Consider the following 144,179-nt stretch of genomic DNA (forward strand, 5'->3'; position numbering starts at 1 on the left):
GATGCAATTAATAGCAGTGACTAGTCCCTAAGTAAAATTGACAACACATACTCACCAGGAGCTGGACCTGTTGCCGAGGCAAGGAGGAAGTGGCAAGCAGGGTATTTATACCTGCCTTGCCTGACATCATCATTCCAAGCTGCAGGGGATTTTCCCGCCGTTGGCCCTTTAAATCTAGCCCTAGGGGGCCCAGGGATCACTGCGGAGTCGGCAGCGTCAGGTGCCGCAAGCAGGCCGCAACAGTGGAGAACCACGCTGGGACACTGCAGTGGTGGAGGACACTGGAACGGGCTTCCTGCCAGAAGAGGTGTGGGGACCCAGCCCGACACCCCAAGAGCCGAGGCGCCTAACAAGTCGGTGACAGAGCAGGGATTAAACTTCTCATGAGACACAAATCTGTGCTCTCATCAAGTTGTCATACCTCAGACAAAAAGGGGAGAAAGCTTAGAAAGTGATCATAACAATCAAGATGCAGGAATATATATCTAAAATAAAATCAATCATAAAGTACAGTTCTGAAAGCTATAGGTGGAGAAAGGTTGTCACGCAGCAGCACTGGGATGAAAAGATAGTGGTTATATATAACATGCACCCGCTCCTGGTTGCCACAGTTGCCAGGGGATGAGCTAGTTCTCAAGGGATGAAAGGCACTGATCTTGCAAAATAAATACTAGATTAATTATAGGCAACTACACATTACCAATAAAAGCATAGCAGATGCTTTTATTATTATCATTGATAGGACTGCCTGAACAGCTCAGATTATTATTCTGTAAATGGATGAATGTGTATACTAGTGATACTTGCTCCAAGGCTTATATATGTCCCAGAGGAAGTCACCCTCTTTTTTGAGAGCCAAACAAAGTTCATCATTTAAAAATAAACTTGAAATGGCCTAACATACCAAAATAAAGGCTTTCCGAGGGTTATTTCTTTGAAATGTTATTATTCAGTATCACTGTTCTCCTACAATAAAGATCTTCATGCCTTTTTTGGGGCAAAGCAAATCTTTACTCAGGTTTAGAATAGAGGTTTCAGTCATTTTTCTTTCTTGAATATATAGTCTGCTAGGGCAGGGGTGGCTAACCAGCATCTCGGCTCCTTGGTGCACAAACCACGGCTCGTGAGAGAAATCCGGCCTGTAGTGCTGACCATCTCCTCTGCCTGTTGCACGCTGCGGTCCTCCCCATTCTTAGCAGCCAGCTTGTGGGTGTAAGTTGTAGTTTACAATTCTAACCCAGAAGCTGCTTCTGAGAAGGGGGAGGATCACAGTGTGCAGAAGCTGCCTGCCAAGTCCACATGCTCCCCCCATCTCCCCAAAATGATGGCAAAAATGAAAGTCTGACTGGGCCACCGTGGAACCAATCCCATGACGGCCTATGATGAGGTCCTGACAGGCCGCTGTAGAAGAGGAAGGGTAGGCTGCTGCAGAGCCCATCCCACAGTCACCGAAGATGAGGCTCTGAGTAGGGCCGGTGCTAGTTTTTATGCTGTTCTGTGTGAACAATTATTGTGCTGCCCCCCCCCCCCCCCCGCCACACACACACACACACACACACACACACTTTCATTCAGTCTCTATCTCGGGCCGCTAGAAAAAACCCAGCTCCTTCCAGCGACCTAAACTTTAAAAACTGTCACCCACCACCCTTCATGTCTTTACCCCCTCCCCTGGAACCCATGGCCAGTGCAAGAGTATTATGAACTCTAGGCAAGCACCCCCCCCCCCCTTTCATGCACACAGTTAAGAATTATGCATTTATAATAACAGATTTTACATCAAAGAATATTCAAAGTTCAGTCCTCTGAGATGAAAATAGATGGGCAGGTAGGTCTTGTACCTGCTTAGCCATAGTATGGGGTCAGGCTCACTTCGTGAGCAGGCCGAGAGGGGGGGGGGGGGAGCAGGGCGGGGAACGGTTGACTAGATCTTCCGGTCTATTAGGACAGTGAACCTTGTGGTTTTTATTCAAACCACACAAGGGTGGAAGCTGATTGGCTCCTGGGGCGCAGAGCTCATAAGGAAGGGGAGGAGTCGTGACCTTTTCCTGTCAGTTGCGGCAGTCAAGCGCTTTTGCCTGCCATTGCTGTTCTGCCGCTGCATCGGCCCTTTCTTGCCCTCACTGAGGTTTGTTTTTTTTTTTTTTGCAGATTCAAGATTCTTTCCTTGTCGGGGTGAGTTATGGAGGCTGCGTCGGCAGAGCCAGAGGGCAGTGTGAGTCTGAAGGCGGAGGCGGCTGCTGTAGGAAAGAGCAGTTTGACAGCTGCTGGTACGAGCGGCCCATCTGGGCCTACTGATGAGTCTGTGCTTCTTTCGGTGAGTGCGCTGAGTGGCACACAACCGACGGGGGAAGTAAATTTGTGACAGCGAGCCTGAGTGCGGAGGCTGTGAGTTCCTGTGGCACATTGGCGCTCGTAGCCGCGGTCCTGGTTTGTCTTCTTCGGAGGTGAAGGCTGCAGCTGTTGAAGCGACATGGGCTTTATCCAGGTCCGCTCTTTTTCCACCTCATGGAGGGGGCGGGGGGAGCTGATGAGGTGGGGGTTGGTGGTGTGGCTGTGGAGTCGTAGTGACCTGGGGCTGCTGCCTCTGCTGCAGGTCAGACAGGATTGCCTTTTCTTGGGCAACCTGGTGTCTCTTTACCTACCCCTGTGGTGGGATGGGCCCCAGGGGTTTGTGTGGGTGGTGCTGCTGATGTGGAGCAAGGGGAGCTGGGCAGTGTGTGGCCTGATTGGATGACTTCGTGCTCCAATATTCAGGCTGTGATGGGAGATGGGCAGGTTGTCTTTCCCGGTGCTGGTTCTGCTGTTGATTGGGGTATGGGGGCTGTGGGTCAGAGCTCAAACAGAAGGGGTTTTTGGGATAGTCTGGGCCATTATCCTCCTGAGGAGGGTCCCGTGGTGCCTTTGTCAGGGGCCTGTTTCCAAGGGAGGTTGCCTTCTTCAGTCAGGGGTAGTTGGGGCAGCCCAAATGGTTATTGGCCGTCTGATTTTGATACAGGAGTCCTGTTTGGCCCCTCCGGCCAGGGTGTTTGGCAGCCGATGCTTTGAGGGCGGCTTGTGGGGGTTTTGGGTCGCAGGGGTTGTTTGGTTTGGCTGCTTCCTTTTCTTCACAGGCTCAGACTGTGCGAGAACCTGCTGATGGTCCAGGTCCCTCCCGTGAAGAAGGATTGCCAAATGATCCTGTGTCAGCGGCGGCCAATGTTACCTGTCCTTCGATGCAGACTATGAGGGAGGCTGACCCGAGTGCAGCGTGACAGGGTGAGGTGACTGATATCTCAAGTAGGGTGAATGAGGGTTTGACTTAGTCTGTCTCAGCTCCTATTGCTGTGGGTTCATCAGGGGGTGTGACAGACTCGGGAGAGTCTCCTTTTGTTGTTGTTAAGTCTGGTGATTCTACTGGGAGTAAGAAGAGTGATAAGTCTAAGCTTAGGAAGAAACATGCTAGGTTGAGTTCTTCTGATTCCTCTTTGTCTTCCTCTTCCTCCTCCTCAAGTTCTTCGTATGATTCGGCAGCTGGCAGTGAAGGGCCCGGAGAGAAAGGGGTTGATAGGAGGGTTCTGGCTTTGGTAACTTTCTTGGAATTAAGGGAGGCAGTACCTAGGTCCCTCAGGAAGAAAATAAGGCAGAGGAAGTATATCGATATTTTTCAATTGTTGGAAGGTCAGAGAAAAAGGTGAAAAGAGAAGAAGAAGAGGGGGGGGGGGGGGGGGGTACCGTGTTCCTGGGACCCAGAAAAAGGTGACACATAACATCCTTAATTGGATTCAGTCTTTTCTGCAGCTAGCTAGCGTAGTGAGTCATCATAATAGTTCTCAGTACGGGCCTTTGTTGGCTTATGCTGATGTTATTTTGGCTGCTAGTAAGGAATATGAGGGTTGGTCTTGGCTCAATTATGATGAACAATTTCATGACCGTATGGAAGAGAACAAGTTCATGTCTTAGGGTACACGTGATGTCGGCTTATGGCTGACACAGATGAATAGTAAGGTCCCTGTCACTTCGACAGGTAGCATAGGTGGGGTAGCTGTTGGCCCCGTGGGCATCCCTTTCAAGGGGGTCCCACTTTGAATGGTGCGGGTCGAACTGGAACCGGTCCACTTGACATTTGCTGGCACTTCAATCGATCCACTTGTAACTTCCCAGATTGTAAATTCTGGCATGCGTGCTCTAGTTGTGGGGCCAGTCACCCAGGCTCTAAATGTGTCAAGCGATCAGGTGATGGAGTTGTTGGGGGAGCCGCAGCGAAGGGTGGTCCCAAGTGAGGCTTTTGAGCGGGCTCCTACTCTGGTGCGGGTGGCTGCACTGTTGCTTTGGTTAGAAGTTTATCCGAAGGTGGATGTTGTGCTTCTTTTGCTCCGTGGGTTTGTTTGGTTTTCAGATTCCTTTTATGGGACCGGTTGGAGTGGGAGGGGGAAAGAATTGTCCTTCTGTACGGAAAATGGCATATGTGATTTTGGATAAGTTGCAGTGTGAAATTGGGTTGGGACATATTGCGGGCCCTTTTGTGGAGCCACCTTTTCAAGATATGGTTTTGTCACCTCTGTCGGTGGTCCCACAAAATGAGCCTGGAAAATTTAATTGATACATAATTTGTCATTTGCCAAAGGTAGTTCCGTGAATGATTTTATCCCTGGGGAGCTTTGTGCAGTGCGATATGCTTCTTTTGGTTTGGTGGTGCGGTTGGTTCAGCGCAATGGCCCGGGTGCTTTGATGGCCAAGGTGGATATTGAGTCTGCCTTTCAGCTATTACCCATTCATCCAGAGAGTTTTTCGCTTCTGGGTTTTCTTTTCAATGATTTGTATTACTTTGACAAATGTATGCCTATAGGGTGTTCCATTTCATGTGTATACTTTGAAGCTTTTAGTACTTTTCTTCATTGGGTTCTGGAACAGCAATCTGAGTCGGCAAATATTGTTCATTATTTAGATGATTTCTTTGTCGTGGGCTGGGCTGATTTGACTGATTGTGGTGATGTGCTGTGATGCTTTTTAGAGATTGCTGCCAGTTTTGGTATCCTTATCGCAGGAGTGGGGGGAACAGAGGGGCCTTGCACTCATTTAGTTTTTCTGGATATTGAGCTTGATTTGATTGCTATGATTTTGTGTTTGCCCTTTGAGAAGGTTGAAAGTTTGAGGAGAATGGTTGGAAGAGCCCTATGCTGGTAAAAGTTGACCTTGCAACATGTACAATTCTTAGTGGATAGTTTGAATTTTGCCTATCGGGTTATTCCCATGGGGAGGGATTTTCTGAGAAGATTGTCATTTGCGATGTCTGGTGTAAAGAACAGGAATCATTGCATTCGGGTTACACAAAGGATCCGTGACATTTTGATTATTTGGGATTGGTTCTTTGAAAAATTCAATGGTCTTTTGCTTTGGCAATCTAACGGGGCATCGAATCATGACTTGGAGCTTTATACGGGTGCTGCTGGCTCACTTGGCTTCAGTGCTTATTATCAGGGATCCTGGTACATCGCTTCATGGCCGGAAGAATGGAAGTCAGCTGGTACAACAAAAATATTACCCTTTTAGAGTTGTTCCCAATAGTGGTTGCTGTATTTTTGTGGGGTTCGCGTCTCCGTAACAAAACGGTGGTTTCCTGGCGTGATAACCTAGGTGTGGCTGAGGTTATTAATGAGAGCTGAAAAATGCTTACTGGTCTCTGATTTGTTACGTAAGTTTGTACTCCGTTGCATGAAAATAAATGTGAGTGCTTGGGTGCGTCATATTCCAGGGGTTTCTAATGTTTTGGCCGATTTTCTTTCTCTTTGCAAGTGGGACTTGTTCTAGAAGCTTACCCCAGAGGCAGATCAGTTTGGAGCATCTGTACCTCCTTTCCTATGGAAATTTGGTTCCCGGAGGCATGGAAGCTGCTCCGAGCATCTTTAGCCCCTTCTATGTGGACGGGTTACGTGAAAGGAGCTGACAAGGTGGTGTCTTTTCTTGTAACTTTGGATTGGAGATGGGGTCCGTTTCCTGATATCTTCTTGTTGCAGTTCATTGAGAAAGCAAAGGCTGAGGGAGCTTCAAAGGCTGCGATTTCTAGACAGCTTTTGGGGTTTTCCTTTTTTATGCATGTCCACGGTTGGGGATTCCTCATGGGATGTTTTATAGTATGTCGTTTGTTGCTGGGTTGGTCTATAGGGGTGGCACAGGAGCCTGGCCTATTACTCATGACATTTTGCTACGGTTATGGAACGTGTTGTTGGGTATTTGCATGTCACAGTATGAATGTTGTCTATTCCGGTTAGCTTTTGTGCTTGTGTTTTTTGGAGCTTTTAGGATCAATGAGCTCATGGCTAGGGCCTTCTCAAGAGCTAAAATATGTGCTGATCTCCAACGAAGACCTTCTCCCCAGTTCAAACCCGGGAAGAAGGCATGGCTTAGTTCCTGGTACATACGACTCAGACTTCCTTACATGTGGTTGGCCCCACAGTACATCGGTCCCTTTAAGGTCCTTCATCAACTAGGCCCGGTGACTTATCAGCTCCGCTTGCCCACCTTCCTAAGGATTCACAACTCCTTCATGTGTCCCTCCTGAAACCCCTGGTACTCTCCTGGCCTTTGTGGAAGATGCTGGAATCTCAAGAAGTTGCAGCGGAGAGTGATACGTCGTACCAGGTATGTGACATTTTGGATTTCAGGAGATGAGGCCATAGGTGGGAGTATCTTCTCGCCTGGGAAGGATTTGGCCCATAAGAGAACACATGGGAGCCGGCCTCCAACATATTAGATAAAAACCTGATAAGATAATTCCATGCCTCCCACCCCAAGAAGCCAAAACCCTCAGGATGGGGGCTTAGAGGAGGGGGTACTGTTACTCTTGCCGGCCACGGAGCCCTGCGACCGGCTTCTCTCACTCGTGGTTGCCCCACCATGACTGGAGCAGGCCTGGGCTCCCTGACAGTGGAGCTGCTACTGATGCAAGCCTCTCCATACTTATGCTCCACGCACCTCCCCTGCCTCATCTGCAGCTGGGACGCCGCCAACTTCCTCTCACACAGGACTTCCTGTGGCGGGAAAGTGCTGCCGGCCCTCCTTGATGACATCAGCCCCTCAGCCTTATGTAAGGCTGCACCCTGCTGCTAGCAGACGCCTTGGCAACAGATCTCTTCACTTCTGGTGAGCTGTGGGTTGCTTCCTGAGTTCCTTTTCTCCTTCTTTGCTTCTTGGACCTCCTTGGCTTTGACCCTGGACCAGACACTGACCATGAGATATGTTGCCTGCCTCTGACCCTTGCCTGGAATCCGACCTCGAGAGACACTGCCTGCCTCTGACCCTTGCCTGGAATCTGATCATGAGAGATGCTGCCTACCTCTGACCCCTGCCTGGAATCTGACCACGAGAGATGTTATCTGCCTCCATCAGAGGCCCCATGTAAGTCCAGCTGGCCCTGGTACCCGAGGGCTCATCCTAAGGTGAACGTGGGCTGGTATTTGTGAAGCTCCAGAGGGGTTTCTGCCTGTCTCCAGCTTCACCTACCGATGGTGGGGACCTGTGGGGCTCCTCCCCACAGGTAGTGTCAACTCACCCTCGGTTCAAGGGTCCATTAGCGCAACACGTGATCTACGTCGTGACCATTATTATGTCTTCCATGTGCTCTTAACATGATGCTACATGCTTGGGTTCAGTAGAGGTTGGTTTTTGTTGGCAGGAGATATATAGAAACATAGAAATGACGGCAGAAGAAGAACAAACGGCCCATCCAGTCTGCCCAGCAAGTTTCACACTTTTTTTTTTCATACTTATCTGTTTCTCTTGGCTCTTAGTAACATTTTGGTTCTATTACCCTTCCACCCCCACCATTAATGCAGAGATGTTATTTTAATGCTTCTATCTTTTTCACAATTTTGATTTTGCTGTTAGCATGCAGAATAACACTTTTGTGATCTGGAGCTTATGAGATATTAGATGTCTCACTCATCTTCTCTCCCATGGATTCTTGATGAGTTTTTCTGATTTGCTGACACCTATGATTTATGACCCTCAGATTTTTTGGCCTACGCCCAGGTGCAGCATTTTTTACTCTCCCAGAATATTCTTTCATTTTTGCAACAAGGAAAATCTATGTTTAAGTATTTCTGTGAGGAGGTTGATATGAAATGGGGGCTAGTGTCTAAGATTTATAGTCTCCTAAATGGAGTCATAAAAGAACCTTTTAAACATATTGTGGCATGGGGAAAGGACCTAAGGGTAGCCCTGTCCCAGGAAACTTGGGGCTTAGTATACCTATCTGCCAGTAAATGTTCTATTTCAGCATTGTTGCAAGAGAACTGTTATAAACTTCTTTTTCGCTGGTATTTGACTCCAGAAAGGTTGCATCGTAAGTATCCAAGTGTGTCTGAGCTTTGTTGGAGAGCTTGTGGAAATATTGGCACCCTATGTCATACTTGGTGGGATTTTTTTTTTGATATACAGTAGCTACTGTATTATTTTTTCTTCTGTATAACTCTTCCTGCAGGGCTTTCAGCCAGAACTGGGGGGATTTGTATAAGTAGTAACCATTTCCATTGTGGTATGGAGATACTATGTTATTTTCCTGACACCTAGAGATGGTATTCACTAGTGCCAATGTTAAGCATTAAATCAACTTAAAGGCGCTGCCCCATGAACACAAAGGTATCATACCAAATTTAGTAGAAACAAATGTAAGTTTATTATTGCATATCAAAAAGCAATCCTGGTACCTTTGGGAGATACAGAGTAGTAGTTCCCACTGGACAGAACTACTCTTGTGTGTCTCCCCATACATTCCCTCTTTGGTGCATCCATGTCCATTGCAAATGCAGTGTCTGTAAAAACAATTTGCAGAACACTGTTAAAGAGTTGCAGGATGGTTTGAAAAGTATTTCTAAACAGATATGACACCAACAAGAACAGTTAACTTCTCAAGTAACAGTGAAACCTTGGTTAAGTTACATTCTCAAACAACTGAGCATAACCGAGAGGACAATACCACCATTAAAACCATGCTGAGTGAAGACCGTTCTTTTATCCAGCCCATTCAAGCGCTCACCAATAACTTGTTTAGACAACTGGACAAGAGCATGAGTAACTTAATGAAAGGACATATTCCAATCTATTTAGTCTCTCCAGATGTCATTACAGATGCTTTTGCTAAAATTACCCGAAGTAACATCGAGCCTATCCAGGTCCAGATTGCTTATCATATAGGTAATGCTATACCTCCTTATGTGGACATTGCGAATATGGAGGTTGCGTATGTTTTAAATTTGCCTTTCATTTTACCTGAGAATGTTTACCAATTGAAACAAGTAAATAATGTAGGTACCTGGGCAAAAAATATATACCTGCGTGAAGATACCCCTGCCCTTCTAGCCTATCAGAGCAACAACCCAAAGCAATATATAGTTCCTAATTTAGGCCTATGCCAACAAACAAAGGCCATACATTGGTTATGTCCCGGTAAGCCTTTTCTTAATGATACTACAGAAGCTCTGTGTGGTTTGTCCCCAGAAAACATCCGAGAGAAATGTAAGATTACCATGACAAAATATGATGAATTCTCCAAAACCAAGGTTGCTGTTCTAAATAATGTTTGATTAGTTAGCACCCCTCTGATAGAACTTGCTATTTCTAATAAGCATGATGTTACTAGTAAAGTTTTCTTACCTAGCAATGTTTCTTTAGTCACAGTACCTAAGAACTCAATAGTTACTATAGGGGGAGTGTCCTTATACTACCTAGAGCCAGACCCAATTCCCACAGAGGTAGAAATCCTAAATGTGTTTTGGGGCCATGAAATCAACTTTGATGAAAACCTGGTATATCTTTTAGGCTATAAAGACTCTCACACTGTGGAACTGTCTGTAGACCAAGACACGGCAGAAGTTGCTGACTACAATTATGATTCTAGAGATGAAGAAACATTGCCCAGATGAGAACTTTACACTGAAGGATATGTTATCTAGATCTGCCTGTTTGTAAGTGCCTGTTTAAATAAAAAAGATGACAGAGAGACAAAGCAACAAATTAAGCTCATAAGCAGGAGCCAAGGACTGGCCAAACATTGTAACAATCCTAGAACATTGTAAACAATTGCTCTTTCTGTTAAATTCCTCTCGCCTTTTCTTCTGCTCCCAGTTTTGAACATCCCTGTTTTATTGTAACTTCAGTGTTTTCCGCACCTGTTATAGTTTTATTTTATTATATCTTCATTTTACACCCCATGTTAAATGTAAACCAGCATGATGTGATCCATATCGCGAATGCCGGTATAGAAAAACACTAAATAAATAAATAAAATAAATAAACAAGTCCAGAGTTCAGAAAGAACCCCATCCTTGGAAGGGGGGTGGCAGTCTGAGACAAAGAAAAACACTCTGGCATAACAGCTTGGCACACAGACGTGGCAGTTCTCCCCCTGAAGAAATGGGGAGGGGGAAAAAGATCTACAATGTGGCAAAGACCCTCCACCCACCACATGATTATGAATGAGCTTATGCATATTTATCATCTGGAAAGTATAAGACAGGGGAGAAAATAAGGAACCTGGGACTGAGACCCTGAAAGGGGAGTGAGACCCTGAAGAAGCGAACCCTGAGAGCAACCCTGAAGGTGAAACCAGAAGAGTGACCCAAAAAGAAAGAGCAAACCTGAAGCAGCCCACATCCTCAACTATCAAGGAGGAAGAAGACTAAGTGTGGCCCGGAGCCCAGAGAGAGGAGTTGCCCTGACGAGAGATGGTGGTGAGCAATCCGAGGTGATGGGGAGCCGAGAGCAGCCTGACAGCTCTGTCAGTATGGGAAGAGACCCAGAAGCAAGCTCCTAGACAGCTGGTAGCTCTGCTAGAACCCGTCCCAGAGTCAAGTCTCCTCGCTTGTTCTCATTCTCCAGCTCTCCAGCCAAAGCCTGCTTCAGAGGTAAACAGGGGAGATCACCTGAAGTCAGGACCAGGGGTAAGTTAGCCATAAGTATTAATTTATTAAGCAGGCTAAGGTTTATGGCATGTGTGAACTCACCCATGGTAAGAACTTTCTTTAGGGTAAACTAGTGCTTAGTAGCCAGGATGTAGGAGAAAGTAATGGTTGTTATTTTTTAACTGCTATATCCTGCCAAATCTGATAAATAAAAGCCTGTTTCTGAGGAGAACGAGTTGTCTTTTTCCTGACTTAGGATCGTGAAGTAAGGTGGGAGAGCAACTGAAAGTGTCCTGTAGCAGATAGGACCCTGCACCCCTAAACTTGCTTATAGGAGGGGAGGGGTGAAATATGCTTGCCTGCCTGGGGCTCTAAAATGCCTAGTTATGGTTCTGTAGTTAAAGAAATGAAGGAGAAAGGAAAATGCAATGGAGAGTTAGATGAGTTAGCTGAAAGATGTGAGGAAAGCTAGGGAGGAGGAATGAGAAGAAAAGAGAGCTTTGAAGGGAGAGATGGGAGCAGAGAAGAGAGCTGGAGAGAATGAAGGAGAGAAATGAAGCTCACGTTCCTGGAGGCAGCAGCAGTAAGCAGCAGCCCCAGTGTTCAGAAATAGCTCATGGGTGGGTGTGTGTGTGTGTGTATGTTGGGGAGGAGAGGGGGAAAGGGGGAAGGGGAAGTAATAAACACCAGCCGATGGAACCCCTCTCCCTCATTGCTCACTTGGAAAAGATATGTGCACAACAGTGGTGCTAAGTTGGGCAGAAGATGGCAAAAGCGAGGAAAGGATGCTGCTGGTCAAAGGGGTACAGAGAGAAAGAGGGGAATGCTATTGGGAGAGTGTGTGTGTGTCTATGTGTGTACAGAATAGAAGCCATACTAAAGCCATTGCTACCATAGGGACTGATGTAATAAAGCATGCTGACCTTAGCATGGATTTATAGGTGTAAATGCAAACTGCAGGGTAATGAGCATATTAGCAATGGAGGGATGCATGGTAAACAAAGGACTGCACTGCCTCCATATTTTTACCACAGGAAATTTAGCTCTTGGCTTAGAAGTGAAGTTAAACTTCCCAAATTATTTGTGTCTTAGTTAGTACCAGCCTCTCCAAAATACAAAAAAAAAACAACCTGGGATGGTGGAAGCATGCCAGCATGAGAGCCATGTTTGTTCAGTATGGATTTGCACGTAAATGGCTCGTGAGTAAAAAAAAGTGCAGTTTTTGAGGCCGATGCAATAAAGTGTGCTCAGCCTAGTGCATCTATTTACATGCAGTTGGATGTGCATTTTGGGTGCACTAGACTAGCACCCGATGCAATAAGGAGATTAGCGTGTCCAAAAACTGTGTAGCTGATATCACATGTAAATTCCATATAGATGGGGCTATTAGCTATTAGCCCCCAATGTAGAAAATCACTGGGCACCAAATATACACTTTTCAACGCGACAAATTTAATTCCAACCCTGGAGCTGGCATTAAATCAATCCGCGAGTCGAGGGCTCAGGAGAAATTTAAAAAATAATGTCCTATGTGGTTCCTTCCTCCCTTTATTCTTAAAAACCTACTTCTTGTGGTGTTTAAGAATAAAGTTATAATGTAACAGCTTGATGAAAAAAATTATTCTGGACATATAATATACATGCACAATAGACACACTCCAGGCCAATTTCACCCCTTGCTATTGTGCATGTATATTTGGCATCCAGAAATTGACCTGAATTGGGATAAAACAGACACTTGTATTGAGCTCCTGTTGCAATTATGGGTGCACAGCCATATCCCCTGGCTGCCCAATGCTTTTCAGCACTAGGGTCACATAATTCTTCCCTAGCGTGTCCCTTTTAACGCAGCAGCTCATTAAAATATGGCATTGGGTGCCCAGGAGAGGTGGCTATGGGCATATTAGGAAAAAAGCGCTAAATATGAGCGCTTATTTTAACGCACACCTTATTGCATCAGCCTTTATTACTGCACACCTCATTGCAAGAAAACCTGTGCATTAGGCTGGGCGTGCCTTATTGCATTGGCCTGTCTATGTTTAGCATCCTCTTTTTTACTCATGGGCCATTTGCATGCCTTTAGCTTACTGCTTCCTAGGGATGTTCACAGATTTTTTTTTGTGTCATTTTCATTTCGGGTTGCTATCTGTCAAATTTCATTTTTATAATGGTTCGGGAGGTATTTATTTTGCGTTTCCCTAATTTTGGAGTTAAATTCATGTTAGTGCACACTAAGTCCTGTTAGTGCGCACTAAACAGTTTTCCTAATTTCAGGCTTAGTGCGCACTAACAGGCCTTTGGTGCGCACTAACTAGATGGCAGTGTGCATTAAGTCCTGTTAGTGCGCACTACCTAGTTTTCTAATTTTGGAGTCAGTGTGCCCTAATAGGACTTAGGGGGCACTAACTGGATGTTAGCATGTAATAACTAAAGTTGTTTGGCTCTTAAAATGTTACCAATAAGTTTAAAAGTGTCAATTGGAGAGCAGTTCGTTAGCTAGAGGTATGCTTCTGCATTGCCATTGGCGAACATCCAGTTAATGCGCCCTAACTGGATATTAGCGTGCACTAACAAAAAATGTTACCAATAAATTAAAAAGTGTCAATTGGGGAGCAGTTTGTTAGCTAGAGATATGGTTCTGCATTCCAATTGGCTAACATCCAGTTAGTACTCCCTACGTTTTATTAGGGTGCACTAACTCAAAAATTAGAAAACTAGGTAGTGTATACTAACGGACGTAATGCGCCCTAACATCTAGTTAGTGCTCACCAAAGTCCCATTAGTGCGCATTAAGCCTGTAAATAGGAAAACTATAGTTATTGTACACTAACGAGATGTTAGTGCGCACTAATATGAAATACGAAATTTTGTCAATTTTCTTTTCGTTTCAGGGCGCTCCCAAAAACGACAAAATAGACAATTTCATTGCCATTGTCTATTTTGTTGAAAACGAATGCATATCCCTACAAGTGCTTCCAATAATATTGTGGGTTTATAGCTTGAGTAAACCCTTGCTAAAATTTTTCTCTGATTTTAGCACAGTTTTATTTCATTGACTCCCAAAGAAAGTGCTGTCAGAGGTAGAGTTGCAATACAGAGAAACTGAAAAGTTTTGCAGAACTATTGAGAAGCAAGATCCCCAGTAACAAACTCGACCTGCCTTGTTATATATAATCTGCATGAACTATATGTGCATTTTTCCTGCCTGTATCCTTGCTTGCAGGCCACCACCGAACCCAGGACCTCAGGGGCAGGAAGGAGAGAGGGATTCTTTCCCAGTCCCACTCAGAGGTGTGTGACACTGTAACATGACAGGGCAGGACAGCACCTCTCACCTCCTCACTTCAGCCCAGGATAAAAGAAAATGATAAACAGCCAGGCTGTTTGGCTCTTAAAGGGAATATACTGAGACATATGCTCTCCCCTCCCTCAGGGATGGGAATCGGCCACGGTTGTACGGTACCAGCTGGGACCAGCGAAGGAGGACTCGGGGTAGGGAGAAGGAGAGCAGCAGCGCCTAAGAGGGGAGTAAGAGGCGCCGAATCTCTCAGCTCGAACGGGCCGATACAGAAAAACCCACGGAAGAGCGGGTGAGTGCCCGCTCTCCCGGCGCGCGCCCAGGCCACTCTCCTGAGCACACGATTCAGAAAAACAAAAAATGCAAATGAGGGCCTGCGGTAAAAGGAGGTGCTAGGGACACTAATGCGTCCCTAGCGCCTCCTTTTTGACAGAAGCGGTGGCTGTCAGCGGGTTTGACAGCCGACGCTCAATTTTACCGGCGTTGGTTCTCGAACCCGCTGACAGCCATGGGTTCGGAAAACGGACGCCGACATACTTGAGCGTCCGTCTTCCAACCTACAGGCTGTGGGCAGATTTAAACATTTTATTTTTAATTAAACTTTTTTTTTTTAAATTAATTTTTTTTTTTTTAATTTTTGGGGCCTCCGACTTAATATCGCTATGATATTAAGTCAGAGAGTGTACAGAAAAACAATTTTTTCTGCTTTTCTGTACACTTCGCCAGTGCCTGCTGAAATTAACGCCTGCCTTTGGCGTTAATTTCTGAGAGTAAAATGTGCGGCTTGGCTGCACATTTTACTTTTTGAATCACGCAGGAATAACTAATAGGCCCATCAACATGCATTTGCATGTTGCGGGCGCTATTAGTTTCGGTGGGGTTGGCTGCATTTTCCACGCGCTATTACCCCTTACTGTATAAGGGGTAAAAATAGCGTGGCGAAAATGCACGGCCAAATGAGGGCTAACAGTGCGCTCAGACTGAGCGCACTTTACTGCTTCGGCCCGTAAGAATTATTTAACGAGCGCAGGGCTCGTACAAAAGGGAATGAGGGGAACATGAAAAATGTTGTGCAAACTAAAGGAAGGACAGCAAAAAGCCAGTTTGTTCTAATTATCCTTATTAATGAGACTCCACTTTTTTTTAATTTACAAAACCTTTTGACATTTTCTGTTTACACAAGGTTACTTCACCTTATACAAGAGATTTATTTCTCAGAACAAAATCTCTGTGATGCCTGGAATTTCTATTTTTCTTCAGCTCTCTCAGAGCTACCATTATAGTTTGCATTTAAGTACAATTTGATAATTAAGAGAGCTGTGTATGCCTCGGGACCTGGCCCACCTGACACACACCGCCAGCCTGAGCGCGGCCAACGCTGGGTTTTTTTGTCCTCGAGCCACGCAGCAACCTGCATTTCCTTAGCAACAGCACCCGGGTGCCTCGGGCAAGCAACAGGAGCGGGGGAGGGGACGTGTAAAATTACTGGGGACCGATAGGTAATCCCACCCATCAGTATCCGGAGTTTCTCGCCCCTTACCCCGCTAAGCCAATGAGAGCCTGCGAGGCGAGGCCAGAGGGATAAGGGGGCGGGGAGAGTGTCCGAAACTCAAGGAGGGGAGCGTCCATAGTTTCAGGTAGAAGCTGCGGGTTACGAAAATTTGTCTGAGAGCTGAAGGTGGTAAAGGCTCTTTCGTAACTTGGGCTGAACGCAGCGTTCTGAAAGGGGGATCAACGCGCATCTTATTTTAACAGTGAGAGCGGGGCGCTTTCTGAGGAGACCCGGTGTCCAGGCGGGCAGGGTGAGTTTCTGGCCCATCGAAAGGGCATAAGCGCCAGTTGGCCGCAGCACATCCCTTGCCTTGAGGGAGCCTGCTAAGATAGCTCTCTATTCTCTGGCTTAGGCATCGTCATTGAGTTTCCCCCACTTACCCTTCTCCCTCCCTCCTCCGGTATTGCCGCTGTTCTTTCCCCTCTCCAGATGCCACTAGTGATTTTCTCTCCTTCATCTACTTTCCCCCGACATCCCTGCTTCCTCTTTCTCTCACAACCCCCCCCCCCCCCCCGCCTCAATCGAACCCCATCCCGGATAGCTCCGCTGTTCTCATCCCCCACTGTCCCCTCCCTGAGTGCCACTGCTGCATCCCCTTCTTTTCCCTTTGGTACTTCTAACCTTCTTCCAAGGTTTAATACCCCACCTCTGCCCTTGTGGCTAAAGTGTCAAGTAACCGTGGGCCTGATGTACTAAAGAGTCCCTCCTCCCCCCCCCCCCCCCCATTTGATATCTATATGGGAAAAATGCTTAGTACATCTGATCCATTGTGATTTATACTTACCACCTGTGTCCTGATCCCTATTGGTTTAATCCAGGACCAGCCCTGCACAAGCTGCATGGACCCAGGTTTACATTCCCAATGTCATGCAGTGCTCTGGGCCTCACCCACCTACAGGCCCATACAGTACAGTGCGCTCCGGTGGAGTGCACTGTTAACCCGCGCCTGGACACGCGTTTTCGATTCGCTAGCTTTACCCCTTATTCAGTAAGGGGTAATAGCGCATCGAAAACGCGCGTCCAACCCCCCCCCCCCCCCGAACCTAATAGCGCCCGCAAATGCATGTTGATGGCCCTATTAGGTATTCCCGCATGATACAGTAAGTAAAATGTGCAGCCAAGCCGCACATTTTACTTTAAGAAATTAGCGCCTACCCAAAGGTAGGCGTTAATTTCTGCCTGCGCCGGGGAAGTGCACAGAAAAGCAGTAAAAACTGCTTTTCTGTGCACCCTCCGACTTAATATCATGGTGATATTAAGTCGGAGGCCCCAAAAGTTAAAAAAAAGTTTAAAAAAAAAATGTAAAATGGGCCTGCGGCTCGCGGGTTGAAAGCCGGATGCTCAATTTTACCGGCGTCCAGTTTCCGAACCCATGGCTGTCAGCGGGCTCGAGAACTGATGCCGGCAAAATTGAGCGTCGGCTGTCAAACCTGCTGACAGCCTCCGCTCCTGTCCAAAAAGAGGCGCTAATTTAAATAAATTAATTTACTGTATCACGCGCACAGGAGAGTGTCTTGTGCGCGTGCCGGGAGAGCAGGCGCTTGCCCGCTCTCCCGCGATTTTTACTGTATCGGCCCGATAGGAGGCTAGGGTTGCCAACTGGCTCCATTATTATCTCAGGGCAGGTCGATCCAATGCTGGTTTTACTCCACTTTATGCATGCTCTTGTAGTGGCACTTTTGAGGGAAATTAGAAGTACAAGTCCATTTATGCAGTATTGTAAAACCAGGACAGGCTCAATCTGTCCTGAAAAATGGAGCTAGTTGGCTACATGTAGTCACTAAATGCTCTGGCTTTCACCTTCAGCCCAAAACTTTAGTGTCTCTGCCCACCCCTGTGATAAGCTTCTCTCAGAGATGAGTGCTAGTAAGGCTGAAGAGAGCTCCCTTTAGTGCCCTAGACATAATGCAGGATTAAGAGCTCTCTGTATATTACCTGTTACCGTGAATCCCTTTATTTATGCACAGGTACCTCTATGCCACCCCAATGCTATTGTCCATAGTGCAGATATGAATGCAGATCTGTTGCTTTTGAGCATTGTTGGTTGTTCTGAAAAATTTCCCACAAAGTGGGAGGAAATAAAGGTGAATTTACAAAAATCTATAACTACTATTACTTATCATTTCTATAGCACTACTCAGCATAGGCAGCATTGTAAAACAATAAAACAAAAATCAACAACAACAAAAACTATACAAGACAGTCCCTGGTTCATTAGATCTTACAATCTAAACATACAGGGCAAAACAGACTTTGGAAATTTTCATTTATGAAGAAAATGGTTAAAATCAATTAAGCTGTAAATGGGATAATCAATGATTAGGATTTAAAGCTGCCTCAAAACACTAGCGGGTCGATACAGTAAGGCCGCGTTAGAAAGAGTGCGGCAGTGCCGGGCGCACCCTTGTTTGCCCCACGCACTGTTCTGATCACATATCGCTCGATACTCTAAATTGCTTGCAAATGCAAGCCATGTATGCAAAGCGTTAGGCGAAGCGTTAGGCCCGTGCAACCTATTTTACTGTATAGGCGCTTAATACAGCGCCTATACAGTATCCTGGGTGCGCTGGTACCTGTCATTTCAAATGACATTTGAAATGACAGGCACCAGGAAGTGGATCCCAACTTTAACCCAGGAAAACCTAAAAACCGAAAATCCCCTCCTCCCGAAGTGGCTCGACATGTGCCAACTTACCTTTTGTTGCTTTTCAGCCCCTTCCCTTCTCTGCCGCCCTCCGGAGGGGGCAGCCGGCGGCGAAAGTGGCTCGCAGCGGTCCTCCCCGCGCAGGTCCCGGTTCTCCTGGCTCGGCAACAGCAGTACAACAGCTAGGGCTCCATCCGGCTTGCAGCGTTCCTCCCCCCCGCGCAGGTCCCGGTTCTCCTGGCTCGGCAACAGCAGTACAACAGCTAGGGCTCCATCCGGCTTGCAGCGTTCCTCCCCCCCCCCCCCCCCCCACGCAGGTCCCGGTTCTCCTGGCTCGGCGTGAAGTGAGAGCCCACTGTTCTGTGCCCTCTCCGGCACGAGCGAAGCGAAGGGTTCTTTCGTTGGCCGGAGCGTCCGTCGATTTGGGTGCTCCGGCCAATGAAAGCACATAGACGGGCACTGGTGATGCACGCCGTGACGTCACGCGCGCCCGTCTATGGGCTTTCATTGGCCGGAGCGCCCAAATCGACGGACGCTCCGGCCAACGAAAGAACGCTTCGCTCTGCTCGTGCCGGAGAGGGCACAGAACAGTGGGCTTTCACTTCACGCCGAACCAGGAGAACCGGGACCTGCGTGGGGGGGGGGGGGGAGGAACGCTGCAAGCTGGATGGAGCCCTAGCTGTTGTACTGCTGTTGCCGAGCCAGGAGAACCGGGACCTGCGTGGGGAGGACCGCTGCGAGCCGCTTTCACCGCCGGCTGCCCCCTCCGGAGGGCGGCTGAGAAGGGAAGGGGCTGAAAAGCAACAAAAGGTAAGAAAACAACAGAAAGTAATGTCGAGTCGCTTCGGGAGGAGGGGATTTTAGGTTTTTAGAGGTTTTCTTTTGGGGGAAAGTTTGCCGTCTACCATTACCCCTGCCTCTAACGCAGGGGTAAGGGTAGGCGGTAAGTTAGCAGGTTAAACGCGGGGCAAAATGGCAGGGTGAAATAGCGATAGTCGGGGCGCGCGTTACTGTATGGGAGGGAATAGCTAATTCGATCGTTTACATCTGATATACATGCCGCGGGCGGAAGGGGTTACCCGGGGATTTAAAGAGGCGGTAAGGATGGGTTAAAGGGGATAGTGTATCGCAGGAAGGGCTAACGTGGCCGGAAAGTGAGTAGAAAGCGGGTTAGGAGTGGGGTAACCGCGGCCCCACTTTACTGTATCGAGCTGTAGGTTATTAAGTTAGTCCAATAAAAAAGTATCACTTCATGGATTTTTTTTGTTTAATGGCTGTCATTTTTACTCATCCAAGTGGCCTAACATGGCAATCACACTACTTTACACAAAGTGGGAAGAAATTTGAAGATACTTTCTGGCCCAATACATCCACCTGCTGAAGAGAAAAATTAAGTTTTTGCATTTTCTTTTCTCATCTATATTTGACCCATATTCTGGTGGGTAAGTGTGTGTCTGTAATGTTTTAACTGAGGCCACAACTGTACCATGAGCATTTAAAGATAGTTTAGGAGTGAATCAAGATTTCTAGCTGTCTTCCCTGAGAGAATTTTGTGGAGTCCTGATCCTCTCTGTATGGTTGAAGAATCCTAAGATGCTGCTATAGTAGAAAATGTGATCTTAGAACTAGTGGGAACTGGACACTTTTATGTGTGTCTTCTTCCAAGGGTTGGGCTCAGATGTTAAGAGCAAGGTGGATGCATTTGAGCAATATTTCCTGGGATCAGAGGATGTAAAGTGTAGTGGAAATCGCCATTTTGAATGAATGTTTGTGAGCAGAGGTTTGTCTAAAAAGTAGAAAAAGTTTAATACACTAATGAAGAATATTTCTTTGCCATTTTATATTTTCTATGTTAATCTCAATTCTATAAATTTTGGAGGAGTTATGGAGTATGTAAGACTTCCCCTTTAAAATAGCTGCTGTGTGTCTGTGAGAAGCTGAAGTTTCTTGAATTCAGAAGCTGTTCTCCGATTTACATACCTGAACTTCAGGTAGAAAAAAAAATCTCCCTTTTTTTCCTGAGTCAGCTTCACTTCTCCTTTTCAGAAGTGCATATCCTGGAATTGCATGTACAACAGAAGTGGCCAACCTGTGGCTCAGGGATTGCATGCAGCACATTCATGTGCAAAATATAGCTCTTGACCTCCTTCCCTATGGCAAATGGGCAGCATTGAGGAGTATGGGAGGGCTAGAGCAGGGAGCACAGCACAAAAGAGCAGCAAAGAGCTCTCCCTTCCTGTCCTTGCAGGTCTGCTGGTTGCCTGTAGACAGGAGGGAGGGGATGGAGCAGGGTTGCAGAGGCTTTTCTCTGTTCTTCCCTCCTATCTCAACCAGCAGCAATGGAGGACAGGAGGGAAAGGGATGAGGATGGAGCTGACAGCACAGCAGAGAAGAGCTACTCATCTCCCTGTTCCAGCTCTCCCCATCCTTTCTAAACTCCACCCCACTTGCTGCCTGGAATAGAAGGCTGTCCTCTGTTCTGTTGTGCGGGGTGGACACTGCTCCCAAGACTTAGATTCATCTGACAGGAGAGAGAAGGAAGGAAGCTCCTGCAGCTGAGGCCTGAATAATTTTGGGCAAGGGAAAAGTGAAAGCTGAAAGAGGGAGAATGGGTGACTAAAGGTGGCAAATGCTTGGTAGTGGTGGTGGGGGGAGTTAGTGTGAGAAATGGTGATGATTCTGAGGGAGTGACATGAATTTTGGGAGAGTTGAGGGGGAAGAATGTTGTGAGATGGGTAAGGAGAGGTAAATGTGTCACCTGTCCCATCTCTCTGAAGTCAGTAATGTAACTTGAGCTGTCTGGCACCTTATTCTTCCCCAGGGTCTATGTTGCCAAGCATATGGCAGTTGACATGAAGGGATCAGGACTTTGGTTTGGGGGAGGAAAGGTAACAGAGCCAGAAATAGTGATATTTTTGGAAGGAGGGGGAAGAAAGAGAATGAGAATCAGAGATGTAATGGAGAGGATGGGAGAAATATACACAAAGTGTGGTAGTGGATGGGGGAGGCATGGGTGTGTGAGCATCAGAAGGAGTAATGGCAGAGGGTGTATGAGAGAGAGCCATAGGGCGGGGGAAGAGAAGAAAGAGAGGCGTGGTGGCAGGGAAAAAGAGGAAGGTGGGTGTAGGACATTGGTGCTCAGCAGAAGTTGGAGAGGAGAGAAGGGGTGGGGGATTAGGGCAGATAATGGTGCTGGACAGAAGGTGGGAAGAGGGGGGGGGGGGCAAAGTAGCAGAAGATGTGGAATGGGAGCTGTTATGTTGGGGCTGCCAAGCATTAATTGTCTTTGTGTGGGATGGGGAATGTTATGCTGGTGCTGCTGAGTGACTGATGGAGACATGGTGTGGGGACTGAGGGAAAACAAGGCAGACATTGGACAGAGTGTGGAGGGAGAGGCTGGTGGGGACAGGATGGGAGAACTGAAGGGGATAAATGAGAGAGACTGGATGGAAAAGGGTGGGGGAATTGAGAGAAAGAGGACTGCTGGGAGGATTGTGAGAGTGGTTCAGGACAGGGTGGGGAGATTGAGAGAGAGATAAGTGGGAACAAAATAGGACTGGTGAGGACAGGGTGAGGGGGCTGAGAGAGATACTAGTGGAGATAGAAAGGGTCCCTCTGTGCCCCTCAAAGGTCCCCTCATCTCTTGAAAACATGAGGCTCTTTGATACTGTGCATTCTGGTTTCTTTGGTCTTGTCATGTGAAAGATTGGCCACCACTGATAACACAAGAAAGGTTAGTGCAAGGAGATAGTGACATGAAGGAGGCAGTGTGTTCTGCACCTAAGACCTGTGCTGCATAAACCACAGTTCAATCCTGAATGCAAATGTTTCATTTGCATTGATATATGAGTATAACAGTACAGGAATTAATTCACTTAAGGTGTTTCGCGTTATGAGTCAGAGTTGCAGTGTTTCTAAACTGACACCCATTATCCAGCTTACCACACTTGTTTTGACCTTAAGATGCCTGAGCATCTCCCAGCAGGTACTGATGAGTATGCTGATGGCCATGAGGCCCGGAGAGGCAATGTCAGTAGAAAAGTACCAGAAACTTCCTTTTCTCAAAATAGGAAATAGAGGGGCTGATACAAAAAGGTGCACCCAGCACAGCGCATAGTTTAACTCTCAGTTGTGTGTACATTCTTTATGTGCAAATGCTTCTGCCAATACAGCAAGGAGTTTTGTGTACAAAAAATGTGTGTACAACATTGTGTGTTGTTAGCGCCCTTACATGGAAATTCCAATGCAGAGAGATGTGCTGGCATACCTCTTGTTTTCTTAGAGCTGTAACCTTAACTCCTAGTCTGAGGTGGAGTAAAATTTCCAGGGCTGATGTTAGAGTAGGGTGGAAACTGGAGTTCTGGTGTCAAGACCTCTAGTTTGGGATTTTATATGTAGGAAACATGCCTCGTACACAAAATACCATGTTTTCTGCGTATAAAATATATGATTTATTCGCACAAAAGATTTCAGTGCAGAAAGATTTTTTATTTTCATGTCATATTTTATGCATGGAAAATATGCTTATGCGCACATATCTTTTTCCATGCATACAATTGTAAAAACAATATAAAGCTGTTTTTAAGGTGCAGATGTCTGAAAAATTCAGGTAACTACAAACTGCATGCATATTCTATGGTTCTCTTGGATTACAGTCATTCTCTACAATGCCTCATGGTAACCAAGAAGTCTCTAGTCAATAACCTTATTGGCATGACAATTTTACATGTATTTCCAAAATAATATGTAGAATGATTAAAGTCTGCCATCTTCTGCTGGCAGCTCGGCTAATGGTTACTGCCTGCTGGAAACTTACTGCTCTTCTTATCCATGTCCTTACAATATTATAAGGTCTGAAATGTCTTGTCAATAGAGAAACTGACTCTCCTCAGAAACAATACTTTTCATAACTATTATGTTGTTTGTGATCTGTTTCTAGACTATGGAGAGGTGCTCAACCCTTGGTTTTAGCATTCCTCTCTTAAGTCCTTTCCCCTTTTTCTTCTCTTTTTTTCTATCTTCCTTAGCCTGACAATCTGGAAATATCTTAATGTTTGTTGCTCTACAGAGCATTACGTATGTTGCGCTCTAGGATGGATCCTTGTCCTGAGGGAGTGGAGAACTGCCTCCTGGTTGGGACCAGGAAGCAACTGCCCCCAGGGGGTGGAGCACTGGAGGAGACAGAGGCTAGGAAGAGCTTCACCACTGGAAGCCCGAGGTCCCCCTGGGAGGAGCCCGTAGGGACCCGGGCCACTTGGACTTAGGTGGGCCTCGCAGGGTCTCCTGGGAAGGTGGAAGTCTGGCGTGCCCACGGGCAGAAGGGGAGCGTGGTCAGGTTCGAAGCAGGAGGTCCGATGTAACAAGGAGGACCAGAAGAGCGTGGGTGATGACAAGGTGAGGAACAGAGCCAGAATCTAAGGACGTGGTCAGGCAGGCAGAGGTCAAAGTCCAGGAGTCAGTCCGAGGAGTGGTCAGCGAGCAGAAGTCAAGTACCGGAGGTCAGATAAGGTCACAGGCAGGCTGAAGTCAGAAGGCAGGCAGCAGACAGGCAGGTCGATGAACAGACTGGAGTCAGGAGGCAGGTGAGTCGAGGGACGGACTGGAGTCAGAAGGCAGGCAGCAGACAGGCAAGGAGGTCAAGGAACAAGCCGAGGTCAGTACCAGTAAGACAGTCCGGGGTACCTCCTGGGTAGATGAACAGACGAACTGGAGGACGCTGGAGTACTAGGAAGCAGGAACAAGGCAGGAATAGAACTGGAACAGAAGGATCCTGGAACAAGACTTGGAACAAGACAGGAGCAAGCAACAAACGCAGTGACAATCTAGCACAAACGCCGACCTGATTGCCAAGGCAAGGAAGTTGAAGCAATAACTTCCTTATAACGGGGAATCAATCAGAGCGTGCCACGGAGCTAGGACCCGCCCTTGGCCCTACAGGAGGCCGGGCGGTCCATGCACGCGTAGGGACGTGGCCGACACAGCCGAGGACGCTAAGCTCCGGCGTGAGGCCTGGTACGCAGTGGAAGGCCCGGCGACTATTGCCGTGGGACGCCGAGGCCTGGAAGTACTAGCAGCAGCCGCTAGGGAGGCCGATCCAGGACCTGCCGTGGAACCATGAAGGTGAGCAGGCCTGTGCACGGGCCGGGCACGGACGGGATGCCTAACACATTACTAGGCATTTGTGTGATTATAATAATATGAAGATGCTGTTTCTAGATCTGCATATGAAGGTATCAACCTGCTGGGTTCTTTAAATACCAGATGCCCTTTCAGATTCTTGCCTGATACATTTCATTGCATTTTTGCAGATTTAATTGTGAACGAAATTAGTTGTTTTCAGTGAAAAGAAAGTTCTAAGAAAGCTTTCCATGTTACAATTGCCTGAAAAATCAGGACACACCAAAATCCCATGACTAATGTGACATGAGCAAGAGAAAGCTGTCTAGACTGCCGCACACTCAAACAGCTGTCTCTCTCCTTTAGGGCTGAGCCCACTCCAGCTACTTTTTCATACCAGCATTGTTTCTAATAGTCGAAAGCTGCTGGTGTTTTAATGCTGGGGATGGCCTAGATTTGCCTTTAATTATTTACTTTTCCAAAAGTCAGTCTTAAATTTGTTAGTTGTATTTCAGGTACATTAGATATTTTCCTTTCCCAGAGAGCTTACAATCCAATTTTATAGCTGAGGCAACAGAGGGCGAAGCAACTAGCCTGAATTCACAAGGAGCATCAGTGGCAGAAGCAGGATCTGAACCTTGGCTTCCTTAGGTTTCAGCCGCACTGCTCTAACCACTGGGTTACTTTTTTACTTATGCCAGAGAGCCAGGCAGCAAGCAGTGTGGCAGAAACTGCTGTTGGTGTCTGGATGACACATAACCAGCCTATATGGATAGAAGGAGAGAAAAAAGCAGGTCCAGCTTAATGACATGAATACATTAGTGAGCTAATTAAAATAGTCTAGTCACATAATTGCTGTGTTAATGTAAATCTGTTTTGTTTAGACAGTGGCAGTCATGTAATCCTGGACATCAGAGTACATCTAGTTTGCATATATCCTTCTAGAAATGGGGAAAGAACCTCTCACTTTCTCACTGATGTTTGCACAGCACAGCATGTGATAACTGTTTGCCTCATGAGATGTTTGGCTCAAATTGTGGTTATTATGAGTGCTGCTGCTCTGAGTGTATTTTATGCACACTAGGATATTCCAGTGCTTTTTGTTTAGATAATTTACTTCAGCTTTTTGTGTGGTTAATCTGTTCAGTTTGGTGTGAAATGCAGAGCTCCAAAAGGTAAAAATACACTTCATTTCTTTTTGTATAAATGCATCTGAGTCTCACCAGTTAATACATGTATTGAGTAAGTTGTATCAAGTGCCAGGAATGATGGAGGTTTCACGGCAACTGTCCTCTGTCTATTAGTTAAATAAACTGACGGTGATTAAGCTGGACACCACAGACAAATTCAACAAAATTTGGCACCCCTACGAGGAATGGGTATTGAAAATTGCTGATTGATGCATGGTCCTGTGGGCCGTTGTAGATGACAGGCGTGTCAGTGAACTGTTCTCACTTTCATTATCAATTAGGTCAGCTATTCACTTACATTTTCTCTTAGGTGTTGAATGATCAAAAGTGGGTGGGGAGGGAAAGGGGAATATGGATAAAAGAAAATTGTTTGGACATTATTATGTATGTTGATTCATTTCAAACTTATATGCAGGATTATATATGGTTGTTGATCAAACTTTAATAAACTTTCAATTAAAAAAAAAAGTTGTGTCGTGTGTATAATTGGTCAGTAATTGGTATTGGTGTTTTACTGACCAGACATCTGATGTGTGAATGATTAAAAAGTGTCACAAGAATCTCAGGATAACATTCTTTTTTATGTCCATTTTGGGAAGGCCCCAGTGTGCCGCAAATGGAGTGTGCTCCACTCACGGCGAAGATGGAAGGCCCCTGTGTGCCGCGAACGGCGCACCCGGGCCTTCATCTTCGCCGTGAATGGAGTGCATCCCTTTGCACATGCAGGATGCGCTCTGTTTGCGGCATGAATGTGTGTGTGAGAGAGGGGAGGGGTTGTGGGGGAGGGTGAGAGAGAGCATGGGAGGTAAGAGGGGGGTGGAGGGGATGCCGGTGAGAGAGAATGAGGGAGGAGGAGGTGTGGGGACGGGTGAGAGAGAGCATGGTTGGTAAGGGGGGTGGGGGATGCTTGAGTGTGGGTTTCAGAGAGGGAGCATATATGAGGGGAGGGGTGTGGGGGAGGGGAGGGTGAGAGAGCAGGAGGGTGTAAGAGAGCATGAGAGGTAAGGGGATGGGGGGATGCTTGAGTGTGAGTTTGAGAGAGAGAGCCTATATGAGGAGAGGGGGTGTGGGGGAGGGTGAGAGAGAATGGGAGGTAAGAGAGAACGGGGGATGCTTGAGGGTGGGTTTCAGAGAGAGGGAGCTTATATGAGGGGACGGGGTGTGGGGGAGGGGAGGTTGAGAGAGGTAAGAGAGCGGGGGGGGGGGGGTTGCTTGAGTGTGGGTTTCAGAGAGAGGGAGCCTATATGAGGAGATTGTGAAAGAGTGTGTATGTGTGTGAGAGATTGGGAGCTCGTGTGTATGAAAAAGGGATTATGTGTATGTGAGGGTGCTAGCTTGCGTGGAATTGTGTATGTGTGAGACAGAGCCTGTTTGAAGGGGTGAATGAGAGAGAGACATAGGTAGCCTGTGTGAGGATGTTTGTGTGAGAGAGAAAGGGAGCTTGTGTGGGTGTGCATGCAAGAGAAAAGGCCCTGTATGAGGGGATGTGTTTGTGTGTGAGAGAGTGAGGGAGCCCGTATGAGTGTGTGTATGTGTATTAGAGAGAGGTGAGCATGTGTAAGAGAGGGAGCCTGTGTGAGGGGCAGTACTGAGAATGGGGTCAAACTCTGGGACTGGCAATAGAGTGGAAGGGGTGGAGAGGAGAGATACTGGCAGGTGGAGGAGTTGGGGCCTGAGAGGGCAAAGTGGCCAGGGGAGTAGGGAGAGCGAGTGGAAGGGACACGCTTACAATGAATTTCTAGGGAAATTCTGCTCAAAATATTTACAATTATGCACCTTTAAGTAATAACTTTTTTCTGTTTTAATTTAAAATGTATTTTTTATTTATTTATTATTTTTATGTACCGATGTATCATGAGAACATATCACACTGGTTTACATTAGTTAACAAATATTCATTTAAAAATACTTGCATTTCCAAAATTAAATGAGAAGAAGAAATTACAAAGTTTCATAATAAATTAAAAACAAAATAGTAAAAATAATAAAATCATAAATCATAAAAATTTAAGCAGTAAAGATGTAGGATAATAAGTGCAGAGATAAAACAGATTCTGAATATATTTTTAGGGTATATAATACTTACTTAAAGACTGTCATGTAAATTGTGTTATTTTGACCAACATAAAGTTTGCAGAATTTTAAGTTTTTGTGCGCAGAATTTTAAACATTTTTTTCGCAGAATTCCCCCAGGAGTAGTCAGCAGGTTTCATTCCTGTGTATGCATTCTTCCTCCCCCTCCTCCCTACTCCAAACCACATCACTCATGTGATGTTTGAGTCTGGCTTGCCCTGCCAGACATACATGAACCCAAATTTCCTACTGAGGCCAGAGTAAGTGTATGCTTGGGATGGAACAAAAAATGTTGCTAGGTCCTGTCTAACAGGCCAGTGCAATAAGACGCATGCTCAAAACGGGTGCTTGTAATGAGCACTCATTTTCCTAATGCACGCACATTCATATCTCCTGTGCACCCGATGCAGTATTTAAATGAGTGAAATCAGGGCAGCATAAAAAAGGGCATTCTGAGGGAGAATTGTGTGTTTTCTGGTGCTCAAAGGAGTTTATTGCAATAGGTGCTGGTTGCAATGGGTGCTCAATATGAGCGTCTGTTTTGAGAGTGCTTCTTTTTGGTTATTTTGCCAAGTTTCGTAAACAGTGCTGATGAAGTTTATTAAATCAGGAATCCATTGCTACAGCTTCTAAATTAGGTGTTCATAACAAAAGTGCACTTCTTTTTGATTAAATCACTGTATATATATTTTTTTCTCCATTGGAAGCTGTAAATTGAAGAGTCAGGATGATACTAAGAAGAGGACACATTTATCACAACATGGAGGACTATATTTTTAAATGTTTCTCATGAGCCCTTGAATGCAAGTTAACTTTGCGCCACCTCCAGAGCTGGAGTTAAATTCCCCACATTAAAAAAGTGTGTTGGAAAGCCTTTGGGTGTGCTTTCCTGCATCGGACAGTAATAGCTAATGTCTTCATCTTCATGGAATTTAAACGTGATGGGCGCTATCTGGTATGCTTTTGTTAGGGTGTGTTTTTCAGATGTGCTTAGCTCCTTCCTGCATTGGGCGCTATTATTGTGCACCTGAAACTTACACCCAACTGTGAGTATGCCTGTGCACTAGGCTGGGCGCAATTTATTGCATCGGCCTGTAAATGCTTGAGTTTTACTACTTCCTTGACATGCCACTCCTCTTCTTATCTCACAGCAATGACCCAATGTAACAGAGATAGATGAGAAAGTATTCTAGCTTAATTGTGTGCTGTTTTGGTGTTTATGTTTTGGTGTTTATGTTTTGGTGTTTATGTAACTTTATTTTTTATTTAATTTTATATCATGACAAAGGTAGTAAAAATTACATCTATTGCATAATATCCACCTTAATTGGTGTTAAATAATATAACCACCTTTATTATTTGATATTTACTTTCTTGCAGTATTATGGTACAAGGCCTGAATGCAATCCGCTTTGAAGTGACTGACAAGTCAGGAAAAGTAGAATATAAATAAAAATTAACTGGAGTTTTGTAAGTTTTTGTTGCATGGGCTGGCCATGCGGCCGACCTCGCTTATCGGTGCAGCAGGGTCCTCTGCCAGCTCCCTCATTGCGACAGGGAATCCCCATCACCGTTCTCCGCAGGCCTTCCCTGCTCTGGGCACCAGCATGGACGCTGGTTGACCCACACATCTCGGCAGGCTCCCTAGGTGTGCGCGCGCTCTCTCCTACGTTTTAAAGGGCCAGTGGTGAGGGAGTGTCCGCGGCCCGGGGAGATGACGTCAGGGAAAGGGCTTTACTAAACCCGAGCCCTGGCAGTTTGGGATTGCCTCTGCAACAGGTCCTACTCTTTGTGAGCTGCTGGTTGCTGCATCCTTCCTGAGTTCCTGCCTCCATGCCTCAGTCCCCGCATCCTGATTCCCATCTTGGATTGTCTTCTGGCTCCTGACCTTGGTTTGTCTCCTGGATTTCGCTTGTTTGCCACCTGTCCTGATCGCAGAACGCCTCTTGGCCTTTGCTTGTCTGCCGCCTGCCTGTAATTTGGTAGCTGTTAATTGGGCAGCTGGGGAGGGCACCGTGAGCAGTAATGGAAGAGGGGGAAAGGTTGCCTCCCGTAAATAACCTGGAAGGGAGAGGAGCCTGTGGTGGAGCTGGTGTGGGAACTTTGCAAAACTTCTGTCTTGGCAGGCATTGGCGAATGTCCTTAAGAAGGTCTTGAGGGTGTGATTAAGTCTCTCCACCTGCCCATTGACCTGAGGGTGGTACGTGCTGGTGAATCCCAAGCAGATATTACATTTTTGACAAAGGGATCGCTAGTACCTTGCTGTGAATTGCACATCCCAGTCTGAGACAATGTGGCGAGGGAGACTGTGTAAAACAGAAGACATGTGAAGAGAAGAAGCATGCCAGTTCTGGTGTGGAGGGAAGGCCCAGGAGTGCTACAAAATGGGCCATCTTCGAAAAATGGTCAATGACAACCCAGATGACATTGCAGCCACGAGAGTTTGGGAGATCCACTATAAAAATCGGTCGAAAGATGAGTCCATGGTTGCTTAGGGACAGGCAGAGGTTGCAAATGTCCTCAAGGGCATCCTATGGGCAGCTTGTGTTGGGTGCAGGTAGGGCAGGACTCTATGTAGGCCTTGACATCACGAGCCACAGATGGCCATCAGTAGTAGAGCTTGAGTAGATTCAAGGTAAGGTGCTGATCCGAGTGTCCTGCCACATAGGAGTCATTGGCCCATTCCAGGACCTTCTGTCAGTGTCTTGTGGGAACCACCATCTTCCTGGTGGGCATAGGCAGGGAAGCAGCTAAGAGGATTCTAGCTGGGTCTATGATGTATGCTGTTGGATCCGATGTTTCATCGGCTTCAAAAGAGCGGGAGCCTGACCGAGCATTCTTTTTGGCTGGGCAATAGCGAAGCTCAAAATCAAAGTGGGCGAAAAAGAGTGACCAACGGGCCTAGCAGGGGTTGAGGCATTGTTCCTGGTGGAGGTGCTCCAGGTGATCTGTGAAGATAGTGATCCGATTATGTGCCTTCTCCAACCATTTTTGCCATTCTTCCAAAGCCAATTTAATAGCGAGGAGTTCCTTGTCCCCTATGCCATAGTTGCACTCGGCAGGCATGAATTTGCGTGAGAAAAAGGAACAATACCAGAATCTGCCACTTGGCTCAGAACCGCTCCCACTCCTAGGGAGGAGGCATCCACCTCTAAGTTGAATGGGCATTCTGGGTCATTTTGCCTAAGGCAAGGTTCTTGTTAAAAGACTTGCTTGAACTTTGTGAAGGCCAAGACTGCTTCAGGCAGCCAAGTCCTGGCATCAGACCCCTTCCGGGTGAGCGCAGTCAGCGGGGCTACCAGCTGGGAGAAGTGTGGAATGAAGTGGCGATAAAAATTTCTCTGGAGTCCCTGGAGAGTAGATGGTTGGGCCCATTCCTGAATACAGCATACCTTTACAAGATCCATGCAGAAGCCATGACTAGACTCAATGTAGCCCAGAAAGGATAAGCTTTCGTGCTTGAATGAACATTTTTCAAGCTTAACATAGAGCTGGTGGGCTCGGAGGCGTTGCATCACTGCCCACACATGCTGGCAGTAGCTCTGCATGTCCTGGGAGAATACGAGGATGTCGTCAAGGTAGACGACCACTGAGACATATAGGACGTCTCGGAAGATCTCGTTCATCATGTGCTGGAACACTGCGGGAACACTATACAGGCCGAACGCCATCACAAGGTACTTGTAATGGCCGTTCTGAGTGTTGAAGGCCATCTTCCATTCTTCTCCCAGTCAGATATGGACAAGATTGCATGCTCCACGCAGGTCCAGCTTTGAAAAGATTTTGGCAGCCTTGAGGTGATCTAGAAGTTCCGAGATGAGCAGCAAGGAGTATCTATCTTTCTTTGTGATAGCGTTGAGATGCGGTAGTCAATACAAGGGCACAAGGTGCTTAGTGAAGGCCAAGACTGCTTCAGGCTTGAGAAAAAGGAACAAGGCCAGAATCTTCCACTTGGCTCAAAACCGCTCCCATTCCTAGGGAGGAGGCATCCACCTCTAAGTTGAAGGGGCGTTGAAGAAGAACCCTGCTCCTGCCAGGGATGTGGAAGGTCGATTGAAGCCCTTGTCAAGGTTCTCCTGGATGAATTGGAAAATGGCTGCGGACTCCGAAGGGGAAAGAGGGTACACTCTACCCTGGGGAGGGGAAGGGTGCTGGGCAGCAGGTTGATAGCACATGATGTTCTGGTAAAATCTCTGCTCTGTTTTTCGAGAAGATGTCCATGAAAATCTCGGTACTGTGGAGGAAAGCCCACAGGAGTAGCAGGCAGAGAGATAGCATTCAGAGGCCAAACTTGCTGTAAACAGGTCCCAAAATGGCGAGGACCCAGCTGGCTAGCTGGAGGGTTCCCCAGTCAAACTGGGGAGAATGCTGCTGGAGCCAGGGTAACCCCAAGACTATGGGGTGTACTGCCTTTTTGAGGACATAGAAAGAAATTTGTTCTTCACGCAAGTGCAGGGCATTGGTCGTGAACCTGAGGTGCCCTGGCAGAGGCTCTCCATAGATGGACAAAATGTACAAAGGATGGTCATGGCCGTTAATGGACAACTGTAGTTCCCTTACCAGGGCTTGAGTATCAGAGTTCCCCCTGGTCCCCGAGTCCACCAGGGCAAGTGAGGGGAATTCCTGTCCGTCCTTCTGGATGGTTACTGGAAGTGTCAATTGGGGGGAAGCGTAGGTACAGCCTAGAAGCATGTCCCTCTGACTACTAGGCTGGGTTGTTTCCTCCCGGCTTCTGAGGACAGGCATTCACTAAGTGCCCTCTACGGCCGCAGAAGAAACAAAGACCTAGGCAGCACCAGCGGAGCCTTTTCCTCAGCTGAAATGTGGTTCAGCCCAGCTGCATCGGTTCCTCGGTCCGTCCAGGGAGTAGCAACCTTCAGGGTCACAGGGAGGAGAGGATGGGAAAAGGCAGGCACCAAGGGCATGAGCCTGTGCAGGGACCGCAGTTCCCAGGCACATTGGAGGCATCAGTCAATTCACCCTGCAAGATCAATCAGGGCATCCAAGGACTCCAGTAACTCCCTCGCCACCAGCTCATCTTTGATGCGTGACGACAGGCCCTCGAGGAAGATTGCCCGCAGACTGTCCTCCTGCCAATTCAATTCCAAAGCCAGGGTGTGGAACTGAATGGCGTAGTCAAACAATGGGCCGGGTCACTCTGGTGGAAGTGGAGCAAGTCAGAGCTTAAGGTGGCCAAACACCCAGGATCCTCAATGCCTGCTAAAAGCCTGTAGGAACTGTTAGATATCCTGAAGCATAGAGTCCACTCGTTCCCACAGAGGCGATGCCCAGTCCAGGGCCTTGCCATCCAAAAGAGAAATAATAAATGTTGTCTTGACTGCACCGGTGGGGAACAGAGCCGGCTGCAGAGAGAAGTGCATCAGGCACTGATTTAGGAATCCCAGAAAACGTTTCGGGTCCCTTGCATACCTGGGCAGGACCAGTAATTGCAGAGGAGAGGAAGCTGCCAGCAGAATAAGAACATAAGAACATAAGAAAATGCCATACTGGGTCAGACCAAGGGTCCATCAAGCCCAGCATCCTGTTTCCAACAGTGGCCAATCCAGGCCATAAGAACCTGGCAAGTACCCAAAAAACTAAGTCTATTCCATGTAACCATTGCTAATGGCAGTGGCTATTCTCTAAGTGAACTTAATAGCAGTAATGGACTTCTCCTCCAAGAACTTATCCATCCTTTTTTAAACACAGCTATACTAACTGCACTAACCACATCCTCTGGCAACAAACTCCAGAGTTTAATTGTGCGTTGAGTAAAAAAGAACTTTCTCCGATTAGTTTTAAATGTGCCCCATGCTAACTTCATGGAGTGCCCCCTAGTCTTTCTACTATCCGAAAGAGTAAATAACCGATTCACATCTACCCGTTCTAGACCTCTCATGATTTTAAACACCTCTATCATATCCCCCCTCAGTCGTCCTCTTCTCCAAGCTGAAAAGTCCTAACCTCTTTAGTCTTTCCTCATTGGGGAGTTGTTCCATTCCCCTTATCATTTTGGTAACCCTTCTCTGTACCTTCTCCATCGCATAGGAATAGGTGGTGGCAGGGTCGGGTTGGGGCCGCTGCCGTCATCAGGACATTGAAACTTGCGCTGAGGCAGTCCATGGTGGCTGCTACCATCTCAAGGCACTTCTGTGCCAACTCAAGAAATGGCCTGGAGTCCAGAGAGATCCGCCGGGTCCATGGCCTCTGCAAACTGTTAGCTGAGGGGAGGTCCCAGCAAGTCCCCACTGTCGGCAGGTGGAAACTAGTCATTGCAGGAACACTAACGGGACCTTCACCTATACACAGCCCTCATTATCCGCAGGTTGAGCTCTTGGGTGCCGGGACCAGCAGAACTTAGGTGGAGGTTCCTGGAGAAGAATAATTCCACAGTGCGAGGAGAAGGAATGGTTGAACAAGCCAGAGCCAGGACGGATGGCAGACGAACAGAGTCAAGAGGCGTTCTGCCCAATTAACAGCTACCAAATTACATAACCTTTGGTGGCAGACCGAAGAACTGATCCGAGAAGCCGGCCTATGGGCCAAGAAAATAGCAGACTGTCACAGACGACTGGCCCCTTGATTTAATCCAGGGAAGAGGGTCTGGCTGAGCACGCGCCACATTTGCCTCAGACTCCCCTCCATGAAGTTTGCACCACGCTATATCAACCCCTTCCTTGTTACTTGGCAGGTCGTGGCAGTATCCTACCAACTACGGCTGCCACCCTCTCTCAAGATCCACAACGTCTTTCACGTCTCCCTGCTTAAATCCCTCATATTCTCGTGGCCATCCCACAAGTTGCCTGAGCCCTCCAAGATTTCGGCAGAGGAAGATCAAGTTTTTCAAGTTAGAGAGGTCCTGGATGTCTGTCGCCAACATTGCTGGTAGGAGTATCTCATCTCATGGCAAGGTTTCAGGCCTGAGGAGAACACATGGGAGCCTGCGACCAATATATTGGACAAAGAGCTCCTGTGACAGTTCACTCCACTCATCCCCAGAAGCCCAATCTCGCTTACCAGCACAGCAGGGTCTTTTGCCGGCTCCCTCGTTGCGACAGGGAATCCCGTCACGACTGCTTTGGGCCTTCCCCGCTCTGAGCACCGTCATGGATGCCAGTTGACCAGCACATCTTGGCAGGCTGCCTAGGTGTGCACGCGTGTGCTCCCCCGCCTTTTAAAGGGCCAGCGGCGAGGGAGTGCCTGCGGCCCGGGGAGATGATGTCAGAGCCAGGGCTTTACTTAACCCGAGCCCTGGCAATCTGGGATTGCTACTGCAATGGTCCTACTCCTTGTGAACTGCTGGTTGCTGCATCCTTCCTGAGTTCCCTCTTCCTCCTGAGTCCTGCCCCGGTCCCCGCATCCTGATTCCTGTCTTGAATGTCTTCTGGCTCCCGACCTCTGTTTGTCTCCTGGATTTTGCTTGTTTGCTGGCTGTCCTGACCTCTTGACCTTTGTCTGCTGCCTGCCTCGACCTCAGAACGCCTCTTGATCTTTGCTTGTCAGCCGCGACCTTGGAATGCCGCTTGACTTCTGCTCATCTGCTGCCCGTCTTGACTCTGGCCTGTCTGACCATTTCTTCTCCTCATGCCATGGGATTCTTCTTCTCCAGGAACCTCCACCTAAGTCCTGCTAGCCCTGGCACCCAAGGGCTCAACCTGCGGGGAACGAGGGCTGGTATAGGTGAAGGTCCCGTTAGGGTTCCTGCAATGACTAGTTTCACCTGCCGATGATGGGGACCTGCTGGGGCCTCCCCTCCAGGTAGTGACAACTTTGCCTCGGCTAAGGGTCCACACCCCAGCTGGCAACAGCTAACAGTTTTTATCAAAAAGAACTTTCTCTAGAGCAGTGGTTCCCAACCTTCTTTGTGTTGTGGTATACCTGGCACAGAGTTCACGTCATTGTAGCACACCACCACCTTCATCATCATCACTCTCTCCTGTCTTCTATCTACTTCCACCCCAATAGCATCAATATCAAGTTCCTGCCCTCCCTCCCCCCCCCAGCATTATAATCACCTTCTCTTCCATTTTCCCTGGCATCCTCACCTTATTCCCTTCCCTCTCACTCCACTCCCCCTGGCATCATCATCATCATCCCCTTCCTTCTCCCTTCACCCCTTTTCCTGGCATTATCCTCATCCCTTCTTTCTCCCCCACCCTCTGGCATCACCAACACCTTCCCTTCCCTCTTCTCCACTCCCTGGTATCATCAAGACCTTTTCTTCCCTGTCCCTCACTCCTCTGGCATCATCACCTTTGCTTTCCTTCCCTATCCCCCATCCTTCTGGCATCATCACTTTCTCTTTCCTTCCTTTCCCTTTTCCCCCCCACACCCCATGGCAAATTGAGCTGTTCCTTCTCTCCCCCTGTCCTGGAACTGGCAGAAGTCTAAGCAGGTACTTACCTGGGCTGCTTCTTCCTCCTCTGCTAGCTTCCCTCTGCAAACCGAACTGTACAGGGCCAGCAGATCTGGCAAGAGGGAGAAGCAGGAGAAGCTGCAGATAAGTTCTCTGATCCCCCTACTGGTGGGAGGACATCCTGCAGGCTAGGAAGGAGGAAAATAAATTAAGAAGTTCACTGGTTGGGAAATTGCTCTAGAATATACAGTAGAAGTTTGTATATATCACATCACACTGAAATTAGAAAGCTGTCACACTGTACTATTAATTATGTAATTTGATCTCTAATTCTTAATTCTTTTTTCATTCTTTAACATAGCTCAACTGAAAATTTCTGCTATTTCAGCACAAAGAAATAAATTCTCTCACTATAGGATTATCCCTTGTACTGCAGGACTTCTATTTCATCTTACACACTCTTCAGCCACCTGGCCTCCCTCTTTGCTTTTTCTTGAGACTCATATGACGTGTCCATTCCCCCACCCAGAATATAAAGAAATGAGATGGCCAGAAGAACAGAGGAAACACCAGGTGTTTCTGTGGCATAATTAGAAAATGCTTAGATTCTTATGTGATTGTTTTAATGATTATTTTATTTTTTATACTCTGCTTTTCAGCACTTCAAAGTGTACATTACATTCAGGTACTTCCCTATCCCCACAGGGCTTACACTCTAATTTTATACCTGAGGCAATGGAGGGTAAAGTGACTTGCCCAAGGTCACAAGGAGCCATGGCAGGATTTGAACCTTGGTTTCCCTCAGTCATGGCCTGCTGCTCTAACTACTAGGCTACTCCTTCACTTCCTGAGCATCTCTCTCTTTCCTTGTTAGGAGACAAGAGGCCTCTCTGGGGGATGGAGACTGCATTTACGTGGCTAAATATTTATTGCATACCCCATGAATCTCCAGCATTTTGCTCGGTATCTCACGTATCCTGCTGTGCATTCTGCATTTTGTGCTGGAGATTACTCAGCATTTTCAACACCTTAAAATCCTTATAATTAATCTGGAGTATTATGCAGAATGATCAAAACATTACAGTTTGCTATAAGTCTGAAATCTGGAGCAAGACACCAACTGTGGCAGGTAGTAATGTGTGTCTGCTTTCTGGACATGAACGACTGTGCTGGATGCAAACCAGAAGTGTTTGTGCACCCTGTCTCCATGAGAGTGGGGGCTCAGAGATGCACAGAAGTCTTTCTGTATCTCTATCACCATGAGAGACTCCTGAGAAAAATAAGAAGTCATGGGATAGGAGGAAATGTCTAATGTCCAATACAAAACCCTTCAGAAAGGACGCTCGGAAACTATATAGCAAACCTGCCAAAACAACACTAACTCCCAGAACTCAAAACAGCAACAATCCTCCATATGCAAAGGCAGCACTGCTAATATTATACCAGAACCTAGAACATCGGTACACCACCTATTGAGAAAACAGAACAAGAAGGAGTGCTACATATCCCTCTACAGAAGCTACATGCTAGCAGAGTACTTCACTTTGGTCACATATGCCAACACAAAAAGACCCTTGCGAAAAATCGAACAAATGACCACAAATTTGAAATATACAGACTAAAACTACTGAACTGGAGAAAGAGAAACATAATTGCATTTCATCTTGCCCTGAGCAATATACAAAGATAGAAGTGCACATTTTCAAGCTGACCTATTCCAACATCTGAGGGATTTTGCTACCTTTTTTGTCTGGGTATTTTATTGTTCAAATTGATTTGGTCCCATTCTCTTTTATTCACTTTCTTCTTGTGACTAACAAGAGACCTTTTTATTTTGCTGCCATATCATGGCTGTGAGATTTGTTTTGATTTAATTCATATTGGTTGAGAGGGTGATGCAGAATGAGGGGTAGTGGAGATTTACAGTTCCTTTCTGGCCTGTGACCCAGCATTAGATTGTCTAGGACTGGGTCTGATTTCTCAATCTTTAATTGCAATATCCAATGGGATATCTCGTGTCTGGATTTGCCCTCTGTTCATACTAGCTAACTAAGAAGAAGATATTGTATTTTTATTTTGATATCATAATATAACATTTGTATAGTGTGACTTATAGGGGTTAGATGGAGTGCTTTGGGTTGCTTTTAATTTTGATTGTACTTCACCTGAACAAGGATCTCCTTTGGAAAAAAAGAATATAAATTTCAAATTAAATTATTATCGATGTTCTAACTCTTTTTTTCAGGGTCTCCTTTCTGTTTTTCATTTCTTCTCTCTTCTCCTGTCTTTTCACTTTCTCCTCTATTTCTGTCTCTGACATTGATATTTCCCTTTCATCTCTTTTTCCCTCCATTTCTGTCTTCTCTGCTACTCTGTCTGCTCATAGCTAGAGTTCATTCTGTCTTCTGTCCTTCTAGTTCTCAAAGTCACAATACTTATCTCCCTTCAACTCTCCCCTTCCTTGCTGCTGGCTCAGTCCTCCATTTCTCACTCACAGGTTTTGCTTCCCCCATCAATCACCTGCTTTCTGCTTCCCTTGTCCCACAATGGCCACCTTCTCTGTGGCTGTAAAGAGTGGGCTGAGTGGATATATATTACGTCATAGAACATATTACACACAATCTTGTAAAAGCAAAACTTAGTGTACTAAAGATAGGAGTCAATTTTAAGACCCACGCATGCATGTCCCTGCACACGCACATGGACATATCAATTTTATAACATGCACGCGTCGCTGGGCGCATGTTATAAAATATGATGTGTGTGCATGGAATGGGCAGCCCATTACTCGCGCTTGCGATCAGCCTTTTTTCCAGTTCTCTCCCAACTTAAGGACAGGGAGGGAACTTCCCTACCCTTCCTTCCCTTTCCCCTTTCCACCCCAACCCCTAGCCACCTACGTAGCTATCCCAAATTTTTTTATTTCAATACTTACTGCTCCTCCAGAGCAGAAGTATATTCCACATGCCAGCCGGCTGCTGGCGCACGCTTCCCCAGGACAGCATCTAATGACGCTATCTTGGCTTGCTCCTGCCCAGACCCCGCCATCTGGCCTGCCCCTTTTGAGAGGCCTGCACTTGGCATGTAACGGGGGGATTACGCTTGGTGGCTGGGGCTCTTCCGAAAATGCGCACTGGCCTTGGAAGGCCTAACCACATTCATAACCCTCTGAAATTTACATGCATGGGCCTTTTAATATTTGGATGACAATGAATAATTGGTAGAAAATTGTATAATCAGCAAAGACAATATCAAAAGTAAATATCAGCAATAAGCACACAGCAGCACAGTAAACATTATATAGATTAATCAAGGTGAATATTTAATGCAATAACACAAGATAGGTCCTTACATTATAATTTTCCTGGCTTTATTCCAGGGTCTGCAAATTAGATGTTTCCATTTGCGCCTATAGATCTGACATTAGCCAGGCCATCTGCAGCTTATTAAGCTATGCCAATTAAAGATCCTGGTACTGCCTGTCATAGAATAACAAATGTGTTCCTTGCTCTTATCTCAGTGCCTATTTCTGAGCAAGAAGAGAAGAAGAAAAAAACAAAACAGATGCGGTTTAAAAATGTCTTATGCTAAACTGTGCTGTGCTAATAAACAAAACACGGGCTATATGTATACAATATAAAGTGCTCGTGAAACACAACCAAAAAACCCAGCTCTAATGATGTGGTTGAAAATTATTTAAAAAATTTTTATTCATAAACTTATTGAATTAAAAACAGAAATGTATTATACAGAATATAGCAATTCTGAATATATTATGTATGCTAGACACAACTTAGAAAAAACAAACATAGAGACTACTGTGTAAATGAACATTTGGCCTTCCTAATCACTAATGCACACTTGTATTTGTATCAGCTGTTTGCTCTGTAATGGTTACTAGCTAAAGGATTAACAAAGCAAAGATAACAATGTTACTATGCTAAATAACACAGGTGATTCTAGTTAAAAACAAAGCATCCCTGCCAAAAACAAGTAGACAAGATGTGAGTATACAATGAAGCTATACTTGGACAGACATCAGTGACTTCTAACAAATGAACCACAGCACTTCTTTCACCTCCATCCCAGTGTATTAAACTAATCACTCACTAAAGTGCACATAAACACACGTTACAGCTATAGTACATAAAAATTACAACCGTAAAGTTTTATATTTTTACTTGAAAACAGCATATGCTTCCCAAAGACATAATGCATTGAACATTCCAAATACTGTCAACACAGAGTGGTTCATATAATTAGCAGAACAATCCACATTGTATTGAACCAAACAATGATATATCAAATCCTGGAACAAGTTAGGAAAAAGTACAGTTCTTAAATCTGCCAAAACAATTCACTTAGACAAATCCACCAATTTATGGTATTCCCAATCACGGGTCAGATCGAAAAATCCCAACAAGGGCCTTGTTTTGCCGAAAAGGCTTCCTCAGGGGAAACCCTTGATGAAATAAGTGACGGAATCAAAGTTAAGAAGTGATTGCCAATTCACTGCTGCCTTGTAGAAAGTTTACAAAACACTTTGGGGTTGATTCAATATCATGCTTTGGGGTTGATTCAATTTGGACGCACGATTTTTTGAATGCCCAGGAGAAGTAGCCATGTGCAGGTAAGGAAAATGAACACTCAATTTTCTGAGCGCCCATTTTCTTAACCGATGCACAGTCACAGGTTACGAAAATGGATGCTTTGTAAATTGAACGTCCCTTTTCCTAATCTGACCATTATCAAGTTTTTTTTTTTGTCCTTTTTTTTTTGTTGTTGCAGCTTTCTGTGTTTCCTCCTGCTTAGTATTGCAACAATATTAAGTAGGAGGAACCACAAAACTACTGTATTTTTTGCTCTTCTGAGCATGGCTTGGGGGTGCCTCAAAACTTAACGCCAGCTCTGGGATGGCGTTAATTTTTGAGCGTTAAAATGAGCACATTGACCGCACATTTTTTTGTTTTACATCGGGGGGTACTAGCTAATAGCCTCAAAATGGCAGTTGCATATAATGAGCGCTATTAGCTATGGACGAACGTTTTGGACACCAGCTAATCCTGATATTGCATTGGGCATTTGTCCTAGTGCATACAACCATGAGTTTAGCTGTGCGCTGAGCTTTGCCACTGATATTGCATTGGCCCCATTATGGGATCCCTGTTATACTCACAGCCCTGCGTCTGGCAGGCCGTGTCTCCCGGCTCCCTGCTGCGAGCTCGGGAGGTTCTCCCCGCTGGTGGCTCCGGCACAGGCCTGCCGGTGTGCAGGACGCCGTCGCCGCTGTCTGCTGCCCAACTTCCACCTAGGCACACGCACCTAGGGAGAAGAATTAAAGGGCCCAGAGTGGGAAAATGCCTCTGATGTCAGAAGCTCTGCCCTATATAACAGGGCAACAGTTGGTTCCCCGATGACTTGGCAACAGGTCTTCCTTTGCTTCTTTGATTGCCAAAAGTGAGGGACTAACAAAACAGCAAGGAAGGCTGCTTAATAAAGACGTGGAAGCAGAAATACGCAATAAGCAGCCTAATGTCCAAAATTAGAATTTATTATGTAGAATCAAAATATGCAATAGGCCCGACTCCAGCCGAGTTTCGCCCTCTTTCATAGGGCTGCATCAGGGGAGCATTCAGATACTGACTCGTGTAACAGCAACATTTTCAGCAGGTAAAATATTCAGGATGACAGTAGTGCAAATTGCTGCGATCTCTTCAAAAAACTTTTTTTTTTAAGAGATCGCAGCGATTTGCACTACTGAGATCCTCAATACTTTACCCGCTGAAAGTATTGTTGCACACCGATTCAGTTTTTAAATGCTCAGTACGCCGACGTCGGCGTTCCAATGTTTTCTGAAGAGATCGCAGTGATTTGCACTACTGTCATCCTGAATATTTTACCTGCTGAAAGTGTTGCTGTACACCGAGTCAGTATCTGAATGCTCCCTGAAGCAGCCCTATTGAAAGAGGGCGAAACTCGGCTGGAGTTGGGCCTATTGCATATTTGATTCTACATAATAAATTCTAATTTGGACATTAGGCTGCTTATTGCGTATTTCTGCTTCCACTTCTTTGATTGCTCCAGCTTTGGATCCTGCTCCTGCTTACTGTTCCTGCCTTCACCAGCCTGTTCCTGTTCCTGCCTCTGCCTGATCCGGACCCCGCTTCCTGTTTTCCCTTTGGACGGATCTCCCTGGTTTAACCTTCAGACAGGACCTCACTTCGCTTGTTCTCCGCCTGCCCTGACCTTCAGACTGGACCTCACCTCGCCTTCTCACTGCCTGCCCCAACCTTTGGACTGGACCTCACTTCGCTTGCTCGCCTCCTGCCTTGGACCTCAGACTCGGACCTTGTCCTGCCTATCAGTGTCTCCACAGGGGCCCCACCTAAGATCAGCCGGCCCCGGTACCCAAGGGCTCACCTGCGGGGAACAAAGGCTGGTAGTGGTAAAAGCTCCAGCTGGCCCCTGCTTGCCTCAGGTCTCTCCTCCTAGCACTGGTGACCTGTGGGGGCTCAACCCTCGTGGGCAGCGTCAACACCAACCTAAGCCAAGGGTCCACAACTGCCATCCAGGCGCAACAGATTGCCAAGTCCATGGACTCTGTGGAGGCCTCTGCCTGACAGGCTATACTAGGCCTTGCTCAGAAGATTCTAGACTAGCAGAAGGTCCTTGAGTCCCTTGCTTCAGCAGTGGACCAGTTCAGCCAGTGCCTGGATTCCTCACTACAACAGGGGGCATCCGCTCCTCCTGCAGGGAGTCTCTTTCCTCCCGTGCCTGCTGCTCAGCCTGTTCTCCCGCTCCCCACTCCTCCACTCTTCGCTGGGGATCCCCAGCATTGCTGCAGTTTCATCAATCAGTGCCACATGCACTTTTGTCTCCAGTCTGCTCTCTTCCCCATGGACCTCACCAAGACCACCTACATTCTCTCCCTTTTGGATGGTAAGGCCTTGGCGTGAGCCTCTCTCTGCTCTGGGAACAAGCCAATCCGGTCCTGCTGGACCTACAAGCATTTCTAATGCTCTTTCGGATGGTCTTTGGCTACCCTGGATGGAAGACGGTCTCCAGGACCTCCTTGCTGCACTTGCGCCAGGGGTCCTGTTCTCTGACGGACTATGTAATTGAATTTCGTACCTTGGCGCCCAAACTTCACTGGGGCGAGGACTGTCTGCGATCAATTTTCCTGGATGGTTTGACCTCTCGAATAAAAGATGAGTTGGCAGCCCGCGAGCTACCTTCATCCTTGGATGCCTTGATCAACTTGGCCAGCCATATCGACTGCCAGCTCCAGGAGAAGTCCCAGAAGTTATCGTTTTCTAGGAAGCCTCCATCCACATCTCTGTCCTCTCGTCGTTCACCTTCTCCCAAGCCGGTGCCTGATGCCACCAAGGATACTCCAGAGGAACCCAGGCAGTTGGGGCACAGCCATCTGACTCCCGAAGAATGCCTCTGACGCCGACGTGCATGACCTGGGCACCTTCTCACCCACTGCCCGGTGCACCCGGGAAACTCCTGGGCCTAGGTCAAGTCAGGGGACTTTCCCTAGGCCTAACCTCTCTGGTTCCCTCACTCACATTGCCAGTTGCCATTGTCAGGGAAAAAGATGACTTCCACACCCTGGCTCTGATAGACTCCGGCTCAGGCGGCAATTTCATTCTTAAACTGATCCACCATCTGTGGATTCCTACCTGTCTCACTCCAGTGCTGCTCATAATCTCCTCCATCTCTGGTAAACCCCTGCTGGAGAGAGTCACCCATACCACCGTTCCCATCACCTTGCGCACCGGCGCTCTTCATGAGGAAAAGATCACCTTTCCATTCTTGACAGAGCCATCCATCCCATTGTCCTCAGTCTGCCTTGGCTCCAGAGACACTCCCCTCAGTTTGAATGGACCTCCATGCAATTGTCACAATGGGGACCCTCCTGTCACAAATCTTGCCTGAAGACGCCGACCACCCAATGCTGCCTCTCCGCCTTGACTCCTGTGGCCTACCAGCCCAATATGCTTCCTATGCAGACACCTTTTCAAAACAAAGAGCGGATGTCCTACCACCCCATCGACCGTACGACTGTGCCATCAATCTCCTGCCGAACGCGGAACCTCCTAGAGGGCGCGTCTATCCTCTCTCCCTTGTGGAGAACAAAACCATGTCCGAATACTTGCAAGAGAATTTGGCTAAAGGATTCATCCGCTGATCTACTTCCTCGCTGGAGCGGGCTTCTTTTTGTGGTTAAAAAGGATGGGTCTCTATGACCCTGTATAGATTACAGGGGCATGAATGTCATCACTCTCAAGGACCGCTATTCATTGCAGCTCATCTCGGAGTTGTTTGACCGTCTGCAAGGACCCAGAATTTTTTCGAAACTTGATCTCCATGGGGCCTACAACCTGATTCGCATCAGGGAGGGCGACGAATAGAAAACAGCGTTCAATACTCGGGATGGGCACTATGAGTACTTTGTAATGCCCTTTGGCTTGTGCAATGCCCCCTCCATTTTTCAAAACATGATGAACGAGATCTTTCGCAATCTCTTAACAGCTGTCTGTTTATTTATTTGGATGATATCCTCATTTTCTCCAAAGATTTGCCAACCCATCGCTGAGACGTCTTGCAGATACTCCAACATCTTTGAGACAACTGCCTGTTTGCCAAACTAGAGAAATATTCTTTTGAGATGGAGAGTTTACTGTTCCTCAGTTATATTGTCTCCTGACACGGATTCTGGATGGATCCAGAGAAACTCAGAAGCATTCAGAACTGGCCACAATCCGTCAGCCTGCGTGCCCTGCAGTGCTTAAGAACATAAGAACATAAGAAAATGCCATACTGGGTCAGACCAAGGGTCCATCAAGCCCAGCATCCTGTTTCCAACAGTGGCCAATCCAGGCCATAAGAACCTGGCAAGTACCCAAAAACTAAGTCTATTCCATGTAACCATTGCTAATGGCAGTGGCTATTCTCTAAGTGAACCTAATAGCAGGTAATGGACTTCTCCTCCAAGAACTTATCCAATCCTTTTTTAAACACAGCTATACTACCTGCACGAACCACATTCTCTGGCAACAAATTCCAGAGTTTAATTGTGCGTTGAGTAAAAAAGAACTTTCTCCGATTAGTTTTAAATGTGCCCCATGCTAACTTCATGGAGTGTCCCCTAGTCCTTCTACTATCTGAAAGAGTAAATAACCGATTCACATCTACCCGTTCTAGACCTCTCATGATTTTAAACACCTCTATCATATCCCCCCTCAGTCGTCTCTTCTCCAAGCTGAAAAGTCCTAATCTCTTTAGTCTTTCCTCATAGGGGAGTTGTTCCATTCCCCTTATCATTTTGGTAGCCCTTCTCTGTACCTTCTCCATCACAATTATATCTTTTTTGAGATGCGGCGACCAGAATTGTACACAGTATCAAGGTGCGGTCTCACCATGGAGCGATACAGAGGCATTATGACATTTTCCCGTTTTATTCATCATTCCTTTTCTAATAATTCCCAACATTCTGTTTGCTTTTTGACTGCCGCAGCACACTGAACCGACGATTTCAATGTGTTATCCACTATGACACCTAGATCTCTTTCTTGGGTTGTAGCACCTAATATGGAACCCACATCGTGTAATTATAGCATGGGTTATTTTTCCCTATATGCATCACCTTGCACTTTTCCACATTAAATTTCATCTGCCATTTGGATGCCCAATTTTCCAGTCTCACAAGGTCTTCCTGCAATTATCACAATCTGCTTGTGATTTAACTACTCTGCACAATTTTGTGTCATCTGCAAATTTGATTATCTCACTCGTCGTATTTCTTTCCAGATCATTTATAAATATATTGAACAGTAAGGGTCCCAATACAGATCCCTGAGGCACTCCACTGTCCACTCCCTTCCACTGAGAAAATTGCCCATTTAATTCCTACTCTCTGTTTCCTGTCTTTTAGCCAGTTTGCAATCCACGAAAGGACATCGCCACCTATCCCATGACTTTTTACTTTTCCTAGAAGCCTCTCATGAGGAACTTTGTCAAACGCCTTCTGAAAATCCAAGTATACTATATCTACCGGTTCACCTTTATCCACATGTTTATTAACTCCTTCAAAAAAGTGAAGCAGATTTGTGAGGCAAGACTTGCCCGGGGTAAAGCCATGCTGACTTTGTTCCATTAAACCATGTCTTTCTATATGTTCTGTGATTTTGATGTTTAGAACACTTTCCACTATTTTTCCTGGCACTGAAGTCAGGCTAACCGGTCTGTAGTTTCCCGGATCGCCCCTGGAGCCCTTTTTAAATATTGGGGTTACATTTGCTATCCTCCAGTCTTCAGGTACAATGGATGATTTTAATGATAAGTTACAAATTTTTACTAATAGGTCTGAAATTTCATTTTTTAGTTCCTTCAGAACTCTGGGGTGTATACCATCCGGTCCAGGTGATTTACTACTCTTCAGTTTGTCAATCAGGCCTACCACATCTTCTAGGTTCACCGTGATTTGATTCAGTCCATCTGAATCATTACCCATGAAAACCTTCTCCATTACGGGTACCTCCCCAACATCCTCTTCAGTAAACACCGAAGCAAAGAAATCATTTAATCTTTCCGCGATGGCCTTATCTTCTCTAAGTGCCCCTTTAACCCCTCGATCATCTAACGGTCCAACTGACTCCCTCACAGGCTTTCTGCTTCGGATATATTTAAAAAAGTTTTTACTGTGAGTTTTTGCCTCTACAGCCAACTTCTTTTCAATTCTCTCTTAGCCTGTCTTATCAATGTCTTACATTTAACTTGCCAATGTTTATGCTTTATCCTATTTTCTTCTGTTGGATCCTTCTTCCAATTTTTGAATGAAGATCTTTTGGCTAAAATAGCTTCTTTCACCTCCCCTTTTAACCATGCCGGTAATCGTTTTGCCTTCTTTCCACCTTTCTTAATGTGTGGAATACATCTGGACTGTGCTTCTAGAATGGTATTTTTAACAATGACCACGCCTCTTGGACATTTTTTACTTTTGTAGCTGCTCCTTTCAGTTTTTTTCTAACAATTTTTCTCATTTTATCAAAGTTTCCCTTTTGAAAGTTTAGCACAAGAGCTTTGGATTTGCACACTGTTCCTTTTCCAGTCATTAAATCAAATCTGATCATATTATGATCACTATTGCCAAGCGGCCCCACCACCGTTACCTCTCTCACCAAGTCCTGTGCTCCACTGAGAATTAGATCTAAAATTGCTCCCTCTCTCGTCGGTTCCTGAACCATTTGCTCCATAAAGCTATCATTTATTCCATCCAGGAACGTTATCTCTCTAGCGTGACCCGATGATACATTTACCCAGTCTATATTGGGGTAATTGAAGTCTCCCATTATTACTGCACTACCAATTTGGTTGGCTTCCCTAATTTCTCTTAGCATTTCACTGTCCATCTCACCATCTTGACCAGGTGGACGGTAGTATACCCCTATCACTGTAGTCTTCCCTGATACACAAGGGATTTCTACCCATAAAGATTCAATTTTGTATTTAGTCTCATGCAGGATGTTTATCCTGTTGGACTCTATGCCATCCCGGACATAAAGCGCCACACCTCCTCCCGACTGCTCCTCTCTGTCATTGCGATATAATTTGTACCCCGGTATAGCACTGTCCCATTGGTTATCCTCTTTCCACCATGTCTCTGAGATGCCAATTAAGTCTATGTCATCATTTACTGCTATACATTCTAATTCTCCCATCTTACTTCTTAGACTTCTGGCATTAGCATACAAACATTTCAAAGTTTGTTTTTTGATTGTATTTTTATTCTGCTTTTTAATTGATAGGGATAAGTTAGAATTTTTTAGCTCAGGTGAGTTTTTAGTTACAGGCATTTGGACTACTTTTCTAATTATTGGAACCTCACTGTCGGGATGCCCTAATTCTAGTGCATCATTAGTATCCTTTAAAGATACCTCTCTCCGAACCATGCGCTGCTGAGCGACTGTCGGCTTTCCCCTTTGTTCTAGTTTAAAAGCTGCTCTATCTCCTTTTTAAGGGTTAGCGCCAGCAGTCTGGTTCCATCCTGGTTAAGGTGGAGCCCATCCCTTCGGAAGAGACTCCCCCTTCCCCAAAAGGTTCCCCAGTTCCTAACAAAACTGAATCCCTCTTCCTTGCACCATCGTCTCATCCACGCATTGAGACTCCGGAGCTCTGCCTGCCTCTGGTGACCTGCGCGTGGAACAGGGAGCATTTCAGAGAATGCTACCCTGGAGGTTCTGGATTTAATCTTTCTACCTAAGAGCCTAAATTTGGCTTCCAGAACCTCCCTCCCACATTTTCCTATGTCGTTGGTGCCCACGTGTACCACGACAGCCGGCTCCTCCCCAGCACTGTCTAAAATCCTATCTAGGTGACGCGTGAGGTCCGCCACCTTCGCACCAGGTAGGCATGTTACCAGGCGATCCTCACGCCCACCAGACACCCAGCTATCTACATTCCTAATAATCGAATCACCAACTATGACGGCCGACCTAACCCTTCCCTCCTGGGCAGTAGGCCTTGGGGAGATATCCTCAGTGCGAAAGGACAATGCATCACCTAGAGAGCAGGTCCTTGCTACAGGATCCTTTCCTGCTACATCTGGTTGGTGCTCTCCCATTATGAGACCTTCTTCCTCCAAGGCAGCACCAGGGCTGCCAGTCTGAAGTTGGGACTGGACTACTATGTCCCTGAAGGTCTCATCTATATACCTCTCTGTCTCCCTCAGCTCCTCCAGGTCTGCCACTCTAGCCTCCAGAGATCGGACTCGTTCTCTGAGAGCCAGGAGCTCTTTGCATCGCGTGCACATGTACAACTTCTCACCGGTGGGTAGAAAATCATACATGTGACACTCGATGCAAAAGACTGGGAAGCCCCCCTCTTGCTGCTGGACTGCTGCCTTCATCTCAATTTTGATCAGTTCCTAGTTAAGTTTTAGGTTGCTATGGGAGTAGGAATGTGTCTAAGTTCCTTTAAATGTATTAGTGAATTCACTATATGTCTGGTAGTGGCCTACTGGGGTCTGATCGAATTCTCAATAAAGTTTTTGTTGATGGGGTTTTTTTTTTTTTTTTGGGGTTTTTTTTTTTTGTGCAAGTGGCACCTGCCTATAAATTAAGGGATGAGCTTGGGGTGGGTGGGTTGGGAATTACAAACAGTCTAACTTTAGTTAGTCAGCCTGAGTGACTCACAGCTCCCTTGATTAACAAATGTTGTTCCCTATTCAAACCTAATCACACTACCTCAACACCTTTCCAAGGTGAGTAACTGAGCTGAAATATTCAACTTTTTTACTTTGGTATATACTGCTCCTAGCTTATTTCTAGCTTCTGGCTACTTTTTTGTTGGGTTTTTTTTTTTTTTTTGTGGTTTTTTTTGTTTTTCAATACAATGCACTCAGTTATTTATTAAATAAAACACTTAGCTCTTTAAAAGTCTGGAGGACACTTTAATAGTCAGGCAGACTTTTTAAAAAATAAACACACTACCTACTGCTACCTTATTGACTGACTATTTAAAAATGCAAACAGTCTAACTTGTTTTATTTACTGACTGACTATTAAAGGCACAAACACACAAACACACTAAATAATATTCCCAAATAGTTAACTTTGCCCCAATACTTTTAAAAAAGTCAATGTCAATGTCAATGTCAATGTCCCAAGCAAAAACTTACTGATTCCTTTCAGCCACCAGCAAGGTGATCCTCTCCTCTCAGTGTTTCCACTTCCTAAACTCTGGCCCGCCGTGGCCGTATCGGCCTTCCAGCACCTAAAAGCCGCCTTTCTTCAGGAACCTTGTCTTTGGCATCCCAATCCGCTATGACCTTTTGTAATCGAAGTAGACACCTGCTCTGTTGGCGTAGGGGTAGTTCTGAACCAGCATTCTCCATCCGGAACTCTTCACCCGTGCTCTTTCTACTCCAAACAAATTTCCCCTGCAGAACACAGCTATGGGTTCAGCGATAAGGAGCTCCTAGCGGTAAAACTCGCTTTCGAGGAATGAAGGCCCTGGCTCGAGGGGGCGCAATACCACATCACCATATACACAGACCATAAAAACTTAGAGTACCTTCACCAAGCCTAGTGATTGAATCTCCGCCAGGTCCGCTGGGCCCTCTTCTTCGCCCACTTCAATTTCAATCTGCGCTACCTTCCCGTAGCCAAAAATCTCAAGGCATATGCCCTCTCCCGTTCCTTTGTCTCGGAAGACAAGGATGAGCCCCTGTGACACATCACATGCCTGGGTCATCCTCTCCACAACCACCACAATTCCTATGGGGAAGACGGTTGTCCCTCGCCGACTCCAGAACAAAGTCCTGCAATGGGCCCATGATGCCCGCACCGCGGGCCATCCCGGGAGAGCGCATACCCTAGCCTTACTACAACGCTTCTACTGGTGGCCCACGATGAGACGCGATGTTGGCAAATATGTGGATTCTTGGCAGGTCTGCGCCCAGCAGAAGCCTCTCACAGGCCTTTTACATCCCCTACCAGCACTCACAGAGCCGAGGTCACACATTGCCACGGATTTTGTTGTGGATTTTCCACCCTCCGAAGGCAAGACAGTCATTTGGACGGTAGTGGACCAGTTCTCCAAAATGGCGCACTTTGTCGCCTTACCCGGTCTTCCCTCCGCTCCGCAGTTGGCGCAGCTTTTCATCCAACATAGCTTCCATCTCCATGGCCTTTCTCAGCATATAGTGTCAGATCGTGGAATTCAGTTTACAGCCAAATTCTGGAGGGCCATGTGCAAAAAATTCAGCATTTCACTGGACTTCACCACGGCCTATCAGCCACAGGCAAATGGTCAGGCGGAGAGGACCCATCGAACCCTAAAACAGTTTCTCTGCAGCTATGTGAACACCCGACAGAGCGTTTGGGCAGCCCTTTTGCTCTGGGCTGAATTTTGTGCTAAACTCGCATGTCTCCTCAGCCATCAAAACCTCCCCTTTCCATCTCAAGTATGGCGGGCAACCTCTTCCGCCTCTGCCAGTACTGCTGTTGGTACCATCTCCAGTGGCTCAGTTGAAAGCCCAAGAATTACACCTTCTCTGGAAAGAAACCAAACGGCTCCTACAAGAAGCCAGTCACAGAGCCAAGAGGTTATGGATGCCCATAGAAAACTGGCGCCTTCGTTCAAGCCAGGCGAAAAGGTCTGGCTCAGCACTCAATACATCCACCTTAAACTTCTGTCCATGCGCCTAGCTCCATGATATATTGGGCCATTCTCGGTCCTCCGACGTTTGGGACCTGTCACCTACCAGCTTTGCCTACCCCATTCGTGGAGGATCCATAACTCCTTTCACGTCTCACTTCTGAAACCTTTGATGCTCTCCTGGCCCACCAAGAAGCAACCTGAACCTCAGCCAGTAGCATCCGATGATGACAGGACCTACCAAGTTTGAGATGTGTTGGACATAAAGAAGCGAGGTCGGAAATGGGAATATCTTCTCGCTTGGGTTTTGGTCCAGAAGAGAACTCCCGGGAACCCGCCTCCAACATCCTCAACAGGAACCTACTTCAACAATTCCATGCTTCCCATCCCAAGAAGCCAAAATCTCCTGGAGGGGGGCCTAGGAATACTGTTATACTCATAGTCCCGTGTCTGGCTGGCCGCGTCCCCCACTCTCTGCTGCAAGCTCGGGGGGGGGTTCCTCCTCGCTGGCGGTTCTGGTGCAGGCCTGCTGGCGTGCAGGATGCCACCGCCGCTGTCTGTTGCCTGACCTCCACCTAGGCGCGCATATGCGCCTGGGGAGAAGAATTAAAGGGCCCGTGGCGGGAAAATGCCGCCGGCCTCTTCCCCTGACATCAGAAGCTCTGCCCTATATAACAGGGCAACAGTCGGTTCCCCGACAACTTGGCAACAGGTCTACCTTGTGCTTCTTTGCTTGCTCCAGCATTGGATGCTGCTCCTGCTTCCTGTTCCTGCCTTCGCCTGCCTGTTCCTGCCTCTTCCTCCCTCTGCCTGATCCGGACCCCGTTTCCTGTTTTCCCTTCGGATGGATCTCCCTGGCTTGACCTTCAGACAGGACCTCACTTCGCTTGTTCTCCGCCTGCCCCGACCTTCGGACTGGACCTCAGCTCACCTGCTCGTCACCTGCCCCGACCTTTGGACTGGACCTCACTTCACCTGCTCACTGCCTACCTTGGACCTCAGACTCGGACCTCGTCCTGCCTATCAGCATCTCCACAGGGGCCCCACCTAAGACCAGCTGGCCCTGGTACCCAAGTGCTCAACCTATGTGGCATGAGGGCTGGTAGTGGCGAAGCTCCAGCTGGTCCCTGCTTGCCTCAGGTCTCACCTCCTAGTGCTGGTGACCCGTGGGGGCTCAACCCTTGTGGGCAGCAACAACACCAACCTAGGCCAAGGGTCCACAACCGCCATCCAGGCGCAACAGTCCCTTTGATACGTTCAAGACAAACTTAGAACTGCCACAGTCAGGAGCAAAAATTCTCTGATGTCTCAAGAGCAAACTCTGAATAGGACTGTTGTGTGTTTTCAGGAGTGAAAACGACATTCATATAAGAGCAGACCGGATATCTCTGCAGAAGATAGGGGCAGAAATCTTCTAAAACCCCACAAGAAATGTCGTCGGCACAACCTTGAGCAGGTGGCATAAATTGAAACAGCTTCCATTTAGAGACAAAACAGAGGTAGCTGTGACAATGCTGACTAGGAGCAGCAAGTGCTTTGAGGCAGATACACAAGTATCAATTATTGGGTCCTTTTGATTATAGCTAACCCCTCTTCACGTACAATGTCTTCCAGGCATCTAGCTAAAATAATCTTCTTACTTTGGCGCTCTCACCTCTCTCTCATCATCCTTATACTGACTCTCTATTAACCATTCCTTCATACTCAATCCTCTCCCAACCATTTAATTTCAATCACCCCATTTCATCTTCTTTTAGTCCATCTAGTCTGATTCTCTCTCCCCTAATTATCACCTCTTATCTCCCTCCATTATCCTCTCTGATTCATTGTCATCCCCAGTCATCCTCTTGCATGCTTTCTCATACACCCTCCCTCATCTCCCCTTCTGGCTCTCACACACCTGTTTGTGAAGTGTTTCTCTCTCACTTCCCCCTCTGCCAGACAGCTCAAGTTTGCATTGCTGACTTCAGGTGCAGGGGTGGAGGAGCCAGTATTCAAACTTTCCTCATGCTCCTTCCAGCTTTCAACCTGTGCCTCACCTCACCAACCTTCACCTCCAGTCCACCCATGCGTTCACTGCTTTCTCATCTCTCCCAACATTCACCCCCTCTTATGTACCCAGGCATGTACTCTCTTATCATCAAGAGCTAGATTAGGGAATTTAGTAGCCCTTCTGTGATTTGTCTGCTCCAGACTCATCCCTCTTCTCCTGTTCCCTGCAGGCTATCTGGCAGGGGAAGGGCTGAAGCAGTAAGCAGAATAGCTATTTTTTCCTGCCTGAAATTCCGGACATTTGCCAATAGTCAGGGCACTAACCCCAACTTTCATGTCATTTCTCCTCTCCTCTGACCCTGTGTAGCTTCTCAGCTGTTGTGGCAGTCTGGTTCTGTGTTTTTCCAGTAGGGCACACTGGCAGCAAATGTCTTACAATGAGGTATGCACTACCTTTATCAGCTTACTTGCAGCACTGTTAATAATGCAGAAGAGGTAAGCATTTTCCTTGGAAAAATAAGTTCTAGAACAAGAGGCATGTTGTGAGGCTGGATGGGGTTAGAATTAGCATAAACCAAAAGAGTATTTCTTCACAGAAAGCATGGTGAATGCATGGTGGAGGCGAAGGGGGTAATAAATGGTAATAAATTCAAGAAAGCATGGGATAAGTATAGAGGATCCTTAGAGAACTGGGGAAGCAAAAGTAAAGCCAGAGATATACTTGAGTCTGCTACATTGCTATTTATATCTGCTATTGTATTCTGTGTCTTTATTGCATTAATTTATATTACCACTGACAGTGTTTGTCCAGATTGTACATTTGTGTTGACTATATCTAGTAGTGCTACAAAGGTGAATTTTCAAAACATTCTACATGTAAGAATTAGCATATATGCGTGTAAGTACGGTAACCTCTACTCGCACATTCTGTATTTTATAAAAGTCCAAAATATGCACATAATTTCACTTTTGCATGCAAATATATGCATGTAAAAAAGGGGGTGGGACCAACAGTTATGCAAGTACATTTCTATTTTAAAAGATGCTTTTACATTTTCAAACATATGTAGTTTTACACCTGGCATAAATTATATTAAATGTTTTTGTTATGTAGCACTGACTGGGTAGGAGGTCTGGATAAACTGGGGGGAGTTCAGGCTGAAGAACCAGGAGAGTCTCGATGACCTGGAATGTAAATTACACCTTTACATGTATAAATCCCAACTTACTTTATCTTACTTTATTTCTGCAATTAAAAGATATGTGTGTATATTTTTAAAATAGGTGGGTAAAGTATGTGTGTTCAATGCATTAAAATATGTGGTTTCAATGCACCGCATGTATTCATGTGTTGGCCTACATATGTGCAAATGTTGTGGGGTAAACAAGCATATTTTATAATATGCGTGTATGTGATGCACGTATGTTATAAAATACTATGGTAAAACTATGTGCGGCCACATAAGCACGTATGTGCTGCCATGTGCAGTTGAATGAAAGTTATCCTCAGTAATTACCATTCAGCTATGATTTCAATGTGTTTTCCAATCTTGTGGTATAGTTGTTATCTAGCATATTTTGCTACTGTATCAGCCATTCAAAACAATTTTCAAGATGTAGAATTTTATGTAATTGTAGATCAGTGAATAGGGATGGACAATACATATTAAGTGATCTATAATCTTCCTGGCTAGCAATCCATGATTCATTCAATATTTACCCAGGTTAAGTCCCTAATAATAAAATGTATTTTTAATGTTGTAAATTATCACTTTTGGATTAACATCCACTGAGGGTGCTGAAATTAAAGTAGCAGTGTCTCCTAGTTACAGCAAAATAACTTTTTCTTGAATTAGAGAGCTGATCTTCCTAATGTAAGGAAGAACCACCAGAACCATTTTTTTTTGGTAGTCTCACTTTAGGAAAAATACTGTTCATGTTACTTTAAGTGGCAAGTGAAAGAGTGGATTGTCTGATCTTATTCTCCTCTTACTCTGTCCTCTCTTCTGTTCATGTCCAATGAAGTGCTTCTGGAGCAGTGCAGGATGAAGTAATGGTTCCCATCCTTTACTTTTGCAATGTTTGTTTTCCTTCTTTCAGTAAATGTAAAAAATAAAAAAATGTCCAAAGTAGGAGGCTCTTAGATTTTATTTTATAAATTTGGTAAACTGAAGAGCTCTTTTTGTTTCTTTTTTTTTTCTTCCTAGATGGCTGGAACAGCAAGGCATGATCGAGAGATGGCATTGCAGGCTAAAAAAAACCTTTCAAACTGCACAGATCCCATTGAGAAACTTCGACTGCAGTGTCTGTCCAGAGGATCTGCAGGAATTAAAGGACTTGGTCGGTAAGTGCAGAAGATTGAAAAGTAGCATGATGATATGCAGGTTATAAATCTAAAAATAAAATAAAGGTAAACTGTGTAGTCATGCATTTCAAACATGTTTCTTGGGGAGAGAACCAAGGGCCTAGTGGTTAATTTTACTGTAATGGGATAAGAACATAAGAAATTGCCATGCTGGGTCGGACCACGGGTTCATCAAGCCCAGCATCTTGTTTCCAACAGAGGCCAAACCAGGTCACAAGAACCTGGCAATTACCCAAACACCAAGAAGATCAATGAAAAACTTTCTAATTTTTCTTAAGGACTTTGTTTAATGTCATTTCATAGTGTGTTATTTGATTTGTCTTTGTATTGTAATTACATTGTATTTCTTAGTTTTCTTAGCATTCAGACAGATGAATTCAGAACCAGAGCAGTCTTTTGGCTAGGCCCCGCCCTCAGGCTTTTTTTGTTTGCCGCATGGTAGGCCGCAGTGGCATTTCGCGTGTTTTGTCCTGCGCATTAGGCTGTCTCCTTCAGTCCTAAATTTTGGATGCCTATTTTTTGCAGCATGAATACAGCTGGATGCACACTTTCAGACGCCTTTTAGGGCATACTGACAGACTGATGGCGCCTAGCACGAACAACCTAACTGCCTTACCCTCTGTGCTGCTTGTCATGTTTGGGCATCTCAGCCTGGCTTTCCCTGCTAACTTGTGTCAGCTTTGCTTGGAGGCTCAGGGAGAATTGCCTTTGTCTGATTTTACTAAGCCCGGTTCTTCCCAGCCTGATGTGGGACTTGGAAAAGAGCTGCCAGAAGGGTCAGCTGATCTCGGAGCTCCCCTAATTGGTTCGTCAGTGGGGGAAGGGAGTTCAGTGGACACAGGACAGATGTCCCCTGGTTTTTGCATGGATCCCTCTGCCTTTTCTTGGGTAGGATGTTTTCAAGGACTGCAGTCTTTTTTCTTCAGATCAATCACACACAAAAGAAGAGTTTATTTTTTATAATAATTTTTTCAACATTTTATTTATGCCACCTATCTAGACAATTAAAATCTATCTCACACACACCCCCTCATACATTCAACACACCTTTCCCATAAAACCATGTAGATACACATTTCAGACTTATAATTTTTATAACATTTGAAGCAATATGAGTTAATAATTCATAATCAATTCAAATAAGTCATCCATGAAACGAATCCTGTATAAATTTCTTCAAGAAGCACATGATATTCAAAACCTTATCCCAAAAAGCACGAAATATTCAAAAGGCAAGTCCGACAAAGATCTTTGTTTCACCCTCTTGTCCCGAAGGCTTCCTCAGGAACTGACTCAAGAAGGGATAATCTTCAATAATCAGAATCTTCAGTAATAAATTCACTTCAACAAGATCAAATTGATCATACTACTTGTATTCACCATTTTAACTTCTCCAACCAATGATAAGTAGATATTCTTAATTATCAATTTCAGGAAGCGACCGGATGCTGCACCCTGATTCGGGTAATAAGAGTATACCTCATATGAATTCCTTCACAAATTAGAATGCACAAATGCCACATGAGATAGCAAACGATTCTCATAGGGTCTCCTATACCGCTATCACTCCATTATCGGGTGCCCGTAAATACCAACATATTACACGAACATCGAAAAGATGTAAAAGATATTTACAGAAATTACGGCTAATTCACCGACTTCACAAGTATCTCATGTATTCCAGGGTCCCAATGTTAATGCACCATCTGTAACGTTAGCAGCCACCACTTGCTCATCTTGTATTGGCGTCCCTTTTTCGTCTGCCCCCTTTCCCCTGCTTGTTTCTCCCAGCAAACACACCGGTGACAAAATAAAACACACTACAACTGTTATTTGGTATAAACGAAGGCCGCAGCTTTATTCCTTTTAAATGAATGAATTCCCTGGTATACCCGAGCCGATGTGCTTCCCCTGACTGCCCGCCGTACCTAGCCAGGCATCTTTTAGCCAGGGCCCCCGTGGCATCACCTCTCCCCGCCAGGGATCCCGCCATGTGCGCTTTGCCGCGCCACCGCCTTTTCTGCGCCTCCCCTGGCGCTGACGGCTATCACGCCGTCCGTTGATGCCTCCGGCACCCCTTACTATATAGTCAACTGGCCCGGGTAACCGCCCTTCCTTAAGCTGCGACAATAACCCTGCCCTTGTACCTCCTTATTATGAATTCGACTAACCAACTATTCTAAAATACAACTTTCGGTTTTACCTTGACCTTCCACAGAACTTCCTGTAGGGTGGGTGGGTGGGCTTTCTCTTGGCGGCTGGCTCTCTCGAAAAGGGGTGACTGCCGTTCGGCGGCGTCCCTTTAAGGGGGCCATTGCGTCATCGGCTGGTGCCGCGGGTGCCCGCTGAAGACGCCCTACGCTCGCTCTCCTTCCCCCCTGCCCTCACGCTACTCCTACGGACCGCCACGCTTCGCGGGGTGGCGCATCCGTTACTGGCGTGGGCTCGTCGATTCCGCCTGGGCCCACCTATGAACTGACGTACTCCCATGGATCCAGCTGCATGAGAGCAATTGCGCTCTCCGAAAGTGGATGCGCTTGTGTGTGCTGTTACCAAGCGGATGACAATTCCCATAGAAGGGGGAGGGGCTTTGAAGGATGCACATGATAGGAGGTTTGAGGCTATCCTTAAATGGGCCTTTGAAGCAATGACAATGAATTTGCAGATAGCTTCTTTTTTTTGTTTTATTCTTTATTTATCAATTTTCAAAATAATACAATAAGCATATTATTGCATACAGAAAAAGCATGGTTTAGTTATGAAATAAATTAAAAAATCAATTTCCTCATCTGATTATCTAATATCTTAAACCTCTCCATTACATATCAATCAAATTGATATGTAATGGAGTTTACTCCAGTTTACATATCCATTGTAATTAGTTTACTACATATTGGGAGAATAATCATATAATAATAAGAAATCAAGTAATAACTAACGTAACTCCATACCAATTTTCAAATAACTAACTGGGCACTGGGGATGAGGTAGGTAATCTCATCTGATCAAGGAAACTCTTTAGCTGATCTGGAATGAAAAATATGTACATATCCTCTTGCCTTTAAATCATACATTTACAAGGAAATTGTAATACAAACGAAAATCCCAATGTTAGGACTTCTTGGCGGTAAGCTAAAAAATCTTTCCGCCGCAGTTGCGTAGAGATAGCCAAATTGGAGAAAATTTTTACAGGTTTCTCTAAAAAGATAATTGGGAATCTATTAAAATATCTTTTCATTATCATATTTATATCGGTAATAGAATAAAAAGTTACCAGCATTGTTCCCCAATTAATTACTCTTTGCGAGGAATCCTCCAAAAAGTTTGAAAGGTCCCCCTGAAACATTTCAGATCCACCATTTACATTTCTAGATTTGGGGAGAAAATAAGTTATTAATAGTTGGTGATTGCTCCAAAGAGAAACCAAGATTTTCAACTAAAATTTTTTTTAAGGTAATAAGAGGTTCTTCTCCCACAAGTCTGGGGAAATTTAGAAATCTTAGGTTGAAACGCTTGGTATTGTTTTCAAGTACCTCTATTCTCCTGGACATTGCTTCCTTATCTTTAACTACTGCCGCATTAAAATCCAATGTTTTCCTCTCCTGCATTTCAAGATGTTTAATCCTATCATTGGATTCTTTAATCTGTTTCTGTATTATAAGAAATTCTTGTTGATTTTTTTCATGCATCAAATCCACTTTTCCTTCCAGATTTTTAATATTTATCATCATGCCTGCCATCATATCCCACAAAGTGTCCATAGTTACCAGCGCAGGACGAGTTAGCATTCCTGTCAGCTTTCTACTTGGCAATGGATCTTCTTCCCCAACCAAGGGGCTTGCCTGGGACATTTTCCCCGCTCCCCTTGCTGGAATTAAGGAGGTAGCTAGGTTAACTCCCTTCTCATCCGGACTATCATTGCGGGATTAAACAATTCTCACAATTAGTCCAGAGTCTCGGGTCTCACTCACAGCATTTTCAGGAATGCCTTCTCTCATCCTTTGTACTGGCAGTAGCCCGGTATTAGAGCTTAAGGAAGCCTCCTCTGCAGGCTCAGGAGGTCCTCCCTGACCTCCTAGCTCATCAGGATCTTCAGCACCTTTAATTTGCGGTATGGGTGAGATCATGAAGTTAGTGATTTCTTGTTGTAAAGGAGATAATACTGGAAGGGAGGGGAACACTCTAACTCTCCCCTTCCATTTTGGAGGCATAATGGTTCAACCACAAAGTACAAGAAGAAATCAAACTTCCTCTCAAAAACGCTAGATCCTTAAAAAACTTGATGACCCCGTGTAGAAGGAATTAGAGAGAAAGTCTTACTTGGGTCTGTTGATGAATTCGGGCGAATCCGGCAAAGCCAGAAAAGCCCGCTGTCTCCGCATGCCCCTTAAGCACGTGCGGCTTCAGCAGCGTGCCGGATCTGCAGCGCGCCGCAAGCTGGCCGCTGTTATGGCAGCTTCCGGTCCCGCCTCCTGCCTCGCCCTCCGGCGTCACAGACCGTTCAGCTGGTCGTCAGAGCAAGTCCTTACCCCGGGTTCCAGCAAGATGGATAGCGGCTGCTTTCTCTCACTCTCCTCCTTTCTCGCCCTCGGTTTTGGGAGTGCTGGGTGGCCGCTGTAATGGCCGCTTCCGATCCTGCCTCCTGCCTCACCCTGCGGCATCACAGACCATTCAGCTGGTCGTCAGAGCAAGTCCTTACCCCGGGTTCCAGCAAGATGGATAGCGGCTGCTTTCTCTCACTCTCCTCCTTTCTCGCCCTCCTTGCAGATAACTTCTTATTGTTTCATGGTGGCTTACTCTTGTTTACTTCTCTCTCAGGAAGCCGATGAATCTGGTGTGAATTCCAGGGAAGTGGTGGAACCAGCAGCCGCCTTTTTTGGCAGGTGTGGGCTGCAATTTGGTCTGCATTTTAGCCAGAAGAGTGGCTTCAATAATAGTGGCCAGGCATCAGTTATGGCTGAGAAATTGGTCAGCCGATACAACCTTTAAATCTAACCTTACAAAGTTCCCCTTAAAGGCTTGCTCTTGTTTGGGAGCAAGCTGGAGAAAATGGCCAATAAGTGGGGTGAGTCCCAGGTTCCTTGGTTGCCAGAAGATAAGAAACAGATGCCGTACTCTTCCAGTCTGAGAGGTCATACTCTGGGATCCAAACGGTTTTGACCCTACAAAGGAGTGGCTTTTCAGAGGGCTTGACCTTTAGGTAGATCTCAGTCCTTTCCTCCCAGGCAGCCCAGATGGGGCACAGGTTTGGGCAGTGGAGCCCACCTCCCGTGCCTCCCAATTAAGGTGTGCCAAATCACCCCCTGGAACAGGAGACAGGTGGTTATATTTTTCTCTCTTTAATCAGAAGTAGGTTGAAAACACGTCAGACCAGTGGATTCTGGAGGTGATATGAGATGGTTTTTATGCTAGAGTTTCACAGTGTTCCTTGGGATGTGTTCATGGTAACTCTCCAAAGAAGAGATAGGCAGTTGTCAAGACTCATCAGTCTGTGGGCTGTAGTTCCAGTGTCCACATCTCAAGAAATGTGGGCTGATATTCCATTTATTTCATTTGTGCCCAAGAAGGAGGGAGGACTCTTTTTGCCCTATCTTGGATCTCAAAGGGGTCAACTATCTTTTGCGTGTGACTCGTTTTCCCATGGAAACCTTGCACTCAGTGATAATGGCAGTACAATTGGGAGAGTTTCTGATGTCTCTGGATTTGTTCGAATCATACCTGCATATTCCCATTTGGCAGAAGCATCAAAGATTTCTGCATTTCATGGTTTTGGGGTGTCATTTATCATTTTCGAGAGCTACCTTTTTTGTTTGGCCACTGCGCATAGAATTTTTTTCAAGGTTATGGTGGTGGAGTTGAGAAAGTTTGGGAAATTTTGGTACACTCATACTTGGACGACTGGCTGATTCAGGCCAAGAGTCTGGAAGAGAGTCGCCGAGTTTCACGCAAGGTGATCTCCTTGTTGCAGGAGTTAGGTTCGGTGGTGAACCTGGCCAAGAGCAATCTTTGCCATCTCAGTGTTTGGTTCAGCACGAAATAGGGCAGGGTGTTTCTGCTGGAGAGCCATATTCAGAAATTGATGGCGCAGGTGTGTCTGTTGAAGAACACAATATGCTTGACAGTGTGGTCCTATCTACAGGTGCTCAGATTGATGGCAGTGACCCTGGAGGTGGTGCCGTGGGTGAGGGTGCATATGCGTCCTCATCAGCACACTCTGCTGTCTCGTTGGTGCCCAGAGTCTCAGGACTTTTCGATTCGGCTTCACCTAGCAGTGGAGATCTACACTCACATGCAGTGGTGGTTAAAAGTGGATCATCTAAGAAAGGGGGTTTCCCTAAGATCACCAGACTGGTTAGTACTCATGACAAATGCTAGCCTCCAAGGTTGGGGAGCTCACTGTCAGGAGCTGACAGTGCAAGGGCGCTGGAGAGTAGAAGAGTCTCTCTGGAAAATCAATCAGCTGGAAGCTGTGGGGTCCGGTTGGCATGCTTGCAGTTCAACAACTGATTGTAGGGACAATGCAATGACAGTGGCTTACATCAATCAGCAGGGAGGAACCAAGGGCCAGCAAGTGTTGCAGGAAATATTCCAACTTATGGAATGGGCGGAAATGGATCTTCAGGAGATCTTACATTGCAGGAAAGGACAATATAAGAGCCGACTTTCTCAACAGACAGAGTCTGGATCCAGGAGAATGGGAATTGTCAAACGAGGTGTTTCAACTAATAGTGGATTTCTGGGGGCTTTCCATTTCTGGACCTACTGGCGACTGCTCACAATGTGAAAGTTCTTCACTTCTTAAGTCACAGGTGGGATCCAAAGCTTTTGGTCATTGATGCCTTTGTGCTAGAGTGGCTGGAGGACAAGCTGCTGTATGCCTTTCCCCTGTGGCCCATGTTGGGCAGAATGGTTTGGAAGATAGAGAGTCACAGGGGGATGGTGTTTCTGGTGGCACCAGATTGGCCCAGAAGACCATGCTTTGCAGATTTGTGAAGGCTCCTGGTGAACTCTCCCCTCTGGTTTCCAGCGCACAGGGATCTGCTATGGTAGGGACCTGTTCTTCACAAAGATCTGACTCTATTTTGTCTTAAGGTATAGCCCTTGAGAGGGCTCGGTTGCTGGATATTCTACTGCGATGATTGCTACCTTGCTACGAGCAAGAAAGTTCTCCACTTCCTTAGCCTATGTGTAGGTTTGGCGAGTGTTTGAGGCTTGGTGTGAAGATTGAGGGGTTCTTCCTTGTTCGGTTAAGATCCTGCTCATTGTGGAATTTTTGCAGAATGGAATAAGTAAAGAGTTGGCCCTTAATTTATTAAAGATACAGGTGGCCTGGTTTCCGAGTTCAGGAGAATGGTGGACCCTTGTCGGCTAATCCAGATGTGGCCCGTTTCTTGAAAGGAGTGAAGCATCTTTGTCCTCCTTTGCAATTACCAGTGCCCTTTTGGAGTCTTAATCTAGTTTTGGATTTTTTTAGCGGGCCCTACTTTTTGGCCAATGTGTAACCTTTCTTTGAGGTTACTGACCTTAAAAACGATATTTCTTGTGGCAATTTGTTCTGCATGTCGAGTATCCAAACAGCAGGCCTTGACTTGCACAGAGCTGTTTCTACTAGCGACTCCAGGGGTGAATCAGCTGCATATTGTTCCTTCCTTTTTACCAAAAGTGGTCTTGGATTTTCACTTGAATCAGTCCATTTCCCTGCCATCTCTGGACAGGGAAAGAGATACAAAGGAATATTGTCTGTTATGGCCCTTAGATGTCAAGAGGCATATCTTGAGGTATTTGGAGGTCTCTAACCTTTCAGGTCTCTAACCTTGCAGGCTACAATAGTCCGCTGGATTAAGGAGGTAATCATGGCCATGTATATGGATACTGAGCAGCTATTGCCTAGTCAGATAGGACTCATTCTACTAGGGCTTAGGTAGTGTCTTGAGTGGAGGTTAGATTATTGTCTCCTGTCAACATTTGCCGAGCTGCAACGTGGTCTTCTTTACACACATTTTCCAGGCATTATTGGCTGGATGTGCAGGCCAGGGATGACGCAGCCTTTGCACATGCGGTTTTGACTGGACCATGGGCAGCCTCCTGCCCTGTTTGGGAATAGCTTTGGTACATCCCACTGGTTCTGGATTCACCTGTCTGAATGCTAAGAAAGGAGAAATTACTACTTACCTGATAATTTCCTTTTCAGTAGTACAGACAGGTGAATCCACCTTCCCACCCTTGGCTGTAGAATGATTGAGCGATTGTCCTCTGTGTGACTGTGTATTCCAGGGAGTAAGTGTCAATCCACTCCCTAGCCTAGTATTATTGCACTCTTTGTCTGAGCTCAGAATGTTCCTGTTAGCTGAATGCTGGAGTGAATGACTGTTAATAACCAAGTTTTGTTAGTTTATCTCCATGTTGGTTTCAAACTCAGGCACACATATCAATCAAACTGCTATTATGGTAATTAATAAGCAATAGTAGCTTGGAGCTATCTAATGTTTGGGTACTTTCCAGGTACTTGTGACTTGGATTGGCCACTGTTGGAAACAGGATACTGGGCTTGATGGACCCTTGGTTTGACCCAATATGGCATTTCTTATGTTCTTAAGTTATGTTCTGTTAGTTTTTTCTTTTCTAACTTATACACTTTTCTTGCAGGGTATTTCGGATTATGGATGATGATAACAGTAGAAGCCTAGACTTCAAAGAGTTTCTGAAAGGCCTGAATGATTATGGCGTGGTAATAGAAAAGGATGAAGCGGTAGCACTTTTTTCACAATTTGACAAGGATGGAAGTGGAACAATAGACTTTGACGAATTTCTGGTAACATTACGAGTAAGAAAATGAACCATTTTAATTTAAGGGGTAGAATCACTGAAAAAATTGACAGGAATATAGAGGGAAATTGTGGCTTGTGTGATTTCCTATGATTTGAGTGCTGTTTCATTTATTTCATTTTTCTGTTATTTGCTGTGGGAACCTGGAATTTTGTCTGTCAGCGTGCTTCTCACTACCGCAGAAACCTGGGAAGGGGGAGGGAGTGGGGGAAGAGGGGCTGGCAGCACATCTCTTCACTTTTACTTTCTTGTTCATGGCATGAGTCAATGCATTTCTGTGCAAATGATGCAGTCTAAAAAGTGCAATATTTCTACATTTTTCTTGCAGTAAATTCTCTACTTTAAATTTGGGAGCTGTAGTATTTTATAAGATAATTGCTACAATAATAAAGTGTCAGTTTTACTCAATCTGTAGCTACCATACTATGACTGGTATCGATCTCTCACATAGAGAGAATCTGCATGCTGGAAAAATCTGAATTGGCCAAACTGACTGGCTGATTTAGTTTTACCAGGCATACAAGTCTATTCTCTGCAGACCATGTGCTGTCTACAGTAGTTTGTTCAATCCTATTTAAATATATATTACCCTCTAACAGGTACATAAAATTATAGAATGCCCAATGCCTGAGGGTTCAAAATCAAAATAGTCAAGCAGATGGTATAATGGACCAGGCTCAGAGTCAGGGGTTTTATTTGGCCCTGCTGGATAAGGAAATTTCCACAAACTTGTTTCCCCTTGATCCCTTTGACTGCTCCCTGGACTTCCTCCATGCAAATTAGGTGTCTCTCTCGAGCCACAGCTTGAGATAAAAGAGCATCTTGCACAAGATGGTATCGTTAAACAACACAACTTTTATTGTAGGTCCTGGGGTTTTCCTAATAGTTACCAAAAATTTGAAAAGACACTGATTAAATCAGGGTTCACAGCAAAGTTGTAGAAGCATCAGCAACAAAATTATAACCACAGCTTTCTTCCTCTAAATATATATATCCTGTGGTATATAGAAAAATATTACTTCTCTATCCACTTCATTAAGCTAGAATACATCACACTCCTTTCAGAGTTCTCTTCAAGCATGGTCACATCATTAGTTGTCTTTTAAATGCAACATAGCTCTTCTTGCCACCCTGGTGTCACTCTGTAGTGTCTTGGAATGTCGTAGGAGCATGCCTTGGATCCATAAGCAAGGGATCTCCGGCCTTCCAAGCCTCAGCCCTCTTGGACGGCACTACCTAGAATCTCCATGGACTGTAGAGTACCAACTTACTACTTCAATCTTTGGGACCAAATCCGCATCCTCTAGTTGTTTTTCCTTAGGGATAAATACCCTTCTAGCCTTGGGTCTTTCCCTTTGAGGGGGAAAACCTCCGCAGAGCCCTCCTACAGGCATACCAGCATTCTGGTGGCTATCCTGAATCTCTTCCTGCCAAAACATTGAGCACAGGTTTATAAGGATTTCAATATAGTGGAGCGTCTCCCTATTGCCACATGAAGGAGATAAAATAGAACCCACAAAATACATATTACCTTCCCATTGGTTAATAACCCTTAAGATCAAATGACACTCCAAATACTTTCCCCCAATAACACATGGTATTAAACTGATTGTTCCAATATTTTCAAATTATATTCACCATGAGACACAACTTTTCCTATCTCTGGCCAAATGCCAACAGCTGACAGTTCATCTAAGGATAGGCTCTTATGTACTACTGAAATGTCAGGGTAAATGTCTATCAGTACTCCATTTTCATTGAAACCAAACATTTTTCTTTTATATCAGATACTCTTTGGGGGCATATAACATCACCAGCCAAGATGGCCGCTTGAGTTTTCTCTCCTACTTGCAGGTAGCCCAAATCTTGTTTTTTCTTTTGCCCACGTCGAAGTTTGGCGGATTCATGGGTCTTTCTTAAGTGCCTGAGAGAGTAGGGATGGCTGCACAGAGGAAAACTGTTGATTTAAAGCAGTTTTCATTCTCGAAACTCGGAGAGGAGTTGGGCGGCACGGACAAAGCAATGGGGCCTACAGGCCCGACAGATGCAACTGCAAGTGCAGATGGATCCCCACCATCATCGCATGTTGAATCCGACTTACCGTCGCATGCCGAGTTTAAGGAATAGTTTTGCAATCTTCGAGAAGAAATTTGAAATAACAAAGCTGAAATGGCTGCCCTGATATCTGAGCTCAGGGAAGACCTTCAGGATATGGGGCGCCGCATAGACGAGCACGGAGTAACCATCAATGCCTACGACCTCCATATTGAGGATTTGCAGCAGCAGTGCTCGGTGCTTGAAGAGGAAACACCTCTCTCTCTGAAAAATTAGAGGACTTTGAGAATCAGTCCAGAAGGTACAACCTTCGTTTCCATGGTATAGTGGAGGGCCCCTCCACCGGAGATTGCAAGGATGTAATCCGCCAATTTTGCACCTTCCTGATGGAGTCAGAAGAGGCCTCGGCCTCCCCACTTTTGGATGATATCTTGATTGAGCGGGCTCACCGAGCCTTAGGCCAATGGGGCGATGATAGACCATGCGATATCATTGTTTGTTTTCATTCCTATGCCGCGAAGGAGCAGATTTTCAACATAGCCTGGAAAAAGAAGGCCTGGGCCTGGGACTCACATCAGGTGGCCGTCTTTGCTGATCTTTCTGCGACCACGATGCGACGGTGTTGCGCTTCCCGGCCGCTTCCACTCCACGGCTGGGCCTGCTCACCTCTCTCTCCCGTCCATGAGCTCTGGGCTTTCCTCCTCCGCAGCTGCCTGCCAGTGTCTCCTGTTCCAGCGTCTCCTGTGTCTCCTGTTCCAGCATCTCCTGTTCCTTCGTCTCTCCATCCCTGGTAGACCCCTTCGGACTGATCTCACAGTACTGACCTTTGCCTATTCTCTGACTACTCCTGATTGCTGCCTGACCTGACTGCTGTCTGTTCTCTGACTACTCTTGATCGCTGCCTGGAACCGACCTCTGCCTGACCTGAATACTCTTGATCGCTGCCTGGAACATGACCTCTGCCTTATTTATTTTATTTATTTTATTTCAAATTTTTATATACCGGCATTCGAGACAGCAGTCACATCATGCTGGTTCACATAAAACAGGGGTGCATAGTAAACATAACTATAACAAAGGTGCTGAAAAGGCAGTTACATATAACAGGGTGATAAGAACTTGGATGAGAAGGAAGAGAAAGGATAGGTTATTAATTTACATATGTAAAACAATAGAATGGATAACCAAGTTGTAGTTGGAGATTAGTTGTCTATGTTGGCGTCCGGGAAGGCTTGTAAGAATGCCTGACCTGACTACTCCCGGATTGACTACTGGTACTGACCCCTGCTTCAGCTGACCATTATGAATTGATACTCTGGACTTGATCCTCGTTTTCCACTTGGACACTCTCTTCTGGCCTCCTTTGACCTCTGGACATCCCTGTTTGGACATTGACCACGCACCCTTGTTCATGATGGGCACTCCTCTGAACTTCCTCTCTAGGAGATCCTGTGAGGCCCACCTAAGACCAGGCGGCCCGAGTAACCAAGGGCTTAACCTGAGGGAACCCCGGGTTGCTATTGGTGAAGCTCCAGCTAGCCTCTGTCTCCTCCTGTGCTCTGTCTCCTGGTGGCAGGCGCTCTCCAGGTCCGACCGGAGGGCCGTATCAATCCTGCACCAGGTCAAGGGTCCACCTCCAGCGCAAAAGGTTGCCAAGGCCTTGGACTCGGCGGAGTCTCCCGCATTGCAGGCCATCCCTGGCCTAGCTGGTCATGTCTGAGAACAACAGCGAACCTTGGAAGCATTGACTTTGACTGTGGGAGAGACTACGGTCTCAACTAGAGGATTCTGTTAAGGCCAACTCTGGGGGTTGGGCTCAGTCCCCACCTCCATGGGCATCTCTGGCCCTCCCAGCTCCACCCCGTTTTAATGGGGATTCGCATCTCTGTCGAGGCTTCCTCAACCAATGTTTTATGCAATTTGCACTACAGCCTGCGTCGTTTCCAAGTGAAACCACCAAGATCACCTTCATCCTCTCACTCCTTGAAGGGAAAGCCCTGGCATGGGCTTCTCCACTTTGGGAACGTTCAGATGACATCCTTCGTCACCTCTCCCATTTCATTTCCGTTTTCAAGCGGACCTTCGAGGACCCCGGCCAACAGGTGGTTGCAGGTCACCAGCTCCTCCGCTTCCGTCAACGCTCGCATTCACTCACCGAATTCACATTAGAATTCAGGACATTGGCCACAGAACTGGGGTGGCAAGAGTACTGCCTATGGGCAATCTATCTGGATGGCTTGTCTCCTGCCCTCAAGGATGAGCTGGCTGCACGTGAGATTTCCACATCTCTGGATGGCCTGATTTCCCTGGTTGGCAAAATTGATCATCGCCTACGTCAGCGACACCAGGAGGTAAAGGTCTCCCAGCCTTTTGTCTTATGCCCAGCTCATGCGACGAGCCCCCAGTTGAAGCCTTTACTGGCACCTCCTCCATCACCAGAGGAGCCGATGCAGATCAATCGTGGGCGCTTGTCTCCTGAAGAGCGCCTTCGACGTAAGAAGGAAGGTCTTTGTTTATATTGTGGCAGTTCCGGACATCTCCTGCAATCCTGCCCAGTACATCTGGGAAACTGCAGAGCCTGAGCCCGGCGGGGGTCCCCAGCTTGGGCGCTATTGTTACTGGCCCCCAATTACTACTCCCTGGGTCTCTCTTCAGGGAATCATGCTCCTTTGCAACTACCGCCCTTGTGGACACTGGGGGAGTGGCAACTTCATTCTGGACGATATCGTCACACTACTCCAGATCCCGCTCCAGCCTCTGGAAGAACCTCTTCGCATTGCATCTCTCCAGGGAGAGCACCTTCTTGGACACATTACTCATCGCACCGTAGCCTTCCACCTCTCCGTGGGAACCCTCCATGAAGAAGAGATCTCGCTGTATGACTTGAAGCGTTCTACACATCCGGTAATCCTAGGACTTCCTTGGCTCCAGGTATACGGACCTCACTTTGACTGGCAATCCCTGCAGTTAATCCAGTGGGGACCCCAGTGCCAAAACTGCTGTCTGCGATAGGTGTCTCCAGTGGTCAGGTTCTGAACTCTACAACCCTTACTGGGTTACCTGCTCCATATGCTGACTTCAAAAATGTGTTCTCCAAACAAAATGCTGACATCCTGCCTCCACTCCGAGAATTTAATTGTCCCATTGAGCTCCTACCAGGTACCATGCCTCCCAAGGGCAGAACCTACTCTCTCTTGCTACCGGAAACCAAAGAAATGTCTGAATACATTAAAGAGAATCTGAATAAAGGATTCATAAGACCCTCCGATTCCATGGCAGGAGCCGGATTCTTCTTCGTGAAGAAGAAAGATGGCAGTTTACGTCCTTGCATTGACTACCGTGCGCTAAACGCCATGACTTGCAAGGATCGCTGCCCTCTGCCACTCATTTGCGAACTCTTTGATCGCCTCCAAGGAGCCCAGATCTTTACAAAGCTAGATCTCCGAGGGGCATACAATTTCGTAAAGATCCAACCTGAGGATATCTGGAAGACTGCTTTCAATACTAGGGACGACCACTACGAGTACGTAGTAATGCCTTTCGAACTTTGTAACACCCCTGTGGTCTTTCAGCGTTTGATGAATGAGATCTTCCGGGGCCTACTATACTCATTTATCGTGGTATATCTAGACGATATACTGATCTTTTCCAAAGTCCTGAAGTCCCACCGTTCACATGTTCAAACAGTTCTCCAACGTCTCAGAGACAATCGTCTCTACACAAAATTAGAGAAGTGTATCTTCGAACAGACCCATTTCTGGGCTACATTATCTCCAATCGTGGTTTCACCATGAACCCTGAGAAACTCTAAGGAATTCGAGATTGGCCCCAGCCAGTAGGCCTCCGCGCCTTACAAAGGTTCCTTGGATTTACAAACTATTACAGGAACTTCGTCGCTAACTACTCCACGCTAGCTGCTCCACTCACGGCCATGACTAGGAAGGGTAGTAACCTTCAAGTTTGGAGTCCCAAGGCTCAATCTGCTTTCCACGCCTTGAAAGAGGCCTTCTGCACCGGACCTTGTCTACGTCACCCAGATCCTAACTGCCCCTTCTTCGTCGAAGTTGACGCCTCTGCCATTGGAGCAGGGGCGGTCCTGAGCCAGTATTCCTCCTAGGGGGTCTTAGTACCCTGCTCCTTCTACTCTCACACGTTTTCTCCCGCAGAGCAAAACTACACGATTGGAGACCGTGAGCTCTTAGCTGTGAAATTAGCCCCTCAAGAATTGCGCTCCTGGTTAGAAGGAGCACAGCACAAATTCACGATCTTTACAGACCACAAGAACCTCAACACTTAAAGGAAGCCCAGTTATTAAACTCCAGACAGGCCCACTGGGCGTTAGTCTTTGAGCATTTTAAGTTTGAACTCCGCTACCGTCTTGCAGCCAAGAACACCCGAGCGGATGCTCTCTCGAGCCAGAAGATACACCTGAAATTCCTAGGCACATCATTGACCCAGCCTGCATAACCCTCACAGTTACCAACACGGTGCCAACCGTGAAGATGGTGATCCCATGCCGTCTCCGAGAGCGTGTCATCCGCTGGGCCCATGACTTGAAGTTGGCCGGGCTCGGACCCTTGAGATGTTAAGAAGACATTACTGGTGGCCTAACATGGTTAAGGACTCCCGCAGTTATGTGGAATCATACCCCATCTGTGCACAGCAAAAACCTCCAACCGCTCTTGGGGACTCCTCCAACCGCTTCCGGCTCCCACCGAACCCTGGTCAAGCATCTCTACTGACTTCATCATCGATCTGCCCCCATCAAAGGGCAACATGGTCATCTGGGTTATTATTGACCGCTTTTCAAAAATGGCCCACTTCATTCCACTACAGAGCCTCCCTTTGGCTCCTGAACTGGCAAAACTCTTCCTGAATAACACATTCTGTTTACATGGATTATCCAAAGAGATCGTTTTCGATCGTGGGCCACAATTTGCTGCCAAGTACTGGAAGTCTCTGTGTAAAAAGTTTGATATTACCCTGAATCTGACTTCGGCCTACCACCCTCAGGCGAACGGCCAAGCCGAGAGGACAAACCGCTCTCTGAAGACATTCCTAAGATCCTACGTCAATGATAAGCAGGGTAACTGAGCCGACCTCTTACCATGGGCCGAGTTATCCCACAATACCCACGTCGCCTCTGCCACCGACGTCTATCCTCCGTAGTGTTCGGTCACCAGCCACACCTGCCTCTACTAGTGCCACTCTCCGTACCCTCGCCTGTAGCCCAGTCTATGGCACAGACGATTCGCTGTCTCTGGAATCAGGTCAAAGAGAGACTGGGTCAGGCTGCCGAGAAAGCAAAACGCTTTACTGATGCTCACCGTCGCACTGCACCTCTGTTCTGACCAGGCCAGAAAGTTTGGCTCAACTCGAAACACATTAAGTTACTTCTGCCTTCACAGCATTTGGCTCCCATGTTCATTGGACCATTCCCAATCATCATACTCATAGGAGCAGTGACATATCAGCTGCAGCTTCCCAGCTCCATGGGTATCACAACACTTTCCATGTCTCCTTATTAAAACCATTGGTCTTGACCTGGCCTTCTCAAAGGTCTCCTGCTCCTTCCCAGCTCACTGCTGAACCTGAAAATGTCCCCCAGGTAAAGGAGGTTCTTGACGTCCAGTGAAGAAGGGGACATTGGGAATACCTCCTGTTGTGGGAGGGCTTCAGTCGGGAAGAGAACTCCTGGGAGCCCTCCCACCACATATATGACAAAGACTTCCTCGCGGAGTTCCACAGGACCCATCCTGACAAGCCCAGGCCGGTAAGGGGGAGGCCTAAAAGGGAAGGTACTGTTGAGCTTCCCGGCTGCATCCGCTCCACGGCTGAGCCTGCTCACCTCTTTCTCCCGTCCATGAGCTCCAGACTTTCCTCCTCCGCAGCCGCAGCCAGTTCGCGCGTCCCCGGCTCCCCCGCTCACCATCTCCGATGGGCGGCCTCCCAGCGGAGCTTCCGTAGGGGCTCCAAGTCTTCCTGCTCCTCAGTCCCGCCACTACCCTAGGCGCGCGCATGGCCGACATCACCCTATTTAAAGGGCCAAGCGCGGGAAACCCGAGCCCGACGCTTCCTGATGACATCATGCAATCCAGGTATAAAAGGCAAGGCCCATTCCCCTAAATGGTGCCTTGGCGAGCGGGTTGTAAACTCCGGTGTTCCTTAGTTTGCCTGCCAGCGTCTCTTGTTCTTGTGTCTCCTGTTCCAGCGTCTCCTGTGTCTCCTGTTCCAGCTTCTCTCCATCCCTGGTAGTACCCTTCGGACTGATCTCATGGTACTGACCTTTGCCTGACCTGACTACTCTTGATTGCTGCCTGGAACCTGACCTCTGCCTGACCTGACTACTTCCGAATTGACTACCCTTGCTTCGGCTGACCATTATGGACTGATATTGTGGCCTTGATCCTCTCTTTCCACTCGGACACTCTCTTCTGGCCTCCTGAGACCTCTGGACATCCCTGTTTGGACATCAACCACACATCCTTGTTCGTGGTGGGCACTCCTCCGAACTTCCTCTCTAGGAGACCCTGTGAGGCCAACCTAAGACCAGGCGGCCTGGGTATCCAAGGGCTCAACATGAGGGAACCCCGGGTTGCTATTTGCGAAGCTCCAGCTAGCCTCTGTCTCCTCCTGTGCTCCGCCTCCTGGTGGCAGGCGCTCTCCAGGTCTGACCGGAGGGCCGTACCAATGCTGCACCAGGCCAAGGATCCACCTCCAGCGCAACAGTCGGTGTATAGAGATGTGGCCGTTGACATCACTGCTTCAGAGAGAGAACTGTAAATGCAGGTGGTTGTTTCCCTTCGGCCTCACATTCACCCTCAAGGGGACCACCTACAAAGTAAAATCTCTTACAGGTCAATTCAGTAAAGTCCGTGGGAGAGCGGACAAACACCCGCTCTCCCGGCGCGCGCACCGGCCACTCGCCAGTGCGTGCGATTCAGTATTCAAATTAGGTGGTGCGGTAGAAATAGGCAAAAGAGGCGCTAGGGACACTAGCGCATCCATAGCGCCTCCTTTTAGCCTGGAGCGGCAGCTGTCAGCTGGTTTGACAGCCGACGCTCAATTTTGCTGGCGTCGGTTCTCGAGCCCGCTGACAGCCACGGGATCGGAAACCAGACGCCGGCAAAATTGAGCGTCTGATTTTCGGCCAGACAGCTGCTGGCCCATTTAAAATTTTTGTTTTTGTTTTTTTTTTACTTTCTTTACCCTTCGGGACCTCCGACTTAATATCGCCATGATATTAAGTCGGAGGGTGCACAGAAAAGCAGTTTTTACTGCTTTTCTGTGCACTTTCCCGGTTCCGGCAGAAACTAGCGCCTACCTTTGGGTAGGCGCTAATTTCTGAAAGTAAAATGTGTGGCTTGGCTGCACATTTTACTTACTGAATCGCGCGGGCATACCTAATAGGGCCTTCAACATGCATTTGCATGTTGAGGGCGCTATTAAGTGCCGCGGGTTGGATGCATTACAGTACAGTGCGCTCCGTTGGAGCGCACTGTACTGTATTGGCCTGTTAGTGAGGTGGAGTCCATCTTGAAAAAATTGCGTTTTGCCATTACATCTCCTTCGGTACTCCCTACTGCCATGTCGAACCGACAAGAGGATCGTACCCATTGGCAGCAGATGGAAAAGGAGGGCCACCGATTACTGCGTCATTCGAGTGGACATTTCTCTCCTAGAAATACAGTAACTTGAGTTTAACAGCCTGTTTTAGTTTAATCTGTAGCACTCTGCTTATCCGCTATGATGCTTTGAGCTATCATATTTCATTGTTATGTTTATTTTCTAATGTTGAGATGTCTAGTGGGCCTTAGTTTCAAAGTTTGACTTCTTTATTATAGGGCTGTGGGTGGGGGCTCAAACAGTCTCTGGGCTATCCCCCATATTGCTCCCCCTCAGAGATGAGCAGTTTTTCTGTAGGGGAGGAATTGTGGTGTGGGTAGTTTGTTTTGGATTAAGCTATATAGCAGGCGTTGGATGTATAGTGTGGGTTAGTTGTTTTAGTTGTTTTTTTCTTTTTTTTGGGACAGGAGATTGGAATCCATACCTTTGATTTTCAGTTTCTCCTTTTGGGACTTTTTATGGCAGACAGAGCTTTCTGCTGCAATGGTTGTACTGCAGCACTAAAAGCTCATAGATGGCATCTTTTAAATTACTATCTGTGAACTCAAAGGGGCTCAATACTTATTGGAAGCATAAGTTATTACATTCTGATTTAATTGCTCAGTGGATCTCCTTTGCTTTTCTTCAGGAGACCTACCTGAAAAGGAGATATGAGTATTTAATGGATTCATCCTCGTTTCCTAAACGATTGTTTGTGGCTGCTACTCAGGGACATAAATATGCTGGGATTAGGATACTTTTTTCTTCTCAATTCCCCTGCCATATTAAACATAGCATGAAAACTCTCAGGGGCAGTATATTGTTGTTATTACAGAAGTTGGAGAGGAAACTATTACCTTAGTGAATATTTATGCTCCAAATACAGCTCATGGCTCTTTTTTTTCTTTTTTATATATTTAAAATTTGTTATTATCCAGTATAATGTAAAGCTTACAAACAGTATTTTAAATAGAGATGAGAACAGCAGTACAAACATATAGGCCAATACAGAACTTTTGTGCTGCCTCCTAAGTATAAAATACATAACAGTTTCAGTGCAATATCTTTTCCTCAGGTGAACAGATATCCATATATAGAATTACCATTTCCCACTCTTCCCTATGGCTCTTTTTTTGAGGCCCTCTCTGTGTTTTTAGCTCCTAGGGTTGAGGGTTAGTTGATCATTCGGGGACACCTTAATTTGACACTTGTACCGCAGTTGGACTCTTCCTCTGGCAGAGACCTAATTCCCACTTTTTCTAGGTCTAAATTTAAGCAGCTCAGTTGGGATCTGTTTGATGTGTGGTGACATAGACAACCTAAATCTGGACGATATACCTTTTTCTGAGCTGCCCATAAAGTTTATTCACGGATCGATCAATTGTGGGTAGATAAAATGTTGGCAAATCAGGTCTCTCATACAGACATAGGGGTCATCTCGTGGTCTGATCATGCTCTGATGTGGTTGGAATTACATTTTTCAGATTTGGATAGGGGCTGCTGCTTTTGGAGGTTAAATGATTCGATTTTGGAGAATAATTATTTTTGTTCCACTTTACAGGGTGTGATTGAGGATTATTTGGCTCATAATTTCAGGGGAGATTTGTCTCCTATTGTTGTTTGGGAATGCCTTAAGGTGGTCTTAAGGGGCCATTTCATTTCCCGGGCTTCTTTTTTTGAAAAAACAGAAAGATCCTTGGCACAATCTCTTGATATCTAAGATTGCTAAACTTACCCAATTGCACCAAAATTCTTGGAAACAACGCCATTATCTCCAGCTTCAGGCTTTTAGGGGAGAATTACAGGACTTAGACACAGATTGTATTGCCCACCAATTAAATATGACCAATCAGGTTTACTTTGAATGGGGTGATAAAGCTGTGAAACGTCTTGCTCGAAAATTGAAACGTAGGACCTGCTAATGGCAAATTGTAAAGATAAAAGACACGGGGCGGCTCAAATATTGACCTCGTCTGCTGATATTTGGAGTCGCTTCTCTCAATTCTATAGTGCTTTATACGCATGTGATCCTAGTGTTTCTGGGACAGCAATTGCTGATTATTTGCGAGACCTAGAATTCCCCAGTCTTACCACTGACCAATAAGCTTTGACTGGAGGTACCAATATTGCAGGCATTACGGTACTGGCTAAGCCGGGAAGGGATCCCATGCTTTGCGGCTCATACAAGCCAATCTCTTTGTTGAATGTAGACCTTAAAATATTGGCCAAGATCCTCGCAAACCGGTTGAATGTCTTTATCAGTTGTTTGATTCATTCAGACCAGGCTAGTTTTATCCCACACCGTATGGCCTCGGACAATGTCCACAGAATTGTCAGTATATTATGGTATGCTTCTAAAGAACTGATACCAACAGTTTTATTGTCTATTGATGCTGAAAAGGCATTTGACATGGTTAACTGGGAGTTTTTGTTTTCGGTCTTACATAAAATCCTTTTTGGCCAGAGCTTTATTGGTTGTCTCCACAAACTTTATGACCATCCTCAGACTTGCATCAAAGTCAACGGTGGGTATTCTGATCGTTCCTCCATCAATAGAGGTACATGCCAGGGATGTCCACTATCTCCCCTGTTGTTCGCCTTATTTTTGGAACCTCTGGCTATTACCATTTGGGAGAACACTGCCATTCATGGGGTTGAGCTTGGGGGGCAGTCGTACAAACTTTCATTATTTGCTGACGATATTATGTTTATGGTTACTAGACCTCAGGATTCACTTCGACCAATTATGACTGAATTACATAAGTTTAGTCAGGGCTCCGGGTTTAAAATTAACCTTGAAAAGTTTGAGGTCCTTAATGTTACTGTTCCTAACTCAGATCTTCCAGCACTGCAAAAAGCCTTTCCCTTTAAATGAGCTAATCATCGGCTTAAGTATTTGGGGATCAATCTGGAACAACATCGGTTTAATGTAAACCAATGTGATGCATCTAACGAATGTCGGTATAGAAAAAACTTTAAATAAATAAATAACATGTTAATGACCTTTCCTTTACAACTATATTCTCTTCCAGCAAGCCATATCTAAAGGCTTAGATCACTGGGATAGACTGAGCTTATCAAGGTTTGGATGGATAGCAACTTTAAAAATGAATATCTTGCCTAGTTTCCTTTACATTTTCCAGACACTGCCAATACATATACCCACCACTATGTTGTTAAAACAATGGCAGCAGTGACTGTTTGCTTTTCTCTGGGAGAGAAGGCCTTCTTGGGTATCCAGGCAGGTATTCTTTCTCCCTAAATCTAGGGGGGGACTGGGGGTACCCAACTTGTTATGGTATTATGCTGCTGCTCAAATTCGCGCTTTCATGGATTGGCACTGTCAGGGCGATCTGAAGGCCTGGATGAACATTGAGCAAAGTTTAGTGAGGGAGATGACCTTGCGCACCTTACTTTGGCAGCCATCTCATACATGGCATCCTTTTCGGGCACAACATCCTAGTACCTTGACTACATTGAATGTTTGGGCACAGTGGAAGACCATAACTGTGACTTTCTACCGGGCTTACAGTCTTTCCAGTTTAAGACTTAGGTCGATAGTAGGATCTTAACTTGTGGCCAGGTCTGGGAGGGTAACCATTTGCTATCCCGGGCTGCCTTTAAACACAAATTTACTTTAGAAGATAAGCAGTTCCTATAATATGCACAATTACGCCATTTTCTGAACACAACCAGGGTTGCTCGGGACCTCTTCCTTGGTAGGTCTCTCTTTGAAGAATATTGTTCACGGGCAGATAAGATGAAAGGCATAATCTCTAAGGTTAGTGCTTTATTTAACACGGACTTGAGGGATAAGCCATCTCATATTCAGGCCTGGGAGAGGGATATTGGCCAAGTGGATGAGGGAGATTGGGACTTAATTTTTCTCAGTGCTGTGAAGTGTTCTATATCTAGTATTGTGGAAAATTCTTACAAAATTCTGTTAGGTGGTATTTGACGCCTGAGCGCATTTGCCAGATGTACCCACAAGCTAATCCTGCTTGTTGTAGAAATTGTGGGGAATTGGGCTCATTTTACCATATTTGGTGGGATTGCCCTCTTATTGTAAAATTTTGGCAAGCTGTTTATGCATTTGTGGCTTCCTTAACGGTTTATCCTTAGTGCCTTGTGTAAAGTCTGTTCTATTAAATTGTGTGCCTGAGAAAGGGGACATTCCTACGCAAAAATTGATACATCAGATTTTTCTAGCTGCTAAGGGAGTGGTCGCTACTCACTGACTGACGGCATGTGAGTGCACTTCCAATTGGAGAGAGTTTATTTACTTTGTAAAATATCTGCTTTTAAATTCCATACAGTTTCTAAGTTCAAAGCGATATGGTCTCCCTAAGCCAGATGGAAATCCTCTCATTGATATGAAATGACCACTGGGGCTAGGATCTGTTTATGTTTTGGTCATGGGGGTTTCTGGGGATTAATGTGTAATAATTACTTTTGCTTTGACTTCATTCTGGGTTCGGACCTTGTCATTTTGCTACACCTTGCATCCTTCCATGCCTGCTTTGTGATTATCATGAGGGGGGAGGGGGTGTGGGGAATTTTGAAATGTGTACTTGGATTTCTGTATTTTGTATTATGGATTTCTGTACTCATGAAAGGATAATGTTGTACATTTTGTAGTTCATTATTTCTGGTATATCTTTCATTAAATTTTCAATTACAAAAAAAGAAATATCACTCTTTATAGGAAATGGCCATAATAAGACACTCTTACAGAACCACCAAGACATGTAACACCATTATCTATTACCAAAACCCCAAGTAGATACCAAGAGACTCCTCAGTTTGGAATTTCTTCCAGGGCAATATCCCAGTGACATGGAGTCTAGTTTAGGAGCCCGTCACATATAGTAGTGTTAGTCCACACGGATACATAGAAATAAAGATCAATAAACAAGTTTATTTATCTGTCTATCTATTTATTTATTTATTTATTTAGAATTTGTTATATGCCGCTTATACAGTGCCCTAGTGGCATAATCAACATACATAATCAGAAGAAACATAAAGCCAAGAACAAACATATATAAAATTAAAATGTACATCAACATACATAGTCAAATCAAAGCATAAAACCAGGAACAACAAAGCATAAAACAAGGAACAACATACATAAAATAAAATGTATATCTCCACCAGCCAATTAAAATTAACAGAGCAAATATCCAGTGCTCAGATGGCAAAGGGGTTAGCAATCAAATGCCAGACATAAAAAGTGAATCTTCAAAAGCTTTTTAAATTCCTTAGTGCCGCTGTAGGTGACAAGCTTATTAGATTAATTTGTGACTAGCTTTTGAGAGTTATTCTCCCTTCAGTTTGCTCCAGAATGAGCTAGGGATGATGATAATGTCTGATTATACAAATAAGTTATAGGTTGCATTATAATACCAGCGTTTTCAAATCTGTAAAGAGCTGTAATCTAAAAAGACTAAAAGTGAATTTTAAAAGTCTGGCAAAACCGGGAGGTACGCGAATATGTCGGGTCGGCGCACACCGAGCGGATTTTTTTTTATTTTTATTTTTTTTAATTTTTTATTTTCATAACTTTTCAACAATATTATTACATATTGAAACTTATAAGAAAAACTGGAAATATCACAAGATGTACATTCCTTTTCAGTCTTGCAACTTGAAAGGAAAAGTAAAAGAAGAAAATAAAATATATTTTTTCCATATTATAAGCAAAGGGAGAGACCCTTGACATGAAAATAAGCGGAATTATAAGTATTCAACATAATTACTATCACATGGTTATTTGCAGATTTATCATTCTTTGCCTAACTTCCCGGGACTAATCAGAGTGAGAGTCCAGATATACACGTAATTGTTCCAATTCAGTAAATATATACTTGTTATTATTGTAAACCAAAATACAACGACATGGATATTTTAAATGAAATTTTGCCCCACGGGTCACAATTTCATTCTTCAAAGCAAGGAAGGCTTTCCTTTTCTCTTGGGTTCTCTTGGTGATATCTGGGAATATTCTGACTTGATATCCATAAAATAATTCAGCCTGTTTTTTGAAAAATCTTCTTAATACCTCATCTCTGTCAGAGATCTGGAGAAAAGAGAGGGAAACAATTGCTCGCTCTTGAATCTTTGCTTCGTATGATTTCTCAATAAAATCAGTTAGATTATCAAGAGAAGCTTCTTTTTCCATTTGTTCTTCCTGAGAGTCTCTCTCTTTAAGTTTCCCTCCTGGAACGTGATAAGCTCTAGTTACTGTTGGAATAGTCTCTTCTGTGAACATCAGGATATTACTTAAGTAACTTTTAATTAAATCTTTTAGCGGCATCCATTTTGTTTTAGGGAAGTTTAGAATTCTCAGATTACTTCTTCGTAACTGATTTTCTAGGAAGTCTATCTTTCCATTCACATATGAATCCGACTTTATCAAATTGCATTGAACTGCTTTTATATCTTGAATATCCTTCTCCATTTTTAACATAGATGAATCACATTTCTGGACTCTTAATTCCAAAATATTAGACTTCTCTAGATTCTGTTTCACAGCATTTGTTAAGTCCAAAATTGCTTTATTCATCACAGTTAATGCCTTCCATATTTCTTCTGAAGTTATTTTTTCAGGGGAAATCAAAGGGTGTTTCAATACCACATGTATTTCGTTTCCCTCACCTCCTTTGTCCTGGGAATCCACCTCTCTTTGTTCATCTCGTCCCGAGCCAGACTCTGTTCCCCCGGAGCCCAGACATTCTGGGCTCACCGAAGCCAGCACTCCGTCCATGCCGCTTCTCTGGGGCTCCTCCAATGTTCCCACAGGCTGGCTCGTTGAGATTCTCTGCTGTTGTTCTCCTCGCCCCTCATAGAGCGAGGGATTGCAGGAAAGGGAGGGGGTTGTAGGCTCGCCAGGACTAAGCGAGATCTCCTCGGCCAGGGCGTGCGGCGTCCGCTCACCGCCTTCCACGCCAGCGGCCCCCCTCACCGGCTCTAGCTGCAAACCAGGAAGCACATCTTCAATCCGCATCTGACGAAAAGGTAATGGAGTTGAGGCCGTAACCTCTCTAATTCTTGCTTTTCGCTTCGTATGAGGCATTGAAAAACGTTGAAGAAACTATAAAGGAACAAGCTTAGCAAGATATAGAGGAAAAAATGCGGAGCTAGATTGCCTCGATGTTCACCGTGTGGCGGCCATCTTGGGTCTCCCCACCGAGCGGATTTTAAAAGTCACCTGGATAGGTGTGTATCTTCTGCTGTACACACAAAAATATTTTTCTAGAAAAGGGGCATGGTTTCATAGAGAAATCCAGGGTCCCCTACCGCTTAATTTACTTCTGCTATGGATGGCATGTAAGTCATAAAACAAAAAAATATAAGCATGTCAGCAGGTTTTAAGGGTTGGGGTTAACAGTGGAAAAGGGAGGCTATTAAAGTAAGAGGGTTTGGAAGTCCTAGCCCTTGCCTTGGTGAATTGGGAATGAACTGGTGAAACAGGCAATGGCGTGGATGCGCACCCCTTTAAAAAAAACCCCACTTATATGATGGAAACAGGATTTGCGTGCAGATGCTTTCGTCCATTTAAAATTATGCGCATGTGCCTGTGCTCAGCCTGTATTATAACATTCGCGCATATACACATGTATGTTATAAAATAGTCACGTCCATGGGCGCAAGCCGGCAATCACTCACACATGTGCGCCTGCACGCCTGTTTAAAAGTTACCGTCCCTGGGTGTGTATATACTTGTGTGTGGTGGTGGGGAGGGTGTTTGCAGATGATTATGGAAGGACTCTGCCTTGTAATAATTGAGGGAAACATAAGAACATAAGAAATTGCCATGCTGGGTCAGACCAAGGGTCCATCAAGCCCAGCAACAGAGGCCAAACCAGGCCACAAGAACCTGGCAATTACCCAAACACTAAGAAGATCCCATGCTACTGATGCAATTAATAGCAGTTGCTATTCCCTAAGTAAACTTGATTAATAGCCGTTAATGGACTTCTCCTCCAAGAACTTATCCAAACCTTTTTTGAACCCAGCTACACTAACTGACTAACCACATCCTCTGGCAACAAATTCCAGAGCTTTATTGTGCATTGAGTGAAAAAGAATTTTCTCCGATTAGTCTTAAATGTGCTACTTGCTAACTTCATGGAATGCTCCCTAGTCCTTCTATTATTTGAAAGTGTAAATAACCGAATCACATCTACTCGTTCAAGACCTCTCATGATCTTAAAGACCTCTATCATATCCCCCCTCAGCTGTCTCTTCTCCAAGCTAAACAGCCCTAACCTCTTCAGCCTTTCCTCATAGGGGAGCTGTTCCATCCTCTTTATCATTTTGGTTGCCCTTCTCTGTACCTTCTCCATTGCAACTATATCATTTTTGAGATGCGGCGACCAGAATTGTACACAGTATTCAAGATGCGGTCTCACCATGGAGCAATATAAAGGCATTACGACATTTTTCGTTCTATTAACCATTCCCTTCCTAATAATTCCTAACATTCTGTTTGCTTTTTTGACTGCTGCAGCACACTGAGCCGACGATTTTAAAGTATTATCCACTATGATGCCTAGATCTTTTTCCTGGGTGGTAGCTCCTAATATGGAACCTAACATCGTGTAACTACAGCAAGGGTTATTTTTACCTGTGTGCAACACCTTGCACTTGTCCACATTAAATTTCATCTGCCATTTGGATGCCCAATTTTCCAGTCTTGTAAGGTCCTCCTGAAATGTATCACAGTCTGCTTGTGATTTAACTACTCTGAATGATTTTGTATCATCCGCAAATTTGATAACCTCACTCGTCGTATTCCTTTCCAGATCATTTATATATATATAATGAAAAGCACCGGTCCAAGTACAGAACCCTGAGGCACTCCACTGTTTACCCTTTTCCACTGAAAAGAATCCTTAGTTGGAAAAAAGTGAAGAGATAGCTGAAGAATTTGCAGCTAAGTCTGTCTGGTAGGCTGCAATTTCTTGTTCCTCTTCCTCTCTTAAAGTTTAAATGTCTGTCCATGATGTCTTTTTTGTGGGAGGCCCAGCCACAATCCCTGGCTAGTCACAAATCTAGGGGCAAGTTGTTAGGTTTGTTGCTCGGAGTTAGCAGTGTGTTATGAGTTAGACTGCGGAGTTAGCAAATTGTTAGGGTTGCTCCTCCCAAGGGGAGGAGTTAGCAATCTATTAGGAATCTCCATGAGGAGTTAGCAATCCTGTTGAGCTTTGCTCCCCCCAGAGGGGAGGAGTTAGCAATCTGTTAGTGACTCTGCCAACTCTATAGCAGTCTGTTGGCAAACTGTTATAGAGTTGCTCCCCAGAGGGGAGAGGTCAGCAACCATATAAGATCTGTTCTTCCAGACGAGAGGAGTTAGTATCTGTTATGGATCTCCGCACAGAGTCGCAACCTGATATACGAGAGTTCCCCTGAAGGGAGGTGTTGGCCATCTGTATGATTCCTGCTAAGAAGTAGCAATTGGTTATGATACAGTTCCTGAGGAAGGAGTTGTTAGCAACAGTTGAGGGTTAGACTGCAAGGTAGCAGTTTGTTGTACTCAGCTCTTGAAGTGTGAGAGATGAGCACTCTAATGTAGAATGGTGAATCCTTGGGCGGATGGCAGATGACAGCGCCCCCAGGAGGATATCATGAGAGGGACCACCGACTAGGCTGGAGTATGGAGACAGACACAGATAGTTCTTTATTAAACAGGTAGTAGAATCACCAGAGGTGGCAGTAGTGAGCTGATGTGCCCGGCAGGGCTGAAGTCCTTCAGATGCTGGAACTTGTATCTCCGATTTTGCTGAGCTGTAGAGAGAGACTCATAGATAGTGAGTAGACAAGGTATGCTGGATACATAACCAGAAGTAGATGATACACTCACATAGATTAATAAGAAGGCTCAGTAGCTGGAGAGAGTTAGGCCCTCGAGGAGTGAGTACCTGGTTCCAGGGACAGCTCTGAGAGAGCGATGATAACTCACAGTTATCTATCTCTGTAATGGTTTCTTTGGCAATAGAGAATAGTTAGTATATTCAGGAACAGGAGCCTCTAGGCGAGTACTGGTTCCTATATGCAAACTGAAATAAGAACTCACAATATCTGTATATGAAATAGCTTCTAAAATAGAAGAGAATCTTCAGAGTTCTAGGAACATGGGCCCTCGAGGAGCAAGTACCGGATCCCGTCCTAGCAATCTGAAAACAAGAAGAGAGAGCAGGGCCCCCGAGGAGCAGGTACCATTGGTAAGTTTGAAGAGGCAGAGCAGCAGAGAATGAAGCGGGTCGAGATGATCCCCGCAATCAATCCCTTGCTAACTCGATTCATAAGCGTATGCAAAGACCTTTTATGTTGGAAGCGGATGACGTCACTACGGGGGGACGCCCCCGAGGTTCGCACCCTTGCTGGTACAAACTTAGGGGCGCACGTGCACCCTACGTCATCATAAACATGGTGGATCCGCAGCATCAGGCCAGCCCGGGGACTCCGGGAAGAAACCGCGAGGAGAAGCCGCGGCAGCAACTATCCATCAGACCCGAAGGGAGTCGCCTCAGAGGTAGAGAGGGTGGAGTGAGGGCAAGAACAGGCACGAACGCAACACAAGTGACTAGCCAGTGGTGCCTCCAGTTCTTTCTCCTCCCTTAAAAAAGTTCAAAAAAAATTTCTCAGGGCACTAATAGGAGAGGATAGATGTGGAGGAGAAGGAAAGGATGACAGAGAGAGATGGAGGTGGCAGAGGAGACATACTGACACACTCTTGAGCACTTAAAAAATAAAACCACCTTTACATGTAGCAAATGTATTTCCAAGCAGTAGGCTGCAAGAGGACAAAAGTCTTTGGCATTGACTTTATAGCGTTGCCCTCGACTACTTTAGAAGTTCAGAGACTTGAGGCTGAAGAGCAGTGTGAGCCTCAGAAGTTTTTTGAAGATGGACAATTTTTTAAATTTGAGTGCAGCTGTGAGCATTGAGGAAGTAGCAGGCTGTGTGGTGCTGCCATTGTAGTGTTTAAACTACAAGAAAATTTAGTAACTGAAGAAGAGACACCAACATAGACCAAATAGTGTCTACACTTTTAACAGGTGACTTGACTGAAGACTATTTAAAAAAACAAGTGGGAACTCATAGCAGTGACCTGGAGGCAGCATAAACTTCTTGCCTCAGAGAAGGAATCTTCCAGTTCTCTCACTGCAGGCACTGCCGCTATAGGGCTTCCCTTTAACACCACCACCCCAAGACTAGTATTCTCGCCTTCAGCAGGTCTGGCTGCTTCATTCATGTAGGACTTGCAGCAGCAGTTTCCTCAACCAGTGCAGCCTCCTGCACATTCTGGAGAATTAGTGGCAATCCATGCTGCTCACCTCTGCTCTTGTGGACTGGCACAAGAGGAATGGTTTGAACGTTCTGGTCTTAGTGATACCTCAGCATCCAGCCAAGCAGTTGCTCTCCCACCATTTCTGGCAGCAGATGTACCTGACAGAGCAAAGTCCAAAGGTAGCGAAGCTAAGCCATCAAAGTCTGTTGTGTTTAGCAAGGTACTGGGGGTTTCAAGGAATATCCCCTAAACGTGCACTTATGCTTTTCCATAGTAGTTTAGAATGGAAAAAGATACTTGGCAGTCACCAATAATCCAGAGCTCCATTTTAGTGTGGTTTCCTGTACCTCTTCCTTATTGGCTCCCCTGATCACCATATCAACCTTGTAATGTAACCTGTAACTTACTTGTATATTCGGGTGACATCATTGGTAGCTTATTCCACATTGATCTTATGAAACGAAATAGGTTTCAAAAGCTAGTCACAAATATATATTTAGTCCAGTAAAGAAATATGATGTACAACTTGTTTGACTTTTATTTCTAAGTGCATGTCCTGTTTAAAGAAACCTTACCATGTCTTTCAGGCATGTATGTATGGGAGGAAGGGGAAGAGAAAGGCAAGAAAGTGGCTATGTGCTGAAATTGTACATATCTCTTCTGCCACAGGCTCTAAAAGACTGACTGGAAGTGTAAACATCATGGTCAGATTTCTTATATAAAGCAAAAAATGGGTTAATTTTAATAGCAATAATAAAGAGGCAATGGTACACAATAAATGTAAAACAGATATTAGAACTTGTTCTTAGTTTAAAAACAAAATCTTGAAAGAGAGCTGACAAAACATTTTTAGCAGGTAAAAGATTTATTCATGAAACTCAGCAAAAAGACACTTTCTGCATGTACTTGTGTATGTAGACCTGCTACAATCATCAAAATCATCATCCTGGCAGTGATAAATCATAATGTATACCTTACATATAGGTACTATTTGCCAACATGCTGCCAGCTTATGTGCCATCTCTCTAATACTCATCTGTGTATAATCATAGGAATAATTCTTTATTGATCTGATTTGGGGCATTTTAATTGCCTCTTGCTGTGCATAAAAATTGCTTGTTAATTTCTTTTTTCCATATAGCCACCGATGTCCAATGCCAGAAAAGAGGTCATTATGCAAGCTTTTAGGAAATTAGACAGAACTGGCGATGGTATTGTAACAATTGAAGACCTAAGAGGAGTATATAATGCTAAGCATCATCCAAAATATCAGAATGGAGAGTGGACAGAGGATCAGGTTTTTAGAAGCTTTCTAGATAACTTTGATTCTCCCTATGATAAAGATGGACAGGTGAGTGACACACTCTAAGAAAAACACTTTATTCTGTTTTGTGTTCATAGATATATTTTATATAAAAATGGGATTTACTATGAGTGACTCATATTTGCTAACCATAAATATAACTTGCAAAATAATGTTCTCTGATAACAAATAGATTACATGACTGCATTGCGTGTTGAGTCTGAAGATACTTCGAATTTTCAAGAAAATCAATGATTTCAAATAGTCATGTTAAAATAATGGGTCATTGGAATCATGATAATTGTAATTCTTTACTTCAAGCATCAAATAGGCATCCAAAGTCCTCATCAGTAGGGTAACCATGGCACTCCATGATACTGTATGTTTCTCCAAAACCCTCTCACATGATCATTGTTTTGAAATTGAAAAAGATCTTGTCAAAAACAAAAATTGCCTGTATGAAATATTGAGAAATAGTGTGACCATATAGCACATGAGCCAGTTCTATCGCGTGCATGGAGATGTACATTATTTATTTATTTATTTATTTATTTAAGGCTTTTATATACCGACTTTCTTGATACAGATCAAATCATCTGCTTCTCTTAGGGAACACCACTGGACAATTAGAACTGCATCTTCATTTATTTATTTTTATTTTTATTTAGGCATTTTTATATACTGAAACATATTGTATACACTTCATGTCAGTTTACACTATATCAATGGGCAGTCTTTAACGACATGTCCTAAAATCATTTAAATAAATAACCCTAAAAATAATAAAAAAACATCTAAAATTAAACTCTAATAATTTTACAAAAATAATAAAATACATAAAATTCATTCAAAATCAAACTAGCAAGAATAGGGTTTAAAATAAGCATTTTTATATGTTCTAGTTTCAAAGGGGGAGTCGCTAAAAGAAGTTATACTACATTGTTAAAAGCCTGTGTGAACAATCATGTTTTTAGCTGTTTCTTAAAAGATTGACTACTCGCCTCTAGACGTAAATCAAGTGGGAGAGAGTTCCACAGTTTTGGGCCAGCTGTAGGAAGGGCCCTCTCTCTGACTGCATTGAGATGTGCTGACTTGGGAGATGGGACTGAAAGAAGTGCTTTACCTAAGGATCTCAAATTGCACGAAGGTGTATGGATGTGAAGAGTTGCATTCTGTTACAAGCGCGCGCGGGTGCGGTCGTCTCCAGCGGGTGGTGAGCCCTTGGGCCACGGCAGGACTCAAGGAGGAGCCCAAAGCCACACCGTGGGAGGTGAGCTGAGCAGGCATGGGGAGCCAGGCGGGTACAAAAGCAGGGAGTCCGACCCTCAGCCGGACCTGCACGCCCATGGTAGCCAACACTGGGAAGTTGACTGATGAACGGTCCTCCGACTGTTCCCGGCCCTTTCGGACCTGCCGCTGGGAACGGCAATGGGCAGCAGGCCGGACAGAGGCAAGGGCAGACAGAGTCCTTTACACTGAAGACATCGTAGACAAGGCAGGTGCAGACATCGTAGACAAAGGCTAGTGCAGACATCGAAGAGGAGGGCTGGAAGGAGACACGGGCACTGTCCCTGAGGGCGCCCTACTCAGCCCACCCACGGGACTGAGTCGCAGACCACCCCGTCCCATACGCGCCCTACACAGCCCAGGAAGGCTGGTCGCGGACCACGTTGAGAACAGGAGAGCGCAGGGAAGATCCAGGCGAGCAGGAACTCCGATGCTGGGATACTGACATCCGAAGCCCCTTCGGCTGGCAGGCAGGGAAGCTCCAGAGCGCAGGGAAGAATCCCACCTGTTGGCCACTCCAGGGCCCAACAGGCCAGAAGGCTCAGGAGCCAGACAGGACGTAGGGCAGAACAAGCGGAACTGGATCAGGACATCAGGAACACATCAAGGCAGACGTCAGTAACATCAGGAAGCAAACATCCGGACAGAGACAGGGCAAGGAGCCATCAATACAAGGCAGACCACGGAAGACCTGGATCAAGGAAGAGGTACAGGCAACTGTAGCACTCAATCCAAAGGCCAGTTGCAAGTGACAAGAAAGTCCTTATATACTGGAGGTTGTAGGCAACTCCCTGGGAGGAGTTTGCCAGGACCGCCCCTCACTGGTCCTATAAGTAAGGTGGAGAGCTGCGGGCCAGCCCCTAGGGAAACGGGCGTGGCTGGAAACCAGGAAGTCCAAACAGCCAAGCAAGCCACAGGAACAGCTAGGCCTCTCAGGCCCTGGAGCAAGTCCCGGAAGGAACACAGGCGAGGCCCTGGCTTCGGAGCGGCCTCCGGTGGAAGGTGAGAGACCACCTGTAGCGCAGCAACAGGGGGGATCGTAACACATTTAGCCATTTGTTATTATTGCCATAAATGGTTTTGTGAATGAGCGTCAAACATTTGTATTTGATTCGAGAATGAATAGGAAGCCAATGTAGGTTCATCAAAATTGGGTTAATATGGTCGAATATTTTGGAATTAGTTAGTAAACGCGCGGCAGCATTTTGCAGAGTTGCAAAGGGCGAATAGTTGCCAGCGGTAAGCCCAAAAGAAGGGCATTACAATAATCCAACTTTGATAATAACAGAGATTGAAGCACCATTCGAAAATCATTGTAGTGCAACAGAGGTTTTAATTTCCTTAAAATTTGTAATTTGTAAAAACCATCTTTAATTATGGTCTTTATAAATGCCTTTAGATGAAATTCGCTATCTAATTTCATGCATGCAATGGGGGTAAAATCAGGAATGAATCAGCTTGGTCCCTGCCCCCTCCCTAACCCAGACATGGTGCTATACAGTCACCTTATTTTTCAATATTTCATATGGCCAATTCTTCCAGGACAAGCAGGATGGTAGTCCTCACATATGGGTGACATCATCAGATGGAGCCCTGTCATGGAATACTTTAGTCAAAGTTTCTAGAACTTTGACTGGCACACTGACTATGCAGAGCATATCACTAACCCTGTAGCTACCAGGGGTCCCCCTTCAGTCTCTTTTTTTTCCGTGCAGCAGTTGTCTCGCAGTTTAGGAACTCTGTGAGAAATTTCTCACAACTTTCCTCACGGAAATATTTGAAGTTTAACTTCTTAAAAAATCCCTCACCGGGTCCCCATCGTGCTCCATTCTCTCCGACGTTCGGTAAGTATTTTCCTGTGCTTTGTGGTCGGTTCCCAACAGCTTACTGCCTCGGTGCCCGATGGTCACCGACTGCGCGCCTGCGATTTTTCAGCATGGCGACCAGGTTTGGGAAATGCCCCAAGTGTCCGAGGACCATGTCCATAATGTACTTGCATAATGTTTGCATTTTGTGCTTAGGCCCCTCGCACGACGTCTGTCGATGCCCCAGTTGCGCACAAATGACCTCCAAAGGCCGGCACGCTCGACTGGACAAGATGGAGCATTTGTTTGCGTTGAAACGTTCTGCTCCATTGATTCCAGCTCAAGTGGCCCTGACCGGAGAGGGTCCATCGACCTCTGAGACACCTCGCCAGGAACATCGCGGAACGGGTGATCGTCAGTCACCGACACCATCGAAGGCATCAGCGGCATCGTCCTCAGTGCCGGGGAAGGACCGGACCGAGCACCAAGGGAAACATCGACACCGGCACCGATGAGCATCCCCGCCCGGTGCTGGCACTGATACCGCAGTGGCATTGACTTCCACTGAGCTGCCTGCAAAGAGGGCCCGGGGAGAGGAGCCCCTATCCTTCTCTGGACCTGGGACCCCTAGGCGTTCCCCACCGATACCGGTGCTGGGCACCGAGCCTCCACGGGCTCCCGTGGAAGCTCCGGTGACGCCTAGCCTGCCTCCTACCCCAGTTGCTGTGCCATCCATGCCAGCTTTTTGGGAGGAATTGGACCGCATAGTCCAAGAGGCAGTGCTGAATGCACTACGTGGCTTCCAATCGCTGCCGGCGCCGGCCCCCATACCAGCACCGGAACTGGCTCCCTCGATGTTTGCACTGCTTCTCAAGCGCCTCTACACACTCATCGGTGCCTTGCAAATTCAACCTGTGCCACCAGACACGCTGGCACCAAGTCGTCCATCGAGGCCTCTGCAGGTCCCAATTCCAATACCGGGTTCCTCGGAGGAGGAAGAATTGATTCCTGACCAGATCCCTCCATGGGAACCACCGATGCCGAGCCCATGCCAGTTTCATCCGGGCTATCGGTGCCTAAGTGCACCTCATCTACTCTGGTGCCCTTGATGCCAGCACCGATTCCCTCAATGCCGGTGCCACATCCATCAATGCCTTCCCGCCCTCTTGGCTTTGGCATACTTCCTCCCGAGGGAAGTCCTCCGAGGGAAGGGGAAAGTCCTTATGATCCATGGGAAGATGCATCCTCATATGATTCTTCACAAGCTTCCGAGGAATTGCTCTCAGAGCCTTCTCCCATGGAAGAAAGGTGACGATCTCCTCCGGAAGACCTCTCCTTTGCCAGATTTGTCAAACAGATGTCTGAAACTATCCCATTTCCACTGATTACAGAGGAAGATGATTACCATAAGATGTTGGAGGTCTTACAATTTGTAGATGCTCCAAAAGAGATAATGGCTTTACCAGTGCACGAATTCTTCTTGCCCTCTTGCACCGCTTGTGGGACCATCCAAGTACTGTACCTCCAGTCAATAGAAAGATAGATTCCAAATACCTGGTTCAACAAGCCCCAGGCTTTCAGAAAAGTCAGCTGCCCCACAAAAACAAAACTTTTAAACTCTATGATTATCAATCCAAAATGGCAGCATTTGGAAGGGGTACAGCACCTTGGGGAGAACTACCATATTAACCAAAGCACTCCTTCCCAACAATGACAAAGGCAAAGATTTCCACCACTGGAAAAGGGATTTTATTGTATTAAAAACTATATCAAAATTAAGTGAGTACAGTTCCTCCGTAGTAAAGCTAAATAACTCCCCAGGTACCAAAACTGGTCCCTGGCCCACTGGAGCGGAAACAGACTCACCCATTTATCCATCAAAGCAGTGTGCATGGGAAAACCTCTGATTTATCTTAGTTAATCCGCAACCCAGAAAAGTGGCCAAAATCAGTAATCGTATCCTTAAGACAAAGCTGCGGATTACCAATGAAAAGAAAAAATCATCTGCAAACATGCTAAATTTTATTTCCTTGCGCTTAACCCGAATGCCTTGAAAAGAGGGCAAACCGCAAAGCTTGACTGCCAATGGTTCTAATCCCAACAGAAAAAACAGGGGAGATAAGAGACAACCCTATCAGGTGCTCTGTCCCAACTCAAACACTCCTGATAAAGATCCGTTAACCAGTATCTGCGCAAGTGGTCGATGATATAAAAGGCTAACCCAACTTAAAAAAGAGGGTCCTATATTAAATTTCTGTAGCACCCACTGCAAATAGGCCACTCATAGCTACTTTTTTGGCATCTAGACTGACCAGCAGCCCATCCCCATTTCCAGCTTGAGCTGTGAGAATAGCCATGCAACCCTTCAAAACATTCGAATTCGCTAGCCTCCCCCTAACAAACCCTTTTGATCAAGGGAAACCACACTTCTTATCACCGCATTCAACTGAGAGGCCAAAACAGCCACCAGGATTTTTATATCCTGGTTCAGGAGAGAAATAGGCCTATAAGACTGTGGTGAAAAAGGGTCCTTGCCAGGTTTAAGCAACAGAGTGATAGTCGCTAAATTATGGCCCTGCTTGAACTCCTCCTTCTCTGGAGCCGCATGGAACATATTTTTAAGCAGAGTGAGACAAACATCCCCCAATATTTTGTAGAACACGGGCCCGAGCCCATCTGGCCCTGTCACTTTCATCAGCTTCAAACACGTGATAGTGCATCAGATCTCCCCCTCAGATATGGGATCCCCCAGTGCCAATTGATTGCTATCATTCAACCGAGACAGCATTAATCCTTGGAAAAAGGATTCTTTATAGGCTTCATCGCTGGGCCTGGCTGTATATAACCTTTTATAAAATGTTTCAAAAACCTTGAGAATATATGGAGTGGAGGAATAATATTGTGAATCATAATATATGCGGGACACAATACCTTTAGCACGGGAGCCTCATTTTACCAGACAAGCCAACAAGCTGCCAGATTTATTGCCCCATTTGTAAAGTTTGTACTTAAGATACAACAAATTTTGCTTAGCCCTCGCCTCTAAAATAGCGTTGAGCTCTCGTTTGGCAGCAAACAGCTTCTTCTTTGACAGTGGACAACTCTTGAACATGTAAGCACCACAGCTCTGCAATCCTTTTAGTCAATTCCAATACTTTGGCATTTCTCATTTTTTTTACCCCAGCTAAATAGGCAATAATGTGTCCACGCATATCCACTTTAGCTGCATTCCAAAAACCTAAGGCATTAATATCAGGAAGCAAATTAAATTCAATATAGTCCATCCATTTACTATGTAAATAGGCCACAAAGCCTTTGCCATGCTATAGATGTGGGAGCATCGACCACCTACTGGGCCCATGAGGAACATCTGTCAATGCTACCACAGTCGTCACCACAGCATCATCAGAAAATGAGACATTACGAATAGAGCTAGAAAAGCTTACTAAAGATCATTTCAGAGACTAAAACAAAATCAGTACAGGAATAGATATTGTGCACATGAGAGTAAAACGTAAACTCTGTATCATCCATGTGTAAGGAGCACCAACTGTCAACCAGCTGTAGCTCCTGTCACACAAACCCCACCCCAATGTCCGCCTGGTGCTTTCTGGGAGTCCTAGCTAGTTTTCAATCCAGGAGTGGGCTGTCTGTCAAATTAAAGTCCCCCCATAGAATGATAGCATAACCTTCCCAAGCAGCCAGCTTCCCCATCAAATTTGTGAAGAACCCATGAGAATATTGATTGGGGGGCATAGATGTTGGCCAAGATAACTTTCTACTCTTCAGCGCCCCCTTTTTCAAAAGCCACATTTTTATTAATAAGGATTGCAACTCCCTTCTTCCTACCAGTAAGTGAGGAGAGGAAACACTGGCCAACTCACTCCTGGCACAATGTCTGGTGCTCTTCATCTTGTAAATGAGTTTCTTGAAGAAAGGTCACATTCACATTCCCCCTCCTTAACTCAGTAAACAATTTTTCCATTTAATAAGGGAGTGCAAACCATCTACGTTAACAGAACTAATAGTGAGTATGGTCAGGATCCATCCCAAACTCTTTTACCAAAACTACTTAAATTAAGCAATTTTAGGGACAAGCCCCCTCAGCTCAGGTCTCTCCCCAGATCCTCTAAGAGCTACTCGCCAAATCCAACAGGCTTCTCCTAAAAAAAGATAGCCTCCCACACATATGCATTCACACACATCCACACCAAACATACCCCCAGCCCCCTAGTACCAAAGAGAAACTCTGCATCTCCTGCCCAAGAAACCACCCCCCATGACTCTGGCAAAGATGTGGTTCTGCAAACTTCGCCAACAGGCAGATGATCTCTTGAGCAGGATCCTCCTGAAACCAGCGGCACAATGCAACTCACTCAGATCCCTAACCAAAATTCAAATGAGTCAGCTGCAAGTCTATCCAGTAGACCTTCCCAAAACCTTCAAAGTGGACCCACCTTCCAAGGCGTACCGGGGATAGATAAGCACTAATACCAGACGATCTTCCATGCTGCAACCCACCAACGAGGTGAGGAGAAGTGTAAAGTGAACGAATACACTTCTCATAATCACAATAAGGCTCCACAGAAGGAAAAGAGGGCGGCACACCAGCAGAAAACGGGGGGAGTCCTTGAAAGAAGGGGACTCGGAGGCTCTGTCTTGAACCCCCAGGCCCAGAACAAATGAAGATGCACTTCACACATCCACCAGGGAGGCACAACAATAAACGTTGGAAACTTCAAAGAAAGTCAGCCTGGCTCTGCAACTCGTCAGCTATGCAAGAGAACCAAACCAACAGTCTGGCATCCATTAAAGGTGATCCATAGTCAACCAAGCTGGGCCACGAACTCCTTGGTCTCAGCTCCTCTGGTTAGGATCTGCGCTTCCCCCTTGTGGAAAGCCTTAAGCCGAGCTGGGAACTGCAAGGGGCCCTTTCCACTAAGATCGGCCGGACCTCCACACTGACGTGAAGCACCTCTGGGAGCCATCTCTCACAAAAATTAATCAAGGCCTCTCCTTGCACAGACTCAGGGATCCCTAGAATCCGTAAATTATTACACCAGCTTCTATTCTTCAGCTCTTCCAATTTGAGCTCAAGCACTTTATTCTTCTCCCATAGTTCCGCAGCAGCAGTTTCCAGTGAAAGCATACGGTCATCGTGCTCAGAAAGCTTACCCTGCATGCTGCTAATAGTGGAGGTAAAAGTGTCCACTTTATCGTGCAACTCATCCACCGATGCCAGATGCCCGGCATCTGGCAGCCCGTGAGAGCTGTAGAAACAGCACGAGTGAGGTCTAGCAGCGCCGATTTGGACAGGCTGCCAGATGCTGGGCCTGCATTGGGCGCCATTTTGTCTTCACTGCTGCAAGCTTTATCTGCTCCTGTTTTTTTCCTGTGCCCAGACATCTGTGCTATTAAGTCGATCTCCAGGTCGCCACCACTATCCCCCACTGAGACTTGGAAACCAGACACCAGATCGGGCTCGGGATCGCTAAAGTTATTTAATAATGCCGCTGGCTTTAAGGGAGCGGGATGAAAGAGCATTTGCTCACAGCAACATCATCGCCATGCCCCCCAAGCTTCCCAGTGCTGACCCCTCATCAATTTGGTTGCTCTTCTTTGGACCGTCTCTGTCCTGTCTTTATCCTTTCTGAGACACAGTTCTCCAGGTGAGGCCTCACCAAGGACCTGTACAAGGGCATTATTGCCTCTTTTATCTTACTTGTTATTCCTCTCTCTATGCAGCCCAGCATTCTTATGGCTTTAGCTACTGCCTTGTCATATTGCTTTGCCGCCTTCAGATCATCAGACACTATCACACCAAGGTCCCTATCCCAGTCAGTGCGTATTAGTCTTTCACTATCCATCACATACAGCTCTTTTGGATTGCTGCACCCCAGATGCACTTCTTGGCATTGAATCCCAGCTGCCAAATCTTTGACCACCTGTCAAGCTTTCTTAAATCACTTTTCATTCTCTCTACTCCTTCAAACGTGTCCACTCTGTTGCCTATCTTAGTATTATCCGCAAATAGACAATCGGGAGATAGGGGGGTGTCTTTCTCTCTTTTATCAGAGGTGGGTCAAGATCACAACGGATCAATGGGTCCTGGAGATGACAGGAGAAGGAGAGAGAGAGAGAGAGAGAGAGAGAGAGCGAGCACCTTGCTATAATGTCTACTCCCTAGACAGGTATTTGTATCCCTATGGGAGGCCCACCTAGTAACTCGAGGTGGGGAGTAGGTATGAGTGTAGGGGGTTGGGGCTCTCACTGTCAGGAGCTGACAGCGCAAAGACACTGGAATGGAGAAGAGTCTCTCTGGAACATCAATCGACTGGAAGCCAGGGCAGTCCGGTTCACATGTTTACAGTTCAGCGGCAGGCTTCAGGGTCGAGTGGTGCGGATAATGTCTGACAATGCAATGACTGTGGCTTACATCAATCAGCAGGGAGGCACCAAGAGCCAGCAAGTGTTGCAGGAAATAGATCAGCTTATGGAATGGGCCGAAGTGCATCTCCAGATGATCTCTGTCTCACACATAGCAGGAAAAGACAATGTAAGAGCAGACTTTCTCAGCAGGAAGAGTCTGGACCCAGGAAAATGGGCATTGTCAGACGAGGCGTTTTTTGCTGGTTCTGGATCGCTGGGGTCTCCCATTTCTAGACCTGCTAGCGACTTCTCGCAATGCGAAAGTTCCATGATTCTTCAGTCACAGGAGAGATATGAAGTCATTGGGGATTGATGCCCTGGTGCAGGAGTAGCCAGAAGACAAGTTGCAGTATGCCTTTCTTCCGTGGCCCATGTTGGGCAGATTGAGCGCCACAGAAGGATGGTGCTCTTGTTGCTCCAGATAGGTCCAGAAGACTGTGGTATGCAGATCTGTGGCGGCTCCTGGTGAACTTGCCCCTTTGACTTCTGGTGCACAGGAATGTGTTGCAGCAGAGACCCCTTGAAAGGGCTCATTTGGTGAAGCATGGATACTCTGCGGCAGTGATTTCCACCTTGCTAAGAGCTAGAAAATTCTCCATTTCCTTGGTCTATGTGTGGGTTTGGCAAGTGTTTGAGGCCTGATGTGAAGATCAAGGTACTCTTCCTTGTTTGGTCAAGATCCCGCTGATTATGGAATTTTTGCAGGATGGCTTGAATAAAGGCTTGGCCCTCATTTCCTTAAAGGTACAAGTAGTGGCTCTTGCCTGTTTCAGGGGTCAGGTGAATGATGGATCCTTGTCGGCTCATCCTGATGTAGCCCGTTTCCTGAAAGAAGTGAAACATCTTTGTGGTTTCCGGTACCCTTATGGAATCTTAATTTGGTGTTGGATTTCTTAGCGGGCCATTTGGTTAGACCGATGCGTAACTTTTCCTTGCAGTTACCTTGAAAATGGTATTTCTTGTGGCAATTTGTTTTGCATGTAGAATTTCTGAGCTGCAGGCTTTGTCTTGCTGGGAGCCATTCCTCAGGGTGTCTCCAGGGGCAGTACAGCTGAGTACTGTTCCTTCATTTTTACCAAAAGTGGCTTCTGAATTTCACTTGAATCAGTCCATCTTCCTGCCATCTCTGGACAGAAAGAGAGATGTAGAGTAGTATCGTCTGTTGTGACCCTTGGATGTCAAGAGACATCATCAGGTATCTGGAGGTTACTAAGCCTTTACAGAAGACATATCTCCTATTTGTCCTTCACGGCAGTACTAGACAGAGAGAGCTGGCTGCACATGCTACAATAGCTCACTGGATTAAGGAGGTAGTCACGGCTGATTACATTGAGGCTGGAAAGCTGTTGCCTAGTCAGTTTAGGGCTCATTCCACTAGGGCTCAGGCAGTGTCATGGCAGAAGTTAGATTGTTATCTCCCACCATCTTTTGCTGAGCTGCGACTTGGTCCTCCTTACACAATTTTTCCAGGTATTATCATCTGGATGTGCTGGCCCAGGAGAATGCACCCTTTCCACATGTGATTTTGACAGGACCATGGGCAGCCTTCCCCCTATTTGGGAGTAGCTTGGGTACATCCCACTGGCTCTGGATTCATCTGACCAGATGCTAAGAAATGAGAAATTACTACTTACTTGATAATTTCCTTTTCTTTAGGATGGGCAGATAAAACCAGCTTCTCACCTTTGGCTGCTGAAGGATAGTGTTATGGTCCTTCTGTGGGGCTATGTGTTATAGGGATTACTGGTAAGTGTTCATCCAGTCCCTAGACTAGTGTTAATAAATTTCTTGTCTGAGCTCAGTGTTTCATGTAGTCTGTCCACAGTTGCTTTTGAAATGAATACTGGCAGGCTGTGATGTCACTGTAGGAGTATATATAATGTGACGTCAGTTTGCTCTATCTCCATCTGCTGGTTCTGGATTCATCTGACCAACCTAAAGCAAAGGAAATTATAAGGTAAGCATTAATTTCTTAACCAAAACAGAACTTATCTTTACACCTAAACCCCTTTTTATATCTCTGTGGATCCTCCCAGTTTCCTCAGGTTGGGATCATCTTCAACTCCACTCTTTCTCCTCCTTTCCAGAAGACTGATCAATGATAAACCTAGTTGTTTATGTGTGTTGACTAGATTGTAAGCCCCATTGAGCAAGGACCGTCTCTTATGTGTGCTATACAGTGTGTACATCTAGTAATGCTATAGAAATAAGTAGTAATATTGCAAGAGTGAAAATGTGTTTACTTTTGGAGAAGGCTAGAGGGGAACATAGGTAGTAGCTATTAATAATACACTTCTTTTTCAAAGAAGTGTAAAAATACAAGAAACTGATTACATTAGTATGAAAACAAGGGGGACCTAAGAATAAGACCAAAAAATAAAACAGTGAAGCCAAAAAAACCTGAAAGGTTGATGTTTTGAAAATGTAACTAGTACTTCTTTCCTATGTGCCATATATCTCTGTCATCTCAGCATTACATTTCACAATTCTCTAGATGCCAAATGAGTTTGCTCTTATTTATTGTGATGTCTTAGGTTTCCTCCTGGCACATGAAAATGTGATGCATAATGTAGTGTGTCTCTTGTGGCTCTTAGTCCTGTTTTAAGTGTTCAACAGCACCTCATAAGACAGCATAAAAATGAAGATTTGTTTTTCAATTTTAATTTTTATTTCTTTAAGGTTACAACAGATGAATTTACAAACTATTATTCAGGGGTCAGCGCTTCAATAGATACAGATGTCTACTTCATCACCATGATGAAAAACGCATGGAAACTCTAATTGTATGGCTTAGGATACAAGGCTTTATTTTCAGCTGCACTTTTATCTCCATTCAATTATGTTATTCACTGTTTTAATATTTTAATTGAGAAAAAATATTAGGGTTTCTCCCTGCTGCCAGTGGCTCTGCACATAGCAGTCTCTGCTGCTCTTCCTCCTGTTTTTCAGCCTGTGTGGGTTCAGTCCTCTAGCCACAGGAACTGTTAACAGTCACACTATTTGCACCATCCTGTATAAAACCCTGATTGATTGTCAGGGTGCAAATAATCTGGTATTGCATTACAAAAAATGAGACATGTCTCATTTTTTACTAAATGAATATGATTTTGAATTACTTGTAATAGCGAATCAAAAGTAGCCCAGCCCTCTCTGCTCCCTTTCTTGTGCCCAGCCAGCTGACTAGCCTGCTCCACTCCCTTCCTTGGCCCTGGGTAACCAGTGTGAGAGCTATATCAGACATGTAGGGTGAAATAAGCCTTTGTTCCTGTTCCAGTGGCAGCTCCTTCACAATCATGCTTTCTTTCTAAACAGGAAATTTGCTGGTGGAGAAGGAGCCATGGGGACTGGAGCATATGCTTGTGCTTCCCCTCAACCTGTTGTGCTTCATTGCTGGGGAACGGGTCAGGTGGGAGGTGGAGGACAGATTTGACTAGGCTAAGCTACAGCTTTACAATTTGCTGGTGAAGGGTTGAGAGACTGGAGGGGAAGAAGTGAGGAAGGGAGCATAAAGTAAGAACATGAGGATTAGGAGAGACTGAAGAAAAAGATGGGAAAAAAGAACAGAGACTGTGTATGAAAAAAAAACAGGAGGAGGAGGCGAGAAGATTGTGAAGGGTGAAAGGAAAATGAAAACTGAGAATGATAGTTGGAGGAAAAGTGTAGAGACAATGTGTGCGAAAGAGGAGGATTGTTTTGGGGAAGGAGACAAGGAAGGAGGGTGAGATGGAAGGAAACAGTAAAATGTACAAAAAGATTTTTCAATGGAAACAAGAATAAATGCAAAGGTGAGAAGATGGCAGAGATCTTTGTTGAGATATTGACAATTAAGCAAACTTTTTAAAATTTGTTTTTAAAAGTATTTAGTAGCATAGTTGCTAAAATGTTAAACATATTGATTTTTTTAACTTAATATATCCTCAGTGTATACTATTGCAGATTTATTGCTATTTAATTGAGAGATATGAAAGTGCAGCTGTAAATATTTCTCTAGCATTTGAATTTTTGCCAACTAACTATGTAAACTAATTTTACTAACACATGTAAAATGGAAGATGAAATGTAATTTAAACATTGCCCATTTATATATGGTAAGTCCTTTGTTTATTAACAATACTAAATGCGTTTCAGTGCTTGAAAGATTGTTTTCTTAATGGCTATAGTGATACCATGCATGGCTCTCATTTACTGATATGTCAGAAGCCATGTATGTTTAGCTAAAACTAGGCTCTAAGAAACAAATCCCTCAATTTTGTTTTAATTCAATACTGAACCAGTGTGCCAGCATGGTGTTTGGGGGCACTGTGCTATTAAAGGTGCTGGATGAGACAAATGAAATGGTAAACTAAAATACTGTACACATTTAACACTGCTTATCCCAGGACAAGCAGGATGCTAGTCCTCACATATGGGTGACGTCACCGACGGAGCCCTAGTGCGGGAAAACTTTCTGTCAAAGTTTCTAGAAACTTTTGACTGGCCCTGTGAGGCCACTGAGCATGCCCAGCATGCCATGATATTCTCTGCCACAGGTGTCTCTCTTCAGTCTTCGTTTTTCCGCGCTGCTACAGGCATCATGGGACAGGAGCCATTGCGAGTTTTTCACAACATTCTCTGACTGAAAAGTCATAGTTTTTCAAATATTCTCTCTCATAGAAGTCTCTCGGGGTTTTCTTTCACCGGCTGGTGAGTACCTCGGTCTCAATTTCTCATCTTTGGAAACTTTTTTTCTCACGAGTTCCCATTCTCTTTCGACGGCCGTCAATAACAAAATGGCTACGGGCTTCAAAAAATGCCCCATATGTAACAGAACCATGTCGATCACCGACCCATATCTTGAATGTGTCCTCTGTCTCGGTGAAAAGCACGACGTGAATACTTGTCCTAAATGCGCTGAGATGACGGCGAAAGGGCGAAAGACTAGGCAGGAAAAAATGGAACATTTGTTCCAACTGCAACTGATTCCTTCCCCTTCAAAATCATCGAAGTCGTCTCCGGCCGGAGTGACTAAGCGAGCATTACTTAAGAAATCTCGTCCGGACGGATCGGGTGATCGTCCGTCCTCGCCATCGTCCACAGCATCGACGAAGTCGACCGACCAACTTAAATTAAAGTATCGGCATCGTCGTCCGTCTTCGTCCACATCGACGTCCCAGGAGGAATCGACAGCAAAGCGGCCACGGACCCAGGAAATAGCGGTTCCCTCAATGCCTGGGCCTTTGCCTCCATCGATGCCAGATCCTCCGCAGACCTCTGCACAGGATGCATCATCGCAGCCTCCGCCACCGCTTACAACTGCTCTGGTTCCATCAGTTGTACAGCCGGAATTGTCTGATCTCATCAGACAAGCGGTCATTCAGGTTTTAAAGGATCAAACACCTCCGGCGATCCTGCCGATGCCACCAGCATCAATGCTGGTTGTATTACCGATGCCGGTGGGCCCACCGATGCCGGTGTCCTTGTTGGCACCGAGGACAACCATGGAGTCTATCACTACGACACCAAGACTCATCACGTCATCGACGTCCATCTTTGCCCAGATACCATTGGGCTCTTCGATGCCGATCTCGATTCCAATGACGTCGAAGTCTTCGAGAACACTTCTACCGATGACTACATCAATGACAACTATTATATCATCGAGGCAACTATCATCTGAGCCTCCTGAAATTCAGGATCTCGCATTCTATCGACGTCTTTTACAAAAATATCAAAATGTCATCGACAACCTGCCAACAATAAAGCCTCAGGACACTTCACATTTGTTTTCTTCTGATGATCCACAACCAGGCCCTTCAGGCCTTCATTACCCTCCCAGATCTTCTCCACGGTCTCCTTACAGAGATGACCCAGACGACTCTTGGGATGACCAGCAGTCTGTTACATCTTCTGAGGGATTCATGTCTGAACCTTCACCTCCAGAACAGAGAAAAAAATCACCTCCAGAAGATTTATCTTTTTCAACATTCATACAGGACATGGCTGACTCCATTCCCTTCAAGCTAACAGCAGAACAAGATACTAGGCAACAAACTCTAGAAGTTCTACAGTTTGTAGACCCGCCTAAACAAGTGTTGGCTATTCCAATCCATGAGGTTCTCTTGGATCTTCAATGCCGTATCTGGGAGCATCCATCTTCTGTCCCTGCAGTAAATAAGCGTGTGGACACAACCTATTTAGTGCAGACAGCTCCAGGATATCAGAAACAACTACCACATCAATCTGTGGTAGTAGAGTCTGCACAGAAAAAGTCTAAACGTACCCACCCACACTCATCAACTCCACCTGGTAAAGACCATAGGTTTCTCAATTCATTAGGCAGAAAAGTGTATCAAAGTGCCATCTTGAACACAAAAATCTCTGCTTACCAATTGTATATAACACAATATCAGAGGAACCTATGGAAGCAGATGGAAGAAATTATTACTTCTTTGCCTGTGCAATTCCAGGAACCAGCACAGGCCATAGTCAACAAAGGCGTCGAAGCCGGAAAGCATGAGGTGAGGGCGGTCTATGACAACTTTGAGACGGCTTCCAGAGCAGCAGCAGCTGGAATCATCGCCCGCAGATGGGCATGGCTTAAGGCCTCGGACCTCAGGCCTGAGGTCTAAGAAAAACTTGTGGACCTACCATGTCTCGGAGACAATTTATTTGGAGAAAAGGTCCAAGAAGCAGTACAACAGCTTAAAGACCATACAGAGACTTTACGTCAACTGTCTCAAATACCACACGATCCCTCTATACAACCTTCTCGTCGCCTACCTCGAAGAGAAATCAGGTATTCTTACTATAGGCCAAGAAGATACTACCCCCAAACTACTAGGGGTAGATCAACTAGACCACAACAACGGTCCCAGGCCAGACAGCCTAGGCCTACCCGCCCGCAACCTCCTGCACAGACAGGCCCAGTGGCAGGCTTTTGAAATACAGGGCAGAGAACAAGTCCATCCCCTAAATCCTCGACCAGACCTGCCAGTGGGAGGAAGAGTATCCTATTTTCACACACATTGGCTAAACATAACATCAGACCAATGGGTACTCTCCATAGTCTCTCAAGGTTACAAACTAAATTTCCTCTCAATTCCTCCAGAATCTCCACCAAGTTTCTTCCCACAACAAAATTCTCAACTAATTCAATTACAAGTAGAATTATCCATCCTTCTGAGAGCCAGGGCTGTACAGCTAGTGCCCCGGACTCAGCAGGGCAGAGGATTCTACTCCCGGTACTTCCTCATTCCAAAGAAAACCGGAGGCCTACGTCCCATCCTAGACCTCAGAAATCTCAACAAATTTCTGAAAAAAGAAAAATTCAGGATGGTTTCTCTAGGCACCATGCTTCCACTACTCCAAACAGGAGATTGGCTTTGTTCTCTGGATCTTCAAGACGCTTACGCTCACATTCCCATATTCCCTCCTCATCGCAAATATCTGCGCTTCATGGTGGGCCATCAACATTTCCAATACAGAGTTCTGCCATTCGGACTGGCATCTGCTCCCAGAGTCTTCACCAAATGTCTGGCAGCAATAGCAGGACACTTGCACAAGGAAAGTGTCCATGTTTTCCCATATCTGGACGACTGGCTCATCAGGAGTCAATCTCAGCAAGGAGCTCTCACTTCTCTGACTCGAACAATTGCCCTACTTCACTCCATGGGCTTTCTCATCAATTATCAAAAATCCCATCTCACTCCAACTCACCTGCTTCAATTCATAGGAGCAGAATTGAACACAAATCTAGCAAAGGCCATTCTACCCGTAGATCGGGCAAAGACACTTACTCTACTAGCAAGATCCATTTACTTACAGAAACAAACGACAGCTCATCAGTTTCTAACTTTACTAGGCCACATGGCCTCCACAGTTCATGTCACTCCTATGGCTTGGCTCGCCATGAAAGTTACCCAATGGACCTTACGATCACAATGGATCCAGGCCATTCAACCACTACATTATCCAATTCAAGTGACCCACCAACTAAGATCATCTCTTAGTTGGTGGGTCAACCCACCAACTAAGGGCCCAGGACCCAACCATACCCCGACTCAACCAATACGTAGACTTCTCCTAAATGGACCTTTCTAAATGGACCTTTCTAAGAATCTCCACTACCTGCCCTCCCCCCCTCCTCCCCCCCCTTCCGTGCCCCTCCTCCCCTTGCTCTTCTCCTTTTCCATCTGTGCCCCTACCCTCCCCCCCTGGAACTTTGCTGCACTTCATAACCCCTATACCACTTTTTCATTGTTAAAGGTAAAGTTTTCTTAGTTTGTATAAAGTTTCTCTTTCTTTCTTTCTACCTTTTTCCTCCATAGCTATTTAGTTCTTTTATGTTGTTATATATAATCTCAGAATGTTTTTACGATGCTTATATCTTACACCATTTGCGTTTAACTATGACATGTATGTCATAGTTAAACATATATATACATATATGTCATAGTTAAACAAGATATATGTTAAACATATATGTCATAGTTAAACAAGATATATGTCATGTATGTTTAACTATGACATATATCTTACACCATTTGCGTTTAACTATGACATGTTATTCTGTTCATTGTATTTTCCTCCTTTCAGTTCAATGTAAGCCGGTATGATGTGCCTCACGAATGTCGGCAAAGAAAAGTCTATAAATAAATAAATAAATAAATAAATTAAATAAATAAATCTCTACTTTGGTAGACAAACATGGACAATTTGCGCAAAGGCCTACCTTTTCAGCAACCAGTCCCACAGATAACTTTAACTACAGATGCATCCACCTTGGGTTGGGGAGCTCACATAGACAATCTCCAAACCCAGGGGACTTGGACAAACCTTGAAGCGACATTTCAAATAAATTTCCTGGAGCTTCGAGCTATACGTTATGCGCTGCATGCGTTCAAGGACTGCCTTTCACAGAAGACTGTTCTAATCCAAACGGACAACACAGTAGCTATGTGGTACATCAACAAACAGGGAGGTACAGGCTCGTATCTCCTTTGTCAAGAAGCTGCACAGATTTGGGCCTGGGCCCTAACATACTCAATGTTTCTCCGGGCCACTTATCTGGCAGGCATTCAAAATGTACTAGCGGATTTCCTCAGTCGTCAATTCCAACCACACGAATGGTCCCTGGATCCCTGAGTAGCGACCAGGATCTTTCAACGTTGGGGTCAACCGACAATAGACTTCTTTGCGTCATATCTGAATCACAAAGTGGACATATTCTGTTCTCTTCACAAACAGAAGAACCAGCCAGCCAAGGATGCCTTTGCTCGCCTTGGAACTCAGGCCTTCTATACGTGTATCCTCCAATACCGCTCATAACCAAAACTCTAGTGAAGCTACAACAGGACAAGGGGTCCATGATACTCATAGCCCCATATTGGCCTCGACAAGTATGGTTTTCTACACTTCTAGACCTCTCAGTCAGGGATCCAGTTCGTCTGGGAGTAGCTCCCACTCTCATAACTCAGGATCAGGGTTGGTTGCGCCATCCCAACCTTCAATCCCTATCCCTGACAGCATGGATATTGAAAGCTTGATCTTACAGCCACTCAATCTTTCAACCAATGTATCTCAAGTGCTTCTAGCTTCACGTAAATCTTCCACACGTAAGAACTATTCTTTGAAATTGAAACAGTTTACTTTGTGGTGTAGGCAGAACAAAATTGACCCTTTTGCTTGCCCCACTACTTCTCTACTAGAGTACTTATACCACCTTTCAGACTCTGGTCTCCAGACTTCGTCCGTAAGGGTACATTTAAGTGCAATCTCAGCCTACCATAACAAGGTAGGAGATGCACCTATTTCCACACAACCTCTTGTCAGTAGGTTTATGAAAGGTTTAACGCATCTAAAACCACCAATTCGGCCACCAGTCATAGAATGGGACCTGAATCTGGTCTTAACAAGACTCATGCGTTCCCCTTTTGAACCCAAATCATGTGATTTTAAATTTCTCACATGGAAGACTATCTTCCTCATAGCCATTACATCAGCTAGAAGGGTTAGTGAGTTACAAGCACTTGTCACGTACTCACCCTATACAAAGTTCCTACATGACAGAGTTGTTCTCTGTACTCATCCAAAATTCCTTCCCAAGGTTGTCACGGAATTCCATTTGAACCAATCCATAGTTTTACCCACATTCTTTCCAAGGCCTCATTCCCATCCAGGAGAGACAGCCTTATATACCTTGGAATGTAAGCGTGCACTAGCATTTTATATAAACCGCACTGCAGTCCACAGAAAATCCACTCAACTTTTTGTATCTTATGATCCAAACAAACCAGGAAAAGCAGTGGGAAACATACTATAATCCAATTGGCTAGCAGATTGCATACAGTTTTGCTATGAAAAAGCAGGCCTTCCTCTCCAAGAGCGAGTAAAGGCACATTCAGTAAGGGCAATGTCAACCTCAGTAGCACACTATCGTTCAGTGCCAATCCTTGACATATGTAAAGCAGCAACATGGAGTTCTCTTCACACCTTTGCAGCTCATTACTGTTTGGACAAGCAAGGACGACAAGATTCAGCCTATGGACAATCTGTCTTAAAGAACTTGTTTCCAGTTTAATCCCAACTCCTACATCCAATCTGCTATGATTTTCAGCTGACTCATTTTCAACAATAATACTTCAGTGTTACTTCACTACAAAATGACTCAGCCTCTAGCTTGCTAATCACCCATATGTGAGGACTAGCATCCTGCTTGTCCTGGGATAAAGCAAAATTGCTTACCTTGTAATAGGTGTTATCCCAGGACAGCAGGATGTAGTCCTCACGAAACCGCCCACTAGCCCGCGGAGTTGGGCCTCATACCTTTTATTATTTTATTTTTTGCTAAAGCTTATTGCTACATACGAGACTGAAGAGAGACACCTGTGGCAGAGAATATCATGGCATGCTGGGCATGCTCAGTGGCCTCACAAGGCCAGTCAAAAGTTTCTAGAAACTTTGACAGAAAGTTTTCCTGCACTAGGGCTCCGTCGGTGACGTCACCCATATGTGAGGACTACATCCTGCTGTCCTGGGATAACACCTATTACAAGGTAAGCAATTTTGCTTTCATTTTTTTCCTAATCTTGGAGTCCTGATTAAATCATCATTTTACTAATGATAACATACTATAATTGATAATATCTCTTTAAATGTGAAAAGTAGATTACTGAAACAAAAGTGATTTTTGCAGTCTCTCTAAATTGCCTGCTTTTAATGTCTACAGAATCCTTTGAACTCCTATTACTGATTGTTTTTCCTAACTCCATAGGTGGAGGAGCTTTGCTTGATTTCACATTGTTCATTTGCTTTTCTTTACCTTATAAATAATAAAATTGCTTACTTTTTGGTTCGGATTGGGATGTATTGTTGCTATTATGAAATGGGTGTGATAAAAAAAAGATATGAATGGTCATTTCTAATGAACTTTTGAGGGGTCATTTTCAAAGACAATTCCACATGTAAAACAGTGACCTATGCACAAAAATAGCTTGTTACGAAATTGCCTGGGATTTGTGCAGGTAAAAGTTTGTATGTACTATTATCTACCCTGTGCAGAGGAGTCTGGGCAGGGTTATGATTTATGCACGTACTTTTTGATTTTGAAAAGTATGTGTGTACATTTTATTGGAAGAATTTCCCACACTTAATATGTGGAGAGTTTCCATAGAGATAATTATCAAAGTGAACTTATCCATATAGTTTGCTTTGAAATTGGTGCAAGTTCTGCACCTAACAGCATATACATTTCTATGGGCTATTAGAAAATTACTCTCTTAATGGAGTTGCCAGAAACTGAGTAGTGACAGTCAGTCCATAAGCTCAATATATATTATATCCCGTATTCTGAAGCCATTTCATGATGGTTAATAATATTAAATATATTTAAATATTTGTTTTAATCATTAGGATCCAACCTGAATATCATTGTCTAATATTTGAACGTGATTAATTTTGGCTTTTTCTTTTCATTTTAGGTTACAAAAGATGAATTTTTGAACTATTATGCTGGAGTTAGTGCTTCTATCGACAGTGATGTTTATTTCATTCTTATGATGAAGAGTGCTTGGAAATTATGATATTTATAGTTGCATGTCTTGTTTGCATTTTTTTAATTTTCAATATTCCTCTTGACAATGCCTATCTTGCCTTATTTCTAACTCTTATTGACTCAACTATGCTTTCTTACTTGCCATCTACCCTCCTAGGTGGATACTGTCTTGAAGTCATATTTACTTTAAACTGTTCTTCCCTACAAAACCCTATTACTATGTATGACTACCATCTTGTACCCTTTTATTTCCCGTTCCTCTTCCTTTCTAGGAGGGGGCCCCTGACCCCCCCAAGGCTTGCCAATAATCCCTGGGGGTCCAGCGGGGGTCCGGGAACGATTTCGTTGTCGGCTGCCAGAAATCAAAATGGCGCCGATAGCCTTTGCCAATACTATGTCACAGGGGCTTTCGGCGCCATTGGTCGGTTCTCCTACCATGTGACAGGGGCTGACCAATGGCACCGGTAGCCCCTGTGACATAGTAGTTCAGAGGCTGTTTGGCACCATTTTGAAGAGCAAGGCTGACAATGGCGCACATGTGCACGGAGGAACAAATGGCACCCGGGACCCCGCTGGACCACCAGCGATGTTCGTAAGTCATGGGGGAGGGATCGGGATGGGGGGGGAGTTTGTATGTATGCACGAAAATGCTTTTAAATGCTTGGGGTGGGGTTTTTTTAAGCTTCGTTTCCCGATTCGTTTTTTTGGCCCGGTTTCGGGTTTCCTCGTTTCGTTTTTCAAAAAAACTAAACGAGAAAACCCGAATTTTACCACGAAGTATCACAGTTAAAAAACGACCCTGTAGAAAAAAACGAAGCACATCTCTATTAACATAAGGCTTGGGGATAACTTGCACAGAGCGGCAGTTATTGCTCGAAACAGAAAAATGGGGATAACCTTCATGGAGCGGCAGTTGCACCCATAGGAAACTTGCTGGTCAGACTATATAGACAAGACAGTCTTTTCTGCCATAATTACTATGTTACTGTGTTACTATGTTAGTCTTAATTTACCCCCTCTACTTTTTTAAAATTGTTTCCCCTTTCTAAGCTACTTTTGTATAACTACTCTTTCCACTGCTGTTGAGCAAGCCCAGCCTCTTATGTCTGACAGCTTCCCAGTCTTTGTTCACTTTTGCACTCAGAAAAGGTAATTAGTTATACTGCCTTAAAGAATATTACTTGAACAAATCTTGATCACTCACTGTGTTTTTCCTTTGTTTGACCCATCTTTATTAAATCAAGTGCTCCCAATTCAAATACTGACATCTTCTCATAGAATAAACCCTCCTATATGCCCTTCCCCGCACACTCCAAAACCAAAATAATCATAATATCCTTCAACAGACTCCAAAGCACTCTCCAACAATAGAGAGCCAAAATCACTAATGGATGCATTCGGGAGTCACCCCCTAAACTTCCAATGTAACTGCATAATGTATAATGCAACATATTTAAACCAAACCAATTCAGCAATGTTATCCCCTTTTTTGTCCAACTAATTCTTGACCACCTGTTTTCTGTGGATAAACCACCACAGTATCCATCAGTCTGAGAAACCACAGTATGTCCTTTCAAGTGCTTGGGCATAAATCTCCAAATTAAACAATAAGTGGATTACTCTAAAATAGGATTCCAGGCAAACAAGCCTTCCCTTTAGGACCGTCCTGTTGAAAAATGTCCTTTCATTTGCGGCAGCACACACATGGTAATCTGTTTCCTAGATGATTGCTAATGCATACTTGCTCGTGTATTAATTTCCCATCATCTCTATTCTCTGCCACAGCCAAAACTCTTTGGATGGTCATCAGACTTGTCATCTTTTATGTTATCAGCTTTCCATTAGGTAACATTAATAAACAGTTAACCCCACATAGATCTGCTTGCCGCAACTTCCCTTTTATCAACAATCACAGGCATATTCAGTTGTTTGTCTCTGGTAATGACTCCAAAAATTTCTGCGCGTCTGCTACCATTTCAAATAGCTGTGTGTTGTTTTGATGTTATGCTGTCAGCTTAGCAGGATATAATAGTGTAAATGGACTTGTTTATGCATCAACGCTAAGCAAATCGGGGAAACTGATTTTCGTTTAGCTGACACCCATGCAGAAAAATTCTGGAAGAGAAGAATATGCTGATCCAACAACTTTACCTCCATACGCTTATGATAGGCTTGCATGATTTCTATTTTTTGAGCATAATTTAGCAATTTTATAATGATAACCCACAGCATCTGTCTCCCAGCCGCCATGTTTCCCAGATGATGTGTGCCCTCTATGGCCACTGATTGCAAATTTCTTTCCTCTGCCATTTCGGGAACACCTGTCAGGCATAAGTTGCTGTGTGTCCAGCAATTTTCCATGTCCTCGAGTTATCGGCCTGGTCTGCAACTATTTTTCCCAATTTATTTATTTTAGTCCTTCACCATGCCTACTCTCCCTTCCACAATCTCCAGCCTTGTGCCATAGTTGGCGATCAAATTTTTAACATCCGCAATTTGTTCAGAGATTGCTTCAAGTTTATCTCTTAATGCTGCTACCTCCACTTCCATAAGTATTGTAATATTTGAGTCTTTTAGTATCAGTGGCTCAGCATGCTCTTTTGCGGCAGCCATTTTGCTGATGGATACGTGTGGTTTATCTTTATTCTTTCTTAAACAGCACTGGGTCATAACTTTTGGCACTTTAGTTATAAATCTATCCATACGTCTGTTATATCACAATACTTGTTGGTCTCTAATGCGGTTTAGTTGTGATGTTGCCCAATGATCTGGGGTTATCACCGGATCCACCAAATCATGTGATCTCCATATTTTTCTCTATTATATACTTTTGTATTCCTTTTCAGTAGTAAACATCTCAGATCTGAATATCTCAAGGTTGCAAAACTATGCAACAAGCCCATGGCCAGAAACATAGGAATGCTAGGAGGCATAGAATGAAGTATTATCAGTAGAGAAACGGTTGTGGTAATTTCACTGTACAAATCTTGGTGAGAACTCATCTGGAGTATTGTGTCCAATTTTGGAGGCTGTACTTTCAAAGCAATATAAGCAGAGAATAGAGGCAACCCAAAAAAAAGGGCTATGAAATTGATGCAGAGTTTACAGCATAAACCCTATGAAATGAAACTTAAAGAGCAATTTTCAGAAACCCCACAACAATTTGGTAGGTACATTCTACCTAGGGACTTTACACCAATTTTCAAAGAGAAAAAGTACCTGCCAATTTTGCATTTGTTTTTTGTGTGGAGGTAAATCTAAAAGTATGTATACACTTGCAATACTTTGAGGACAAGCAGGCTAGTAATCTTCATACATGGGTGACATCAGATGGAGCCTGGCATGGAGCTTTTATTTCAAAGTTTCTAGAACTTTGAGCATGTCTTACTGGGCATGTACAGCATGCCATACTGCCATGTGACCATGCATCCCCTTCACTCTTATCTTTTCTGTGGAGCCCATTGGTCACTTATCTTCTTTCTCCTGCTTTTGCTGGATCACCTGGTATCTTTTGAAGCAGGAATCATTCATTGGGTGGACTTGCTTTCTTATTTTTCTCCTCTATATACCCTTATATAAGTTTTTCTGTCAGTTCTTAAGTTTCCCTTCTTTTCAGTGTCCACACAGTGCACCAACACTGGTGCACTGTTGGTGCACTGAGGCGGCATTGTTTCTGCAGGTTGATGTCATCAAATCATTTGATTTTGTTGTGCTTGTTTTTCAATGGCTTTCAAAGGTGCCTCCTGTGAGAGAAGGTTTTGTCTATCACAGAATTCCAAGATAGATGTATCCTGTGCTTGGGGGCCAGTCATGATGTCTGAAGCATGTCACCTTTGTGCAACCATGATCCTTAGGGGGATGTCGGTCCCAGCTTGACCTTATGGAAAAACACTTTGGGAACCATAAGTCCAGCCCATCGGTATCTGCATTGGAAGCATTGACATTGATGGATCCAGGAGTTGCACTGACATATGGTAATGCATTGGCATCAAGAAGACATTGAAACCTTTTGACATCGAGCTGTAGAATATACTGACATTTGTCTCCTTTTACTCAAAGAAGCTGAAGGGTTTGGCCTATTTGGTTCCAGCATTGAAGAGTACTAATGTCTGGCATCAGACGAAGACCAAGAATTGTTGGTATCAGAATCCATCAATGCACAATACCACGAGCTGGGCCATTCTGGTGGCTGCCGTGAAATCCCCAAAGCTTTCCTGTGGCAAGGAAAGCTCATCCTTGGTTCAGTCCTGAGAATTGCAAATTTCCAAAAGTCCAGGTATCAAACACCAATACACTTCTGATATCCAAGAAAGACATGGCCTCCCTTTCTGCCCCCAACCTGTGTTAGCATTGGAAATCTACAAGGAGACACTGGACAGGAAGATGCAGAGTATCAATTCACCGGTATGGAAGGCATCAGTGTCAATGCAGGCTGATGATCAGCTAATTCTGGAGTGCTAAGAGCTGCTTGTTAGATCAGTACCGATGTTGGTTTTGAGAGGAAAACAAAACCACACACTCCGTTCTTTGAGGCCATTTCTGCTAGCCAGATAAGATCCATGTCCACACACCCAACCTATTAGTCAGGCTTGGGCTAGGATTCTGAGTATTTATATGGATACAGTTATGAATCTGAAAACTTCTCTGTTGAGGAGGAATTCACAAGTCTTCTCTTTCACTCATCTCTTTCACAGAAAAGAAACGGGTCTTTGCCTGAGGACTTCTTCTTTGCCAGTTTTGTTCAGAAAATAGCAGAATCAATTCCTTTTACTTTGCAGAAAGAAGATGCGTCCAGAAACAAGATATTGGAATTTCCTAAGGAAATTTGTGGAATCTCCTAACAAAATTGTAGCAGTCCTAGTCGACAAGATCCTTCAGGAGGTGCAGATGAGGATGTGGGAGAACCCCTTCTCTGTGGCTGCTATCAACAAAAAGGCAGACATGATATATTGGGTCCAGAACACTCTAGGATTTTAAAGTAGCAGTCAACACTCCAGTCTGTGATGGTCAAATCTACTCTCAAGAAGGCAGAAAGGTTCAAGACCCATTCCTTGGTGCCTCTGAGAAAGGACTCTCGCATCCTGGACACTCGTCAGAGAAAAGCATTTCAGGGAGCTAGGCTCCATACCCATATAGCAACCTACCAGCTCTTTGTGGACAAGTATTTGTGGGACATTCTGAAGAAGAGAAGAGAAACAGCAGAGGACGTCCCTTGAGAGCAGCGAGATTTCCAGTCACTGGTGGACAAGGATGTGGAGTGCGAAAAACACATAGACATATTGACAATTGATGTTTTTGAAATGGCATCGAGTGTCTCTGCAGTGGGGATTGGTGCCTGCAGACTTGTCTGATTGCAGGCTCAGACCTCCAACCTGATTTCCAGGAAAGATTTGCTGACATGACTTGCAATGGGGAGAATGTTTGGTGATAAAATCAAGGAAGCTGTGGCTTAAATCAAGGACCACTGTGCAAAGCTTCAGACCTTTCCTCAGTCACTTCTGAAACACCCTCCTCAGCCAGGAGGTTTCTGAGAGGAGCACTAAGGAGACATTTCTATCAGCTGAGGAGATGTTTTCCTCCATCCCCTCAGTCCCATTAGCTGCTGGATCCTCATGTTCATCCTATGCAGCAAAGTGCCCCCAAGCCACAGCTAGCACTATAAGTAATATTGTTTTACATGTTATCTGATTTATTTAAATATCAGTAAGGAGTCAAGGACCTTCATTTTCAGTTCAAACTGCTCCTCATCAGTAAATTCCAAAATTTTTCCAAAGGTGACAATCGGTTTAAACTGATTTTCACCCTAATTTTACGATGATTAAAGAGAAGCTCCAGAGCTTGGATGTATTCTATGCCTTCCGTTACTGTTGGAAGCCAGTGTGGGCCAAAGTGCATGTTACATTTCAAGTCCTGCCGCCCACCAGTGAAAGCATTTGTCCTTCGGTCCTCCTCCCCCCCCCCCCCCCCAACCAGCCAAAATGCCAGTGCCACTGATACAGTGTTTGAAGCAGGTACCCTCCCTCACTGAAACCTTTTTTGGCAGGCGCCCTGGCCCCAAACAAAAGAGAACTACAGTGCTGCAGAATGTGGGAGCCACAGCAAGTACGCTGCTGCTGAAAAAGGAGGGAGGAGTTGGCTGGAGCCACCACTGGTAAGTATGAGGGGGAAGAGGGAGTGGAGAAAGCAGAACATGTTAGGCAAAGGATGATGGTAGAGAGGGGGATGCTGCTCCGTGGGTGTGTGGAAGAATCTTCTTAATATTGTTTTACTGTCCTGGCTTCTGTCCACCAAAATAAACTCCTATATTTACCTGGAAATATAATGAATCATTTTTTTGCCTCTGATTTTCTCTGTTTTTGTTCTTGTCATTATTATTATTATTATTTTTATATACCAACAATCGGTCTGAGATATCACATCGGTTTACATTCAGGTATTGTTTGTCATAATAAACCCTAATACTGTGCTGGGAAAAATAGGAATAAAAACTGAAAATGAAGGTGTCTGAATATCAGATAAGATTCAAGTTCAAGTAATGAGGGTTCAGAAAATCTTACACCTGTTCTTAAGATAGATAACAGGAATTTTTATTATAGCAGCTTAAGATACACAATAGTTAGGTATGATAGTTATTACTTTAGTATTTTTGTTTAGCATAGGAAATAATTAAGAACATAAGAACATAAGAAAATGCCATACTGGGTCAGACCAAGGGTCCAGCAAGCCCAGCATCCTGTTTCCAACAGTGGCCAATCCAGGTCATAAGAACCTGGCAAGTACCCAAAAACTAAGTCTATTCCATGTTACCATTGCTAATGTCAGTGGCTATTCTCTAAGTGAACTTAATAGCAGGTAATGGACTTCTCCTACAAGAACTTATCCAATCCTTTTTTAAACACAGCTTACTAACTGCACTGTCCACATCCTCTGGTAACAAATTCCAGAGTTTAATTGTGCGTTGAGTAAAAAAGAACTTTCTCTGATTAGTTTTAAATGTGCCCCATGCTAACTTCATGGAGTGCCCCCTAGTCTTTCTACTATCCGAAAGAGTAAATAACCGATTCACATCTACCCGTTCTAGACCTCTCATGATTTTAAACACCTCTATCATATCCCCCTCAGTCGTCTCTTCTCCAAGCTGAAAAGTCCTAACCTCTTTCGTCTTTCCTCGTAGGGAAGTTGTTCCATTCCCCTTATCATTTTGGTAGCCCTTCTCTGTACCTTCTCCATCGCAATTATATCTTTTTTGAGATGCGGCGACCAGAATTGTACACAGTATTCAAGGTGCGGTCTCACCATGGAGCGATACAGAGGCATTATGACATTTTCCGTTTTATTCACCATTCCCTTTCCAATAATTCCCAACATTCTGTTTGCTTTTTTGACTGCCACAGCACACTGAACCAACGATTTCAATGTGTTATCCACTATGACACCTAGATCTCTTTCTTGGGTTGTAGCACCTAATATGGAACCCAACATTGTGTAATTATAGCATGGGTTATTTTTCCCTATATGCATCACCTTGTACTTATCCACATTAAATTTCATCTGCCATTTGGATGCCCAATTTTCCAGTCTTACAAGGTCTTCCTGCAATTTATCACAATCTGCTTGTGATTTAACTACTCTGAACAATTTTGTGTCATCTGCAAATTTGATTATCTCACTCGTCATATTTCTTTCCAGATCATTTATAAATATATTGAAAAGTAAGGGTCCCAATACAGATCCCTGAGGCACTCCACTGTCCACTCCCTTCCACTGAGAAAATTGTCCATTTAAACCTACTCTCTGTTTCCTGTCTTTTAGCCAGTTTGCAGTCCATGAAAGGACATCACCACCTATCTCATGACTTTTTACTTTTCCTAGAAGCCTCTCATGAGGAACTTTGTCAAACGCCTTCTGAAAATCCAAGTATACTATATCTACCGGTTCACCTTTATCCACATGTTTATTAACTCCTTCAAAAAAGTGAAGCAGATTTGTGAGGCAAGACTTGCCCTGGGTAAAGCCATGCTGACTTTGTTCCATTAAACCATGTCTTTCTATATGTTCTGTGATTTTGATGTTTAGAACACTTTCCACTATTTTTCCTGGCACTGAAGTCAGGCTAACAGGTCTGTAGTTTCCCGGATCGCCCCTGGAGCCCTTTTTAAATATTGGGGTTACATTTGCTATCCTCCAGTCTTCAGGTACATTGGATGATTTTAATGATAGGTTACAAATTTTTACTAATAGGTCTGAAATTTCATTTTTAGTTCCTTCAGAACTCTGGGGTGTATACCATCCGGTCTGGGTGATTTACTACTCTTCAGTTTGTCAATCAGGCCTACCACATCTTCTAGGTTCACCGTGATTTGATTCAGTCCATCTGAATCTTTACCCATGAAAACCTTCTCCATTACGGGTACCTCCCCAACATCCTCTTCAGTAAACACCGAAGCAAAGAAATCATTTAATCTTTCCGCGATGGCCTTATCTTCTCTAAGTGCCCCTTTAACCCCTCGATCATCTAACGGTCCATCTGACTCCCTCACAGGCTTTCTGCTTCGGATATATTTTAAAAAGTTTTTACTGTGAGTTTTTGCCTCTACAGCCAACTTCTTTTCAAATTCTCTCTTAGCCTGTCTTATCAATGTTTTACATTTAACTTGCCAATGTTTATGCTTTATCCTATTTTCTTCTGTTGGATCCTTCTTCCAATTTTTGAATGAAGATCTTTTGGCTAAAATAGCTTTTTTCACCTCCCCTTTTAACCATGCCGGTAATCGTTTTGCCTTCTTTCCACCTTTCTTAATGTGTGGAATACATCTGGACTGTGCTTCTAGAATGGTATTTTTTAACAATGACCACACCTCTTGGACATTTTTTACTTTTGTAGCTGCTCCTTTCAGTTTTTTCTAACAATTTTTCTCATTTTATCAAAGTTTCCCTTTTGAAAGTTTAGCACGAGAGCTGTGGATTTGCACACTGTTCCTCTTCCGGTCATTAAATCAAATTTGATCATATTATGATCACTATTGCCAAGCGGCCCCACCACCGTTACCTCTCTCACCAAGTCCTGTGCTCCACTGAGAATTAGATCTAAAATTGCTCCCTCTCTCGTCGGTTCCTGAACCAATTGCTCCATAAAGCTATCATTTATTCCATCCAGGAACGTTATCTCTCTAGCGTGACCCGATGATACATTTTCCCAGTCAATATTGGGGTAATTGAAGTCTCCCATTATTACTGCACTACCAATTTGGTTAGCTTCCCTAATTTCTCTTAGCATTTCACTGTCCGTCTCACCATCTTGACCAGGTGGACGGTAGTATACCCCTATCACTATAGTCTTCCCTGACACACAAGGGATTTCTACCCATAAAGATTCAAATTTTGTATTTAGTCTCATGCATTGTGGTATTTAGTCTCATGCATTGTGGTTACAATGCTTATAAAACAACCAATACCTGCTTAATCTCAATTTACACTTTACAGATATATTGGAAGCTAACTACCCTACAAAGAGTACTATATCAGGAGTGCTAGAGATGTCTGGACATGCTAAGTGAATCTCAGGCTCCCTCACTCTCTGCTGCAGTCCAGGTTGTCTGTATCAAAGGGTCTGGTCAGTGATCTCATCTGGCTCACAGGAACCCCAGCTAATAAGCGACAGGTTCGCAAATTACGATGGTCTCCAGGCAGCATTCCCAGAGCACTTACAGAAGGATCTGTAAATTGTAGCAGACCGGAACAGGAACATATGTTATCTTGACCTGCAGAGAACCATGTGAAGTACATGAGTTATTCCATAAGTAGCAAGCAGGAAAAGGCAAAAATAAGCAGAGCAAGGCTGCACCCTAAGCTCAAGCTTAAAGCCTAGGCTGGAAGTTCCAGTTCTTTGTTTCCAGATTCTTTTAATACTTTCTTCTAAGCTTCTCTTTTCTTTATGCAAATGCATAGGATTCAGAAATCAATATTTTGATTGAATGTTACCATAATCCCTCCGAACTAGGATTGGTTGGTTTCAGATGTCTGTGTCCTAGTTGGTGAGTTCCTACAGATTTCAGGTAGATAACAAACATGCTGGAAGATAGCTGATTATCCAAGATGGGCCTCTTAATTAAAACAAAGTTCTTTCAAGGCCACAGAACTCGGTAAGACTATGGCTGCCAATTATAAAGGAATGTTCAGTTTATCCAGCAATAGTAGAATTTCTTCGCAGATATAGTTTGGTATTCATTTCAGAACTGTAATAGCCATCACGTCGTACTCGATTTCTGTTTTATGTTGCTCAGCCTGCACTCAGTTTGGTTCACAGTTGCATACACTTCTTTTTTTTTAGGGTGATTGGATAGTCTCTACAGTTCTTTAGCTAAAATTTGGAATAGGGTTTTGACTGGATCCTAGAAAGCATTGTCCAGATCCTGGTTCCCATGCCAGAAGTCCTTCCTATTAGAGGCAGACAAAGATTTTACGTAAACTGTTGGCACAGTATAGCTTCATAAACTTGGATCCTCAGCATAATAGGAAAGAGGTATAAAGTACACTTATTGGATATCCCTCCAAATCATCCACCAGAATCTGCATGAGGCATATCTCAGCATCAGAATTTGCTGAAAAAGGAGCTCTCCTCCCTCTTAGAGGCCAATGTGGTTGTATACATTTTACCTGTTTTTATTTTACTGTCATTTTATCAGGTTAGTAGTTTTGTTATGTCATTTTTTCTGTTATATTTATATACATTTATGTATTTCTGTTATTCTGGTTTTCTGTTATTTATTATGCATGTTTTATGTTCATCGCTTAGTACATTCTTAGGTGATTAAAATATTTTAATAAAGATAATCCATTCCACCAAGAGAAAGAGGTTGGGTATTTTACTCCAAGTATTTCCTGATTCCTAACAAAACAGGATGACTCTGTTCCATCCTAGACCTAAGGGCCTTGAACATGTTCTTAAAGAGGGAAAAGTTGAAGACAGTTTTCCTGGGCATCTTAATTCCCTTTCGGAAAAGTTGAAGACAGTTTTCCTGGGCATCTTAATTCCCTTTCTAAAAAAGGGGTCTAGCTATGCTCTCTTGATATAAAGGATACTTACACTTACACAGAGATATTTTCAGGTCACAGAAAGTATCTCAGATTTGTAATGGGGGAACACTACCTCCAGTATTGCATGCTGCTCTTTGGCCTAACATCAGCACCGCATGTCTTCACAAGATGTCACGCAATGGTGGCAGCACATCTGTTAAGATTGGAGGTGCATGTGTTCTCCTACCTGGATGATTGGTTGCTTAAGGGCATAATTCAGGAGGGTGCCCCAGAATCAATGAGCACAAATATCTGGCTGTTGGGGTCACTAGAGTTAGTCATCAACTATCCTAAATCCCAATTTGATATCTCAGTTGGAATTTATAGGACCACTGCCAGACATGAGTTGGATAAGTGCCTTTCTTCCACTGCAGAGAATTTTCACACTGTTATTATGGATGGAGAGGATTCAAGTGAGTCAGCAGGCATTTGTATGGGACATGTGAAGTTATTGGGCCTTATGGCATCAACAGAGAATGTAACTCTCTTGGCACATCTTCACATGGGTAAAGTCTAATGTACCTTCAGAACATAGTGAAATCAAGCCACTCAAGATTTTCTCGATAGCTTCTAAATCACCCAGTGATTGAAGACCTCCCTGTCCTCGTGGCTGATCCCTTTCAATCTGGCCAGGGGTATACTCTTCCAGATTCCTGCATTTCAAATTGCTCTGACTTTGGATGCTTCCAACCTTAGGCGGGGGAATCCATGTAGAGGGGATCTGTATTCAAAAATTTTGGTTAACTGACAAAAAGCTTCATCAGATAAATTTCCTAGAACTAAGGGTGATTTGGTACATTCTAAAGGCTTTCAGAGATCGGTTGACTAACAAAGTGATTCCAGTCCAAACAAATAATCAGGTGGCAAGGATGAAATAGGAGGAATGGGATCGTACTTCCTGTGTTGAGAAGCTTTCTAAATGTGGGCCTGAGCCATTTCACAAGGAATGGTCCTCAGTGCCATGAATCTGGCAGGCTCGGAGAATGTCCTGACGTACAGACTTAGGTTCTAGAACCTTATGAACTGCCCCTGGATTGGGGGGTAGCAAGTGGGGCACATCCTCAAGTCAGAAGGGTCCCACTTTTCTGCTCCAGGAGAGGGAGTCAAGGCAAATTAACCTCAGATGCCTTTGCCCTGAATTGGGGTCAGGGCCTGCTGTATGTATATCTTCCAATTCCTCTCATTGCAAAGACTTATTAAAACTCAGAAGGGACTAGGGAACTATGATTCTCATAGCAACCTTTAGCTAAGGCAGATTTGGCTTCCTCATGTGGGAGATGTCAGTCAGAGATCCTGTTAGGCTGGGGAATTTATCAACCCTCATCAGTCAAGATCAGGGGCTGTGGCACCATCTCAACATCACTAGCCCTCACAGCGTGGATGTTGAGAGGGTAGTTCTACAATCCTTGAATTTTTCTGAAGATGTGTCTTATGTACTTCTGGCTTCCAGTAAGAACTCCACAAGAAAGTCCTATGGGTCTAAATAGAGGAGGTTTGCCTTTAGGTATGAGGAAAAGGCCCTGGATCCTTTCTTCTGCTCCACACAAAAAATGCTTGATTACCTTCTACATCTTTCAGAGTTGAGTCTCAAGACCAACTTAGTAAGTGTTCATCTTAGTGCAGTTGACACCTACCATCATTATGAGGAAGGTAGATCCATTTCAATATAGCCTTTTGGTGTCCTAATATTGAGGGGCTTACTTCACGTGAAGCCTCCTGCTGTGTCTTGAGACCTCAATATGATTGTGACTCAGCTACTGAAAGCTCCCTTTGAGCTTCTGGGCTCCTTTTAGCTGAGCTACCTAATCTGAATGGTTATATTTTTGGTGGTGGTCACTTTGGCCTGCAGTCAGTAATCTCCAGACCTTAGTGACTTATCCACTTTATACCAAGTGTTTTCACAATAGTGTGGTTCTGCACATGCATCCTAAGTTCCCACCTAAGGTAGTTCAGACTTCCACATTAATTAATCAGTTGTCCATCTAACATTCTTTCCTAGGCCACATGTCAAAAAAGGTGAACAAGTACTATACAATTTGGATTGTATAAGAGCCTTAGCCTTCTATCTGGAGTAGACTGAAGCCCTTAGAAAATCCACCCAGGGTTTTGTTTTTTTGTCACCAACAAATCTGGTATTACTGTTGCCAAACACGCTCTATCAGCTTGGTTAGTAGATTACATCTCCTTCTGTTATATCCAGATGATACTGAACCTGGTGGGCCATATCAAGATTCATAGTGTCAGAGCCATGGCAGCATCAGTAGCCCATCTAAGATTGGCCTCCTTGGAGGAGATCTGCAAGGCTGCAACATGGAGTTCTCTCCACATGTTCACATCTCATTACTGTTTTGAGAGGGACTCCTGAGGCGATTATAAATTTTGCCAATCTGTTCTGAGAAATCTCTTTGAGGTATAGAATCCAACTCCATCTTGCATAGGGTTCACTATTTTTGTTATAAGATACCTCTATAAAAAGAAAATACAGACAGGGCAGTGTGTAGCTAGAGATTCCCCATGTGTGAGGACTACCATCCTGCTTATTCTTGGAGAAAGCAGATTTGCTTACATGTAATAGGTGTTCTCTGAGGATAGCAGTATGTCAGTCCTCATAAAACCTGTCCGTCACCTATTGGAGTTGGCTTCTCCAAAATGTAAACTAATTTATAGACTGACGAGGCCCCCATGTGGATGTGTGGCAATATATTTCATGCTATATATACCTGGTAGGGCATGATCAAAGTTCTAGAGACTTTGAAGTAAAGGTTCCACGCTGGGCTCCATCTGATGAGGTCACCCATGTACAAGGACTGACATCCTGCTGTTCACAGAGAACAAATGTTATAGGTACAAAACTCTGAACTCTCTCCAACCCCGCCCTCAGGAACACTTCATTCTACCACAGGTAAAAGTATGCATATAGTGGCGCTAAGCTTGTAGTTTTACCCACACATAGGGTGGATAATTTTCAAAGACTTTCTGCAGGTAAATAGCCATTTCATTGTCATCATCATCATTTATTTATGATACACTTTCCCAGCCGTAAATATTGAAGACTTGATTGATGCTTATTGATGGGAATTAAGGCTTTTATAAAAGCTTACTCTGCTGCATTGTATTATTGTTGGGGAGATTGATTTGTTTTATTGCTTTATTATCATGTATATATTCTACTATTGTACACTGCTTTGGATAACTTATTTTAGTAGGAAAATGGTTTATAAATTGTCTTAAATAAATAAATATACCTGCAGAAATAAGTTTTGAAAATTACCCTCTAGGCCTAAATTTGTCTATCCAAGAGAAGACGAGAGCGAGGAGGGATATGATAGAGACATTTGGCAACTTAGAATATATCAATAATGTACAAGAAACAAGCAGTTTCATTGGAAAGGAAATTCTAGAACAAGGGGGGAGATTCAAAAAGGAGTAACAGAAAATATTTCTTCATAGAAAGGATAGTGGATTCATGGAACAGCCTCCCAGTTGATATGGCAGGGGCAAAAACAGGAACATAATTCAGGAATACATTGGATAAGCACAAAGGTCCTTGATTATGAAGAAGGGAAGGTAAAGCCACAGTTAAAGAACTGTTTTCATATTCTATATTTCTGTTATTTTATCCTGAAAATCTCTCTGTGCCATACCCTGAGGATACTTTATCTGGATTACAAGAGTGTAGTTGAAGTCTCCCACTATTATTGTTACTTACTTTCGGGCCGATACAGAAAGAAGCGTGGGAGAGCCGGCGAGGGCCTGCTCTCCCAACGCGCGCACATGCGGAAGGTGTACAGAAAAGCATTTTTTTCTGCTTTTCTGTACACTTTCCCGGTGCTGGCCAAAATTAACGCCTGCCAAAGGCAGGCGTTAATTTCTGAAAGTTAAATGTGTGGCTTCGCTGCACATTTTGCTTTCTGTATCATGCGGGAATGACTAATAGGCCCATCAACATGCATTTTCATGTTGCGGGCGCTATTAGTTTCGGGGGGTTTGGCTGCGCATTTTTGACATGCTATTACCCTTTACTGTATAAGGGGTAAAAATAGCGCATCGAAAATGCGCGGCTAAACGCGGGCTAACAGTGCGCTCCACCGGAGCGCAGTTTACTGTATCGGCCCATTTGTAGCTTCTATAATGTCCCCTACCATTTCTTGAACACTGTCATTGTCTCTGGTCATGTTGCATTTCTGGCCTGGTGGCAGGATACCACCACTTCCACTTCATGTGCATGTAGCCTTGGCATCATTTTTGATGCACCTTTATCTTTCCGTATCTGGTTTGTTTGTTTTTTTCAGTTGCTAAAACCTGCAAATAACAGCAGTTGAATATTTGTCACATCCACTTATTTCTAAGCAGCATTAGTTTTTTTTTCATGAGTAGATTACTTCAACTCCTTATTATCTGGTCTTATCTATTTTTGTGTTCTTTCATTTTCATGTAGCCCAGTCCTTTTTGCAACATTTTCTCGCATTAATTTAAATTTGAAGTTTTAAAATCATTTTTCAACTATGGTTAAAACTCAATTATAAAGCATTAAAGACTTCGGGGCGGATTTTCAGAGCCCTGCTCGCGTAAATCCGCCCGGTTTTGGGCGGATTTACGCGAGCAGGGCCCTGCGCGCCGGGAAGCCTATTTTACATAGGCCTCCCGGCGCGCGCAGAGCCCCGGGACTCGCGTAAGTCCCGGGGTTCTCGGAGGGGGGCGTGTCGGGGGCGGGCCCGGTCGTCGCGGCGTTTCGGGGGCGTGTCGGCCGCGTTTTGGGGGCGGGTACGGGGGCGTGGCTACGGCCCGGGGGCATGACCGCGCCCTCCGTACCCGCCCCCAGGTCGCGGCCCGGCGCGCAGGAGTCCCGCTCGCGCGCGGGGATTTACGCCTCCCTCTGGGAGGCGTAAATCCCCCAACAAAGGTAGGATGGGGGTTTAGACAGGGCCGGGCGGGTGGGTTAGGTAGGGGAAGGGAGGGGAAGGTGAGGGGAGGGCAAAGGAAAGTTCCCTTCTAGGCCGCTCCGATTTCGGAGCGGCCTAAGAGGGAACGGGGTAGGCTGCGCGGCTCGGCGCGCGCAGGCTATACGAAATCGATAGCCTTGCGCGCGCCGATCCAGGATTTTAGCCGATACGCGCGACTACGCGCGTATCTACTAAAATCCAGCGTACTTTTGTTTGCGCCTGGAGCGCAAACAAAAGTAGGCTATTCGCGCTCGTCTGAAAATCTACCCCTTAGGGGCGGATTTTCAGAGCCCTGCTCGCGTAAATCCGCCCAAAACCGGGCGGATTTACGCGAGCAGGGCCCTGCGCGCCGGTGAGCCTATTTTACATAGGCTCACCGGCGCGCGCAGAACCCCGGGACTCGCGTAAGTCCCGGGGTTTTCGGAGTGGGCGTGTCGGGAGGCGTGTCGGGGGGCGGGCCCGGTCGACGCGGCGTTTCGGGGGCGTGTTGGCCGCGTTTTGGGGGCGGGTACGGGGCGTGGCTACGGCCCGGGGGCGTGGCCGCGCCCTCCGTACCCGCCCCCAGGTCGCGGCCCGGCGCGCAGCAGGCCCGCTGGCGCGCGGGGATTTACGTCTCCCTCCGGGAGGCGTAAATCCCCCGACAACGGTAAGGGGGGGGTGTAGACAGGGCCGGGTGGGTGGGTTAGGTAGGGGAAGGGAGGGTAAGGTGAGGGGAGGGCAAAGGAAAGTTCCCTCCGAGGCCGCTCCGATTTCGGAGCGGCCTTGGAGGGAACGGGGGGAGGCAGCGCGGCTCGGCGCGCGCAGGCTATACAAAATCGATAGCCTTGCGCGCGCCGATCCAGGATTTTAGTAGATACGCGCGACTACGCGCGTATCTACTAAAATCCAGCGTACTTTTGTTTGCGCCTGGAGCACAAACAAAAGTAGGCTGTTCGCGCTCGTCTGAAAATCTACCCCAGAATGATGAATCCTGGGCTGACCTTGAAATGCCCAGCAGTGTTATCCGATAAGTTTATCTGACTAATGGTGCAATCCAGCCAGAAGTTGAATATGGACCTCTTCCTAGCCAGTTTAAAATCATTATCTGACCTTGAAAATGTTACTCTGATAATCTTCTGTGTTTGTGATTATATACTCTGATAATCTTAACCATGCTTACAAGTTTTAATCAATCTTTAGGTTTTCATTCATGCTCTTCTTTCTTAATTTTTCATCATTTCTACTTGTCAGCCTTAATCACAGATGTATTTTTACTCTTTCTCTGCCTGTCCTTCTTCTATGCAATAAACTGCCTTTTAAAATGTGTGTTATGCCATTTTAGTCCAATCTGCTTTTTTCCCCTTTATATCTGTTTTTTCCCAATTAATTCTCCATTTATTTGCTAGTTTTGGGCTTGATTATTTCCATTTAGTTGTACATGGCTTTGAATCTTTACTGTATTACCTTAATTAATTAATTGAGCTTTGGAATAAGGTACATATAAAGTAAATAAATAATTGAATAAATGGTCTTTTGAAATTTAAGAAGTCATTTAACATTACTGGTAGATTTCTTGTTTGCTTTAAGCATAATTGTAAAACAAAAATAACTTGTATTAGTTTTGCTTTAAAGATCTCTTTATTTAAAACCAATTAAGATCTAAAACATGCTTTAGAAAATTATTGGCATGATCTATTTGAATGCATGTTCAAAGCTTTTAAAGTATCATGTATGCGATTTTTTTTTTTAAACATCTTTATCTTGATTCTAGATTTGGGAATTTCATAAAGGAACTGTATGTAACAGTTTGTTTCTTATTCCCTCATGGTCAACAGGGATCTAAATCAAGTTATATATGTTAGAAAATTATTCTAGAACATGTGTATGTCTTATTATAATTGGCTGTTTTATAAAGGAAGACCAAAACTAATATACCCACTAGCTACTTATTATTACACCAGAAATTATGTAAATATTACTGTTTGGTAAATTACAAATAAAAATATAGCAAGGAAAATGCTTATTAAAATGTAAAAATAAATTATTTTTCTTATAAAAAATCATACTACAGCTGTGTTTTAATGTCTTTATCCAAATTAGAATATGAGATTATATATCTAATTTTGGATTTAATTTGAGATAGTGAGGGATGATAGGTGCACAAAGTTAGGCCAGATTTACTAGAGCTTTTCTCCAATTCTGTATGCATGGGAAAAATGCTTAGTAAATCAGGCCCTTAGATTGTAAGCCCTCTGGGGAGAAGGAAGTATCTAATGTATTTTAATGTAACTTTTCTTAAGATATCGTTGAAGGGCTTGAGTTCTTGCTTAGATATATGAAATTTGAAGGGCCAAACAGGGGGAAACACAGGTCATTGATTAGGGAGTGAAGGTACAACTCCATGAGGCTTGATTAAACCCTAAGGGCATCAGAATGGCTGCATTAGACTTGCATGTGTAAACCCTAATTAGCCTGGATTAACCTGCACAGAGCAGCAATTACAATCCTAACAGCTTCAGATCTCCAAGAAGGCTTGAGGTAATCTACAAGGGTTAAAACATAGAGAGACTGCATGTTTTTCCATGATGAACTCACTAGTTTTGCTTGACTATACCTGTGTTATTAAACTTCCTGGTAAGAAATGGAAGTGAACCTGAATGTTGAATTAAGGAAGAGACAAAAAATCAAAAAGGAAGACTTCAGAGCCTGGATGGCATACCAGCAGAGGTGGTGGAAGCCAGCTCTTACAATGGAATCTGGACATGCTTGGGTCAGATATAGAATCCAGTGGAAGGAACAGGGTTGAGAGGTAAAGAAAACCTAGTGGTATAGCTATCCATAGGGTTAGCAGGCCACAACTCTCCAGAAAAGAACTGGGTTGGTGCTGGCTGGTTGGTGGTGGCCAGGCACTGTTCAGCAATATGAATAAGAGAAACCAAGGGGCAGATAAAGCATGAACAAGCAACACTGCAGGTCCAGGGTATGCATATGGATGGAAAGGCCAGGGGCATTCTGGAAGTTTGAGTTGAGAGGAGCAAGCCATGCATCACCCAGTCCCTTTCTGTGTCCTCCTCTCATTCCTGGATGTTGCCTGCATGCTGCCTAAGCTGGCAATGGCAGCCCAGCCTGTCTCAATTTGGGGGCAGTCAAGGGAATCACAGAACATGGAGGAAGAGGGATAGTATGGTCTCTGCTGATTGTCTTGCTACAGGTCATGAAGTAAGCAGGCTGGTACCAGCAGATTATAGCTCCTCAGGAATGTGGGTTGGTACAGGCAGGTCTGTGGTCTCCAAGTACTGACCAGCAAGGCAATGGGGACTTAGCCAGCCGGATGTTTGCGCAGTGGTCTCATTGGCTTTGGTAGCTGCTTGGATTGTTGCTGGACTTGGAGGTGAGAGATGGGGGAAAGTCTGAGAGGTTTTGGTTTGAGTGTGAGAATTTGTATGCTCATCTGCCTGGGATGGTGGAGACCCAAAAAGGAAGATAAAATTTACTTGGATAAGGATAAATGTCCTAAAGCCCATCAAATTTCTATGGCTGACAGCTGGGATATATTTCCTTAGCAATGTGGAATCCTGCTGCCCTCTAAGGTTCTGGGAATGTCTTTTACCTTTTACTTCCTATCTTCCCTAATTCCTCCTGAGATTAAGAAGGTTCCAGTTCCTTTACCCTCAATTGGCTGCTACCTCCCTGCATAGAAATAAATGGATCTTGCTGTGAAAGCTGAACCTGACCATCCAGCTTTGCCTTCAACACTACTGAAACCTTCTCAATCTTTTCAGTAAAAAAAATTGTTTTTAAATCCTGCCTTGTCAAATTCCCTCAAAATAATTCCCATGGTCTCTTTATGAGGGCTGCCAACCTATCAGCACATTGCCCTTCTAGACAGGAGTGGTCCAGAGAAGGGCAACCAAAATGTTTTGAATCTGTATCAGAAAACGTATGAGAGGCTGAAGGATCTGAATATATATACTCTGGAAAGGAGGAGGTGCAGCAGATATGATACAGACCTTCAAATATCTGAAAGATTTTAATGATGCTCGAACATTTTATGTTTGAAAGCAAACATTAGAACTAGGGGTCATGAAATGAAACTCTGGGGAGAGGAGGACTCAGAACCAACATCAGGAAATAATTCTTCATGGAGAAGGTGGTTGACACCTGGAATGCCCTTCCGGAAGTGGTGGTGAGGGCAAAAACAGTAAACAAATTAAAAAAGGCATAGTATAAACACTGGAACCCTAAATGGTAGAGCTTGAAATGAAGGTAAGTGTGCATGGGGATAACTTGCATGGAGCGGCAGTTACTACCCCTAACAGAAGTCATGGGGTTTATCACCCTTAACCGATTAGCCTTCATGTTTTTGACACAACAACAACATGGCTCTCCACTTTGGCAGAGGAAAAAAGTCAGAGACCTGACTTTTACGGTCTGGAATACTGATATACAGATAGTAGGGAAAAAAGTAAAATTAAATAAACTTGGCCGTAGAAGCAGTTCTGTACTTTTTAAAAATTAATTAGGGGAAAAAGTGCAGGACTGCCTCTATGGCCAAGTCCAAAAGCATAGCCTGTTCAAGCAGCCTTGTCTGAATTATAAAGAAGGCTGCTCACCCTGTAAAAATGTTGATATCAGTTATTTTGATAGGGTTTGACAGTGATTGGTTTTAATTGTTAATATTACTACACTTAACATAAAGCTTGGGGGTAACCTGCATGGAGCAGCAGTTACCACCCTTAACAGAAACATGGGTGTAACCTGCACAGAGCAGCAGTTACTTCCATAAGAAACTTGCTGGACAGACTAGATGGACCATTTGGTCTTTTTCTGCTATCAATATTATGTTACTATGTTACTATCCACAATTAAAAATAACTTCCATGGATAATCTTGTGTTACTACTAATTGTTCAATGAAATAGGATTTGTTTGCCAATTTTACCTCCTCTCTATACTGGGTGGCATATTCCTTACATATTAATACATTTACAATCAACTATCTTTTCATTACTTGATCTCTCCTTTCAGGCTTGATGTTTCAGTAAACACAATCCTTTATGGAACCATGGAGCGGATCTATTCAACTTCCTCCAGAAAATCTCCTGGACATATACAGATTGTAAAATCCTGTTTCAATCATTTACCATCTGCTCAACTGATAACATCCCATTGGACCTCCAACTCTTTAATACCTTCTGCAAATTATTTGATAAATTCTCTGTGCATTTCTTAATCACAGATGGTTGAGACTATCATTACTGTCACACTAACACAAACTTCACTAGTTAATGTTCTGGCCAGGTTAAGGTCATGTAAAAATATACTCCATATCACACCCCATAGTTTTTAGATTCAAAAACTAAATCCAATGCATGCCCCATTAGATGGGTTCAGGATTATACCAATTGCTGTAAACCCAGATCTTCCAAATAACCTCAGAATTCAATTGATGTCTGTGACATCAGGAGGTGAGAGGGACTTCAGATAAGCCACCAGTTGTTTTTTATTAGCTAGCCACCTAAAATTCTCCCCCTCCCCATCCTAATCTCACCCCTGACCCACCAAGAATTAGTCCAGCTAAATTTAGTAGCCTAGTGAAATGTAGGAGATACCTTTAGCCATTTAGTATACTTAATTTTGAAAGACTTTGATTTAGCTGGCTACATCCCTTTGTATACTGACCTGTAACTAAAGAAATTTTAGGGGTCCAAACACAGGCATTACAAGGATTTGTGTTTCCTGTCTCAAATGTCAATATAACAGTAGAAGGATCATAAATCAGCCATTTTGCTCCCATTACTGCTAGTCTGTACACTCTGAGAGAATTGGGATAGTTATAGCAGGACCACAATAGTCTTCAAATAGTACGGCTTCCTAGGAAAATCATCTCAGATCATGGCATCAATTTTATGTAGTCATAAAAAGTGTTTTAAAAGAGCTCAGTCTTCCACCCATAATGTTCAATTGTATGGAATACTTCACTGGTTTGTAGATTCAGCAAGAACATGAGATAAGCAACTTCTTCCCTTTCTGTTGTTTGCAAGTTGAAACATTCCTCCAGCTTTGACTGGGTTTTAATTCTTTGAACAGTCAGAAATCTTTGATCTAGTAAGAAACATGGGAAAGGCTTGGTGGCCCAGTTGACAGTGCTGTGCACTGCTATGCAGAGGGTTCTGAGTTTGATGTCTGGATCAGATTTTCTGGCTCTCCTGTACAGGCTGGCTCTCCTGTACAGGGGTGCCAGCTCCAGTCCTCGAGAACCACAAACAGGCCAGGTTTTCAGGATATCCACAATGAATATGCATGAGATAGACTTTCATGCTCTGCCTCCATTGTATGTACATCTATTTCATGCATATTCATTGTGGATATCCTGAAAACCTGGCCTGTTTGTGACTCTCAAGGACCAAACTTAGCCACTGCTGAGCTAGAGTGTGGGATGATGCCCTAAACCCAGGCTGTCACTGCAAAGCACTGACAGCCTGGGTTTAGGGCACATGATGGAAGGAGCCTTGGTCCTTGGCCTCTGATGAGCACTTTTGCTGTAATGACTGGACTAAAAAATGTAAGTTGGAAAGAGATATAAACCCGTGTATTTGCAAATGAAGGTTCCTGACGCTAAACCATATCCTTGGTTATGTTTGAACTGGAAGTCCAAAAAAAGATAAACATATAACCTAGAGCTCTGGGATCATTTGGATCTAATGAGTAAAGTCAGTTACAAAATAAGGCCTTTGCAGCAGAATTGCCAGGCACCACAAAGTCAGAGGGAAACCAGGGCTGAGCAGTTGACCACCAGCCTAAAGAACCTCCCTTCTTTATCGCTTCCTTCCCCTGCCTCTTCCTCCCTCAGCTCTGGCCTGCCAGTCCAGCCATCAGTAATGTAAAATAAAATTCCCAGGAAACTGAGACTGTGATTATAACCAAAGATTCAGACTCCATGTATATCAGCCAGGGAGTAGTGATGTTTTCAGAGATTAAGCTGCTTGTCACATGGCAGGGACTAGTCAACATCTTCAGCTGTACAAGGGAGATAGATTAATAAATTTCCCAACCAGGTACAAAAAGGGGGCCACATACATATCATGTCAACCTCCCAAAACCCTGGAAACAGCAGTAAAATGTTCATTCTAGAGATCAGAAAATAAAATTGAGGCCATGCTCGTAATGATAGAAAAGATGGATGTTTGAACAGCTCGATAGCAATCAACAGCAACAATTGTATACTCTTATAGGCCAAGTTAGTGAAGGGTTTTCAGAGTTAGTAGGGGAAAGTTTCCCTCATTATAAATAGTGAGATCAATATTCAAAAGAGTTTGGCTAAGTTTGGGACATAGCCAGACAAACCTGGGGGTTTAAATATGGCCCTCCTCCCAGCTGTCTGGATAAGTTTTAACTGGATAAGTCATTACCCAACTAAAACATATTTGGATAAAAAAAGAGGCAATTTAGGAGTGGGGCTTACATTTAACACTGATATTCTGTGCTATTCAGCTAAATGTAAATGACTGTCTGTCCATCATGAAAATAGGTCTAAAGTTACCCAGGTATATGTGTGTTAAAGCATAGCCAGTTAATTAGCTGCAAAATGAAAAAAAAAAAAGATGATCAGGCCTGCAGGCTCAAGCTGCCACCTCCCAGCCACCCGGTGAACTTTAAAGTGAGCAAAATGCCTGAATCCCCACCAAGCCCCCACAAGTAATGTAAAAAATGTTGCAAACCTATTGGCCTGAGAAACCTCCCCACTGTCTGAAATTGGTAAATTAATGTGGCCTTTGGGGCACATTAATACATCTACACCTCCCCTCCTCCCACAACCCTACCCATCACCCCTACCAGGAGCACAAGAGAATCATACTCTGGCCCAACACAGGATGCCACTGGGACTGCCACAATCCTACTAAGCTCCTGGTGGACTGGGAGGTAGAGGGGTGCCAGAAGGTTTGTAGCTGGGGTCCTAGGCAGGACCACATTAATTTTCCAGTTTCAGAGGACAGGCCATCTTCTGGGGGACTTGTTTATTTATTTGATTTTTTTTTTTTTATAGTCCACTTTTCAGCACTTCAAAGCAGATTACATTCAGGTACTGTAGTTATTTCTCTGTCCACAGAGTGCTCACAAGCTAAGCTTGTATCTGAGACAATGGAGGGTAAAGTGACTTGCGCAGGGTCAGAAGGAGCAGCAGTATGATTTGAACCCTGGTCTCCAGCCTACTGCTCTAGGCTACTCCTCCACTTGTGAGAGAGGGGGATGGGGCAGTTTGGCTACTTTGCCCAGCTATGTTACAGTTTTTTAGGGGATGGAGAGGGGAGGAGGAGTTAGGCCTGGTGGCCCAATCACTTTTTTAAATGTATTTCATTTTGCAATTACTTAACCAGCTATCTGGGTTTATGTACCCAAATAACTTTCAAGTTTGAAAGTTATTTTGAAAACCTTACCCGAATAACTTTATTCACGTATATTACGTGGGATTTTGCAGAATATCCCTGACAACTTGTCTGACTAACTTTAGTCAGATTCGTTGTCCATTTGTTGCTTTTCTGACAGTTAGCCTCAGTATCCAGCATAGCTCTCTGCTTCAACGGCAGGGGAGAAAGTCTGATACTTCATGCATATCCAGCATAGCTCTCTCCTTCAATGGCAGGGGAGAAAGTCTGATACTTCACTTTCAATGCATATCCAGCATAACTCTCTGCTTCAACAGCAGGGGGAATGAAGAAAAGTGGATCTATATACAGACAACAACCAACAAGGACTGAATTACATGGTCTGGGTAAACAAATAAGCATGGGTGTAGCTTGCTTATTGTGGCGGTTACTACCCCTAACTAATTAAGCTAGATATTTCACTTAGATGCAGTTCCAACAATGCTCTCTACATTAATGGCGGGGTGGAAGGGAAATAGAACCAAAAGGTTACTAAGAGTAACAGATAAATATGAGAAAAAAAAGTGCGAAACTTGCTGGGCAGAATGAATGGGCTGTTTGTCTTCTTCCGCCGTCATTTCTATGTTTCTATATTTACAAGGAGTAAAAATTAGATGTATTTGATCTTATTCCTGAAAGGGAATTGATAAAGAAAGAAATAAAAACTAGGTGGAGATTGGATGTCATTGAGAAATCAAAAAGGGTGTGGTGAAGACCCATTGTCTTGATATACTATCCTGATGGAACATCAGTTTCTAGGTTGGATGCCTACCTTATGCTCAGTGTTGATGAGTTGTTGGATTCTGCTGTCTTTTTTAACCCTGAACTATCACAATAAAAAAATTACTGCCTCACTGTCACTTCATCTGGAAAAATTGAAAGGGTACTAGCAAATTCCCTTGTCTGAAGATTACAAACCTAAAACAGCCTTTCCCACTATTTGTGGCATATACCTTTAACGAAACTTGGTTCTGTTACTATTAAGGCCTGGATGAACCCTTAGAGCAGTTCAGGTTAGTGTGTAGGGGAGGTTACCATTCAAATGCAGCCCCTCCCTTTGAGGGTGCTGGAATGGCCATCCCCCTGAAAGATTTTTTAAGCAGCTCTCTCCATCGAGTCAATGGCCAGTCCTTTATGGTTTGCTGTAATTAGGAGGTACTGAGGAGCTTTTTCTATGTTGGATGTTTCAGGGTCAATCAGAGGAGTCAGGCACATCCTGCCTGGGGACCCTAATTAGGGTTGTGAGAGTATTCCAGTCCACAACTGGCTGGTTGGGATTTTCTTTCTGGGTTGTTTTATTGGATTTTGACACATTTTCTTGGTAGGAGCCTTGTAAGACCCAGAGTATCACCTGGGATCAGGGCACGGGGAACCCTGTGTCTGTGACTTCTCAGGTTAGGGAAGACTCCACGAGAACGGGGGTGACATTTGATCTGCTGCAAGGAAGAACTCTGGTGTTAATCTTTGTTGAAAGAGAAAAGAACTTGAGTTTGAGATCCAGGAGGATGATTTTTAGCTGCCCCGTCCTTCCTGCATTGGAGTAGGGTGAGCTGCCTGGGATCCAAAGACAGAGAGAAAGAATTCAGGGAAACCAGAGAAAAAGTAGAAGATCACCTAACCGTGAGTAAGAACAAGATCACTGAGGACACCCATTTGGCATCTTCATCCCCTGGGAGAAAGAGCGGATTTTATGCCAATGACTGAATTTGCCATTTTTACCAGCTTGGATGTCCTACCTCCTGGGAACTCCACTTATCCCAATCCTGGAGGATGGATGCTTCCCGGTACTGGCCTAGAGAGTCATGCACAGATAGAGAGAAAGACTGTAAAGAGAAAAGAGAGCTATTTGTGGTGCAGTAACATTGTTACTTTACAACTTAATTGCCCATTCAGTAAAGTATTTTATTTGGACACTATCCCAGTGACTCCAGCATGATTGTTTGGGCTCAGTATTGCACAAACATTGGGAAAAAGAGACACCACTCCACAGGAGTAAAGAGAAATATGCAACCAAGGAACCTTTAGCACCTCAGCCCCTGCAAGATACACTCTTCCCCCCCATAGAAAAAGCATCCAGCCCCTGGGGGAAAGAGTCATGAGAGAGCTAGTCTGAGGTTCCAGCCCCAAAGAGCAATAAATATTTTTATGGCCCCCACTAGACCATAGTTTGCTCCCAAAGGTGAGGGGTTATATACCAATTTATTATGATGCCCTTTGGCTTACATGATATTCTCATATCCTTCCATGCCTGATATGGAAGGATATGAGAATATGCAGCAGTCTATTTAGAAAATATAATCATCTACAGTAAAAGTTGAATAGGTCATCTAAATATTTTGACCCTTCCGGCTGAACCGGGGAAAATCTTCAGCGTTGGCCTTCCCAGACACTCTCCAGGAACGTTGGCGTGATCCTTTCCCATTGCAGTGGACTGACACTTCATTTCGCTATTTGGGAGGTTTTTTTTATCGGCGGATCCTACTCAAGTGTACCAGTTGAATGTTCTCCCTCTAATCAATACTACTCAGGAACTGCTGCGCTGTTGGCAGCCTCTACCTTTGCCTTTGTATGGTCGGGTACACTTATATAAAATGGTTATTCTTCCCAAATGGCTTTACCTTCTTCAAAATCTACCCCTTTATCTTAGGTGACGGGACTTGGTGACTTTGGATCGTTCTCTGTGGCTTTTTCTTTGGAAGGGGCGGAGGGCTCGGCTACCTTTCTCTTGGCTTCAGGAGAGATGGGGAGCAGGAGGTCTAGGGGTGCCAAATCTCAGTTTATATAACTTAGCTTGCAACATGCGTGTGATTAGAGATTGGATTTTGGGTACTTCTTCACATATCCCTTCTGTTGCGGATTGTGCCTTGGTCATCCCTCTGGAGGTGACTTATGTTCTTCAAGTGGAGCCTGCGAGACTTTCTACTTTTTTGACTTCTTCTACCATTATTCGTCCCATTCGGCAAGCATGGGTACAATTAAGTAAATGATTGTAGACACCTAGAGTTTGTGCATATTTACTGCCAATATCCGGCAATGCCGATTTTCTTCCAGGATCTTCCACGGCTGCTTTTCGGCATTGGGTGCAGGAGGGCATTACCCACCTTGGACATTTACTCACTAGAGAGGGCAATCCGCTCTCTTTTCCAGACTTTCAGGATTACTATCAATTGGGGGGGGGGGGGTCCTCAGTTTTTCCATATTTGCAAATTTCCCATTATTTGAATGCTTTACCTGCTGCTTTTCGGCAACAGATTACATTTCATAAATTAGAGCAGATTTTTCAACTGGAAAGAACCACCACCCCCTCTTTATCTTTCTATTACAAGCAACTGAACAAGGGGCAGCGGGTGGACATGTCAAATTGCTGAAATCTGTAATTATTTTTACTGATGTTATTCTTTCCTGCTATTTCTATCTCCGCCCAGTTCTATTACCCTTGTTATTTGTAACTGCTTTTCTCTGCACCTTAGTTACAGTTAGAAGTTATTTGCACCCCTGTTATACTGTAAACCAGCATGATGTGATTGTATCATGAATGCCGGTATATAAAAACCTTAAATAAATAAATAAAAATAAATAAATAAATGTATGCAACGTTGGCAGATCGCTGGAAGGGGGAGGGGGAGTTTGTTGTAACTTTTTCGGTACTGCATGTTTGTTTTTGTCGGGTTGCCAGGATTTCGCATAACTCTTATTACAGAGAGCTCCAGTATAAATTTTTAGGGAGAGCCTATGTCTCCCAGCAGATGGCACATCGTCAACGTATTACTGATACTGCTTTCTGCGGCCATTGTCCACAGGTTGTTGGTACATTATCACATGCGTTTTGGGCATGCCCGGCTATTAAACCTTTCTGGACAAAAATTGCGAAATATCTGGCCACCGTTTTAACCATTTCTATTCCAGTAGCACCTTTTTGGCTCCTTTTTGGCTGTATTCCGCCTCTGAGGATCCGGGACCCTGGTACTTGTCTCCTGTTACAGGAGGCCTGCCTGGTGGGGAAGCAAGTGATTCTGCTAGGTTGGAGGGATGTGGAGCCACCGTCGTTCTGGACCTGGAGAAACATCTATTTGCTCATGCATATGGAATATCTGCTGTCGCAAAGTTCGCCTCGTCATAGGAGTCGCTTCTTGGCTATTTGGGAACCCTATGTTCAAAAGCTTCCACATCGTGCCAGGAGTAGACTGCTAAATGATTGAATCTTTCTTTCAGGTTGGCGACTCATGGGAAGACTATTTTTGGCTATCCCTGTCCTGTAGTGGATATTTCTTCGGCCACCTTCGGACCTCAATCAGGGATGTGGGATGGGAGGGGGAGGGGTATATGGGGGGGGGGGGGCACTCTGTCTTATACCAATTGTTTTTTTGGTTGATTGAGAACTGGGAGGTGTTGCAGTAACCCACACCTCCCAGATTGTTGTACATTTGATATTGCAAAATTCAATAAAACGTTTATACAAAAAAAATATTTTGACCACAATTGTGAAGTCCCTGAAAGAAGAGGGACTAATAGCGAAATCTAGACAATGTGCCCTGGGGCAAAGCAGAAGTAAAATACTTAGGTCTAGTACTTGGGAATGACTAGATACAGCTTTTGGCATTTAAAGTACATACAATTAGGAAATGCAAAATCCAAAGGACCAAGACTCAAATGAGGTCCATTTTCCGTCTATCTGGTTATATGTCACTGGTTTATCCCATGCCTTTCCACATTTATAGTACCATTGAAAACCTCATTAAAATGAGGGCTTCTAACAGGGTGATCTGGTCTACAGCCTTTCAGAGAACTGTGATTTTGTGTTGCACACCAACCTTACGTAACCCAGATTTTTCACAGAAATGTATCCTCTGTGCTGATGCCTTGGAGTTGGGTTTGAGAGTGGAATGCAGCAAAATTGCAGAGCTTAAGAGGTAAGGAGGGTGCCCTGTGGATTAATTTGGAAAGAGTGAATGGAACGTCTATTTATATTGCTGTAATTTTTTACCTCTATCACAGAGAGAAAAAAAATTGAGAATTAATGGAAGATATTCACAAAATTGCTATGAAAGGGGAGGTGCTACTACTAGGGATTTCAATCTGTTGGATGTTAATAGGGGCATCCCGACTTCTAGAAGTAGGAAGATCCTGGATTCTTTACAGGGAAAACTGTTTTGTCAGCTAGTAATGCCACACATATGAGAGGAGGTAATACTGGACCTGTTATTTACCTCTGAGTCTCTAGGGGGTGGAATGTAATAGAATTACTCAGCCTGAGTTTGACTACTCTGGCTAAGGATACGTTTAGAAGCTAGGTCTTAATAGATTCAGAGTTTTCACACAGACACACATCACATGACTTTACAACAACTGTGAGAACAGAAGTAAACATCAGGTATGTAGAAGCTGTGGCGAGGGAGTTTGAATTGCCAAAGAAAGCCTGGATTTGTGTTTTGGGTACACCACATTTGTTTCTCACATAACGGTTTCAGATATGTAGATGGAAAGAATATAACAGGGGAAGGAGATAGCAGAGGGACCGACAGCAAGAGAGAATCCTCACCAACAGAAGCAATTTAGCTGCCTTACTAACAGTAAGAAAGTATTTGTACTACATTATCATCATTGAAACTATTGCCTTTGTTAATATCAGTGTATTCTGCCTGGTTTTCCGGAATGTAGTTTAGCATTAATAATAAACACTTATCCTATCTATTGTGTGCAGACTCCGTGTGTGTGAGTGTGCTTTGTTGTTTCCTTAAGTAGAGGGTTCTGCCAAGAAAGCAAGAGCTTTTGTGCCTTGAAGTGGTGGATCTCGCTGATTACCTGAGAGATACCAGACCTTGTTTTTTTTTTTTGTTTGTTTTTTTCCCCTTTACCACATTCTCATAGAGTGAATCTGCAGCACTGAGTCATCATGCTATTTCACCCACATCAGTCTCCCACATAGGAAGCTAAAAAATTATCAAACTTTAAAAGTGGAAAATATTTGACCACTAAGTTTATGCTGTACAGAGTGCTGAAATATTACTACTTCTAATATTTATCACTTCTATAGTGCTACTCAACATATGCAGAGCTGTACAAAAACATATCAGAGACAGTCCCTGCTATGTAGATCTTAAAATCTAATCAAGACAAGCATATAGGGCAAAAGAGACTTTGGGAATTTCTTTTATTAAGAAAATTGGTTAAATATTAATAACGCTTTAAGAGGGATAATCAAGGTTTAAGATGTAAAAGTAACGTCAAAAGGGTGGGGTTTTAGACTGGATTTAAATAAGGCCAGAGAGGAAGCCAATTAGTTTCAAACTGTGCTTGTGGTTTTGGGGTATGAACACTGTCCACCAAGAATTGAACTAAAGTCAGATCTGAAGAAGGGACCTGTGGAGCACTGAAAGCTCATGCACCACATCATCTTTATTAGTTTTTTGAAAGGTCTCACAGTTACATGAACGCCAGTTTTCTCCAGGATCAATATGAATACTAGAACTGCATCTCAGAAAAAGGATGCATTAGTACATGGAAGCTGCCAGCCAAGCCCTGATTTAAGAAGCGGATGGGGGATTTCCCCCTATTTTCTTCCTATGAAAATATGGATATATCAAGTGCTTAATTAAACCCAAACTGAATTACATTTTTTAGTAGATGAGGCACTTTATTTACGTATAGGCAGAGAAAAATGCTCAGTTATTAAAGACTCAACAGAATGAAATTTTTCAAAACTAAATGTCAGTCAGACTTGTCCTCAGAAGGTGTAGACTTGCTACTCTGCTCTGGGCTCATAGATGAAAGTTCTGTGGGTCTTATTTTCAAAAGATTGATACCAGCATGAAAGCTGACATTCAAAACAAATGAGGTTGTTCAACATCAGGGCTGTACCAGGGAGCTTTCGTTAACTTAATATTTATTTATATTCCACTTTTTGTGACACTAAGCAGATTAGATATTTTCCTATCTCCAAAAGGTTTACAATCGAAGGGGTCTATTTACTAAAGTTTATCTTCCATTCTGTGTCTATGGGAAAAATACTTAGTAAGACCCCCTAAGGCATAGAGGCACTAAGCCGTGATGCTTTATCGCAGGAGGGGTCCCAAGATCACGGGTCAGTGTCGCCATGAGAGTTGGGCCTCTCCCCCAAAAAGCATCATGGCTGTGCGGCATGTTGTTTAGTCTCGTAGGTAAACACCACAGGACAAAAGAATGCGGTGCATGACCCTTTAACATGATGGAAGCCCCAGCCTTGCAGGACTGCCAATGATTTAAAAGGCAACTGACCTGAAAAACAAAAGTCGTGGCAAGAGGGAGGTAGAGTGGGAGTCAGTACTGACCCCTGTCTCAACCCAGGTTGCCAGTTGAGGCAGCCTTGACACCCACAAAATGTAAAAACAATTAAACATGTAGGCATGTGGCAACAGCCCCCCCTCCCAAAGCCCATCATGACCCTGGCTCCCCACCCCCCAAGTTAAAACATAAAAAATAAGTTCTCCCAAGGCAAGCAGGATGGTAGTCCTCACAGATGGGTGACATCATCAGATAGACTTTGATTGGCACCGGCCCCGGCTGAGACCCCTCCAAAGCGGCCCCAGGGCGAGGAGGCCCCATCCTCCTCCAGATCCGGGAGCCCAGGGTGTTCCCCACCAATCTCTGTGTTGGGTACCGAACCTCCATTGACCCTCATTGAGGCCCCAGTTACGCCCCGCCTGCCTTCTCCCGCATCACATTTCGGGAGAAACTAGACTGCATGGTCCAGCAGGCAGTACTCGGTGCCCTCCAGGGCCTCCAGCAGCCACCGGCACTGGCCCCCATACTGGTGCCAGAACCGGGCCCCTTAATGTTGGCGCCCCTGCTGGAAAGGTTGGCATGCTGCTTGGTGCCTTATTGATGCAGCTGGTGCCCAGAGGTCCTCTGGTGCCATGCCCGCCACCGGTTCCTCCCTCTAATACCTTCCTAGTTCGGGGTTCTTCAGAGGAGGAGGATGTGACTCCACGCCTGCCACCATGGGAGATTCCGTTGGTGCTGATCTTGCTCTCAGGCCATCAGGTGCCCCAGCACCCCGGATTCTATCAGTGCCCTCAAAGGTCCCGGTGCCCTCGAGGCCCTCGCAAGTGGTATCGAGGCCCTCTGACTGGCCATCAATGCTGGTGCCCCAGGACCCAGGATTTGACCTCCCTCCTTGACCCAGGCAGCATGGTGGTGAGGAGGAGGCCCCTTATGACCCATGGGGTGATGCTTCCTCTGTGTTCTCCTCGGATGCTTCTGATGATCTTCCATTGGAGCCTTCACCTCCAGACAAAAGGTGCTGCTTGTCCCAGAGGACTTCTCTCTCGCTAGTTTTGTTCAGGCTATGGTGGAGAATGTACCCTTCCAACTTTTAATGGAGGAGGATGCCTGCCATAAACTGTTGGAGGTCCTCCAATTTGTGGATGTCCCTAAGGTGGTGGTGGCAGTCTCAGTACATGAGGTTTTCTTGTGTCAAGGCCGCCTCAACTGGAAGACCTGGGTTATGGGAACACCCAGGCTCCGTAGCTCCGGTGAACCGGAAGACGGATGACATTTATTTGGTGCAACAAGCCTTGGGCTTCCAGAAGAGCCAACTCCCCCACCAGTCTGCAGACGTAGAGTCGGCTCAGAAGAAGGCCAAAAGGTCTCACACCCACTCCTCTGCCCCTCTGGGAAAAGATCAAAGAGCGTTGGATGCTCTGGGCCACAAGGTCTTCCAGGGGGCTATGCTTATTGCCCGAATAGCGGCATATCAGTTGTACATGAATCAGTACAACTGCAACCTCTGGAAGCAGGTCCAGGAGCTCGCTGAAAGTCTCCTGCAGCAAGAAGGCTTAGAGTCTATTGTGCAAAAGGGATTTCAGGCCGGCAAGCATGAAGTGTGAGCAACCTACGATGTATTTGAGACGGTGGCTAGGGTATCGGTGGCCGGTATTAGTGCCTAGCGCTGGGCCTGGCTTAAAGCCTTCGACCTCTGCCCTGAGGTCCTGGAGAAGCTGGCCGACCCACCCTGTACAGGGGAAAACATGTTCAGGGATAAGGTCTGCGATGCTGTGGCCCAGGTTAAGGATCACCATGAGACCCTGTGTCAATTGTCTGCCAGCACCTTGGACCCTTTCTCGGCGACCCGCAAGATGCCGCGTAGAGACCCTAGGAAACCTTTCTACAGGCAGCGGAGATACTATCCTCTGGCCTTGCGAGCTCATACGACTTGGACTGTCCTGAAGGGCCATCTGTGTCAACAATGGGCACCTTGGGCCCAGCCCGCACCTCAACCCAGTCCTGTGGTGGGCTTTTGACTGGCACAAAGAGAGCAGCAGCCTAATCCAGTGTTCTCAGGTCCCGGCCCACTTGTGGGGGGGGCTGGCTAGCCTTGTTTGGCAGACCGCTGGACCCCCCCGTTACCACCGACCGATGGGTCTTAACCATCGTAAAACAGGGCTACCGCCTAAATCTCCTCCAGATCCCGCCAGACTCCCCTCTCTCGTGGAACATGCAGCGGCCCTTGATTTAGAACTCTCGGCCCTGTTTCAATCCAGAGCCATCAAATCGGTTCCCCACGCCCAACAGGGCTGGAGGTTCTACTCCAGGTACTTTCTCATTCCAAAAAAAACAGGCGGCCTCCATCCCATCCTTGACCTCCGAGCCTTAAACAGGTTCCTGAGGCAGGAACCGTTCAAATGGTCTCATTGGGCACCTTAATCCCACTTCTTCATCAGAGAGATTGGCTCTGCTCTCTTGACCTGCAGGACGCCTACACGCACATCGCCATATTTCCGCCTCATCGGAAATTCCTACGCTTTGTGGTAGGTCAGAGGCATTTTCAATACAGAGTTCTGCCCTTTGGCCTTGCCTCTGCACCTCGAGTCTTCACCAAGTGCTTGGCAGTGGTGGGGGCACACCTGTGCCACAAGGGAGTGCACATGTTCCCTTATTTGGATGACTGGCTCATCAGAAGTTGCTTGAGGGAGGGAGCCCTCCGTTCCCTGCATGTGCTGGTCGAAGTCCTCCAGTCGCTGGGTTTTCTCATCAGTTACCCTAAATCCCAGCTGACGCCATCCCAGCAGCTCAGGTTCATCGGGGCAGACCTGAACACCACAGTTGTCAGAGCATTCCTCCCCCAACAATCGGGTAACCGCCCTGGCAGGCTTGGCCAGATCCATTCATTGCTGACAGGTGGCCTCAGCCCACTTGTTGCGTCTGCTGGGCCTCATTGTGGCGTCGGTGCATGTCATCCCATGAGAGTGACACAGTGGACCCTGCATTCCCAGTGGCACCAAGCCTCGCAGGAACTCTCTGCGCTGGTCCGGATAACTGAGCCGCTCCCGCTCCATCTCTCCCTCACCTGGTGGGCACAAGAAGCCAACCTGAGCAAGGGCCTACCATTTCAGCCACCTCCGGCTCAGGTGACCCTTATCACAGATGCCTCAACTGCCGGCTGGGGTGCCCATATCGACAGCCTCCACACACAGGGGGAGTGGTCAAAACCCGAGGCAAGATGCCAGATACATTTTCTAGAAATTCGGGCAATGCAATATGCCCTCTATGTGCTCCAAGATCGCCTGTCCCACAAGGTCGTATTGATACAGGCAGACAACCAAGTGGCGATGTGGTATGTGAACAAACAAGGGGGCACAGGCTCCTATCTCCTCTGCCAGGAAGCAGTGCAAATTTGGGCCTGTGCCCTGTCACGAGCCATGCTCCTGCGAGTAGTGTACCTGGCAGGGATGGAGAATGTGGTGGCAGACCACCTCAGTCATACATTTCACCCCTACAAGTGGTCCCTCAACCCCTCCAAGTGGGGTCTACTGGACGTGGATCTCTTTGCATCCCCCCAGAACTACAAAGTGAGTTGCTTCTATTCCCTGTACAGGGAGGACAAGGAGTGAGCTGTGGACGCCTTCACCCAATCCTGGAGTGTGGGTCTCCTGTACACGTATCCTCTGATTCCACTCATAGGCAAGATCCTCATGAAACTCCAGCAGGATGGGGGCTCCATGATCCTGATTGCCCTGCATTGGCCACGACAGGTTTGGTTTCCGATCTTGCATGACCTGTCGGTCCAGGAACCCATATGCCTGGGCACCTCTCCTGACTTCATCACTCAGGCTCAGGGCAGGCTGAGCCACCCGAACTTCCGGTCATTGGCCCACACTGCCTGGAGGTGGAAAGGCTAGTGTTACAATCCCGTGACCTTTCTGACAATGTCTCCAAAGTCCTGGTAGCTTCTCGTAAGCCTTTCACCCAGAAGTCCTACCAGTTAAAATGGAAGAGGTTCTCGATTTGGTGTGCGGAATAGGGTCTTGACCCTTTCACCTGCCCCATGCCTTGGCTCCTGGACTATTTCTGGCGTCTCTTGGAATCGGGGTTGCAGACTACCTCAATCCGAATACATCTGAGTGCCAACAGTGCCTACCATCGCAGAGTGGGTGACACTCCGATCTCAGTGCAGCCCTTGGTAGAGCACTTCATGAGAGCTTACTTCAATTGAAGCCTCCACTGCATCCT

The 144,179-nt window shown here is 45.0% G+C and overlaps 1 protein-coding gene and 1 long non-coding RNA gene across 3 annotated transcripts; both read left to right on the forward strand.

The window, feature by feature from the left end:
* The first annotated feature begins 2,157 nt into the window (after positions 1-2,157).
* LOC115082209 lies at positions 2,158-11,071 on the forward strand. The gene is made up of 3 exons (XR_003854107.1): positions 2,158-2,317; positions 3,114-3,258; positions 9,799-11,071. It is a non-coding gene; the product is annotated as an uncharacterized LOC115082209 (long non-coding RNA).
* A 4,743-nt stretch (positions 11,072-15,814) lies between these two features.
* On the forward strand, positions 15,815-108,662 carry CAPSL (calcyphosine like). 2 transcript variants are annotated; one of them, XM_029578854.1, is made up of 6 exons: positions 15,815-15,980; positions 55,475-55,611; positions 64,279-64,456; positions 86,556-86,765; positions 98,918-99,021; positions 108,196-108,662. In XM_029578854.1, the coding sequence occupies exons 2-5, from the start codon at positions 55,475-55,477 to the stop codon at positions 99,017-99,019; spliced, it is 627 nt and encodes a 208-aa protein (XP_029434714.1). In that variant the 5' UTR covers positions 15,815-15,980; the 3' UTR covers positions 99,020-99,021; positions 108,196-108,662. The 2 variants fall into 2 exon arrangements, with proteins under 2 accessions (XP_029434714.1, XP_029434718.1); XM_029578858.1 differs by lacking the exon at positions 98,918-99,021.
* The last annotated feature ends 35,517 nt before the right edge of the window (positions 108,663-144,179 follow it).

The sequence above is a fragment of the Rhinatrema bivittatum genome, chromosome 1 (genome assembly GCF_901001135.1).
Source record: "Rhinatrema bivittatum chromosome 1, aRhiBiv1.1, whole genome shotgun sequence".
NCBI lineage: Eukaryota > Metazoa > Chordata > Amphibia > Gymnophiona > Rhinatrematidae > Rhinatrema > Rhinatrema bivittatum.

Bases quoted from the DNA above. Each gene is read 5' to 3' on its own strand.
- CAPSL (XM_029578854.1), top strand. From the start codon at position 55,475: ATGGCTGGAACAGCAAGGCATGATCGAGAGATGGCATTGCAGGCTAAA. The intron at 64,457-86,555 runs GTAAGAAAATGA...TTTTCCATATAG, and splicing joins AATTTCTGGTAACATTACGA to CCACCGATGTCCAATGCCAG. The intron at 86,766-98,917 runs GTGAGTGACACA...TATTTCTTTAAG, and splicing joins CCTATGATAAAGATGGACAG to GTTACAACAGATGAATTTAC.